Here is a 141972-nt window from a genome sequence, read left to right on the forward strand (position 1 = left end):
CCCCCCAAAATAACAGATGGACCGAACCCTAGGACAAATGGTGAAATCAAAGCTATACAGACAAAATCTCACACAAAAGCATACACCTATACACTCACAAAAAGAGCAAAAGGAGATAAAATAACATATCCTGCTCCCAAAGTCCACCTCCTCAATTTGGGATGATTCGTTGTCTATTCAGGTATTCAACAGAGGCAGGTACATCAAGTTATTTGTGGAGCTTTAATGCACTTTTCTGAGGCTGCTGGGAGAAATTTCCCTTTCTCTTCTTTGTTCGCACAGCTCCCGGGTTTCAGCTTTGGATTTGGACCCACCTCTGCGTGTAGGTCCCCTGAGGGCATCTGTTCTTCGCTCACACAGGACGGGGTTAAAGGAGCAGCTGACTCGGGGGTTCTGGCTCACTCAGGCCTGGAGGAGGGAGGGGTACGGATGCGGGGCGACCTTCCGGCGGCAGAAGCAGGCATGAGGTTGCAGCAGCCTGAGGTGCGCCGTGTGTTCGCCCGGGGAAGTTGTCCCTGGATCACCGGTCCCTGGCAGTGGGGGATTGCCCAAGCTCCCGGGAGGGGCCGTGTGGATAGTGACCTGTGCTCGCACACAGGTTTCTTGGTGGCGGCAGCAGCAGCCTTAGCGTCTCATGCCCGTCTCTGGGGACCGCGTTGATAAGCGTGGCTTGCGCCCGTCTCTGGAGCTTGTTTAGCGGGCGCTCTCAATCCCCTCTCCTCATGCACCGGGAAACAAAGAGGCAAGAAAAAGGCTCTTGCCTGTTCGGCAGCTCCAGACCTTTTCCCGGACTCCCTCCCGGCTAGCTGTGGTTCACTAGCCCCCTTCAGGCTGTGTTTACGCCGCCAACCCCAGTCCTCTCCCTGGGATCCGACCGAGGCCCGAGCCTCAGTTCCCAGCCCCCGCCCGCTCCGGCGGGTGAGCAGACAAGCCTCTCCGGCTGTTAAGTGCTGCTCAGCACCGGTCCTCTGTTCGGGAATCTCTCCGCTTTGCCCTCTGCACCCCTGTGGCTGCGCTCTCCTCCGTGGCTCTGAAGCTTCCCCCCTCTGCCACCTGCAGTGTCCGCCCACGAAGGGGCTTCCTAGTGTGTGGAAACCTTTCCTCCTTCACATCTCCCTCCCACTGGTGCAGGTCCCGTCCTTATTCTTTTGTACCTGTTACTTCTTTTTTCTTTTGCCCTACCCAGGTACGTGGGGAGTTTCTTGCCTTTTGGGAGGTCTGACGTCTTCTGCCAGCGTTCAGTGGGTGTTCCATTGGAGCAGTTCCCCGTGTAGATGTATTTCTGATGTATCTGTGGGGAGGAAGGTTATCTCTGCGTCTTACTCTTACGCCCTCTTGGCCAGACCCCTCCCTTTTTTTCTTGATGAGTCTGGCTAATGGTTTATCAATTTTGTTTATCTTCTCAAAGAACCAGCTTTTAGTTTTATTGATCTTTGCTATTGTTTCCTTCATTTCTTTTTCATGTAGTTCTGATCTGGTCTTTATGATTGTTTTCCTTCTGCTATCTTTGGGGTATTTTTGTTCTTCTTTGACTTATTGCTTTAGGTTCAAGGTTAGGTTGTGTATTCGAGATGTTTCCTGTTTCCTGAGGTAGGCTTGTATTGCTATAAACTTCCCTCATAGAACTGCTTTTGCTTCATCCCACAGGTTTCTGGTCGTCGTGTCTCCATTGTCATTTGTTTCTAGTTATTTTTTGATTTCCCTTTTGATTTCTTCGTGATCACTTGGTTATTAACTAGTGTAGTAGGTAGTGTATCATTTTGGATGATCTGTCCATTGGTGAAAGTGGGGTGTTAAAGTCCCCTACTATGATTGTGTTACTGTCGATTTGCCCTTTTATGGCTGTTAGTATTTGCCTTATGTATTGAGGTGCTCCTATGTTGGGTGCATAAATAGTTACAATTGTTCTACCTTCTTCTTGGATCGATCCCTTGATCATTATATGGTGTCCTTCTTTGTCTCTTGTAATAGTCTTTAATTTAAAGTCAATTTTGTCTGATATGAGAATTGCTACTCCAGCTTTCTTTTGATTTCCATTTGCATGGAATATCTTTTTCCATCCGCTCACTTTCCGTCTGTATGTGCCCCTAGGTCTGAAGTGGGTCTCTTGTAGACAGCATATATACGCATCTTGTTTTTGTATCCATTCAGCCAGTCTGTGTCTTTTGGTGGGAGCATTTAATCCATTTACATTTCAGGTAATTATGGATATGTATGTTCCTATTCCCATTTTCTTAAATGTTTTGGGTTTGTTATTGTAGGTGTTTTCCTTCTCTTGTGTTTCTTGCCTAGAGAAGTTCCCTTAGCATTTGTTGTAAAGCTGGTTTGGTGGTGCTGAGCTCTCTCAGCTTTTGCTTGTCCATAAAGTTTTTAATTTCTCCATCAAATCTGAATGAGACCCTTGCTGGGTAGAGTCATCTTGGTTGTACGTTTTTCTCCCTCACTTTTTGTATATCCTGCCACTCCCTTCTGGCTTGCAGAGTTTCTGCTGAAAGATCAGCTGTTAACCTTATGGGGATTCCCTTGTGTGTTATTTGTTGTTTTTCCCTTGCTGCTTTTAATATGTTTTCTTTATATTTAATTGTTGATAATTTGATTAATATGTGTCTTGGCGTGTTTCTCCCTGGGTTTATCCTGTATGGGGCTCTCTGTGCTTCCAGAACCTAACTAACTATTTCCTTTCCCATATTAGGGAAGTTTTCAACTATAATCTCTTCAAATATTTTCTCAGCCCCTTTCTTTTTCTCTTCTTCTTCTGGGACCCCTATAATTCGAATGTTGGTGCGTTTAATGTTGTCCCAGAGGTCTCTGAGGCTGTCCTCAGTTCTTTTCATTCTTTTTTCTTTATTCTCTTCTGCAGTCGTTATGTCCGCTATTTTATCTTCCAGGTCACTTGCCCGTTCTTCTGCCTCAGTTATTCTGCTATTGATCCCTTCTAGAATATTTTAAATTTCATTTATTGTGTTTTTCATCGTTGCTTGGTTCCTCTTTCGTTCTTCTACGCCCTTGTTAAATGGTTCTTGCATTTTGCCTATTCCATGTCTAGGATTTTGGATCATCGTTACTATCATTATTCTGAATTCTTTTTCAGGTAGACTGCCTATTTCCTCTTCATTTGTTAGGACTGGTGTGTTTTTACCTTGCTCCTTCATCTGCTGTGTGTTTTTCTGTCTTCTCATTTTGCTTATTTTTTTCTTTTTGCTTTTTCACAGGCTGCAGGTTCGTAGTTCCTGTTGGTTTTGGTATCTGTCCCCAGTGGCTGAGGTTGGTTCAGTGGGTTGTGTAGACTTCCTGGTGGAGGGGAGTAGTGCCTGTGTTCTGGTGGATGAGTCTGGATCTTGTCTTTTTGGTGGGCACGTCCACGTCTGGTGGTGTGTTTTGGGGTGTCTGTGGCCTTATTATGATTTTTGGCAGCCTCTCTGCTAATGGATGGGGCTGTGTTCCTGTCTTGCTAGTTGTTTGGCATAGGGTGTGCAGCACTGTAGCTTGCTGGTCGTTGAGTGAAGCTGGGTCTTGGTGTTGAGACGGAGATCTCTGAGAGATTTTTGCCGTTTGGTATTACGTGGAGCTGGGGAGGTCTCTTGTGGAGCCGTGTCCTGAAGTTGGCCCTCCCAACTCAGAGGCACATCCCTGAAGCCTGGATGGAGCACCGAGAGCCTTTCATCCACACGGCTCAGAACAAAAGGGAGAATAAATAGAAAGAAAGAAATAAAGAGGATAAAATAAAATAAAATAAAATAAGAGAAAATTAAAAAGTTAGTATAATAAAAAATACGAAAAAAATTATTTAAAAAAATTTATTAATAAAAGATTATTAATTATTTAAAATAAATTTTTAAATTTTTTAAAATAAAGAATACGAAATAATTATTTAAAAAATTTATTAAGCAAAAAGATTTTTAATTTTTTCAAACAAAAAATAAGGAAAATATTATTATGAAATTATGTAGAAAATGTTTTTTTAATTCTTTAAAACAAAAAATATAAAAAAACTTCTTTAGAAAAAATGTATTTAATTTTTTTAAATAAAAATAAGAAAAAAATTATTAAGAAAAAATGATGAAAAAAAAAGTTTTGAGTTAAAATAAAGAAACAAACCCCCCCCCCAAAATAACAGATGGACCGAACCCTAGGAAAACTGGTGAAATCAAAGCTGTACAGACAAAATTTCACACAAAAGCATACACCTATACACTCACAAAAAGAGCAAAAGGAGATAAAATAACATATCCTGCCCCCAAAGTCCACCTCCTCAATTTGGGATGATTCGTTGTCTATTCAGGTATTCAACAGATGCAGGTACATCTAGTTATTTGTGGAGCTTTAATGCACTTCTTCTGAGGCTGCTGGGAGAAATTTCCCTTTCTCTTCTTTGTTCGCACAGCTCCCGGGTTTCAGCTTTGGATTTGGACCCACCTCTGCGTGTAGGTCCCCTGAGGGCATCTGTTCTTCGCTCACACAGGACGGGGTTAAAGGATCAGCTGACTCGGGGGTTCTGGCTCACTCAGGCCTGGAGGAGGGAGGGGTACGGATACGGGGCGACCTTCCGGCGGCAGAAGCAGGCATGAGGTTGCAGCAGCCTGAGGTGCGCCGTGTGTTCTCCCGGGGAAGTTGTCCCTGGATCACCGGTCCCTGGCAGTGGGGGGTTGCCCAGGCTCCCGGGAGGGGCCGTGTGGATAGTGACCTGTGCTCGCACACAGGTTTCTTGGTGGCGGCAGCAGCAGCCTTAGCGTCTCATGCCCGTCTCTGGGGTCCGCGTTGATAAGCGTGGCTTGCGCCCGTCTCTGGAGCTCGTTTAGTGGGCGCTCTCAATCCCCTCTCCTCATGCACCGGGAAACAAAGAGGCAAGAAAAAGGCTCTTGCCTGTTCGGCAGCTCCAGACCTTTTCCCGGACTCCCTCCCGGCTAGCTGTGGTTCACTAGCCCCCTTCAGGCTGTGTTTACGCCGCCAACCCCAGTCCTCTCCCTGGGATCCGACCGAGGCCCGAGCCTCAGTTCCCAGCCCCCGCCCGCTCCGGCGGGAGAGCAGACAAGCCTCTCCGGCTGTTAAGTGCTGCTCAGCACCGGTCCTCTGTTCGGGAATCTCTCCGCTTTGCCCTCTGCACCCCTGTGGCTGCGCTCGCCTCTGTGGCTCTGAAGCTTCCCCCCTCTGCCACCTGCAGTGTCCGCCCACGAAGGGGCTTCCTAGTGTGTGGAAACCTTTCCTCCTTCACATCTCCCTCCCACTGGTGCAGGTCCCGTCCTTATTCTTTTGTACCTGTTACTTCTTTTTTCTTTTGCCCTACCCAGGTACGTGGGGAGTTTCTTGCCTTTTGGGAGGTCTGACGTCTTCTGCCAGCGTTCAGTGGGTGTTCCATTGGAGCAGTTCCCCGTGTAGATGTATTTCTGATGTATCTGTGGGGAGGAAGGTTATCTCTGCGTCTTACTCTTACGCCCTCTTGGCCAGACCCCTCCCTTTTTTTCTTGATGAGTCTGGCTAATGGTTTATCAATTTTGTTTATCTTCTCAAAGAACCAGCTTTTAGTTTTATTGATCTTTGCTATTGTTTCCTTCATTTCTTTTTCATGTATTTCTCATCTGGTCTTCATGATTGTTTTCCTTCTGCTATCTTTGGGGTATTTTTGTTCTTCTTTGACTTATTGCTTTAGGTACAAGGTTAGGTTGTTTATTCGAGATGTTTCCTGTTTTCTGAGGTAGGCTTGTATTGCTATAAACTTCCCTCTTAGAACTGCTTTTGCTTCATCTCACAGGTTTTGGGTCGTCGTGTCTCCATTGTCATTTGTTTCTAGGTATTTTTTGATTTCCCCTTTGATTTCTTCGTGATCACTTGGTTATTAACTAGTGTATTACGTAGTGTATTATTTTGGATGATCTGTCCATTGGTGAAAGTGGGGTGTTAAAGTCCCCTACTATGATTGTGTTACTGTCGATTTCCCCTTTTATGGCTGTTAGTATTTGCCTTATGTATTGAGTTGCTCCTATGTTGGGGGCATAAATAGTTACAATTGCTCTACCTTCTTCTTGGATCGATCCCTTGATCATTATATGGTGTCCTTCTTTGTCTCTTGTAATAGTCTTTATTTCAAAGTCAATTTTGTCTGATATGAGAATTGCTACTCCAGCTTTCTTTTGATTTCCATTTGCGTGGAATATCTTTTTCCATCCACTCACTTTCCGTCTGTATGTGCCCCTAGGTCTGAAGTGGGTCTCTTGTAGACAGCATATATACGCGTCTTGTTTTTGTATCCGTTCAGCCAGTCTGTGTCTTTTGGTGGGAGCATTTAATCAATTTACATTTCAGGTAATTATGGATATGTATGTTCCTATTCCTATTTTCTTAAATGTTTTGGGTTTGTTATTGTAGGTGTTTTCCTTCTCTTGTGTTTCTTGCCTAGAGAAGTTCCTTGAGCATTTGTTGTAAAGCTGGTTTTGTGGTGCAGAGCTCTCTCAGCTTTTGCTTGTCTGTAAAGGTTTTAATTTCTCCATCAAATCTGAATGAGATCCTTGCTGGGTAGAGTCATCTTGGTTGTACGTTTTTCTCCATCACTTTTAGTATATCCTGCCACTCCCTTCTGGCTTGCAGAGTTTCTGCTGAAAGATCAGCTGTTAACCTTATGGGGATTCCCTTGTGTGTTATTTGTTGTTTTTCCCTTGCTGCTTTTAATATGTTTTCTTTATATTTAATTTTTGATAATTTGATTAATATGTGTCTTGGCGTGTTTCTCCTTGGATTTATCCTGTATGGGGCTCTCTGTGCTTCCAGAACTTGACTAACTATTTCCTTTCCCATATTAGGGAAGTTTTCAACTATAATCTCTTCAAATATTTTCTCAGTTCCTTTCTTTTTCTCTTCTTCTTCTGGGACCCCTATAATTCGAATGTTGGTGCGTTTAATGTTGTCCCAGAGGTCTCTGAGGCTGTCCTCAGTTCTTTTCATTCTTTTTTCTTTATTCTCTTCTGCAGTCGTTATGTCCGCTATTTTATCTTCCAGGTCACTTGCCCGTTCTTCTGCCTCAGTTATTCTGCTATTGATCCCTTCTAGAATATTTTAAATTTCATTTATTGTGTTTTTCATCGTTGCTTGGTTCCTCTTTCGTTCTTCTACGCCCTTGTTAAATGGTTCTTGCATTTTGCCTATTCCATGTCCAGGATTTTGGATCATCGTTACTATCATTATTCTGAATTCTTTTTCAGGTAGACTGCCTATTTCCTCTTCATTTGTTAGGTCTGAGGTGTTTTTACCTTGCTCCTTCATCTGCTGTGTGTTTTTCTGTCTTCTCATTTTGCTTATCTGACTGTGTTTGGGGTCTCCTTTTCACAGGCTGCAGGTTCGTAGTTCCTGTTGGTTTTGGTATCTGTCCCCAGTGGCTGAGGTTGGTTCAGTGGGTTGTGTAGGCTTCCTGGTGGAGGGGACTAGTGCCTGTGTTCTGGTGGATGAGTCTGGATCTTGTCTTTCTGGTGGGCACGTCCACGTCTGGTGGTGTGTTTTGGGGTGTCTGTGGCCTTATTATGATTTTTGGCAGCCTCTCTGCTAATGGATGGGGCTGTGTTCCTGTCTTGCTAGTTGTTTGGCATAGGGTGTCCAGCACTGTAGCTTGCTGGTCGTTGAGTGAAGCTGGGTCTTGGTGTTGAGACGGAGATCTCTGAGAGATTTTTGCCGTTTGGTATTACGTGGAGCTGGGGAGGTCTCTTGTGGACCCGTGTCCTGAAGTTGGCCCTCCCACCTCAGAGGCACATCCCTGATGCCTGGCTGGAGCACCGAGAGCCTTTCATCCACACGGCTCAGAACAAAAGGGAGAAAAAATAGAAAGAAAGAAATAAAGAGGATAAAATAAAATAAAATAAAATAAAATAAGAGAAAATAAAAAAGTTAGTATAATAAAAAATAAGAAAAAAATTATTTAAAAAAATTTATTAATAAAAGATTATTAACTTTTTAAAATAAATTTTTAAAATTTTTAAAATAAAGAATACGAAATAATTATTTAAAAAATTTATTAATCAAAAAGATTTTTAATTGTTTCAAACAAAAAATAAGGAAAATATTATTATGAAATTATGTAGAAAATGTTTTTTTTAATTCTTTAAAACAAAAAATAAAAAAAAAACTTCTTCAGAAAAAATGTATTTAATTTTTTTAAATAAAAATAAGAAAAAAATTATTAAGAAAAAATTATGAAAAAAAAAAGTTTTGAGTTAAAACAAAGAAACAAAAAAAACCCCCAAAATAACAGATGATCCGAACCCTAGGACAAATGGTGAAATCAAAGCTATACAGACAAATTCTCACACAAAAGCATACACCTATACACTCACAAAAAGAGCAAAAGGAGATAAAATAACATATCCTGCTCCCAAAGTCCACCTCCTCAATTTGGGATGATTCGTTGTCTATTCAGGTATTCAACAGAGGCAGGTACATCAAGTTATTTGTGGAGCTTTAATGCACTTCTTCTGAGGCAGCTGGGAGAAATTTCCCTTTCTCTTCTTTGTTCGCACAGCTCCCGGGTTTCAGCTTTGGATTTGGACACACCACTGCGTGTAGGTCCCCTGAGGGCATCTGTTCTTCGCTCACACAGGACGGGGTTAAAGGAGCAGCTGACTCGGGGGTTCTGGCTCACTCAGGCCTGGAGGAGGGAGGGGTACGGATGCGGGGCGACCTTCCGGCGGCAGAAGCAGGCATGAGGTTGCAGCAGCCTGAGGTGCGCCGTGTGTTCTCCCGGGGAAGTTGTCCCTGGATCACCGGTCCCTGGCAGTGGGGGATTGCCCAAGCTCCCGGGAGGGGCCGTGTGGATAGTGACCTGTGCTCGCACACAGGTTTCTTGGTGGCGGCAGCAGCAGCCTTAGCGTCTCATGCCCGTCTCTGGGGTCCGCGTTGATAAGCGTGGCTTGCGCCCGTCTCTGGAGCTCGTTTAACGGGCGCTCTCAATCCCCTCTCCTCATGCACCGGGAAACAAAGAGGCAAGAAAAAGGCTCTTGCCTGTTCGGCAGCTCCAGACCTTTTCCCGGACTCCCTCCCGGCTAGCTGTGGTTCACTAGCCCCCTTCAGGCTGTGTTTACGCCGCCAACCCCAGTCCTCTCCCTGGGATCCGACCGAGGCCCGAGCCTCAGTTCCCAGCCCCCGCCCGCTCCGGCGGGTGAGCAGACAAGCCTCTCGGGCTGTTAAGTGCTGCTCAGCACCGGTCCTCTGTTCGGGAATCTCTCCGCTTTGCCCTCTGCACCCCTGTGGCTGCGCTCTCCTCCGTGGCTCTGAAGCTTCCCCCCTCTGCCACCTGCAGTGTCCGCCCACGAAGGGGCTTCCTAGTGTGTGGAAACCTTTCCTCCTTCACATCTCCCTCCCACTGGTGCAGGTCCCGTCCTTATTCTTTTGTACCTGTTACTTCTTTTTTCTTTTGCCCTACCCAGGTACTTGGGGAGTTTCTTGCCTTTTGGGAGGTCTGACGTCTTCTGCCAGCGTTCAGTGGGTGTTCCATTGGAGCAGTTCCCCGTGTAGATGTATTTCTGATGTATCTGTGGGGAGGAAGGTTATCTCTGCGTCTTACTCTTACGCCCTCTTGGCCAGACCCCTCCCTTTTTTTCTTGATGAGTCTGGCTAATGGTTTATCAATTTTGTTTATCTTCTCAAAGAACCAGCTTTTAGTTTTATTGATCTTTGCTATTGTTTCCTTCATTTCTTTTTCATGTAGTTCTGATCTGGTCTTTATGATTGTTTTCCTTCTGCTATCTTTGGGGTATTTTTGTTCTTCTTTGGCTTATTGCTTTAGGTTCAAGGTTAGGTTGTGTATTCGAGATGTTTCCTGTTTCCTGAGGTAGGCTTGTATTGCTATAAACTTCCCTCTTAGAACTGCTTTTGCTTCATCCCACAGGTTTCTGTTCGTCGTGTCTCCATTGTCATTTGTTTCTAGGTATTTTTTGATTTCCCTTTTGATTTCTTCGTGATCACTTGGTTATTAACTAGTGTAGTAGGTAGTGTATCATTTTGGATGATCTGTCCATTGGTGAAAGTGGGGTGTTAAAGTCCCCTACTATGATTGTGTTACTGTCGATTTGCCCTTTTATGGCTGTTAGTATTTGCCTTATGTATTGAGGTGCTCCTATGTTGGGTGCATAAATAGTTACAATTGTTCTACCTTCTTCTTGGATCGATCCCTTGATCATTATATGGTGTCCTTCTTTGTCTCTTGTAATAGTCTTTAATTTAAAGTCAATTTTGTCTGATATGAGAATTGCTACTCCAGCTTTCTTTTGATTTCCATTTGCATGGAATATCTTTTTCCATCCGCTCACTTTCCGTCTGTATGTGCCCCTAGGTCTGAAGTGGGTCTCTTGTAGACAGCATATATACGCATCTTGTTTTTGTATCCATTCAGCCAGTCTGTGTCTTTTGGTGGGAGCATTTAATCCATTTACATTTCAGGTAATTATGGATATGTATGTTCCTATTCCCATTTTCTTAAATGTTTTGGGTTTGTTATTGTAGGTGTTTTCCTTCTCTTGTGTTTCTTGCCTAGAGAAGTTCCCTTAGCATTTGTTGTAAAGCTGGTTTGGTGGTGCTGAGCTCTCTCAGCTTTTGCTTGTTCATAAAGTTTTTAATTTCTCCATCAAATCTGAATGAGATCCTTGCTGGGTAGAGTCATCTTGGTTGTACGTTTTTCTCCCTCACTTTTAGTATATCCTGCCACTCCCTTCTGGCTTGCAGAGTTTCTGCTGAAAGATCAGCTGTTAACCTTATGGGGATTCCCTTGTGTGTTATTTGTTGTTTTTCCCTTGCTGCTTTTAATATGTTTTCTTTATATTTAATTGTTGATAATTTGATTAATATGTGTCTTGGCGTGTTTCTCCCTGGGTTTATCCTGTATGGGGCTCTCTGTGCTTCCAGAACCTAACTAACTATTTCCTTTCCCATATTAGGGAAGTTTTCAACTATAATCTCTTCAAATATTTTCTCAGCCCCTTTCTTTTTCTCTTCTTCTTCTGGGACCCCTATAATTCGAATGTTGGTGCGTTTAATGTTGTCCCTGAGGTCTCTGAGGCTGTCCTCAGTTCTTTTCATTCTTTTTTCTTTATTCTCTTCTGCAGTCGTTATGTCCGCTATTTTATCTTCCAGGTCACTTGCCCGTTCTTCTGCCTCAGTTATTCTGCTATTGATCCCTTCTAGAATATTTTAAATTTCATTTATTGTGTTTTTCATCGTTGCTTGGTTCCTCTTTCGTTCTTCTACGCCCTTGTTAAATGGTTCTTGCATTTTGCCTATTCCATGTCTAGGATTTTGGATCATCGTTACTATCATTATTCTGAATTCTTTTTCAGGTAGACTGCCTATTTCCTCTTCATTTGTTAGGACTGGTGTGTTTTTACCTTGCTCCTTCATCTGCTGTGTGTTTTTCTGTCTTCTCATTTTGCTTATTTTTTTTTTTTTTGCTTTTTCACAGGCTGCAGGTTCGTAGTTCCTGTTGGTTTTGGTATCTGTCCCCAGTGGCTGAGGTTGGTTCAGTGGGTTGTGTAGACTTCCTGGTGGAGGGGAGTAGTGCCTGTGTTCTGGTGGATGAGTCTGGATCTTGTCTTTCTGGTGGGCACATCCACGTCTGGTGGTGTGTTTTGGGGTGTCTGTGGCCTTATTATGATTTTTGGCAGCCTCTCTGCTAATGGATGGGGCTGTGTTCCTGTCTTGCTAGTTGTTTGGCATAGGGTGTGCAGCACTGTAGCTTGCTGGTCGTTGAGTGAAGCTGGGTCTTGGTGTTGAGACGGAGATCTCTGAGAGATTTTTGCCGTTTGGTATTACGTGGAGCTGGGGAGGTCTCTTGTGGAGCCGTGTCCTGAAGTTGGCCCTCCCACCTCAGAGGCACATCCCTGAAGCCTGGATGGAGCACCGAGAGCCTTTCATCCACACGGCTCAGAACAAAAGGGAGAAAAAATAGAAAGAAAGAAATAAAGAGGATAAAATAAAATAAAATAAAATAAGAGAAAATTAAAAAGTTAGTATAATAAAAAATACGAAAAAAATTATTTAAAAAAATTTATTAATAAAAGATTATTAATTATTTAAAATAAATTTTTAAATTTTTTAAAATAAAGAATACGAAATAATTATTTAAAAAATTTATTAAGCAAAAGGATTTTTAATTTTTTCAAACAAAAAATAAGGAAAATATTATTATGAAATTATGTAGAAAATGTTTTTTTAATTCTTTAAAACAAAAAATATAAAAAAACTTCTTTAGAAAAAATGTATTTAATTTTTTTAAATAAAAATAAGAAAAAAATTATTAAGAAAAAATGATGAAAAAAAAAAGTTTTGAGTTAAAATAAAGAAACAAACCCCCCCCCCAAAATAACAGATGGACCGAACCCTAGGACAACTGGTGAAATCAAAGCTGTACAGACAAAATTTCACACAAAAGCATACACATATACACTCACAAAAAGAGCAAAAGGAGATAAAATAACATATCCTGCCCCCAAAGTCCACCTCCTCAATTTGGGATGATTCGTTGTCTATTCAGGTATTCAACAGATGCAGGTACATCAAGTTATTTGTGGAGCTTTAATGCACTTCTTCTGAGGCTGCTGGGAGAAATTTCCCTTTCTCTTCTTTGTTCGCACAGCTCCCGTGTTTCAGCTTTGGATTTGGACCCACCTCTGCGTGTAGGTCCCCTGAGGGCATCTGTTCTTCGCTCACACAGGACGGGGTTAAAGGATCAGCTGACTCGGGGGTTCTGGCTCACTCAGGCCTGGAGGAGGGAGGGGTACGGATACGGGGCGACCTTCCGGCGGCAGAAGCAGGCATGAGGTTGCAGCAGCCTGAGGTGCGCCGTGTGTTCTCCCGGGGAAGTTGTCCCTGGATCACCGGTCCCTGGCAGTGGGGGGTTGCCCAGGCTCCCGGGAGGGGCCGTGTGGATAGTGACCTGTGCTCGCACACAGGTTTCTTGGTGGCGGCAGCAGCAGCCTTAGCGTCTCATGCCCGTCTCTGGGGTCCGCGTTGATAAGCGTGGCTTGCGCCCGTCTCTGGAGCTCGTTTAGTGGGCGCTCTCAATCCCCTCTCCTCATGCACCGGGAAACAAAGAGGCAAGAAAAAGGCTCTTGCCTGTTCGGCAGCTCCAGACCTTTTCCCGGACTCCCTCCCGGCTAGCTGTGGTTCACTAGCCCCCTTCAGGCTGTGTTTACGCCGCCAACCCCAGTCCTCTCCCTGGGATCCGACCGAGGCCCGAGCCTCAGTTCCCAGCCCCCGCCCGCTCCGGCGGGAGAGCAGACAAGCCTCTCCGGCTGTTAAGTGCTGCTCAGCACCGGTCCTCTGTTCGGGAATCTCTCCGCTTTGCCCTCTGCACCCCTGTGGCTGCGCTCGCCTCTGTGGCTCTGAAGCTTCCCCCCTCTGCCACCTGCAGTGTCCGCCCACGAAGGGGCTTCCTAGTGTGTGGAAACCTTTCCTCCTTCACATCTCCCTCCCACTGGTGCAGGTCCCGTCCTTATTCTTTTGTACCTGTTACTTCTTTTTTCTTTTGCCCTACCCAGGTACTTGGGGAGTTTCTTGCCTTTTGGGAGGTCTGACGTCTTCTGCCAGCGTTCAGTGGGTGTTCCATTGGAGCAGTTCCCCGTGTAGATGTATTTCTGATGTATCTGTGGGGAGGAAGGTTATCTCTGCGTCTTACTCTTACGCCCTCTTGGCCAGACCCCTCCCTTTTTTTCTTGATGAGTCTGGCTAATGGTTTATCAATTTTGTTTATCTTCTCAAAGAACCAGCTTTTAGTTTTATTGATCTTTGCTATTGTTTCCTTCATTTCTTTTTCATGTAGTTCTGATCTGGTCTTTATGATTGTTTTCCTTCTGCTATCTTTGGGGTATTTTTGTTCTTCTTTGACTTATTGCTTTAGGTTCAAGGTTAGGTTGTGTATTCGAGATGTTTCCTGTTTCCTGAGGTAGGCTTGTATTGCTATAAACTTCCCTCTTAGAACTGCTTTTGCTTCATCCCACAGGTTTCTGGTCGTCGTGTCTCCATTGTCATTTGTTTCTAGGTATTTTTTGATTTCCCTTTTGATTTCTTCGTGATCACTTGGTTATTAACTAGTGTAGTAGGTAGTGTATCATTTTGGATGATCTGTCCATTGGTGAAAGTGGGGTGTTAAAGTCCCCTACTATGATTGTGTTACTGTCGATTTGCCCTTTTATGGCTGTTAGTATTTGCCTTATGTATTGAGGTGCTCCTATGTTGGGTGCATAAATAGTTACAATTGTTCTACCTTCTTCTTGGATCGATCCCTTGATCATTATATGGTGTCCTTCTTTGTCTCTTGTAATAGTCTTTAATTTAAAGTCAATTTTGTCTGATATGAGAATTGCTACTCCAGCTTTCTTTTGATTTCCATTTGCATGGAATATCTTTTTCCATCCGCTCACTTTCCGTCTGTATGTGCCCCTAGGTCTGAAGTGGGTCTCTTGTAGACAGCATATATACGCATCTTGTTTTTGTATCCATTCAGCCAGTCTGTGTCTTTTGGTGGGAGCATTTAATCCATTTACATTTCAGGTAATTATGGATATGTATGTTCCTATTCCCATTTTCTTAAATGTTTTGGGTTTGTTATTGTAGGTGTTTTCCTTCTCTTGTGTTTCTTGCCTAGAGAAGTTCCCTTAGCATTTGTTGTAAAGCTGGTTTGGTGGTGCTGAGCTCTCTCAGCTTTTGCTTGTCCATAAAGTTTTTAATTTCTCCATCAAATCTGAATGAGATCCTTGCTGGGTAGAGTCATCTTGGTTGTACGTTTTTCTCCCTCACTTTTTGTATATCCTGCCACTCCCTTCTGGCTTGCAGAGTTTCTGCTGAAAGATCAGCTGTTAACCTTATGGGGATTCCCTTGTGTGTTATTTGTTGTTTTTCCCTTGCTGCTTTTAATATGTTTTCTTTATATTTAATTGTTGATAATTTGATTAATATGTGTCTTGGCGTGTTTCTCCCTGGGTTTATCCTGTATGGGGCTCTCTGTGCTTCCAGAACCTAACTAACTATTTCCTTTCCCATATTAGGGAAGTTTTCAACTATAATCTCTTCAAATATTTTCTCAGCCCCTTTCTTTTTCTCTTCTTCTTCTGGGACCCCTATAATTCGAATGTTGGTGCGTTTAATGTTGTCCCAGAGGTCTCTGAGGCTGTCCTCAGTTCTTTTCATTCTTTTTTCTTTATTCTCTTCTGCAGTCGTTATGTCCGCTATTTTATCTTCCAGGTCACTTGCCCGTTCTTCTGCCTCAGTTATTCTGCTATTGATCCCTTCTAGAATATTTTAAATTTCATTTATTGTGTTTTTCATCGTTGCTTGGTTCCTCTTTCGTTCTTCTACGCCCTTGTTAAATGGTTCTTGCATTTTGCCTATTCCATGTCTAGGATTTTGGATCATCGTTACTATCATTATTCTGAATTCTTTTTCAGGTAGACTGCCTATTTCCTCTTCATTTGTTAGGACTGGTGTGTTTTTACCTTGCTCCTTCATCTGCTGTGTGTTTTTCTGTCTTCTCATTTTGCTTATTTTTTTTTTTTTGCTTTTTCACAGGCTGCAGGTTCGTAGTTCCTGTTGGTTTTGGTATCTGTCCCCAGTGGCTGAGGTTGGTTCAGTGGGTTGTGTAGACTTCCTGGTGGAGGGGAGTAGTGCCTGTGTTCTGGTGGATGAGTCTGGATCTTGTCTTTCTGGTGGGCACGTCCACGTCTGGTGGTGTGTTTTGGGGTGTCTGTGGCCTTATTATGATTTTTGGCAGCCTCTCTGCTAATGGATGGGGCTGTGTTCCTGTCTTGCTAGTTGTTTGGCATAGGGTGTGCAGCACTGTAGCTTGCTGGTCGTTGAGTGAAGCTGGGTCTTGGTGTTGAGACGGAGATCTCTGAGAGATTTTTGCCGTTTGGTATTACGTGGAGCTGGGGAGGTCTCTTGTGGAGCCGTGTCCTGAAGTTGGCCCTCCCAACTCAGAGGCACATCCCTGAAGCCTGGATGGAGCACCGAGAGCCTTTCATCCACACGGCTCAGAACAAAAGGGAGAAAAAATAGAAAGAAAGAAATAAAGAGGATAAAATAAAATAAAATAAAATAAAATAAGAGAAAATTAAAAAGTTAGTATAATAAAAAATACGAAAAAAATTATTTAAAAAAATTTATTAATAAAAGATTATTAATTATTTAAAATAAATTTTTAAATTTTTTAAAATAAAGAATACGAAATAATTATTTAAAAAATTTATTAAGCAAAAAGATTTTTAATTTTTTCAAACAAAAAATAAGGAAAATATTATTATGAAATTATGTAGAAAATGTTTTTTTAATTCTTTAAAACAAAAAATATAAAAAAACTTCTTTAGAAAAAATGTATTTAATTTTTTTAAATAAAAATAAGAAAAAAATTATTAAGAAAAAATGATGAAAAAAAAAAGTTTTGAGTTAAAATAAAGAAACAAAACCCCCCCCCAAAATAACAGATGGACCGAACCCTAGGAAAACTGGTGAAATCAAAGCTGTACAGACAAAATTTCACACAAAAGCATACACCTATACACTCACAAAAAGAGCAAAAGGAGATAAAATAACATATCCTGCCCCCAAAGTCCACCTCCTCAATTTGGGATGATTCGTTGTCTATTCAGGTATTCAACAGATGCAGGTACATCAAGTTATTTGTGGAGCTTTAATGCACTTCTTCTGAGGCTGCTGGGAGAAATTTCCCTTTCTCTTCTTTGTTCGCACAGCTCCCGTGTTTCAGCTTTGGATTTGGACCCACCTCTGCGTGTAGGTCCCCTGAGGGCATCTGTTCTTCGCTCACACAGGACGGGGTTAAAGGATCAGCTGACTCGGGGGTTCTGGCTCACTCAGGCCTGGAGGAGGGAGGGGTACGGATACGGGGCGATCTTCCGGCGGCAGAAGCAGGCATGAGGTTGCAGCAGCCTGAGGTGCGCCGTGTGTTCTCCCGGGGAAGTTGTCCCTGGATCACCGGTCCCTGGCAGTGGGGGGTTGCCCAGGCTCCCGGGAGGGGCCGTGTGGATAGTGACCTGTGCTCGCACACAGGTTTCTTGGTGGCGGCAGCAGCAGCCTTAGCGTCTCATGCCCGTCTCTGGGGTCCGCGTTGATAAGCGTGGCTTGCGCCCGTCTCTGGAGCTCGTTTAGTGGGCGCTCTCAATCCCCTCTCCTCATGCACCGGGAAACAAAGAGGCAAGAAAAAGGCTCTTGCCTGTTCGGCAGCTCCAGACCTTTTCCCGGACTCCCTCCCGGCTAGCTGTGGTTCACTAGCCCCCTTCAGGCTGTGTTTACGCCGCCAACCCCAGTCCTCTCCCTGGGATCCGACCGAGGCCCGAGCCTCAGTTCCCAGCCCCCGCCCGCTCCGGCGGGAGAGCAGACAAGCCTCTCCGGCTGTTAAGTGCTGCTCAGCACCGGTCCTCTGTTCGGGAATCTCTCCGCTTTGCCCTCTGCACCCCTGTGGCTGCGCTCGCCTCTGTGGCTCTGAAGCTTCCCCCCTCTGCCACCTGCAGTGTCCGCCCACGAAGGGGCTTCCTAGTGTGTGGAAACCTTTCCTCCTTCACATCTCCCTCCCACTGGTGCAGGTCCCGTCCTTATTCTTTTGTACCTGTTACTTCTTTTTTCTTTTGCCCTACCCAGGTACGTGGGGAGTTTCTTGCCTTTTGGGAGGTCTGACGTCTTCTGCCAGCGTTCAGTGGGTGTTCCATTGGAGCAGTTCCCCGTGTAGATGTATTTCTGATGTATCTGTGGGGAGGAAGGTTATCTCTGCGTCTTACTCTTACGCCCTCTTGGCCAGACCCCTCCCTTTTTTTCTTGATGAGTCTGGCTAATGGTTTATCAATTTTGTTTATCTTCTCAAAGAACCAGCTTTTAGTTTTATTGATCTTTGCTATTGTTTCCTTCATTTCTTTTTCATGTATTTCTCATCTGGTCTTCATGATTGTTTTCCTTCTGCTATCTTTGGGGTATTTTTGTTCTTCTTTGACTTATTGCTTTAGGTACAAGGTTAGGTTGTTTATTCGAGATGTTTCCTGTTTTCTGAGGTAGGCTTGTATTGCTATAAACTTCCCTCTTAGAACTGCTTTTGCTTCATCTCACAGGTTTTGGGTCGTCGTGTCTCCATTGTCATTTGTTTCTAGGTATTTTTTGATTTCCCCTTTGATTTCTTCGTGATCACTTGGTTATTAACTAGTGTATTACGTAGTGTATTATTTTGGATGATCTGTCCATTGGTGAAAGTGGGGTGTTAAAGTCCCCTACTATGATTGTGTTACTGTCGATTTCCCCTTTTATGGCTGTTAGTATTTGCCTTATGTATTGAGTTGCTCCTATGTTGGGGGCATAAATAGTTACAATTGCTCTACCTTCTTCTTGGATCGATCCCTTGATCATTATATGGTGTCCTTCTTTGTCTCTTGTAATAGTCTTTATTTCAAAGTCAATTTTGTCTGATATGAGAATTGCTACTCCAGCTTTCTTTTGATTTCCATTTGCGTGGAATATCTTTTTCCATCCACTCACTTTCCGTCTGTATGTGCCCCTAGGTCTGAAGTGGGTCTCTTGTAGACAGCATATATACGCGTCTTGTTTTTGTATCCGTTCAGCCAGTCTGTGTCTTTTGGTGGGAGCATTTAATCCATTTACATTTCAGGTAATTATGGATATGTATGTTCCTATTCCTATTTTCTTAAATGTTTTGGGTTTGTTATTGTAGGTGTTTTCCTTCTCTTGTGTTTCTTGCCTAGAGAAGTTCCTTGAGCATTTGTTGTAAAGCTGGTTTTGTGGTGCAGAGCTCTCTCAGCTTTTGCTTGTCTGTAAAGGTTTTAATTTCTCCATCAAATCTGAATGAGATCCTTGCTGGGTAGAGTCATCTTGGTTGTACGTTTTTGTCCATCACTTTTAGTATATCCTGCCACTCCCTTCTGGCTTGCAGAGTTTCTGCTGTAAGATCAGCTGTTAACCTTATGGGGATTCCCTTGTGTGTTATTTGTTGTTTTTCCCTTGCTGCTTTTAATATGTTTTCTTTATATTTAATTTTTGATAATTTGATTAATATGTGTCTTGGCGTGTTTCTCCTTGGATTTATCCTGTATGGGGCTCTCTGTGCTTCCAGAACTTGACTAACTATTTCCTTTCCCATATTAGGGAAGTTTTCAACTATAATCTCTTCAAATATTTTCTCAGTCCCTTTCTTTTTCTCTTCTTCTTCTGGGACCCCTATAATTCGAATGTTGGTGCGTTTAATGTTGTCCCAGAGGTCTCTGAGGCTGTCCTCAGTTCTTTTCATTCTTTTTTCTTTATTCTCTTCTGCAGTCGTTATGTCCGCTATTTTATCTTCCAGGTCACTTGCCCGTTCTTCTGCCTCAGTTATTCTGCTATTGATCCCTTCTAGAATATTTTAAATTTCATTTATTGTGTTTTTCATCGTTGCTTGGTTCCTCTTTCGTTCTTCTACGCCCTTGTTAAATGGTTCTTGCATTTTGCCTATTCCATGTCCAGGATTTTGGATCATCGTTACTATCATTATTCTGAATTCTTTTTCAGGTAGACTGCCTATTTCCTCTTCATTTGTTAGGTCTGGTGTGTTTTTACCTTGCTCCTTCATCTGCTGTGTGTTTTTCTGTCTTCTCATTTTGCTTATCTGACTGTGTTTGGGGTCTCCTTTTCACAGGCTGCACGTTCGTAGTTCCTGTTGGTTTTGGTATCTGTCCCCAGTGGCTGAGGTTGGTTCAGTGGGTTGTGTAGGCTTCCTGGTGGAGGGGACTAGTGCCTGTGTTCTGGTGGATGAGTCTGGATCTTGTCTTTCTGGTGGGCACGTCCACGTCTGGTGGTGTGTTTTGGTGTGTCTGTGGCCTTATTATGATTTTTGGCAGCCTCTCTGCTAATGGATGGGGCTGTGGTCCTGTCTTGCTAGTTGTTTGGCATAGGGTGTCCAGCACTGTAGCTTGCTGGTCGTTGAGTGAAGCTGGGTCTTGGTGTTGAGACGGAGATCTCTGAGAGATTTTTGCCGTTTGGTATTACGTGGAGCTGGGGAGGTCTCTTGTGGACCCGTGTCCTGAAGTGGGCCCTCCCACCTCAGAGGCACATCCCTGATGCCTGGCTGGAGCACCGAGAGCCTTTCATCCACACGGCTCAGAACAAAAGGGAGAAAAAATAGAAAGAAAGAAATAAAGAGGATAAAATAAAATTAAATAAAATAAAATAAGAGAAAATAAAAAAGTTAGTATAATAAAAAATAAGAAAAAAATTATTTAAAAAAATTTATTAATAAAAGATTATTAACTTTTTAAAATAAATTTTTAAATTTTTTAAAATAAAGAATACGAAATAATTATTTAAAAAATTTATTAATCAAAAAGATTTTTAATTGTTTCAAACAAAAAATAAGGAAAATATTATTATGAAATTATGTAGAAAATGTTTTTTTTAATTCTTTAAAACAAAAAATAAATAAAAAACTTCTTCAGAAAAAATGTATTTAATTTTTTTAAATAAAAATAAGAAAAAAATTATTAAGAAAAAATTATGAAAAAAAAAAGTTTTGAGTTAAAACAAAGAAACAAAAAACCCCCCCAAAATAACAGATGATCCGAACCCTAGGACAAATGGTGAAATCAAAGCTATACAGACAAAATCTCACACAAAAGCATACACCTATACACTCACAAAAAGAGCAAAAGGAGATAAAATAACATATCCTGCTCCCAAAGTCCACCTCCTCAATTTGGGATGATTCGTTGTCTATTCAGGTATTCAACAGAGGCAGGTACATCAAGTTATTTGTGGAGCTTTAATGCACTTCCTCTGAGGCTGCTGGGAGAAATTTCCCTTTCTCTTCTTTGTTCGCACAGCTCCCGTGTTTCAGCTTTGGATTTGGACCCACCTCTGCGTGTAGGTCCCCTGAGGGCATCTGTTCTTCGCTCACACAGGACGGGGTTAAAGGATCAGCTGACTCGGGGGTTCTGGCTCACTCAGGCCTGGAGGAGGGAGGGGTACGGATACGGGGCGACCTTCCGGCGGCAGAAGCAGGCATGAGGTTGCAGCAGCCTGAGGTGCGCCGTGTGTTCTCCCGGGGAAGTTGTCCCTGGATCACCGGTCCCTGGCAGTGGGGGGTTGCCCAGGCTCCAGGGAGGGGCCGTGTGGATAGTGACCTGTGCTCGCACACAGGTTTCTTGGTGGCGGCAGCAGCAGCCTTAGCGTCTCATGCCCGTCTCTGGGGTCCGCGTTGATAAGCGTGGCTTGCGCCCGTCTCTGGAGCTCGTTTAGTGGGCGCTCTCAATCCCCTCTCCTCATGCACCGGGAAACAAAGAGGCAAGAAAAAGGCTCTTGCCTGTTCGGCAGCTCCAGACCTTTTCCCGGACTCCCTCCCGGCTAGCTGTGGTTCACTAGCCCCCTTCAGGCTGTGTTTACGCCGCCAACCCCAGTCCTCTCCCTGGGATCCGACCGAGGCCCGAGCCTCAGTTCCCAGCCCCCGCCCGCTCCGGCGGGAGAGCAGACAAGCCTCTCCGGCTGTTAAGTGCTGCTCAGCACCGGTCCTCTGTTCGGGAATCTCTCCGCTTTGCCCTCTGCACCCCTGTGGCTGCGCTCGCCTCCGTGGCTCTGAAGCTTCCCCCCTCTGCCACCTGCAGTGTCCGCCCACGAAGGGGCTTCCTAGTGTGTGGAAACCTTTCCTCCTTCACATCTCCCTCCCACTGGTGCAGGTCCCGTCCTTATTCTTTTGTACCTGTTACTTCTTTTTTCTTTTGCCCTACCCAGGTACTTGGGGAGTTTCTTGCCTTTTGGGAGGTCTGACGTCTTCTGCCAGCGTTCAGTGGGTGTTCCATTGGAGCAGTTCCCCGTGTAGATGTATTTCTGATGTATCTGTGGGGAGGAAGGTTATCTCTGCGTCTTACTCTTACGCCCTCTTGGCCAGACCCCTCCCTTTTTTTCTTGATGAGTCTGGCTAATGGTTTATCAATTTTGTTTATCTTCTCAAAGAACCAGCTTTTAGTTTTATTGATCTTTGCTATTGTTTCCTTCATTTCTTTTTCATGTAGTTCTGATCTGGTCTTTATGATTGTTTTCCTTCTGCTATCTTTGGGGTATTTTTGTTCTTCTTTGACTTATTGCTTTAGGTTCAAGGTTAGGTTGTGTATTCGAGATGTTTCCTGTTTCCTGAGGTAGGCTTGTATTGCTATAAACTTCCCTCTTAGAACTGCTTTTGCTTCATCCCACAGGTTTCTGGTCGTCGTGTCTCCATTGTCATTTGTTTCTAGTTATTTTTTGATTTCCCTTTTGATTTCTTCGTGATCACTTGGTTATTAACTAGTGTAGTAGGTAGTGTATCATTTTGGATGATCTGTCCATTGGTGAAAGTGGGGTGTTAAAGTCCCCTACTATGATTGTGTTACTGTCGATTTGCCCTTTTATGGCTGTTAGTATTTGCCTTATGTATTGAGGTGCTCCTATGTTGGGTGCATAAATAGTTACAATTGTTCTACCTTCTTCTTGGATCGATCCCTTGATCATTATATGGTGTCCTTCTTTGTCTCTTGTAATAGTCTTTAATTTAAAGTCAATTTTGTCTGATATGAGAATTGCTACTCCAGCTTTCTTTTGATTTCCATTTGCATGGAATATCTTTTTCCATCCGCTCACTTTCCGTCTGTATGTGCCCCTAGGTCTGAAGTGGGTCTCTTGTAGACAGCATATATACGCATCTTGTTTTTGTATCCATTCAGCCAGTCTGTGTCTTTTGGTGGGAGCATTTAATCCATTTACATTTCAGGTAATTATGGATATGTATGTTCCTATTCCCATTTTCTTAAATGTTTTGGGTTTGTTATTGTAGGTGTTTTCCTTCTCTTGTGTTTCTTGCCTAGAGAAGTTCCCTTAGCATTTGTTGTAAAGCTGGTTTGGTGGTGCTGAGCTCTCTCAGCTTTTGCTTGTCCATAAAGTTTTTAATTTCTCCATCAAATCTGAATGAGATCCTTGCTGGGTAGAGTCATCTTGGTTGTACGTTTTTCTCCCTCACTTTTAGTATATCCTGCCACTCCCTTCTGGCTTGCAGAGTTTCTGCTGAAAGATCAGCTGTTAACCTTATGGGGATTCCCTTGTGTGTTATTTGTTGTTTTTCCCTTGCTGCTTTTAATATGTTTTCTTTATATTTAATTGTTGATAATTTGATTAATATGTGTCTTGGCGTGTTTCTCCCTGGGTTTATCCTGTATGGGGCTCTCTGTGCTTCCAGAACCTAACTAACTATTTCCTTTCCCATATTAGGGAAGTTTTCAACTATAATCTCTTCAAATATTTTCTCAGCCCCTTTCTTTTTCTCTTCTTCTTCTGGGACCCCTATAATTCGAATGTTGGTGCGTTTAATGTTGTCCCAGAGGTCTCTGAGGCTGTCCTCAGTTCTTTTCATTCTTTTTTCTTTATTCTCTTCTGCAGTCGTTATGTCCGCTATTTTATCTTCCAGGTCACTTGCCCGTTCTTCTGCCTCAGTTATTCTGCTATTGATCCCTTCTAGAATATTTTAAATTTCATTTATTGTGTTTTTCATCGTTGCTTGGTTCCTCTTTCGTTCTTCTACGCCCTTGTTAAATGGTTCTTGCATTTTGCCTATTCCATGTCTAGGATTTTGGATCATCGTTACTATCATTATTCTGAATTCTTTTTCAGGTAGACTGCCTATTTCCTCTTCATTTGTTAGGACTGGTGTGTTTTTACCTTGCTCCTTCATCTGCTGTGTGTTTTTCTGTCTTCTCATTTTGCTTATTTTTTTTTTTTTGCTTTTTCACAGGCTGCAGGTTCGTAGATCCTGTTGGTTTTGGTATCTGTCCCCAGTGGCTGAGGTTGGTTCAGTGGGTTGTGTAGACTTCCTGGTGGAGGGGAGTAGTGCCTGTGTTCTGGTGGATGAGTCTGGATCTTGTCTTTCTGGTGGGCACGTCCACGTCTGGTGGTGTGTTTTGGGGTGTCTGTGGCCTTATTATGATTTTTGGCAGCCTCTCTGCTAATGGATGGGGCTGTGTTCCTGTCTTGCTAGTTGTTTGGCATAGGGTGTCCAGCACTGTAGCTTGCTGGTCGTTGAGTGAAGCTGGGTCTTGGTGTTGAGACGGAGATCTCTGAGAGATTTTTGCCGTTTGGTATAACGTGGAGCTGGGGAGGTCTCTTGTGGACCCGTGTCCTGAAGTTGGCCCTCCCACCTCAGAGGCACATCCCTGAAGCCTGGATGGAGCACCGAGAGCCTTTCATCCACACGGCTCAGAACAAAAGGGAGAAAAAATAGAAAGAAAGAAATAAAGAGGATAAAATAAAATAAAATAAAATAAGAGAAAATTAAAAAGTTAGTATAATAAAAAATACGAAAAAAATTATTTAAAAAAATTTATTAATAAAAGATTATTAATTATTTAAAATAAATTTTTAAATTTTTTTAAATAAAGAATACGAAATAATTATTTAAAAATTTATTAAGCAAAAGGATTTTTAATTTTTTCAAACAAAAAATAAGGAAAATATTATTATGAAATTATGTAGAAAATGTTTTTTTAATTCTTTAAAACAAAAAATATAAAAAAACTTCTTTAGAAAAAATGTATTTAATTTTTTTAAATAAAAATAAGAAAAAAATTATTAAGAAAAAATGATGAAAATAAAAAGTTTTGAGTTAAAATAAAGAAACAAACCCCCCCCCCAAAATAACAGATGGACCGAACCCTAGGACAACTGGTGAAATCAAAGCTGTACAGACAAAATTTCACACAAAAGCATACACATATACACTCACAAAAAGAGCAAAAGGAGATAAAATAACATATCCTGCCCCCAAAGTCCACCTCCTCAATTTGGGATGATTCGTTGTCTATTCAGGTATTCAACAGATGCAGGTACATCAAGTTATTTGTGGAGCTTTAATGCACTTCTTCTGAGGCTGCTGGGAGAAATTTCCCTTTCTCTTCTTTGTTCACACAGCTCCCGTGTTTCAGCTTTGGATTTGGACCCACCTCTGCGTGTAGGTCCCCTGAGGGCATCTGTTCTTCGCTCACACAGGACGGGGTTAAAGGATCAGCTGACTCGGGGGTTCTGGCTCACTCAGGCCTGGAGGAGGGAGGGGTACGGATACGGGGCGACCTTCCGGCGGCAGAAGCAGGCATGAGGTTGCAGCAGCCTGAGGTGCGCCGTGTGTTCTCCCGGGGAAGTTGTCCCTGGATCACCGGTCCCTGGCAGTGGGGGGTTGCCCAGGCTCCCGGGAGGGGCCGTGTGGATAGTGACCTGTGCTCGCACACAGGTTTCTTGGTGGCGGCAGCAGCAGCCTTAGCGTCTCATGCCCGTCTCTGGGGTCCGCGTTGATAAGCGTGGCTTGCGCCCGTCTCTGGAGCTCGTTTAGCGGGCGCTCTCAATCCCCTCTCCTCATGCACCGGGAAACAAAGAGGCAAGAAAAAGGCTCTTGCCTGTTCGGCAGCTCCAGACCTTTTCCCGGACTCCCTCCCGGCTAGCTGTGGTTCACTAGCCCCCTTCAGGCTGTGTTTACGCCGCCAACCCCAGTCCTCTCCCTGGGATCCGACCGAGGCCCGAGCCTCAGTTCCCAGCCCCCGCCCGCTCCGGCGGGTGAGCAGACAAGCCTCTCGGGCTGTTAAGTGCTGCTCAGCACCGGTCCTCTGTTCGGGAATCTCTCCGCTTTGCCCTCTGCACCCCTGTGGCTGCGCTCTCCTCCGTGGCTCTGAAGCTTCCCCCCTCTGCCACCTGCAGTGTCCGCCCACGAAGGGGCTTCCTAGTGTGTGGAAACCTTTCCTCCTTCACATCTCCCTCCCACTGGTGCAGGTCCCGTCCTTATTCTTTTGTACCTGTTACTTCTTTTTTCTTTTGCCCTACCCAGGTACGTGGGGAGTTTCTTGCCTTTTGGGAGGTCTGACGTCTTCTGCCAGCGTTCAGTGGGTGTTCCATTGGAGCAGTTCCCCGTGTAGATGTATTTCTGATGTATCTGTGGGGAGGAAGGTTATCTCTGCGTCTTACTCTTACGCCCTCTTGGCCAGACCCCTCCCTTTTTTTCTTGATGAGTCTGGCTAATGGTTTATCAATTTTGTTTATCTTCTCAAAGAACCAGCTTTTAGTTTTATTGATCTTTGCTATTGTTTCCTTCATTTCTTTTTCATGTATTTCTCATCTGGTCTTCATGATTGTTTTCCTTCTGCTATCTTTGGGGTATTTTTGTTCTTCTTTGACTTATTGCTTTAGGTACAAGGTTAGGTTGTTTATTCGAGATGTTTCCTGTTTTCTGAGGTAGGCTTGTATTGCTATAAACTTCCCTCTTAGAACTGCTTTTGCTTCATCTCACAGGTTTTGGGTCGTCGTGTCTCCATTGTCATTTGTTTCTAGGTATTTTTTGATTTCCCCTTTGATTTCTTCGTGATCACTTGGTTATTAACTAGTGTATTACGTAGTGTATTGTTTTGGATGATCTGTCCATTGGTGAAAGTGGGGTGTTAAAGTCCCCTACTATGATTGTGTTACTGTCGATTTCCCCTTTTATGGCTGTTAGTATTTGCCTTATGTATTGAGTTGCTCCTATGTTGGGGGCATAAATAGTTACAATTGCTCTACCTTCTTCTTGGATCGATCCCTTGATCATTATATGGTGTCCTTCTTTGTCTCTTGTAATAGTCTTTATTTCAAAGTCAATTTTGTCTGATATGAGAATTGCTACTCCAGCTTTCTTTTGATTTCCATTTGCGTGGAATATCTTTTTCCATCCACTCACTTTCCGTCTGTATGTGCCCCTAGGTCTGAAGTGGGTCTCTTGTAGACAGCATATATACACGTCTTGTTTTTGTATCCGTTCAGCCAGTCTGTGTCTTTTGGTGGGAGCATTTAATCCATTTACATTTCAGGTAATTATGGATATGTATGTTCCTATTCCTATTTTCTTAAATGTTTTGGGTTTGTTATTGTAGGTGTTTTCCTTCTCTTGTGTTTCTTGCCTAGAGAAGTTCCTTGAGCATTTGTTGTAAAGCTGGTTTTGTGGTGCAGGGCTCTCTCAGCTTTTGCTTGTCTGTAAAGGTTTTAATTTCTCCATCAAATCTGAATGAGATCCTTGCTGGGTAGAGTCATCTTGGTTGTACGTTTTTCTCCATCACTTTTAGTATATCCTGCCACTCCCTTCTGGCTTGCAGAGTTTCTGCTGAAAGATCAGCTGTTAACCTTATGGGGATTCCCTTGTGTGTTATTTGTTGTTTTTCCCTTGCTGCTTTTAATATGTTTTCTTTATATTTAATTGTTGATAATTTGATTAATATGTGTCTTGGCGTGTTTCTCCCTGGGTTTATCCTGTATGGGGCTCTCTGTGCTTCCAGAACCTAACTAACTATTTCCTTTCCCATATTAGGGAAGTTTTCAACTATAATCTCTTCAAATATTTTCTCAGCCCCTTTCTTTTTCTCTTCTTCTTCTGGGACCCCTATAATTCGAATGTTGGTGCGTTTAATGTTGTCCCAGAGGTCTCTGAGGCTGTCCTCAGTTCTTTTCATTCTTTTTTCTTTATTCTCTTCTGCAGTCGTTATGTCCGCTATTTTATCTTCCAGGTCACTTGCCCGTTCTTCTGCCTCAGTTATTCTGCTATTGATCCCTTCTAGAATATTTTAAATTTCATTTATTGTGTTTTTCATCGTTGCTTGGTTCCTCTTTCGTTCTTCTACGCCCTTGTTAAATGGTTCTTGCATTTTGCCTATTCCATGTCTAGGATTTTGGATCATCGTTACTATCATTATTCTGAATTCTTTTTCAGGTAGACTGCCTATTTCCTCTTCATTTGTTAGGACTGGTGTGTTTTTACCTTGCTCCTTCATCTGCTGTGTGTTTTTCTGTCTTCTCATTTTGCTTATTTTTTTTTTTTGCTTTTTCACAGGCTGCAGGTTCGTAGTTCCTGTTGGTTTTGGTATCTGTCCCCAGTGGCTGAGGTTGGTTCAGTGGGTTGTGTAGACTTCCTGGTGGAGGGGAGTAGTGCCTGTGTTCTGGTGGATGAGTCTGGATCTTGTCTTTCTGGTGGGCACGTCCACGTCTGGTGGTGTGTTTTGGGGTGTCTGTGGCCTTATTATGATTTTTGGCAGCCTCTCTGCTAATGGATGGGGCTGTGTTCCTGTCTTGCTAGTTGTTTGGCATAGGGTGTGCAGCACTGTAGCTTGCTGGTCGTTGAGTGAAGCTGGGTCTTGGTGTTGAGACGGAGATCTCTGAGAGATTTTCGCCGTTTGGTATTACGTGGAGCTGGGGAGGTCTCTTGTGGAGCCGTGTCCTGAAGTTGGCCCTCCCACCTCAGAGGCACATCCCTGAAGCCTGGATGGAGCACCGAGAGCCTTTCATCCACACGGCTCAGAACAAAAGGGAGAAAAAATAGAAAGAAAGAAATAAAGAGGATAAAATAAAATAAAATAAAATAAGAGAAAATTAAAAAGTTAGTATAATAAAAAATACGAAAAAAATTATTTAAAAAAATTTATTAATAAAAGATTATTAATTATTTAAAATAAATTTTTAAATTTTTTAAAATAAAGAATACGAAATAATTATTTAAAAAATTTATTAAGCAAAAGGATTTTTAATTTTTTCAAACAAAGAATAAGGAAAATATTATTATGAAATTATGTAGAAAATGTTTTTTTAATTCTTTAAAACAAAAAATATAAAAAAACTTCTTTAGAAAAAATGTATTTAATTTTTTTAAATAAAAATAAGAAAAAAATTATTAAGAAAAAATGATGAAAAAAAAAAGTTTTGAGTTAAAATAAAGAAACAAACCCCCCCCCCCAAAATAACAGATGGACCGAACCCTAGGACAACTGGTGAAATCAAAGCTGTACAGACAAAATTTCACACAAAAGCATACACATATACACTCACAAAAAGAGCAAAAGGAGATAAAATAACATATCCTGCCTCCAAAGTCCACCTCCTCAATTTGGGATGATTCGTTGTCTATTCAGGTATTCAACAGATGCAGGTACATCAAGTTATTTGTGGAGCTTTAATGCACTTCTTCTGAGGCTGCTGGGAGAAATTTCCCTTTCTCTTCTTTGTTCGCACAGCTCCCGTGTTTCAGCTTTGGATTTGGACCCACCTCTGCGTGTAGGTCCCCTGAGGGCATCTGTTCTTCGCTCACACAGGACGGGGTTAAAGGATCAGCTGACTCGGGGGTTCTGGCTCACTCAGGCCTGGAGGAGGGAGGGGTACGGATACGGGGCGACCTTCCGGCGGCAGAAGCAGGCATGAGGTTGCAGCAGCCTGAGGTGCGCCGTGTGTTCTCCCGGGGAAGTTGTCCCTGGATCACCGGTCCCTGGCAGTGGGGGGTTGCCCAGGCTCCCGGGAGGGGCCGTGTGGATAGTGACCTGTGCTCGCACACAGGTTTCTTGGTGGCGGCAGCAGCAGCCTTAGCGTCTCATGCCCGTCTCTGGGGTCCGCGTTGATAAGCGTGGCTTGCGCCCGTCTCTGGAGCTCGTTTAGCGGGCGCTCTCAATCCCCTCTCCTCATGCACCGGGAAACAAAGAGGCAAGAAAAAGGCTCTTGCCTGTTCGGCAGCTCCAGACCTTTTCCCGGACTCCCTCCCGGCTAGCTGTGGTTCACTAGCCCCCTTCAGGCTGTGTTTACGCCGCCAACCCCAGTCCTCTCCCTGGGATCCGACCGAGGCCCGAGCCTCAGTTCCCAGCCCCCGCCCGCTCCGGCGGGAGAGCAGACAAGCCTCTCCGGCTGTTAAGTGCTGCTCAGCACCGGTCCTCTGTTCGGGAATCTCTCCGCTTTGCCCTCTGCACCCCTGTGGCTGCGCTCGCCTCTGTGGCTCTGAAGCTTCCCCCCTCTGCCACCTGCAGTGTCCGCCCACGAAGGGGCTTCCTAGTGTGTGGAAACCTTTCCTCCTTCACATCTCCCTCCCACTGGTGCAGGTCCCGTCCTTATTCTTTTGTACCTGTTACTTCTTTTTTCTTTTGCCCTACCCAGGTACGTGGGGAGTTTCTTGCCTTTTGGGAGGTCTGACGTCTTCTGCCAGCGTTCAGTGGGTGTTCCATTGGAGCAGTTCCCCGTGTAGATGTATTTCTGATGTATCTGTGGGGAGGAAGGTTATCTCTGCGTCTTACTCTTACGCCCTCTTGGCCAGACCCCTCCCTTTTTTTCTTGATGAGTCTGGCTAATGGTTTATCAATTTTGTTTATCTTCTCAAAGAACCAGCTTTTAGTTTTATTGATCTTTGCTATTGTTTCCTTCATTTCTTTTTCATGTATTTCTCATCTGGTCTTCATGATTGTTTTCCTTCTGCTATCTTTGGGGTATTTTTGTTCTTCTTTGACTTATTGCTTTAGGTACAAGGTTAGGTTGTTTATTCGAGATGTTTCCTGTTTTCTGAGGTAGGCTTGTATTGCTATAAACTTCCCTCTTAGAACTGCTTTTGCTTCATCTCACAGGTTTTGGGTCGTCGTGTCTCCATTGTCATTTGTTTCTAGGTATTTTTTGATTTCCCCTTTGATTTCTTCGTGATCACTTGGTTATTAACTAGTGTATTACGTAGTGTATTATTTTGGATGATCTGTCCATTGGTGAAAGTGGGGTGTTAAAGTCCCCTACTATGATTGTGTTACTGTCGATTTCCCCTTTTATGGCTGTTAGTATTTGCCTTATGTATTGAGTTGCTCCTATGTTGGGGGCATAAATAGTTACAATTGCTCTACCTTCTTCTTGGATCGATCCCTTGATCATTATATGGTGTCCTTCTTTGTCTCTTGTAATAGTCTTTATTTCAAAGTCAATTTTGTCTGATATGAGAATTGCTACTCCAGCTTTCTTTTGATTTCCATTTGCGTGGAATATCTTTTTCCATCCACTCACTTTCCGTCTGTATGTGCCCCTAGGTCTGAAGTGGGTCTCTTGTAGACAGCATATATACGCGTCTTGTTTTTGTATCCGTTCAGCCAGTCTGTGTCTTTTGGTGGGAGCATTTAATCCATTTACATTTCAGGTAATTATGGATATGTATGTTCCTATTCCTATTTTCTTAAATGTTTTGGGTTTGTTATTGTAGGTGTTTTCCTTCTCTTGTGTTTCTTGCCTAGAGAAGTTCCTTGAGCATTTGTTGTAAAGCTGGTTTTGTGGTGCAGAGCTCTCTCAGCTTTTGCTTGTCTGTAAAGGTTTTAATTTCTCCATCAAATCTGAATGAGATCCTTGCTGGGTAGAGTCATCTTGGTTGTACGTTTTTCTCCATCACTTTTAGTATATCCTGCCACTCCCTTCTGGCTTGCAGAGTTTCTGCTGAAAGATCAGCGGTTAACCTTATGGGGATTCCCTTGTGTGTTATTTGTTGTTTTTCCCTTGCTGCTTTTAATATGTTTTCTTTATATTTAATTTTTGATAATTTGATTAATATGTGTCTTGGCGTGTTTCTCCTTGGATTTATCCTGTATGGGGCTCTCTGTGCTTCCAGAACTTGACTAACTATTTCCTTTCCCATATTAGGGAAGTTTTCAACTATAATCTCTTCAAATATTTTCTCAGTCCCTTTCTTTTTCTCTTCTTCTTCTGGGACCCCTATAATTCGAATGTTGGTGCGTTTAATGTTGTCCCAGAGGTCTCTGAGGCTGTCCTCAGTTCTTTTCATCCTTTTTTCTTTATTCTCTTCTGCAGTCGTTATGTCCGCTATTTTATCTTCCAGGTCACTTGCCCGTTCTTCTGCCTCAGTTATTCTGCTATTGATCCCTTCTAGAATATTTTAAATTTCATTTATTGTGTTTTTCATCGTTGCTTGGTTCCTCTTTCGTTCTTCTACGCCCTTGTTAAATGGTTCTTGCATTTTGCCTATTCCATGTCCAGGATTTTGGATCATCGTTACTATCATTATTCTGAATTCTTTTTCAGGTAGACTGCCTATTTCCTCTTCATTTGTTAGGTCTGGTGTGTTTTTACCTTGCTCCTTCATCTGCTGTGTGTTTTTCTGTCTTCTCATTTTGCTTATCTGACTGTGTTTGGGGTCTCCTTTTCACAGGCTGCAGGTTCGTAGTTCCTGTTGGTTTTGGTATCTGTCCCCAGTGGCTGAGGTTGGTTCAGTGGGTTGTGTAGGCTTCCTGGTGGAGGGGACTAGTGCCTGTGTTCTGGTGGATGAGTCTGGATCTTGTCTTTCTGGTAGGCACGTCCACGTCTGGTGGTGTGTTTTGGGGTGTCTGTGGCCTTATTATGATTTTTGGCAGCCTCTCTGCTAATGGATGGGGCTGTGGTCCTGTCTTGCTAGTTGTTTGGCATAGGGTGTCCAGCACTGTAGCTTGCTGGTCGTTGAGTGAAGCTGGGTCTTGGTGTTGAGACGGAGATCTCTGAGAGATTTTTGCCGTTTGGTATTACGTGGAGCTGGGGAGGTCTCTTGTGGACCCGTGTCCTGAAGTTGGCCCTCCCACCTCAGAGGCACATCCCTGATGCCTGGCTGGAGCACCGAGAGCCTTTCATCCACACGGCTCAGAACAAAAGGGAGAAAAAATAGAAAGAAAGAAATAAAGAGGATAAAATAAAATTAAATAAAATAAAATAAGAGAAAATAAAAAAGTTAGTATAATAAAAAATAAGAAAAAAATTATTTAAAAAAATTTATTAATAAAAGATTATTAACTTTTTAAAATAAATTTTTAAATTTTTTAAAATAAAGAATACGAAATAATTATTTAAAAAATTTATTAAGCAAAAAGATTTTTAATTGTTTCAAACAAAAAATAAGGAAAATATTATTATGAAATTATGTAGAAAATGTTTTTTTTAATTCTTTAAAACAAAAAATAAAAAAAAACTTCTTCAGAAAAAATGTATTTAATTTTTTTAAATAAAAATAAGAAAAAAATTATTAAGAAAAAATTATGAAAAAAAAAAGTTTTGAGTTAAAACAAAGAAACAAAAAACCCCCCCAAAATAACAGATGGACCGAACCCTAGGACAAATGGTGAAATCAAAGCTATACAGATAAAATCTCACACAAAAGCATACACCTATACACTCACAAAAAGAGCAAAAGGAGAAAAAATAACATATCCTGCTCCCAAAGTCCACCTCCTCAATTTGGGATGATTCGTTGTCTATTCAGGTATTCAACAGAGGCAGGTACATCAAGTAGTTTGTGGAGCTTTAATGCACTTCTTCTGAGGCTGCTGGGAGAAATTTCCCTTTCACTTCTTTGTTCGCACAGCTCCCGGGTTTCAGCTTTGGATTTGGACCCACCTCTGCGTGTAGGTCCCCTGAGGGCATCTGTTCTTCGCTCACACAGGACGGGGTTAAAGGAGCAGCTGACTCGGGGGTTCTGGCTCACTCAGGCCTGGAGGAGGGAGGGGTACGGAGGCGGGCCGAGCTTCCGGCGGCAGAAGCAGGCGTGAGGTTGCAGCAGCCTGAGGTGCGCCGTGTGTTCTCCCGGGGAAGTTGTCCCTGGATCACCGGTCCCTGGCAGTGGGGGGTTGCCCAGGCTCCCGGGAGGGGCCGTGTGGATAGTGACCTGTGCTCGCACACAGGTTTCTTGGTGGCGGCAGCAGCAGCCTTAGCGTCTCATGCCCGTCTCTGGGGTCCGCGTTGATAAGCGTGGCTTGCGCCCGTCTCTGGAGCTCGTTTAGCGGGCGCTCTCAATCCCCTCTCCTCATGCACCGGGAAACAAAGAGGCAAGAAAAAGGCTCTTGCCTGTTCGGCAGCTCCAGACCTTTTCCCGGACTCCCTCCCGGCTAGCTGTGGTTCACTAGCCCCCTTCAGGCTGTGTTTATGCCGCCAACCCCAGTCCTCTCCCTGGGATCCGACCGAGGCCAGAGCCTCGGTTCCCAGCCCCCGTCCGCTCCGGCGGGAGAGCAGACAAGCCTCTCCGGCTGTTAAGTGCTGCTCAGCACCGGTCCTCTGTTCGGGAATCTCTCCGCTTTGCCCTCTGCACCCCTGTGGCTGTGCTCTCCTCCGTGGCTCTGAAGCTTCCCCCCTCTGCCACCTGCAGTGTCCGCCCACGAAGGGGCTTCCTAGTGTGTGGAAACCTTTCCTCCTTCACATCTCCCTCCCACTGGTGCAGGTCCCGTCCTTATTCTTTTGTACCTGTTACTTCTTTTTTCTTTTGCCCTACCCAGGTACGTGGGGAGTTTCTTGCCTTTTGGGAGGTGTGACGTCTTCTGCCAGCGTTCAGTGGGTGTTCCATTGGAGCAGTTCCCCGTGTAGATGTATTTCTGATGTATCTGTGGGGAGGAAGGTTATCTCTGCGTCTTACTCTTACGCCCTCTTGCCCAGACCCCTCCCTTTTGTTCTTGATGAGTCTGGCTAATGGTTTATCAATTTTGTTTATCTTCTCAAAGAACCAGCTTTTAGTTTTATTGATCTTTGCTATCGTTTCCTTCATTTCTTTTTCATGTAGTTCTGGTCTGGTCTTTATGATTGTTTTCCTTCTGCTATCTTTGGGGTATTTTTGTTCTTCTTTGACTTATTGCTTTAGGTACAAGGTTAGGTTGTTTATTCGAGATGTTTCCTGTTTTCTGAGGTAGGCTTGTATTGCTATAAACTTCCCTCTTAGAACTGCTTTTGCTTCATCTCACAGGTTTTGGGTCGTCGTGTCTCCATTGTCATTTGTTTCTAGGTATTTTTTGATTTCCCCTTTGATTTCTTCGTGATCACTTGGTTATTAACTAGTGTATTACGTAGTGTATTATTTTGGATGATCTGTCCATTGGTGAAAGTGGGGTGTTAAAGTCCCCTACTATGATTGTGTTACTGTCGATTTCCCCTTTTATGGCTGTTAGTATTTGCCTTATGTATTGAGGTGCTCCTATGTTGGGTGCATAAATAGTTACAATTGCTCTACCTTCTTCTTGGATCGATCCCTTGATCATTATATGGTGTCCTTCTTTGTCTCTTGTAATAGTCTTTATTTCAAAGTCAATTTTGTCTGATATGAGAATTGCTACTCCAGCTTTCTTTTGATTTCCATTTGCGTGGAATATCTTTTTCCGTCCACTCACTTTCCGTCTGTATGTGCCCCTAGGTCTGAAGTGGGTCTCTTGTAGACAGCATATATACGCGTCTTGTTTTTGTATCCGTTCAGCCAGTCTGTGTCTTTTGGTGGGAGCATTTAATCCATTTACATTTCAGGTAATTATGGATATGTATGTTCCTATTCCTATTTTCTTAAATGTTTTGGGTTTGTTATTGTAGGTGTTTTCCTTCTCTTGTGTTTCTTGCCTAGAGAAGTTCCTTGAGCATTTGTTGTAAAGCTGGTTTTGTGGTGCAGAGCTCTCTCAGCTTTTGCTTGTCTGTAAAGGTTTTAATTTCTCCATCAAATCTGAATGAGATCCTTGCTGGGTAGAGTCATCTTGGTTGTACGTTTTTCTCCATCACTTTTAGTATATCCTGCCACTCCCTTCTGGCTTGCAGAGTTTCTGCTGAAAGATCAGCTGTTAACCTTATGGGGATTCCCTTGTGTGTTATTTGTTGTTTTTCCCTTGCTGCTTTTAATATGTTTTCTTTATATTTAATTTTTGATAATTTGATTAATATGTGTCTTGGCGTGTTTCTCCTTGGATTTATCCTGTATGGGGCTCTCTGTGCTTCCAGAACTTGACTAACTATTTCCTTTCCCATATTAGGGAAGTTTTCAACTATAATCTCTTCAAATATTTCTCAGTCCCTTTCTTTTTCTCTTCTTCTTCTGGGACCCCTATAATTCGAATGTTGGTGCGTTTAATGTTGTCCCAGAGGTCTCTGAGGCTGTCCTCAGTTCTTTTCATTCTTTTTTCTTTATTCTCTTCTGCAGTCGTTATGTCCGCTATTTTATCTTCCAGGTCACTTGCCCGTTCTTCTGCCTCAGTTATTCTGCTATTGATCCCTTCTAGAATATTTTAAATTTCATTTATTGTGTTTTTCATCGTTGCTTGGTTCCTCTTTCGTTCTTCTACGCCCTTGTTAAATGGTTCTTGCATTTTGCCTATTCCATGTCCAGGATTTTGGATCATCGTTACTATCATTATTCTGAATTCTTTTTCAGGTAGACTGCCTATTTCCTCTTCATTTGTTAGGTCTGGTGTGTTTTTACCTTGCTCCTTCATCTGCTGTGTGTTTTTCTGTCTTCTCATTTTGCTTATCTGACTGTGTTTGGGGTCTCCTTTTCACAGGCTGCAGGTTCGTAGTTCCTGTTGGTTTTGGTATCTGTCCCCAGTGGCTGAGGTTGGTTCAGTGGGTTGTGTAGGCTTCCTGGTGGAGGGGACTAGTGCCTGTGTTCTGGTGGATGAGTCTGGATCTTGTCTTTCTGGTAGGCACGTCCACGTCTGGTGGTGTGTTTTGGGGTGTCTGTGGCCTTATTATGATTTTTGGCAGCCTCTCTGCTAATGGATGGGGCTGTGGTCCTGTCTTGCTAGTTGTTTGGCATAGGGTGTCCAGCACTGTAGCTTGCTGGTCGTTGAGTGAAGCTGGGTCTTGGTGTTGAGACGGAGATCTCTGAGAGATTTTTGCCGTTTGGTATTACGTGGAGCTGGGGAGGTCTCTTGTGGACCCGTGTCCTGAAGTTGGCCCTCCCACCTCAGAGGCACATCCCTGATGCCTGGCTGGAGCACCGAGAGCCTTTCATCCACACGGCTCAGAACAAAAGGGAGAAAAAATAGAAAGAAAGAAATAAAGAGGATAAAATAAAATTAAATAAAATAAAATAAGAGAAAATAAAAAAGTTAGTATAATAAAAAATAAGAAAAAAATTATTTAAAAAAATTTATTAATAAAAGATTATTAACTTTTTAAAATAAATTTTTAAATTTTTTAAAATAAAGAATACGAAATAATTATTTAAAAAATTTATTAAGCAAAAAGATTTTTAATTGTTTCAAACAAAAAATAAGGAAAATATTATTATGAAATTATGTAGAAAATGTTTTTTTTAATTCTTTAAAACAAAAAATAAAAAAAAACTTCTTCAGAAAAAATGTATTTAATTTTTTTAAATAAAAATAAGAAAAAAATTATTAAGAAAAAATTATGAAAAAAAAAAGTTTTGAGTTAAAACAAAGAAACAAAAAACCCCCCCAAAATAACAGATGGACCGAACCCTAGGACAAATGGTGAAATCAAAGCTATACAGATAAAATCTCACACAAAAGCATACACCTATACACTCACAAAAAGAGCAAAAGGAGAAAAAATAACATATCCTGCTCCCAAAGTCCACCTCCTCAATTTGGGATGATTCGTTGTCTATTCAGGTATTCAACAGAGGCAGGTACATCAAGTAGTTTGTGGAGCTTTAATGCACTTCTTCTGAGGCTGCTGGGAGAAATTTCCCTTTCACTTCTTTGTTCGCACAGCTCCCGGGTTTCAGCTTTGGATTTGGACCCACCTCTGCGTGTAGGTCCCCTGAGGGCATCTGTTCTTCGCTCACACAGGACGGGGTTAAAGGAGCAGCTGACTCGGGGGTTTTGGCTCACTCAGGCCTGGAGGAGGGAGGGGTACGGAGGCGGGCCGAGCTTCCGGCGGCAGAAGCAGGCGTGAGGTTGCAGCAGCCTGAGGTGCGCCGTGTGTTCTCCCGGGGAAGTTGTCCCTGGATCACCGGTCCCTGGCAGTGGGGGGTTGCCCAGGCTCCCGGGAGGGGCCGTGTGGATAGTGACCTGTGCTCGCACACAGGTTTCTTGGTGGCGGCAGCAGCAGCCTTAGCGTCTCATGCCCGTCTCTGGGGTCCGCGTTGATAAGCGTGGCTTGCGCCCGTCTCTGGAGCTCGTTTAGCGGGCGCTCTCAATCCCCTCTCCTCATGCACCGGGAAACAAAGAGGCAAGAAAAAGGCTCTTGCCTGTTCGGCAGCTCCAGACCTTTTCCCGGACTCCCTCCCGGCTAGCTGTGGTTCACTAGCCCCCTTCAGGCTGTGTTTATGCCGCCAACCCCAGTCCTCTCCCTGGGATCCGACCGAGGCCAGAGCCTCGGTTCCCAGCCCCCGTCCGCTCCGGCGGGAGAGCAGACAAGCCTCTCCGGCTGTTAAGTGCTGCTCAGCACCGGTCCTCTGTTCGGGAATCTCTCCGCTTTGCCCTCTGCACCCCTGTGGCTGTGCTCTCCTCCGTGGCTCTGAAGCTTCCCCCCTCTGCCACCTGCAGTGTCCGCCCACGAAGGGGCTTCCTAGTGTGTGGAAACCTTTCCTCCTTCACATCTCCCTCCCACTGGTGCAGGTCCCGTCCTTATTCTTTTGTACCTGTTACTTCTTTTTTCTTTTGCCCTACCCAGGTACGTGGGGAGTTTCTTGCCTTTTGGGAGGTGTGACGTCTTCTGCCAGCGTTCAGTGGGTGTTCCATTGGAGCAGTTCCCCGTGTAGATGTATTTCTGATGTATCTGTGGGGAGGAAGGTTATCTCTGCGTCTTACTCTTACGCCCTCTTGCCCAGACCCCTCCCTTTTGTTCTTGATGAGTCTGGCTAATGGTTTATCAATTTTGTTTATCTTCTCAAAGAACCAGCTTTTAGTTTTATTGATCTTTGCTATCGTTTCCTTCATTTCTTTTTCATGTAGTTCTGGTCTGGTCTTTATGATTGTTTTCCTTCTGCTATCTTTGGGGTATTTTTGTTCTTCTTTGACTTATTGCTTTAGGTACAAGGTTAGGTTGTTTATTCGAGATGTTTCCTGTTTTCTGAGGTAGGCTTGTATTGCTATAAACTTCCCTCTTAGAACTGCTTTTGCTTCATCTCACAGGTTTTGGGTCGTCGTGTCTCCATTGTCATTTGTTTCTAGGTATTTTTTGATTTCCCTTTTGATTTCTTCGTGATCACTTGGTTATTAACTAGTGTATTACGTAGTGTATTATTTTGGATGATCTGTCCATTGGTGAAAGTGGGGTGTTAAAGTCCCCTACTATGATTGTGTTACTGTCGATTTCCCCTTTTATGGCTGTTAGTATTTGCCTTATGTATTGAGGTGCTCCTATGTTGGGTGCATAAATAGTTACAATTGCTCTACCTTCTTCTTGGATCGATCCCTTGATCATTATATGGTGTCCTTCTTTGTCTCTTGTAATAGTCTTTATTTCAAAGTCAATTTTGTCTGATATGAGAATTGCTACTCCAGCTTTCTTTTGATTTCCATTTGCGTGGAATATCTTTTTCCGTCCACTCACTTTCCGTCTGTATGTGCCCCTAGGTCTGAAGTGGGTCTCTTGTAGACAGCATATATACGCGTCTTGTTTTTGTATCCGTTCAGCCAGTCTGTGTCTTTTGGTGGGAGCATTTAATCCATTTACATTTCAGGTAATTATGGATATGTATGTTCCTATTCCTATTTTCTTAAATGTTTTGGGTTTGTTATTGTAGGTGTTTTCCTTCTCTTGTGTTTCTTGCCTAGAGAAGTTCCTTGAGCATTTGTTGTAAAGCTGGTTTTGTGGTGCAGAGCTCTCTCAGCTTTTGCTTGTCTGTAAAGGTTTTAATTTCTCCATCAAATCTGAATGAGATCCTTGCTGGGTAGAGTCATCTTGGTTGTACGTTTTTCTCCATCACTTTTAGTATATCCTGCCACTCCCTTCTGGCTTGCAGAGTTTCTGCTGAAAGATCAGCGGTTAACCTTATGGGGATTCCCTTGTGTGTTATTTGTTGTTTTTCCCTTGCTGCTTTTAATATGTTTTCTTTATATTTAATTTTGGTAATTTGATTAATATGTGTCTTGGCGTGTTTCTCCTTGGATTTATCCTGTATGGGGCTCTCTGTGCTTCCAGAACTTGACTAACTATTTCCTTTCCCATATTAGGGAAGTTTTCAACTATAATCTCTTCAAATATTTTCTCAGTCCCTTTCTTTTTCTCTTCTTCTTCTGGGACCCCTATAATTCGAATGTTGGTGCGTTTAATGTTGTCCCAGAGGTCTCTGAGGCTGTCCTCAGTTCTTTTCATTCTTTTTTCTTTATTCTCTTCTGCAGTCGTTATGTCCGCTATTTTATCTTCCAGGTCACTTGCCCGTTCTTCTGCCTCAGTTATTCTGCTATTGATCCCTTCTAGAATATTTTAAATTTCATTTATTGTGTTTTTCATCTTTGCTTGGTTCCTCTTTCGTTCTTCTACGCCCTTGTTAAATGGTTCTTGCATTTTGCCTATTCCATGTCCAGGATTTTGGATCATCGTTACTATCATTATTCTGAATTCTTTTTCAGGTAGACTGCCTATTTCCTCTTCATTTGTTAGGTCTGGTGTGTTTTTACCTTGCTCCTTCATCTGCTGTGTGTTTTTCTGTCTTCTCATTTTGCTTATCTGACTGTGTTTGGGGTCTCCTTTTCACAGGCTGCAGGTTCATAGTTCCTGTTGGTTTTGGTATCTGTCCCCAGTGGCTGAGGTTGGTTCAGTGGGTTGTGTAGGCTTCCTGGTGGAGGGGACTAGTGCCTGTGTTCTGGTGGATGAGTCTGGATCTTGTCTTTCTGGTGGGCACGTCCACGTCTGGTGGTGTGTTTTGGGGTGTCTGTGGCCTTATTATGATTTTTGGCAGCCTCTCTGCTAATGGATGGGGCTGTGTTCCTGTCTTGCTAGTTGTTTGGCATAGGGTGTCCAGCACTGTAGCTTGCTGGTCGTTGAGTGAAGCTGGGTCTTGGTGTTGAGACGGAGATCTCTGAGAGATTTTTGCCGTTTGGTATTACGTGGAGCTGGGGAGGTCTCTTGTGGACCCGTGTCCTGAAGTTGGCCCTCCCACCTCAGAGGCACATCCCTGATGCCTGGCTGGAGCACCGAGAGCCTTTCATCCACACGGCTCAGAACAAAAGGGAGAAAAAATAGAAAGAAAGAAATAAAGAGGATAAAATAAAATTAAATAAAATAAAATAAGAGAAAATAAAAAAGTTAGTATAATAAAAAATAAGAAAAAAATTATTTAAAAAAATTTATTAATAAAAGATTATTAACTTTTTAAAATAAATTTTTAAATTTTTTAAAATAAAGAATACGAAATAATTATTTAAAAAATTTATTAATCAAAAAGATTTTTAATTGTTTCAAACAAAAAATAAGGAAAATATTATTATGAAATTATGTAGAAAATGTTTTTTTTAATTCTTTAAAACAAAAAATAAAAAAAAACTTCTTCAGAAAAAATGTATTTAATTTTTTTAAATAAAAATAAGAAAAAAATTATTAAGAAAAAATTATGAAAAAAAAAAGTTTTGAGTTAAAACAAAGAAACAAAAAACCCCCCCAAAATAACAGATGGACCGAACCCTAGGACAAATGGTGAAATCAAAGCTATACAGACAAAATCTCACACAAAAGCATACACCTATACACTCACAAAAAGAGCAAAAGGAGAAAAAAATAACATATCCTGCTCCCAAAGTCCACCTCCTCAATTTGGGATGATTCGTTGTCTATTCAGGTATTCAACAGAGGCAGGTACCTCAAGTTGTTTGTGGAGCTTTAATGCACTTCTTCTGAGGCTGCTGGGAGAAATTTCCCTTTCTCTTCTTTGTTCGCACAGCTCCCGGGTTTCAGCTTTGGATTTGGACCCACCTCTGCGTGTAGGTCCCCTGAGGGCATCTGTTCTTCGCTCACACAGGACGGGGTTAAAGGAGCAGCTGACTCGGGGGTTCTGGCTCACTCAGGCCTGGAGGAGGGAGGGGTACGGAGGCGGGCCGAGCTTCTGGCGGCAGAAGCAGGCGTGAGGTTGCAGCAGCCTGAGGTGCGCCGTGTGTTCTCCCGGGGAAGTTGTCCCTGGATTACCGGTCCCTGGCAGTGGGGGGTTGCCCAGGCTCCCGGGAGGGGCCGTGTGGATAGTGACCTGTGCTCGCACACAGGTTTCTTGGTGGCGGCAGCAGCAGCCTTAGCGTCTCATGCCCGTCTCTGGGGTCCGCGTTGATAAGCGTGGCTTGCGCCCGTCTCTGGAGCTCGTTTAGCGGGCGCTCTCAATCCCCTCTCCTCATGCACCGGGAAACAAAGAGGCAAGAAAAAGGCTCTTGCCTGTTCGGCAGCTCCAGACCTTTTCCCGGACTCCCTCCCGGCTAGCTGTGGTTCACTAGCCCCCTTCAGGCTGTGTTTACGCCGCCAACCCCAGTCCTCTCCCTGGGATCCGACCGAGGCCCGAGCCTCAGTTCCCAGCCCCCGTCCGCTCCGGCGGGAGAGCAGACAAGCCTCTCCGGCTGTTAAGTGCTGTTCAGCACCGGTCCTCTGTTCGGGAATCTCTCCGCTTTGCCCCCTGCACCCCTGTGGCTGCGCTCTCCTCCGTGGCTCTGAAGCTTCCCCCCTCTGCCACCTGCAGTGTCCGCCCACGAAGGGGCTTCCTAGTGTGTGGAAACCTTTCCTCCTTCACATCTCCCTCCCACTGGTGCAGGTCCCGTCCTTATTCTTTTGTACCTGTTACTTCTTTTTTCTTTTGCCCTACACCGGTACGTGGGGAGTTTCTTGCCTTTTGGGAGGTCTGACGTCTTCTGCCAGCGTTCAGTGGGTGTTCCATTGGAAAAGATCCCCGTGTAGATGTATTTCTGATGTATCTGTGGGGAGGAAGGTTATCTCTGCGTCTTACTCTTACGCCCTCTTGGCCAGACCCCTCCCTTTTGTTCTTGATGAGTCTGGCTAATGGTTTATCAATTTTGTTTATCTTCTCAAAGAACCAGCTTTTAGTTTTATTGATCTTTGCTATTGTTTCCTTCATTTCTTTTTCATGTAGTTCTGATCTGGTCTTTATGATTGTTTTCCTTCTGCTATCTTTGGGGTATTTTTGTTCTTCTTTGACTTATTGCTTTAGGTACAAGGTTAGGTTGTTTATTCGAGATGTTTCCTGTTTTCTGAGGTAGGCTTGTATTGCTATAAACTTCCCTCTTAGAACTGCTTTTGCTTCACCTCACAGGTTTTGGGTCGTCGTGTCTCCATTGTCATTTGTTTCTAGGTATTTTTTGATTTCCCCTTTTATTTCTTCGTGATCACTTGGTTATTAACTAGTGTATCATTTTGGATGATCTGTCCATTGGTGAAAGTGGGGTGTTAAAGTCCCCTACTATGATTGTGTTACTGTCGATTTCCCCTTTTATGGCTGTTAGTATTTGCCTTATGTATTGAGGTGCTCCTATGTTGGGTGCATACATAGTTACAATTGCTCTACCTTCTTCTTGGATCGATCCCTTGATCACTATGTGGTGTCCTTCTTTGTCTCTTGTAATAGTCTTTATTTTAAAGTCAATTTTGTCTGATATGAGAATTGCTACTCCAGCTTTCTTTTGATTTCCATTTACGTGGAATATCTTTTTCCATCTGCTCACTTTCCGTCTGTATGTGCCCCTAGGTCTGAAGTGGGTCTCTTGTAGACAGCATATATACGCGTCTTGTTTTTGTATCCATTCAGCCAGTCTGTGTCTTCTGGTGGGAGCATTTAATCCATTTACATTTCAGGTAATTATGGATATGTATGTTCCTATTCCCATTTTCTTAAATGTTTTGGGTTTGTTATTGTAGGTGTTTTCCTTCTCTTGTGTTTCTTGCCTAGAGAAGTTCCTTGAGCATTTGTTGTAAAGCTGGTTTGGTGGTGCTGAGCTCTCTCAGCTTTTGCTTGTCCGTAAAGGTTTTAATTTCTCCATCAAATCTGAATGAGATCCTTGCTGGGTAGAGTCATCTTGGTTGTACGTTTTTCTCCATCACTTTTAGTATATCCTGCCACTCCCTTCTGGCTTGCAGAGTTTCTGCTGAAAGATCAGCGGTTAACCTTATGGGGATTCCCTTGTGTGTTATTTGTTGTTTTTCCCTTGCTGCTTTTAATATGTTTTCTTTATATTTAATTTTTGATAATTTGATTAATATGTGTCTTGGCGTGTTTCTCCTTGGATTTATCCTGTATGGGGCTCTCTGTGCTTCCAGAACTTGACTAACTATTTCCTTTCCCATATTAGGGAAGTTTTCAACTATAATCTCTTCAAATATTTTCTCAGTCCCTTTCTTTTTCTCTTCTTCTTCTGGGACCCCTATAATTCGAATGTTGGTGCGTTTAATGTTGTCCCAGAGGTCTCTGAGGCTGTCCTCAGTTCTTTTCATTCTTTTTTCTTTATTCTCTTCTGCAGTCGTTATGTCCGCTATTTTATCTTCCAGGTCACTTGCCCGTTCTTCTGCCTCAGTTATTCTGCTATTGATCCCTTCTAGAATATTTTAAATTTCATTTATTGTGTTTTTCATCGTTGCTTGGTTCCTCTTTCGTTCTTCTACGCCCTTGTTAAATGTTTCTTGCATTTTGCCTATTCCATGTCCAGGATTTTGGATCATCGTTACTATCATTATTCTGAATTCTTTTTCAGGTAGACTGCCTATTTCCTCTTCATTTGTTAGGTCTGGTGTGTTTTTACCTTGCTCCTTCATCTGCTGTGTGTTTTTCTGTCTTCTCATTTTGCTTATCTGACTGTGTTTGGGGTCTCCTTTTCACAGGCTGCAGGTTCGTAGTTCCTGTTGGTTTTGGTATCTGTCCCCAGTGGCTGAGGTTGGTTCAGTGGGTTGTGTAGGCTTCCTGGTGGAGGGGACTAGTGCCTGTGTTCTGGTGGATGAGTCTGGATCTTGTCTTTCTGGTGGGCACGTCCACGTCTGGTGGTGTGTTTTGGGGTGTCTGTGGCCTTAATATGATTTTTGGCAGCCTCTCTGCTAATGGATGGGGCTGTGTTCCTGTCTTGCTAGTTGTTTGGCATAGGGTGTGCAGCACTGTAGCTTGCTGCTCGTTGAGTGAAGCTGGGTCTTGGTGTTGAGACGGAGATCTCTGAGAGATTTTTGCCGTTTGGTATTACGTGGAGCTGGGGAGGTCTCTTGTGGAGCCGTGTCCTGAAGTTGGCCCTCCCACCTCAGAGGCACATCCCTGAAGCCTGGATGGAGCACCGAGAGCCTTTCATCCACACGGCTCAGAACAAAAGGGAGAAAAAATAGAAAGAAAAAAATAAAGAGGATAAAATAAAATAAAATAAAATAAGAGAAAATTAAAAAGTTAGTATAATAAAAAATACGAAAAAAATTATTTAAAAAAATTTATTAATAAAAGATTATTAATTATTTAAAATAAATTTTTAAATTTTTAAAAATAAAGAATACGAAATAATTATTTAAAAAATTTATTAAGCAAAAAGATTTTTAATTTTTTCAAACAAAAAATAAGGAAAATATTATTATGAAATTATGTAGAAAATGTTTTTTTAATTCTTTAAAACAAAAAATATAAAAAAACTTCTTTAGAAAAAATGTATTTAATATTTTTAAATAAAAATAAGAAAAAAATTATTAAGAAAAAATGATGAAAAAAAAAAGTTTTGAGTTAAAATAAAGAAACAAAACCCCCCCCCAAAATAACAGATGGACCGAACCCTAGGACAACTGGTGAAATCAAAGCTGTACAGACAAAATTTCACACAAAAGCATACACATATACACTCACAAAAAGAGCAAAAGGAGATAAAATAACATATCCTGCCCCCAAAGTCCACCTCCTCAATTTGGGTTGATTCGTTGTCTATTCAGGTATTCAACAGATGCAGGTACATCAAGTTATTTGTGGCGCTTTAATGCACTTCTTCTGAGGCTGCTGGGAGAAATTTCCCTTTCTCTTCTTTGTTCGCACAGCTCCCGTGTTTCAGCTTTGGATTTGGACCCACCTCTGCGTGTAGGTCCCCTGAGGGCATCTGTTCTTCGCTCACACAGGACGGGGTTAAAGGAGCAGCTGACTCGGGGGTTCTGGCTCACTCAGGCCTGGAGGAGGGAGGGGTACGGAGGCGGGCCGAGCTTCCGGCGGCAGAAGCAGGCGTGAGGTTGCAGGAGCCTGAGGTGTGCCGTGTGTTCTCCCGGGGAAGTTGTCCCTGGATCACCGGTCCCTGGCAGTGGGGGTTTGCCCAGGCTCCCGGGAGGGGCCGTGTGGATAGTGACCTGTGCTCGCACACAGGTTTCTTGGTGGCGGCAGCAGCAGCCTTAGCGTCTCATGCCCGTCTCTGGGGTCCGCGTTGATAAGCGTGGCTTGCGCCCGTCTCTGGAGCTCGTTTAGCGGGCGCTCTCAATCCCCTCTCCTCATGCACCGGGAAACAAAGAGGCAAGAAAAAGGCTCTTGCCTGTTCGGCAGCTCCAGACCTTTTCCCGGACTCCCTCCCGGCTAGCTGTGGTTCACTAGCCCCCTTCAGGCTGTGTTTATGCCGCCAACCCCAGTCCTCTCCCTGGGATCCGACCGAGGCCCGAGCCTCAGTTCCCAGCCCCCGCCCGCTCCGGCGGGTGAGCAGACAAGCCTCTCGGGCTGTTAAGTGCTGCTCAGCACCGGTCCTCTGTTCGGGAATCTCTCCGCTTTGCCCTCTGCACCCCTGTGGCTGCGCTCTCCTCCGTGGCTCTGAAGCTTCCCCCCTCTGCCACCTGCAGTGTCCGCCCACGAAGGGGCTTCCTAGTGTGTGGAAACCTTTCCTCCTTCACATCTCCCTCCCACTGGTGCAGGTCCCGTCCTTATTCTTTTGTACCTGTTACTTCTTTTTTCTTTTGCCCTACCCAGGTACGTGGGGAGTTTCTTGCCTTTTGGGAGGTCTGACGTCTTCTGCCAGCGTTCAGTGGGTGTTCCATTGGAGCAGTTCCCCGTGTAGATGTATTTCTGATGTATCTGTGGGGAGGAAGGTTATCTCTGCGTCTTACTCTTACGCCCTCTTGGCCAGACCCCTCCCTTTTTTTCTTGATGAGTCTGGCTAATGGTTTATCAATTTTGTTTATCTTCTCAAAGAACCAGCTTTTAGTTTTATTGATCTTTGCTATTGTTTCCTTCATTTCTTTTTCATGTATTTCTCATCTGGTCTTCATGATTGTTTTCCTTCTGCTATCTTTGGGGTATTTTTGTTCTTCTTTGACTTATTGCTTTAGGTTCAAGGTTAGGTTGTGTATTCGAGATGTTTCCTGTTTCCTGAGGTAGGCTTGTATTGCTATAAACTTCCCTCTTAGAACTGCTTTTGCTTCACCTCACAGGTTTCGGGTCGTCGTGTCTCCATTGTCATTTGTTTCTAGGTATTTTTTGATTTCCCCTTTGCTTTCTTCATGATCACTTGGTTATTAACTAGTGTAGTAGGTAGTGTATCATTTTGGATGATCTGTCCATTGGTGAAAGTGGGGTGTTAAAGTCCCCTACTATGATTGTGTTACTGTCGATTTCCCCTTTTATGGCTGTTAGTATTTGCCTTATGTATTGAGGTGCTCCTATGTTGGGGGCATAAATAGTTACAATTGCTCTACCTTCTTCTTGGATCGATCCCTTGATCATTATATGGTGTCCTTCTTTTTCTCTTGTAATAGTCTTTATTTCAAAGTCAATTTTGTCTGATATGAGAATTGCTACTCCAGCTTTCTTTTGATTTCCATTTGCATGGAATATCTTTTTCCATCCACTCACTTTCCGTCTGTATGTGCCCCTAGGTCTGAAGTGGGTCTCTTGTAGACAGCATATATACGCATCTTGTTTTTGTATCCGTTCAGCCAGTCTGTGTCTTTTGGTGGGAGCATTTAATCCATTTACATTTCAGGTAATTATGGATATGTATGTTCCTATTCCCATTTTCTTAAATGTTTTGGGTTTGTTATTGTAGGTGTTTTCCTTCTCTTGTGTTTCTTGCCTAGAGAAGTTCCTTGAGCATTTGTTGTAAAGCTGGTTTGGTGGTGCTGAGCTCTCTCAGCTTTTGCTTGTCCGTAAAGGTTTTAATTTCTCCATCAAATCTGAATGAGATCCTTGCTGGGTAGAGTCATCTTGGTTGTACGTTTTTCTCCATCACTTTTAGTATATCCTGCCACTCCCTTCTGGCTTGCAGAGTTTCTGCTGAAAGATCAGCTGTTAACCTTATGGGGATTCCCTTGTGTGTTATTTGTTGTTTTTCCCTTGCTGCTTTTAATGTGTTTTCTTTATATTTATTTTTTAATAATTTGATTAATATGTGTCTTGGCGTGTTTCTCCTTGGATTTATCCTGTATGGGGCTCTCTGTGCTTCCAGAACTTGACTAACTATTTCCTTTCCCATATTAGGGAAGTTTTCAACTATAATCTCTTCAAATATTTTCTCAGTCCCTTTCTTTTTCTCTTCTTCTTCTGGGACCCCTATAATTCGAATGTTGGTGCGTTTAATGTTGTCCCAGAGGTCTCTGAGGCTGTCCTCAGTTCTTTTCATTCTTTTTTCTTTATTCTCTTCTGCAGTCGTTATGTCCGCTATTTTATCTTCCAGGTCACTTGCCCGTTCTTCTGCCTCAGTTATTCTGCTATTGATCCCTTCTAGAATATTTTAAATTTCATTTATTGTGTTTTTCATCGTTGCTTGGTTCCTCTTTCGTTCTTCTACGCCCTTGTTAAATGGTTCTTGCATTTTGCCTATTCCATGTCCAGGATTTTGGATCATCGTTACTATCATTATTCTGAATTCTTTTTCAGGTAGACTGCCTATTTCCTCTTCATTTGTTAGGTCTGGTGTGTTTTTGCCTTGCTCCTTCATATGCTGTGTGTTTTTCTGTCTTCTCATTTTGCTTATCTGACTGTGTTTGGGGTCTCCTTTTCACAGGCTGCAGGTTCGTAGTTCCTGTTGGTTTTGGTATCTGTCCCCAGTGGCTGAGGTTGGTTCAGTGGGTTGTGTAGGCTTCCTGGTGGAGGGGACTAGTGCCTGTGTTCTGGTGGATGAGTCTGGATCTTGTCTTTCTGGTGGGCACGTCCACGTCTGGTAGTGTGTTTTGGGGTGTCTGTGGCCTTATTATGATTTTTGGCAGCCTCTCTGCTAATGGATGGGGCTGTGTTCCTGTCTTGCTAGTTGTTTGGCATAGGGTGTCCAGCACTGTAGCTTGCTGGTCGTTGAGTGAAGCTGGGTCTTGGTGTTGAGACGGAGATCTCTGAGAGATTTTTGCCGTTTGGTATTACGTGGAGCTGGGGAGGTCTCTTGTGGACCCGTGTCCTGAAGTTGGCCCTCCCACCTCAGAGGCACATCCCTGATGCCTGGCTGGAGCACCGAGAGCCTTTCATCCACACGGCTCAGAACAAAAGGGAGAAAAATTAGAAAGAAAGAAATAAAGAGGATAAAATAAAATTAAATAAAATAAAATAAGAGAAAATAAAAAAGTTAGTATAATAAAAAATAAGAAAAAAATTATTTAAAAAAATTTATTAATAAAAGATTATTAACTTTTTAAAATAAATTTTTAAATTTTTTAAAATAAAGAATACGAAATAATTATTTAAAAAATTTATTAATCAAAAAGATTTTTAATTGTTTCAAACAAAAAATAAGGAAAATATTATTATGAAATTATGTAGAAAATGTTTTTTTTAATTCTTTAAAACAAAAAATAAAAAAAAAACTTCTTCAGAAAAAATGTATTTAATTTTTTTAAATAAAAATAAGAAAAAAATTATTAAGAAAAAATTATGAAAAAAAAAAGTTTTGAGTTAAAACAAAGAAACAAAAAACCCCCCCAAAATAACAGATGGACCGAACCCTAGGACAAATGGTGAAATCAAAGCTATACAGACAAAATCTCACACAAAAGCATACACCTATACACTCACAAAAAGAGCAAAAGGAGATAAAATAACATATCCTGCTCCCAAAGTCCACCTCCTCAATTTGGGATGATTCGTTGTCTATTCAGGTATTCAACAGAGGCAGGTACATCAAGTTATTTGTGGAGCTTTAATGCACTTTTCTGAGGCTGCTGGGAGAAATTTCCCTTTCTCTTCTTTGTTCGCACAGCTCCCGGGTTTCAGCTTTGGATTTGGACCCACCTCTGCGTGTAGGTCCCCTGAGGGCATCTGTTCTTCGCTCACACAGGACGGGGTTAAAGGAGCAGCTGACTCGGGGGTTCTGGCTCACTCAGGCCTGGAGGAGGGAGGGGTACGGATGCGGGGCGACCTTCCGGCGGCAGAAGCAGGCATGAGGTTGCAGCAGCCTGAGGTGCGCCGTGTGTTCGCCCGGGGAAGTTGTCCCTGGATCACCGGTCCCTGGCAGTGGGGGATTGCCCAAGCTCCCGGGAGGGGCCGTGTGGATAGTGACCTGTGCTCGCACACAGGTTTCTTGGTGGCGGCAGCAGCAGCCTTAGCGTCTCATGCCCGTCTCTGGGGACCGCGTTGATAAGCGTGGCTTGCGCCCGTCTCTGGAGCTTGTTTAGCGGGCGCTCTCAATCCCCTCTCCTCATGCACCGGGAAACAAAGAGGCAAGAAAAAGGCTCTTGCCTGTTCGGCAGCTCCAGACCTTTTCCCGGACTCCCTCCCGGCTAGCTGTGGTTCACTAGCCCCCTTCAGGCTGTGTTTACGCCGCCAACCCCAGTCCTCTCCCTGGGATCCGACCGAGGCCCGAGCCTCAGTTCCCAGCCCCCGCCCGCTCCGGCGGGTGAGCAGACAAGCCTCTCCGGCTGTTAAGTGCTGCTCAGCACCGGTCCTCTGTTCGGGAATCTCTCCGCTTTGCCCTCTGCACCCCTGTGGCTGCGCTCTCCTCCGTGGCTCTGAAGCTTCCCCCCTCTGCCACCTGCAGTGTCCGCCCACGAAGGGGCTTCCTAGTGTGTGGAAACCTTTCCTCCTTCACATCTCCCTCCCACTGGTGCAGGTCCCGTCCTTATTCTTTTGTACCTGTTACTTCTTTTTTCTTTTGCCCTACCCAGGTACGTGGGGAGTTTCTTGCCTTTTGGGAGGTCTGACGTCTTCTGCCAGCGTTCAGTGGGTGTTCCATTGGAGCAGTTCCCCGTGTAGATGTATTTCTGATGTATCTGTGGGGAGGAAGGTTATCTCTGCGTCTTACTCTTACGCCCTCTTGGCCAGACCCCTCCCTTTTTTTCTTGATGAGTCTGGCTAATGGTTTATCAATTTTGTTTATCTTCTCAAAGAACCAGCTTTTAGTTTTATTGATCTTTGCTATTGTTTCCTTCATTTCTTTTTCATGTAGTTCTGATCTGGTCTTTATGATTGTTTTCCTTCTGCTATCTTTGGGGTATTTTTGTTCTTCTTTGACTTATTGCTTTAGGTTCAAGGTTAGGTTGTGTATTCGAGATGTTTCCTGTTTCCTGAGGTAGGCTTGTATTGCTATAAACTTCCCTCATAGAACTGCTTTTGCTTCATCCCACAGGTTTCTGGTCGTCGTGTCTCCATTGTCATTTGTTTCTAGTTATTTTTTGATTTCCCTTTTGATTTCTTCGTGATCACTTGGTTATTAACTAGTGTAGTAGGTAGTGTATCATTTTGGATGATCTGTCCATTGGTGAAAGTGGGGTGTTAAAGTCCCCTACTATGATTGTGTTACTGTCGATTTGCCCTTTTATGGCTGTTAGTATTTGCCTTATGTATTGAGGTGCTCCTATATTGGGTGCATAAATAGTTACAATTGTTCTACCTTCTTCTTGGATCGATCCCTTGATCATTATATGGTGTCCTTCTTTGTCTCTTGTAATAGTCTTTAATTTAAAGTCAATTTTGTCTGATATGAGAATTGCTACTCCAGCTTTCTTTTGATTTCCATTTGCATGGAATATCTTTTTCCATCCGCTCACTTTCCGTCTGTATGTGCCCCTAGGTCTGAAGTGGGTCTCTTGTAGACAGCATATATACGCATCTTGTTTTTGTATCCATTCAGCCAGTCTGTGTCTTTTGGTGGGAGCATTTAATCCATTTACATTTCAGGTAATTATGGATATGTATGTTCCTATTCCCATTTTCTTAAATGTTTTGGGTTTGTTATTGTAGGTGTTTTCCTTCTCTTGTGTTTCTTGCCTAGAGAAGTTCCCTTAGCATTTGTTGTAAAGCTGGTTTGGTGGTGCTGAGCTCTCTCAGCTTTTGCTTGTCCATAAAGTTTTTAATTTCTCCATCAAATCTGAATGAGACCCTTGCTGGGTAGAGTCATCTTGGTTGTACGTTTTTCTCCCTCACTTTTTGTATATCCTGCCACTCCCTTCTGGCTTGCAGAGTTTCTGCTGAAAGATCAGCTGTTAACCTTATGGGGATTCCCTTGTGTGTTATTTGTTGTTTTTCCCTTGCTGCTTTTAATATGTTTTCTTTATATTTAATTGTTGATAATTTGATTAATATGTGTCTTGGCGTGTTTCTCCCTGGGTTTATCCTGTATGGGGCTCTCTGTGCTTCCAGAACCTAACTAACTATTTCCTTTCCCATATTAGGGAAGTTTTCAACTATAATCTCTTCAAATATTTTCTCAGCCCCTTTCTTTTTCTCTTCTTCTTCTGGGACCCCTATAATTCGAATGTTGGTGCGTTTAATGTTGTCCCAGAGGTCTCTGAGGCTGTCCTCAGTTCTTTTCATTCTTTTTTCTTTATTCTCTTCTGCAGTCGTTATGTCCGCTATTTTATCTTCCAGGTCACTTGCCCGTTCTTCTGCCTCAGTTATTCTGCTATTGATCCCTTCTAGAATATTTTAAATTTCATTTATTGTGTTTTTCATCGTTGCTTGGTTCCTCTTTCGTTCTTCTACGCCCTTGTTAAATGGTTCTTGCATTTTGCCTATTCCATGTCTAGGATTTTGGATCATCGTTACTATCATTATTCTGAATTCTTTTTCAGGTAGACTGCCTATTTCCTCTTCATTTGTTAGGACTGGTGTGTTTTTACCTTGCTCCTTCATCTGCTGTGTGTTTTTCTGTCTTCTCATTTTGCTTATTTTTTTCTTTTTGCTTTTTCACAGGCTGCAGGTTCGTAGTTCCTGTTGGTTTTGGTATCTGTCCCCAGTGGCTGAGGTTGGTTCAGTGGGTTGTGTAGACTTCCTGGTGGAGGGGAGTAGTGCCTGTGTTCTGGTGGATGAGTCTGGATCTTGTCTTTTTGGTGGGCACGTCCACGTCTGGTGGTGTGTTTTGGGGTGTCTGTGGCCTTATTATGATTTTTGGCAGCCTCTCTGCTAATGGATGGGGCTGTGTTCCTGTCTTGCTAGTTGTTTGGCATAGGGTGTGCAGCACTGTAGCTTGCTGGTCGTTGAGTGAAGCTGGGTCTTGGTGTTGAGACGGAGATCTCTGAGAGATTTTTGCCGTTTGGTATTACGTGGAGCTGGGGAGGTCTCTTGTGGAGCCGTGTCCTGAAGTTGGCCCTCCCAACTCAGAGGCACATCCCTGAAGCCTGGATGGAGCACCGAGAGCCTTTCATCCACACGGCTCAGAACAAAAGGGAGAATAAATAGAAAGAAAGAAATAAAGAGGATAAAATAAAATAAAATAAAATAAGAGAAAATTAAAAAGTTAGTATAATAAAAAATACGAAAAAAATTATTTAAAAAAATTTATTAATAAAAGATTATTAATTATTTAAAATAAATTTTTAAATTTTTTAAAATAAAGAATACGAAATAATTATTTAAAAAATTTATTAAGCAAAAAGATTTTTAATTTTTTCAAACAAAAAATAAGGAAAATATTATTATGAAATTATGTAGAAAATGTTTTTTTAATTCTTTAAAACAAAAAATATAAAAAAACTTCTTTAGAAAAAATGTATTTAATTTTTTTAAATAAAAATAAGAAAAAAATTATTAAGAAAAAATGATGAAAAAAAAAGTTTTGAGTTAAAATAAAGAAACAAACCCCCCCCCCAAAATAACAGATGGACCGAACCCTAGGAAAACTGGTGAAATCAAAGCTGTACAGACAAAATTTCACACAAAAGCATACACCTATACACTCACAAAAAGAGCAAAAGGAGATAAAATAACATATCCTGCCCCCAAAGTCCACCTCCTCAATTTGGGATGATTCGTTGTCTATTCAGGTATTCAACAGATGCAGGTACATCTAGTTATTTGTGGAGCTTTAATGCACTTCTTCTGAGGCTGCTGGGAGAAATTTCCCTTTCTCTTCTTTGTTCGCACAGCTCCCGGGTTTCAGCTTTGGATTTGGACCCACCTCTGCGTGTAGGTCCCCTGAGGGCATCTGTTCTTCGCTCACACAGGACGGGGTTAAAGGATCAGCTGACTCGGGGGTTCTGGCTCACTCAGGCCTGGAGGAGGGAGGGGTACGGATACGGGGCGACCTTCCGGCGGCAGAAGCAGGCATGAGGTTGCAGCAGCCTGAGGTGCGCCGTGTGTTCTCCCGGGGAAGTTGTCCCTGGATCACCGGTCCCTGGCAGTGGGGGGTTGCCCAGGCTCCCGGGAGGGGCCGTGTGGATAGTGACCTGTGCTCGCACACAGGTTTCTTGGTGGCGGCAGCAGCAGCCTTAGCGTCTCATGCCCGTCTCTGGGGTCCGCGTTGATAAGCGTGGCTTGCGCCCGTCTCTGGAGCTCGTTTAGTGGGCGCTCTCAATCCCCTCTCCTCATGCACCGGGAAACAAAGAGGCAAGAAAAAGGCTCTTGCCTGTTCGGCAGCTCCAGACCTTTTCCCGGACTCCCTCCCGGCTAGCTGTGGTTCACTAGCCCCCTTCAGGCTGTGTTTACGCCGCCAACCCCAGTCCTCTCCCTGGGATCCGACCGAGGCCCGAGCCTCAGTTCCCAGCCCCCGCCCGCTCCGGCGGGAGAGCAGACAAGCCTCTCCGGCTGTTAAGTGCTGCTCAGCACCGGTCCTCTGTTCGGGAATCTCTCCGCTTTGCCCTCTGCACCCCTGTGGCTGCGCTCGCCTCTGTGGCTCTGAAGCTTCCCCCCTCTGCCACCTGCAGTGTCCGCCCACGAAGGGGCTTCCTAGTGTGTGGAAACCTTTCCTCCTTCACATCTCCCTCCCACTGGTGCAGGTCCCGTCCTTATTCTTTTGTACCTGTTACTTCTTTTTTCTTTTGCCCTACCCAGGTACGTGGGGAGTTTCTTGCCTTTTGGGAGGTCTGACGTCTTCTGCCAGCGTTCAGTGGGTGTTCCATTGGAGCAGTTCCCCGTGTAGATGTATTTCTGATGTATCTGTGGGGAGGAAGGTTATCTCTGCGTCTTACTCTTACGCCCTCTTGGCCAGACCCCTCCCTTTTTTTCTTGATGAGTCTGGCTAATGGTTTATCAATTTTGTTTATCTTCTCAAAGAACCAGCTTTTAGTTTTATTGATCTTTGCTATTGTTTCCTTCATTTCTTTTTCATGTATTTCTCATCTGGTCTTCATGATTGTTTTCCTTCTGCTATCTTTGGGGTATTTTTGTTCTTCTTTGACTTATTGCTTTAGGTACAAGGTTAGGTTGTTTATTCGAGATGTTTCCTGTTTTCTGAGGTAGGCTTGTATTGCTATAAACTTCCCTCTTAGAACTGCTTTTGCTTCATCTCACAGGTTTTGGGTCGTCGTGTCTCCATTGTCATTTGTTTCTAGGTATTTTTTGATTTCCCCTTTGATTTCTTCGTGATCACTTGGTTATTAACTAGTGTATTACGTAGTGTATTATTTTGGATGATCTGTCCATTGGTGAAAGTGGGGTGTTAAAGTCCCCTACTATGATTGTGTTACTGTCGATTTCCCCTTTTATGGCTGTTAGTATTTGCCTTATGTATTGAGTTGCTCCTATGTTGGGGGCATAAATAGTTACAATTGCTCTACCTTCTTCTTGGATCGATCCCTTGATCATTATATGGTGTCCTTCTTTGTCTCTTGTAATAGTCTTTATTTCAAAGTCAATTTTGTCTGATATGAGAATTGCTACTCCAGCTTTCTTTTGATTTCCATTTGCGTGGAATATCTTTTTCCATCCACTCACTTTCCGTCTGTATGTGCCCCTAGGTCTGAAGTGGGTCTCTTGTAGACAGCATATATACGCGTCTTGTTTTTGTATCCGTTCAGCCAGTCTGTGTCTTTTGGTGGGAGCATTTAATCAATTTACATTTCAGGTAATTATGGATATGTATGTTCCTATTCCTATTTTCTTAAATGTTTTGGGTTTGTTATTGTAGGTGTTTTCCTTCTCTTGTGTTTCTTGCCTAGAGAAGTTCCTTGAGCATTTGTTGTAAAGCTGGTTTTGTGGTGCAGAGCTCTCTCAGCTTTTGCTTGTCTGTAAAGGTTTTAATTTCTCCATCAAATCTGAATGAGATCCTTGCTGGGTAGAGTCATCTTGGTTGTACGTTTTTCTCCATCACTTTTAGTATATCCTGCCACTCCCTTCTGGCTTGCAGAGTTTCTGCTGAAAGATCAGCTGTTAACCTTATGGGGATTCCCTTGTGTGTTATTTGTTGTTTTTCCCTTGCTGCTTTTAATATGTTTTCTTTATATTTAATTTTTGATAATTTGATTAATATGTGTCTTGGCGTGTTTCTCCTTGGATTTATCCTGTATGGGGCTCTCTGTGCTTCCAGAACTTGACTAACTATTTCCTTTCCCATATTAGGGAAGTTTTCAACTATAATCTCTTCAAATATTTTCTCAGTTCCTTTCTTTTTCTCTTCTTCTTCTGGGACCCCTATAATTCGAATGTTGGTGCGTTTAATGTTGTCCCAGAGGTCTCTGAGGCTGTCCTCAGTTCTTTTCATTCTTTTTTCTTTATTCTCTTCTGCAGTCGTTATGTCCGCTATTTTATCTTCCAGGTCACTTGCCCGTTCTTCTGCCTCAGTTATTCTGCTATTGATCCCTTCTAGAATATTTTAAATTTCATTTATTGTGTTTTTCATCGTTGCTTGGTTCCTCTTTCGTTCTTCTACGCCCTTGTTAAATGGTTCTTGCATTTTGCCTATTCCATGTCCAGGATTTTGGATCATCGTTACTATCATTATTCTGAATTCTTTTTCAGGTAGACTGCCTATTTCCTCTTCATTTGTTAGGTCTGAGGTGTTTTTACCTTGCTCCTTCATCTGCTGTGTGTTTTTCTGTCTTCTCATTTTGCTTATCTGACTGTGTTTGGGGTCTCCTTTTCACAGGCTGCAGGTTCGTAGTTCCTGTTGGTTTTGGTATCTGTCCCCAGTGGCTGAGGTTGGTTCAGTGGGTTGTGTAGGCTTCCTGGTGGAGGGGACTAGTGCCTGTGTTCTGGTGGATGAGTCTGGATCTTGTCTTTCTGGTGGGCACGTCCACGTCTGGTGGTGTGTTTTGGGGTGTCTGTGGCCTTATTATGATTTTTGGCAGCCTCTCTGCTAATGGATGGGGCTGTGTTCCTGTCTTGCTAGTTGTTTGGCATAGGGTGTCCAGCACTGTAGCTTGCTGGTCGTTGAGTGAAGCTGGGTCTTGGTGTTGAGACGGAGATCTCTGAGAGATTTTTGCCGTTTGGTATTACGTGGAGCTGGGGAGGTCTCTTGTGGACCCGTGTCCTGAAGTTGGCCCTCCCACCTCAGAGGCACATCCCTGATGCCTGGCTGGAGCACCGAGAGCCTTTCATCCACACGGCTCAGAACAAAAGGGAGAAAAAATAGAAAGAAAGAAATAAAGAGGATAAAATAAAATAAAATAAAATAAAATAAGAGAAAATAAAAAAGTTAGTATAATAAAAAATAAGAAAAAAATTATTTAAAAAAATTTATTAATAAAAGATTATTAACTTTTTAAAATAAATTTTTAAAATTTTTAAAATAAAGAATACGAAATAATTATTTAAAAAATTTATTAATCAAAAAGATTTTTAATTGTTTCAAACAAAAAATAAGGAAAATATTATTATGAAATTATGTAGAAAATGTTTTTTATAATTCTTTAAAACAAAAAATAAAAAAAAAACTTCTTCAGAAAAAATGTATTTAATTTTTTTAAATAAAAATAAGAAAAAAATTATTAAGAAAAAATTATGAAAAAAAAAAGTTTTGAGTTAAAACAAAGAAACAAAAAAACCCCCCAAAATAACAGATGATCCGAACCCTAGGACAAATGGTGAAATCAAAGCTATACAGACAAATTCTCACACAAAAGCATACACCTATACACTCACAAAAAGAGCAAAAGGAGATAAAATAACATATCCTGCTCCCAAAGTCCACCTCCTCAATTTGGGATGATTCGTTGTCTATTCAGGTATTCAACAGAGGCAGGTACATCAAGTTATTTGTGGAGCTTTAATGCACTTCTTCTGAGGCAGCTGGGAGAAATTTCCCTTTCTCTTCTTTGTTCGCACAGCTCCCGGGTTTCAGCTTTGGATTTGGACACACCACTGCGTGTAGGTCCCCTGAGGGCATCTGTTCTTCGCTCACACAGGACGGGGTTAAAGGAGCAGCTGACTCGGGGGTTCTGGCTCACTCAGGCCTGGAGGAGGGAGGGGTACGGATGCGGGGCGACCTTCCGGCGGCAGAAGCAGGCATGAGGTTGCAGCAGCCTGAGGTGCGCCGTGTGTTCTCCCGGGGAAGTTGTCCCTGGATCACCGGTCCCTGGCAGTGGGGGATTGCCCAAGCTCCCGGGAGGGGCCGTGTGGATAGTGACCTGTGCTCGCACACAGGTTTCTTGGTGGCGGCAGCAGCAGCCTTAGCGTCTCATGCCCGTCTCTGGGGTCCGCGTTGATAAGCGTGGCTTGCGCCCGTCTCTGGAGCTCGTTTAACGGGCGCTCTCAATCCCCTCTCCTCATGCACCGGGAAACAAAGAGGCAAGAAAAAGGCTCTTGCCTGTTCGGCAGCTCCAGACATTTTCCCGGACTCCCTCCCGGCTAGCTGTGGTTCACTAGCCCCCTTCAGGCTGTGTTTACGCCGCCAACCCCAGTCCTCTCCCTGGGATCCGACCGAGGCCCGAGCCTCAGTTCCCAGCCCCCGCCCGCTCCGGCGGGTGAGCAGACAAGCCTCTCGGGCTGTTAAGTGCTGCTCAGCACCGGTCCTCTGTTCGGGAATCTCTCCGCTTTGCCCTCTGCACCCCTGTGGCTGCGCTCTCCTCCGTGGCTCTGAAGCTTCCCCCCTCTGCCACCTGCAGTGTCCGCCCACGAAGGGGCTTCCTAGTGTGTGGAAACCTTTCCTCCTTCACATCTCCCTCCCACTGGTGCAGGTCCCGTCCTTATTCTTTTGTACCTGTTACTTCTTTTTTCTTTTGCCCTACCCAGGTACTTGGGGAGTTTCTTGCCTTTTGGGAGGTCTGACGTCTTCTGCCAGCGTTCAGTGGGTGTTCCATTGGAGCAGTTCCCCGTGTAGATGTATTTCTGATGTATCTGTGGGGAGGAAGGTTATCTCTGCGTCTTACTCTTACGCCCTCTTGGCCAGACCCCTCCCTTTTTTTCTTGATGAGTCTGGCTAATGGTTTATCAATTTTGTTTATCTTCTCAAAGAACCAGCTTTTAGTTTTATTGATCTTTGCTATTGTTTCCTTCATTTCTTTTTCATGTAGTTCTGATCTGGTCTTTATGATTGTTTTCCTTCTGCTATCTTTGGGGTATTTTTGTTCTTCTTTGGCTTATTGCTTTAGGTTCAAGGTTAGGTTGTGTATTCGAGATGTTTCCTGTTTCCTGAGGTAGGCTTGTATTGCTATAAACTTCCCTCTTAGAACTGCTTTTGCTTCATCCCACAGGTTTCTGTTCGTCGTGTCTCCATTGTCATTTGTTTCTAGGTATTTTTTGATTTCCCTTTTGATTTCTTCGTGATCACTTGGTTATTAACTAGTGTAGTAGGTAGTGTATCATTTTGGATGATCTGTCCATTGGTGAAAGTGGGGTGTTAAAGTCCCCTACTATGATTGTGTTACTGTCGATTTGCCCTTTTATGGCTGTTAGTATTTGCCTTATGTATTGAGGTGCTCCTATGTTGGGTGCATAAATAGTTACAATTGTTCTACCTTCTTCTTGGATCGATCCCTTGATCATTATATGGTGTCCTTCTTTGTCTCTTGTAATAGTCTTTAATTTAAAGTCAATTTTGTCTGATATGAGAATTGCTACTCCAGCTTTCTTTTGATTTCCATTTGCATGGAATATCTTTTTCCATCCGCTCACTTTCCGTCTGTATGTGCCCCTAGGTCTGAAGTGGGTCTCTTGTAGACAGCATATATACGCATCTTGTTTTTGTATCCATTCAGCCAGTCTGTGTCTTTTGGTGGGAGCATTTAATCCATTTACATTTCAGGTAATTATGGATATGTATGTTCCTATTCCCATTTTCTTAAATGTTTTGGGTTTGTTATTGTAGGTGTTTTCCTTCTCTTGTGTTTCTTGCCTAGAGAAGTTCCCTTAGCATTTGTTGTAAAGCTGGTTTGGTGGTGCTGAGCTCTCTCAGCTTTTGCTTGTTCATAAAGTTTTTAATTTCTCCATCAAATCTGAATGAGATCCTTGCTGGGTAGAGTCATCTTGGTTGTACGTTTTTCTCCCTCACTTTTAGTATATCCTGCCACTCCCTTCTGGCTTGCAGAGTTTCTGCTGAAAGATCAGCTGTTAACCTTATGGGGATTCCCTTGTGTGTTATTTGTTGTTTTTCCCTTGCTGCTTTTAATATGTTTTCTTTATATTTAATTGTTGATAATTTGATTAATATGTGTCTTGGCGTGTTTCTCCCTGGGTTTATCCTGTATGGGGCTCTCTGTGCTTCCAGAACCTAACTAACTATTTCCTTTCCCATATTAGGGAAGTTTTCAACTATAATCTCTTCAAATATTTTCTCAGCCCCTTTCTTTTTCTCTTCTTCTTCTGGGACCCCTATAATTCGAATGTTGGTGCGTTTAATGTTGTCCCTGAGGTCTCTGAGGCTGTCCTCAGTTCTTTTCATTCTTTTTTCTTTATTCTCTTCTGCAGTCGTTATGTCCGCTATTTTATCTTCCAGGTCACTTGCCCGTTCTTCTGCCTCAGTTATTCTGCTATTGATCCCTTCTAGAATATTTTAAATTTCATTTATTGTGTTTTTCATCGTTGCTTGGTTCCTCTTTCGTTCTTCTACGCCCTTGTTAAATGGTTCTTGCATTTTGCCTATTCCATGTCTAGGATTTTGGATCATCGTTACTATCATTATTCTGAATTCTTTTTCAGGTAGACTGCCTATTTCCTCTTCATTTGTTAGGACTGGTGTGTTTTTACCTTGCTCCTTCATCTGCTGTGTGTTTTTCTGTCTTCTCATTTTGCTTATTTTTTTTTTTTTTGCTTTTTCACAGGCTGCAGGTTCGTAGTTCCTGTTGGTTTTGGTATCTGTCCCCAGTGGCTGAGGTTGGTTCAGTGGGTTGTGTAGACTTCCTGGTGGAGGGGAGTAGTGCCTGTGTTCTGGTGGATGAGTCTGGATCTTGTCTTTCTGGTGGGCACATCCACGTCTGGTGGTGTGTTTTGGGGTGTCTGTGGCCTTATTATGATTTTTGGCAGCCTCTCTGCTAATGGATGGGGCTGTGTTCCTGTCTTGCTAGTTGTTTGGCATAGGGTGTGCAGCACTGTAGCTTGCTGGTCGTTGAGTGAAGCTGGGTCTTGGTGTTGAGACGGAGATCTCTGAGAGATTTTTGCCGTTTGGTATTACGTGGAGCTGGGGAGGTCTCTTGTGGAGCCGTGTCCTGAAGTTGGCCCTCCCACCTCAGAGGCACATCCCTGAAGCCTGGATGGAGCACCGAGAGCCTTTCATCCACACGGCTCAGAACAAAAGGGAGAAAAAATAGAAAGAAAGAAATAAAGAGGATAAAATAAAATAAAATAAAATAAGAGAAAATTAAAAAGTTAGTATAATAAAAAATACGAAAAAAATTATTTAAAAAAATTTATTAATAAAAGATTATTAATTATTTAAAATAAATTTTTAAATTTTTTAAAATAAAGAATACGAAATAATTATTTAAAAAATTTATTAAGCAAAAGGATTTTTAATTTTTTCAAACAAAAAATAAGGAAAATATTATTATGAAATTATGTAGAAAATGTTTTTTTAATTCTTTAAAACAAAAAATATAAAAAAACTTCTTTAGAAAAAATGTATTTAATTTTTTTAAATAAAAATAAGAAAAAAATTATTAAGAAAAAATGATGAAAAAAAAAAGTTTTGAGTTAAAATAAAGAAACAAAACCCCCCCCCAAAATAACAGATGGACCGAACCCTAGGACAACTGGTGAAATCAAAGCTGTACAGACAAAATTTCACACAAAAGCATACACATATACACTCACAAAAAGAGCAAAAGGAGATAAAATAACATATCCTGCCCCCAAAGTCCACCTCCTCAATTTGGGATGATTCGTTGTCTATTCAGGTATTCAACAGATGCAGGTACATCAAGTTATTTGTGGAGCTTTAATGCACTTCTTCTGAGGCTGCTGGGAGAAATTTCCCTTTCTCTTCTTTGTTCGCACAGCTCCCGTGTTTCAGCTTTGGATTTGGACCCACCTCTGCGTGTAGGTCCCCTGAGGGCATCTGTTCTTCGCTCACACAGGACGGGGTTAAAGGATCAGCTGACTCGGGGGTTCTGGCTCACTCAGGCCTGGAGGAGGGAGGGGTACGGATACGGGGCGACCTTCCGGCGGCAGAAGCAGGCATGAGGTTGCAGCAGCCTGAGGTGCGCCGTGTGTTCTCCCGGGGAAGTTGTCCCTGGATCACCGGTCCCTGGCAGTGGGGGGTTGCCCAGGCTCCCGGGAGGGGCCGTGTGGATAGTGACCTGTGCTCGCACACAGGTTTCTTGGTGGCGGCAGCAGCAGCCTTAGCGTCTCATGCCCGTCTCTGGGGTCCGCGTTGATAAGCGTGGCTTGCGCCCGTCTCTGGAGCTCGTTTAGTGGGCGCTCTCAATCCCCTCTCCTCATGCACCGGGAAACAAAGAGGCAAGAAAAAGGCTCTTGCCTGTTCGGCAGCTCCAGACCTTTTCCCGGACTCCCTCCCGGCTAGCTGTGGTTCACTAGCCCCCTTCAGGCTGTGTTTACGCCGCCAACCCCAGTCCTCTCCCTGGGATCCGACCGAGGCCCGAGCCTCAGTTCCCAGCCCCCGCCCGCTCCGGCGGGAGAGCAGACAAGCCTCTCCGGCTGTTAAGTGCTGCTCAGCACCGGTCCTCTGTTCGGGAATCTCTCCGCTTTGCCCTCTGCACCCCTGTGGCTGCGCTCGCCTCTGTGGCTCTGAAGCTTCCCCCCTCTGCCACCTGCAGTGTCCGCCCACGAAGGGGCTTCCTAGTGTGTGGAAACCTTTCCTCCTTCACATCTCCCTCCCACTGGTGCAGGTCCCGTCCTTATTCTTTTGTACCTGTTACTTCTTTTTTCTTTTGCCCTACCCAGGTACTTGGGGAGTTTCTTGCCTTTTGGGAGGTCTGACGTCTTCTGCCAGCGTTCAGTGGGTGTTCCATTGGAGCAGTTCCCCGTGTAGATGTATTTCTGATGTATCTGTGGGGAGGAAGGTTATCTCTGCGTCTTACTCTTACGCCCTCTTGGCCAGACCCCTCCCTTTTTTTCTTGATGAGTCTGGCTAATGGTTTATCAATTTTGTTTATCTTCTCAAAGAACCAGCTTTTAGTTTTATTGATCTTTGCTATTGTTTCCTTCATTTCTTTTTCATGTAGTTCTGATCTGGTCTTTATGATTGTTTTCCTTCTGCTATCTTTGGGGTATTTTTGTTCTTCTTTGACTTATTGCTTTAGGTTCAAGGTTAGGTTGTGTATTCGAGATGTTTCCTGTTTCCTGAGGTAGGCTTGTATTGCTATAAACTTCCCTCTTAGAACTGCTTTTGCTTCATCCCACAGGTTTCTGGTCGTCGTGTCTCCATTGTCATTTGTTTCTAGGTATTTTTTGATTTCCCTTTTGATTTCTTCGTGATCACTTGGTTATTAACTAGTGTAGTAGGTAGTGTATCATTTTGGATGATCTGTCCATTGGTGAAAGTGGGGTGTTAAAGTCCCCTACTATGATTGTGTTACTGTCGATTTGCCCTTTTATGGCTGTTAGTATTTGCCTTATGTATTGAGGTGCTCCTATGTTGGGTGCATAAATAGTTACAATTGTTCTACCTTCTTCTTGGATCGATCCCTTGATCATTATATGGTGTCCTTCTTTGTCTCTTGTAATAGTCTTTAATTTAAAGTCAATTTTGTCTGATATGAGAATTGCTACTCCAGCTTTCTTTTGATTTCCATTTGCATGGAATATCTTTTTCCATCCGCTCACTTTCCGTCTGTATGTGCCCCTAGGTCTGAAGTGGGTCTCTTGTAGACAGCATATATACGCATCTTGTTTTTGTATCCATTCAGCCAGTCTGTGTCTTTTGGTGGGAGCATTTAATCCATTTACATTTCAGGTAATTATGGATATGTATGTTCCTATTCCCATTTTCTTAAATGTTTTGGGTTTGTTATTGTAGGTGTTTTCCTTCTCTTGTGTTTCTTGCCTAGAGAAGTTCCCTTAGCATTTGTTGTAAAGCTGGTTTGGTGGTGCTGAGCTCTCTCAGCTTTTGCTTGTCCATAAAGTTTTTAATTTCTCCATCAAATCTGAATGAGATCCTTGCTGGGTAGAGTCATCTTGGTTGTACGTTTTTCTCCCTCACTTTTAGTATATCCTGCCACTCCCTTCTGGCTTGCAGAGTTTCTGCTGAAAGATCAGCTGTTAACCTTATGGGGATTCCCTTGTGTGTTATTTGTTGTTTTTCCCTTGCTGCTTTTAATATGTTTTCTTTATATTTAATTGTTGATAATTTGATTAATATGTGTCTTGGCGTGTTTCTCCCTGGGTTTATCCTGTATGGGGCTCTCTGTGCTTCCAGAACCTAACTAACTATTTCCTTTCCCATATTAGGGAAGTTTTCAACTATAATCTCTTCAAATATTTTCTCAGCCCCTTTCTTTTTCTCTTCTTCTTCTGGGACCCCTATAATTCGAATGTTGGTTCGTTTAATGTTGTCCCAGAGGTCTCTGAGGCTGTCCTCAGTTCTTTTCATTCTTTTTTCTTTATTCTCTTCTGCAGTCGTTATGTCCGCTATTTTATCTTCCAGGTCACTTGCCCGTTCTTCTGCCTCAGTTATTCTGCTATTGATCCCTTCTAGAATATTTTAAATTTCATTTATTGTGTTTTTCATCGTTGCTTGGTTCCTCTTTCGTTCTTCTACGCCCTTGTTAAATGGTTCTTGCATTTTGCCTATTCCATGTCCAGGATTTTGGATCATCGTTACTATCATTATTCTGAATTCTTTTTCAGGTAGACTGCCTATTTCCTCTTCATTTGTTAGGACTGGTGTGTTTTTACCTTGCTCCTTCATCTGCTGTGTGTTTTTCTGTCTTCTCATTTTGCTTATTTTTTTTTTTTTGCTTTTTCACAGGCTGCAGGTTCGTAGTTCCTGTTGGTTTTGGTATCTGTCCCCAGTGGCTGAGGTTGGTTCAGTGGGTTGTGTAGACTTCCTGGTGGAGGGGAGTAGTGCCTGTGTTCTGGTGGATGAGTCTGGATCTTGTCTTTCTGGTGGGCACGTCCACGTCTGGTGGTGTGTTTTGGGGTGTCTGTGGCCTTATTATGATTTTTGGCAGCCTCTCTGCTAATGGATGGGGCTGTGTTCCTGTCTTGCTAGTTGTTTGGCATAGGGTGTCCAGCACTGTAGCTTGCTGGTCGTTGAGTGAAGCTGGGTCTTGGTGTTGAGACGGAGATCTCTGAGAGATTTTTGCCGTTTGGTATTACGTGGAGCTGGGGAGGTCTCTTGTGGACCCGTGTCCTGAAGTTGGCCCTCCCACCTCAGAGGCACATGCCTGAAGCCTGGATGGAGCACCGAGAGCCTTTCATCCACACGGCTCAGAACAAAAGGGAGAAAAAATAGAAAGAAAGAAATAAAGAGGATAAAATAAAATAAAATAAAATAAGAGAAAATTAAAAAGTTAGTATAATAAAAAATACGAAAAAAATTATTTAAAAAAATTTATTAATAAAAGATTATTAATTATTTAAAATAAATTTTTAAATTTTTTAAAATAAAGAATACGAAATAATTATTTAAAAAATTTATTAAGCAAAAAGATTTTTAATTTTTTCAAACAAAAAATAAGGAAAATATTATTATGAAATTATGTAGAAAATGTTTTTTTAATTCTTTAAAACAAAAAATATAAAAAAACTTCTTTAGAAAAAATGTATTTAATTTTTTTAAATAAAAATAAGAAAAAAATTATTAAGAAAAAATGATGAAAAAAAAAAGTTTTGAGTTAAAATAAAGAAACAAAACCCCCCCCCAAAATAACAGATGGACCGAACCCTAGGAAAACTGGTGAAATCAAAGCTGTACAGACAAAATTTCACACAAAAGCATACACCTATACACTCACAAAAAGAGCAAAAGGAGATAAAATAACATATCCTGCCCCCAAAGTCCACCTCCTCAATTTGGGATGATTTGTTGTCTATTCAGGTATTCAACAGATGCAGGTACATCAAGTTATTTGTGGAGCTTTAATGCACTTCTTCTGAGGCTGCTGGGAGAAATTTCCCTTTCTCTTCTTTGTTCGCACAGCTCCCGTGTTTCAGCTTTGGATTTGGACCCACCTCTGCGTGTAGGTCCCCTGAGGGCATCTGTTCTTCGCTCACACAGGACGGGGTTAAAGGATCAGCTGACTCGGGGGTTCTGGCTCACTCAGGCCTGGAGGAGGGAGGGGTACGGATACGGGGCGATCTTCCGGCGGCAGAAGCAGGCATGAGGTTGCAGCAGCCTGAGGTGCGCCGTGTGTTCTCCCGGGGAAGTTGTCCCTGGATCACCGGTCCCTGGCAGTGGGGGGTTGCCCAGGCTCCCGGGAGGGGCCGTGTGGATAGTGACCTGTGCTCGCACACAGGTTTCTTGGTGGCGGCAGCAGCAGCCTTAGCGTCTCATGCCCGTCTCTGGGGTCCGCGTTGATAAGCGTGGCTTGCGCCCGTCTCTGGAGCTCGTTTAGTGGGCGCTCTCAATCCCCTCTCCTCATGCACCGGGAAACAAAGAGGCAAGAAAAAGGCTCTTGCCTGTTCGGCAGCTCCAGACCTTTTCCCGGACTCCCTCCCGGCTAGCTGTGGTTCACTAGCCCCCTTCAGGCTGTGTTTACGCCGCCAACCCCAGTCCTCTCCCTGGGATCCGACCGAGGCCCGAGCCTCAGTTCCCAGCCCCCGCCCGCTCCGGCGGGAGAGCAGACAAGCCTCTCCGGCTGTTAAGTGCTGCTCAGCACCGGTCCTCTGTTCGGGAATCTCTCCGCTTTGCCCTCTGCACCCCTGTGGCTGCGCTCGCCTCTGTGGCTCTGAAGCTTCCCCCCTCTGCCACCTGCAGTGTCCGCCCACGAAGGGGCTTCCTAGTGTGTGGAAACCTTTCCTCCTTCACATCTCCCTCCCACTGGTGCAGGTCCCGTCCTTATTCTTTTGTACCTGTTACTTCTTTTTTCTTTTGCCCTACCCAGGTACGTGGGGAGTTTCTTGCCTTTTGGGAGGTCTGACGTCTTCTGCCAGCGTTCAGTGGGTGTTCCATTGGAGCAGTTCCCCGTGTAGATGTATTTCTGATGTATCTGTGGGGAGGAAGGTTATCTCTGCGTCTTACTCTTACGCCCTCTTGGCCAGACCCCTCCCTTTTTTTCTTGATGAGTCTGGCTAATGGTTTATCAATTTTGTTTATCTTCTCAAAGAACCAGCTTTTAGTTTTATTGATCTTTGCTATTGTTTCCTTCATTTCTTTTTCATGTATTTCTCATCTGGTCTTCATGATTGTTTTCCTTCTGCTATCTTTGGGGTATTTTTGTTCTTCTTTGACTTATTGCTTTAGGTACAAGGTTAGGTTGTTTATTCGAGATGTTTCCTGTTTTCTGAGGTAGGCTTGTATTGCTATAAACTTCCCTCTTAGAACTGCTTTTGCTTCATCTCACAGGTTTTGGGTCGTCGTGTCTCCATTGTCATTTGTTTCTAGGTATTTTTTGATTTCCCCTTTGATTTCTTCGTGATCACTTGGTTATTAACTAGTGTATTACGTAGTGTATTATTTTGGATGATCTGTCCATTGGTGAAAGTGGGGTGTTAAAGTCCCCTACTATGATTGTGTTACTGTCGATTTCCCCTTTTATGGCTGTTAGTATTTGCCTTATGTATTGAGTTGCTCCTATGTTGGGGGCATAAATAGTTACAATTGCTCTACCTTCTTCTTGGATCGATCCCTTGATCATTATATGGTGTCCTTCTTTGTCTCTTGTAATAGTCTTTATTTCAAAGTCAATTTTGTCTGATATGAGAATTGCTACTCCAGCTTTCTTTTGATTTCCATTTGCGTGGAATATCTTTTTCCATCCACTCACTTTCCGTCTGTATGTGCCCCTAGGTCTGAAGTGGGTCTCTTGTAGACAGCATATATACGCGTCTTGTTTTTGTATCCGTTCAGCCAGTCTGTGTCTTTTGGTGGGAGCATTTAATCCATTTACATTTCAGGTAATTATGGATATGTATGTTCCTATTCCTATTTTCTTAAATGTTTTGGGTTTGTTATTGTAGGTGTTTTCCTTCTCTTGTGTTTCTTGCCTAGAGAAGTTCCTTGAGCATTTGTTGTAAAGCTGGTTTTGTGGTGCAGAGCTCTCTCAGCTTTTGCTTGTCTGTAAAGGTTTTAATTTCTCCATCAAATCTGAATGAGATCCTTGCTGGGTAGAGTCATCTTGGTTGTACGTTTTTGTCCATCACTTTTAGTATATCCTGCCACTCCCTTCTGGCTTGCAGAGTTTCTGCTGTAAGATCAGCTGTTAACCTTATGGGGATTCCCTTGTGTGTTATTTGTTGTTTTTCCCTTGCTGCTTTTAATATGTTTTCTTTATATTTAATTTTTGATAATTTGATTAATATGTGTCTTGGCGTGTTTCTCCTTGGATTTATCCTGTATGGGGCTCTCTGTGCTTCCAGAACTTGACTAACTATTTCCTTTCCCATATTAGGGAAGTTTTCAACTATAATCTCTTCAAATATTTTCTCAGTCCCTTTCTTTTTCTCTTCTTCTTCTGGGACCCCTATAATTCGAATGTTGGTGCGTTTAATGTTGTCCCAGAGGTCTCTGAGGCTGTCCTCAGTTCTTTTCATTCTTTTTTCTTTCTTCTCTTCTGCAGTCGTTATGTCCGCTATTTTATCTTCCAGGTCACTTGCCCGTTCTTCTGCCTCAGTTATTCTGCTATTGATCCCTTCTAGAATATTTTAAATTTCATTTATTGTGTTTTTCATCGTTGCTTGGTTCCTCTTTCGTTCTTCTACGCCCTTGTTAAATGGTTCTTGCATTTTGCCTATTCCATGTCCAGGATTTTGGATCATCGTTACTATCATTATTCTGAATTCTTTTTCAGGTAGACTGCCTATTTCCTCTTCATTTGTTAGGTCTGGTGTGTTTTTACCTTGCTCCTTCATCTGCTGTGTGTTTTTCTGTCTTCTCATTTTGCTTATCTGACTGTGTTTGGGGTCTCCTTTTCACAGGCTGCAGGTTCGTAGTTCCTGTTGGTTTTGGTATCTGTCCCCAGTGGCTGAGGTTGGTTCAGTGGGTTGTGTAGGCTTCCTGGTGGAGGGGACTAGTGCCTGTGTTCTGGTGGATGAGTCTGGATCTTGTCTTTCTGGTGGGCACGTCCACGTCTGGTGGTGTGTTTTGGGGTGTCTGTGGCCTTATTATGATTTTTGGCAGCCTCTCTGCTAATGGATGGGGCTGTGTTCCTGTCTTGCTAGTTGTTTGGCATAGGGTGTCCAGCACTGTAGCTTGCTGGTCGTTGAGTGAAGCTGGGTCTTGGTGTTGAGACGGAGATCTCTGAGAGATTTTTGCCGTTTGGTATTACGTGGAGCTGGGGAGGTCTCTTGTGGACCCGTGTCCTGAAGTTGGCCCTCCCACCTCAGAGGCACATCCCTGATGCCTGGCTGGAGCACCGAGAGCCTTTCATCCACACGGCTCAGAACAAAAGGGAGAAAAAATAGAAAGAAAGAAATAAAGAGGATAAAATAAAATTAAATAAAATAAAATAAGAGAAAATAAAAAAGTTAGTATAATAAAAAATAAGAAAAAAATTATTTAAAAAAATTTATTAATAAAAGATTATTAACTTTTTAAAATAAATTTTTAAATTTTTTAAAATAAAGAATACGAAATAATTATTTAAAAAATTTATTAATCAAAAAGATTTTTAATTGTTTCAAACAAAAAATAAGGAAAATATTATTATGAAATTATGTAGAAAATGTTTTTTTTTAATTCTTTAAAACAAAAAATAAATAAAAAACTTCTTCAGAAAAAATGTATTTAATTTTTTTAAATAAAAATAAGAAAAAAATTATTAAGAAAAAATTATGAAAAAAAAAAGTTTTGAGTTAAAACAAAGAAACAAAAAACCCCCCCAAAATAACAGATGATCCGAACCCTAGGACAAATGGTGAAATCAAAGCTATACAGACAAAATCTCACACAAAAGCATACACCTATACACTCACAAAAAGAGCAAAAGGAGAAAAAATAACATATCCTGCTCCCAAAGTCCACCTCCTCAATTTGGGATGATTCGTTGTCTATTCAGGTATTCAACAGAGGCAGGTACATCAAGTTATTTGTGGAGCTTTAATGCACTTCTTCTGAGGCAGCTGGGAGAAATTTCCCTTTCTCTTCTTTGTTCGCACAGCTCCCGGGTTTCAGCTTTGGATTTGGACACACCTCTGCGTGTAGGTCCCCTGAGGGCATCTGTTCTTCGCTCACACAGGACGGGGTTAAAGGATCAGCTGACTCGGGGGTTCTGGCTCACTCAGGCCTGGAGGAGGGAGGGGTACGTATGCGGGGTGACCTTCCGGCGGCAGAAGCAGGCATGAGGTTGCAGCAGCCTGAGGTGCGCCGTGTGTTCTCCCGGGGAAGTTGTCCCTGGATCACCGGTCCCTGGCAGTGGGGGATTGCCCAAGCTCCCGGGAGGGGCCGTGTGGATAGTGACCTGTGCTCGCACACAGGTTTCTTGGTGGCGGCAGCAGCAGCCTTAGCGTCTCATGCCCGTCTCTGGGGTCCGCGTTGATAAGCGTGGCTTGCGCCCGTCTCTGGAGCTCGTTTAGCGGGCGCTCTCAATCCCCTCTCCTCATGCACCGGGAAACAAAGAGGCAAGAAAAAGGCTCTTGCCTGTTCGGCAGCTCCAGACCTTTTCCCGGACTCCCTCCCGGCTAGCTGTGGTTCACTAGCCCCCTTCAGGCTGTGTTTACGCCGCCAACCCCAGTCCTCTCCCTGGGATCCGACCGAGGCCCGAGCCTCAGTTCCCAGCCCCCGCCCGCTCCGGCGGGTGAGCAGACAAGCCTCTCGGGCTGTTAAGTGCTGCTCAGCACCGGTCCTCTGTTCGGGAATCTCTCCGCTTTGCCCTCTGCACCCCTGTGGCTGCGCTCTCCTCCGTGGCTCTGAAGCTTCCCCCCTCTGCCACCTGCAGTGTCCGCCCACGAAGGGGCTTCCTAGTGTGTGGAAACCTTTCCTCCTTCACATCTCCCTCCCACTGGTGCAGGTCCCGTCCTTATTCTTTTGTACCTGTTACTTCTTTTTTCTTTTGCCCTACCCAGGTACGTGGGGAGTTTCTTGCCTTTTGGGAGGTCTGACGTCTTCTGCCAGGGTTCAGTGGGTGTTCCATTGGAGCAGTTCCCCGTGTAGATGTATTTCTGATGTATCTGTGGGGAGGAAGGTTATCTCTGCGTCTTACTCTTACACCCTCTTGGCCAGACCCCTCCCTTTTTTTCTTGATGAGTCTGGCTAATGGTTTATCAATTTTGTTTATCTTCTCAAAGAACCAGCTTTTAGTTTTATTGATCTTTGCTATTGTTTCCTTCATTTCTTTTTCATGTAGTTCTGATCTGGTCTTTATGATTGTTTTCCTTCTGCTATCTTTGGGGTATTTTTGTTCTTCTTTGGCTTATTGCTTTAGGTTCAAGGTTAGGTTGTGTATTCGAGATGTTTCCTGTTTCCTGAGGTAGGCTTGTATTGCTATAAACTTCCCTCTTAGAACTGCTTTTGCTTCATCCCACAGGTTTCTGTTCGTCGTGTCTCCATTGTCATTTGTTTCTAGGTATTTTTTGATTTCCCTTTTGATTTCTTCGTGATCACTTGGTTATTAACTAGTGTAGTAGGTAGTGTATCATTTTGGATGATCTGTCCATTGGTGAAAGTGGGGTGTTAAAGTCCCCTACTATGATTGTGTTACTGTCGATTTGCCCTTTTATGGCTGTTAGTATTTGCCTTATGTATTGAGGTGCTCCTATGTTGGGTGCATAAATAGTTACAATAGTTACCTTCTTCTTGGATCGATCCCTTGATCATTATATGGTGTCCTTCTTTGTCTCTTGTAATAGTCTTTAATTTAAAGTCAATTTTGTCTGATATGAGAATTGCTACTCCAGCTTTCTTTTGATTTCCATTTGCATGGAATATCTTTTTCCATCCGCTCACTTTCCGTCTGTATGTGCCCCTAGGTCTGAAGTGGGTCTCTTGTAGACAGCATATATACGCATCTTGTTTTTGTATCCATTCAGCCAGTCTGTGTATTTTGGTGGGAGCATTTAATCCATTTACATTTCAGGTAATTATGGATATGTATGTTCCTATTCCCATTTTCTTAAATGTTTTGGGTTTGTTATTGTAGGTGTTTTCCTTCTCTTGTGTTTCTTGCCTAGAGAAGTTCCCTTAGCATTTGTTGTAAAGCTGGTTTGGTGGTGCTGAGCTCTCTCAGCTTTTGCTTGTCCATAAAGTTTTTAATTTCTCCATCAAATCTGAATGAGATCCTTGCTGGGTAGAGTCATCTTGGTTGTACGTTTTTCTCCCTCACTTTTAGTATATCCTGCCACTCCCTTCTGGCTTGCAGAGTTTCTGCTGAAAGATCAGCTGTTAACCTTATGGGGATTCCCTTGTGTGTTATTTGTTGTTTTTCCCTTGCTGCTTTTAATATGTTTTCTTTATATTTAATTGTTGATAATTTGATTAATATGTGTCTTGGCGTGTTTCTCCCTGGGTTTATCCTGTATGGGGCTCTCTGTGCTTCCAGAACCTAACTAACTATTTCCTTTCCCATATTAGGGAAGTTTTCAACTATAATCTCTTCAAATATTTTCTCAGCCCCTTTCTTTTTCTCTTCTTCTTCTGGGACCCCTATAATTCGAATGTTGGTGCGTTTAATGTTGTCCCAGAGGTCTCTGAGGCTGTCCTCAGTTCTTTTCATTCTTTTTTCTTTATTCTCTTCTGCAGTCGTTATGTCCGCTATTTTATCTTCCAGGTCACTTGCCCGTTCTTCTGCCTCAGTTATTCTGCTATTGATCCCTTCTAGAATATTTTAAATTTCATTTATTGTGTTTTTCATCGTTGCTTGGTTCCTCTTTCGTTCTTCTACGCCCTTGTTAAATGGTTCTTGCATTTTGCCTATTCCATGTCTAGGATTTTGGATCATCGTTACTATCATTATTCTGAATTCTTTTTCAGGTAGACTGCCTATTTCCTCTTCATTTGTTAGGACTGGTGTGTTTTTACCTTGCTCCTTCATCTGCTGTGTGTTTTTCTGTCTTCTCATTTTGCTTATTTTTTTTTTTTTTGCTTTTTCACAGGCTGCAGGTTCGTAGTTCCTGTTGGTTTTGGTATCTGTCCCCAGTGGCTGAGGTTGGTTCAGTGGGTTGTGTAGACTTCCTGGTGGAGGGGAGTAGTGCCTGTGTTCTGGTGGATGAGTCTGGATCTTGTCTTTCTGGTGGGCACGTCCACGTCTGGTGGTGTGTTTTGGGGTGTCTGTGGCCTTATTATGATTTTTGGCAGCCTCTCTGCTAATGGATGGGGCTGTGTTCCTGTCTTGCTAGTTGTTTGGCATAGGGTGTGCAGCACTGTAGCTTGCTGGTCGTTGAGTGAAGCTGGGTCTTGGTGTTGAGACGGAGATCTCTGAGAGATTTTTGCCGTTTGGTATTACGTGGAGCTGGGGAGGTCTCTTGTGGAGCCGTGTCCTGAAGTTGGCCCTCCCAACTCAGAGGCACATCCCTGAAGCCTGGATGGAGCACCGAGAGCCTTTCATCCACACGGCTCAGAACAAAAGGGAGAAAAAATAGAAAGAAAGAAATAAAGAGGATAAAATAAAATAAAATAAAATAAGAGAAAATTAAAAAGTTAGTATAATAAAAAATACGAAAAAAATTATTTAAAAAAATTTATTAATAAAAGATTATTAATTATTTAAAATAAATTTTTAAATTTTTTAAAATAAAGAATACGAAATAATTATTTAAAAAATTTATTAAGCAAAAGGATTTTTAATTTTTTCAAACAAAGAATAAGGAAAATATTATTATGAAATTATGTAGAAAATGTTTTTTTAATTCTTTAAAACAAAAAATATAAAAAAACTTCTTTAGAAAAAATGTATTTAATTTTTTTAAATAAAAATAAGAAAAAAATTATTAAGAAAAAATGATGAAAAAAAAAAGTTTTGAGTTAAAATAAAGAAACAAACCCCCCCCCCCAAAATAACAGATGGACCGAACCCTAGGACAACTGGTGAAATCAAAGCTGTACAGACAAAATTTCACACAAAAGCATACACATATACACTCACAAAAAGAGCAAAAGGAGATAAAATAACATATCCTGCCCCCAAAGTCCACCTCCTCAATTTGGGATGATTCGTTGTCTATTCAGGTATTCAACAGATGCAGGTACATCAAGTTATTTGTGGAGCTTTAATGCACTTCTTCTGAGGCTGCTGGGAGAAATTTCCCTTTCTCTTCTTTGTTCGCACAGCTCCCGTGTTTCAGCTTTGGATTTGGACCCACCTCTGCGTGTAGGTCCCCTGAGGGCATCTGTTCTTCGCTCACACAGGACGGGGTTAAAGGATCAGCTGACTCGGGGGTTCTGGCTCACTCAGGCCTGGAGGAGGGAGGGGTACGGATACGGGGCGACCTTCCGGCGGCAGAAGCAGGCATGAGGTTGCAGCAGCCTGAGGTGCGCCGTGTGTTCTCCCGGGGAAGTTGTCCCTGGATCACCGGTCCCTGGCAGTGGGGGGTTGCCCAGGCTCCCGGGAGGGGCCGTGTGGATAGTGACCTGTGCTCGCACACAGGTTTCTTGGTGGCGGCAGCAGCAGCCTTAGCGTCTCATGCCCGTCTCTGGGGTCCGCGTTGATAAGCGTGGCTTGCGCCCGTCTCTGGAGCTCGTTTAGCGGGCGCTCTCAATCCCCTCTCCTCATGCACCGGGAAACAAAGAGGCAAGAAAAAGGCTCTTGCCTGTTCGGCAGCTCCAGACCTTTTCCCGGACTCCCTCCCGGCTAGCTGTGGTTCACTAGCCCCCTTCAGGCTGTGTTTACGCCGCCAACCCCAGTCCTATCCCTGGGATCCGACCGAGGCCCGAGCCTCAGTTCCCAGCCCCCGCCCGCTCCGGCGGGAGAGCAGACAAGCCTCTCCGGCTGTTAAGTGCTGCTCAGCACCGGTCCTCTGTTCGGGAATCTCTCCGCTTTGCCCTCTGCACCCCTGTGGCTGCGCTCGCCTCTGTGGCTCTGAAGCTTCCCCCCTCTGCCACCTGCAGTGTCCGCCCACGAAGGGGCTTCCTAGTGTGTGGAAACCTTTCCTCCTTCACATCTCCCTCCCACTGGTGCAGGTCCCGTCCTTATTCTTTTGTACCTGTTACTTCTTTTTTCTTTTGCCCTACCCAGGTACGTGGGGAGTTTCTTGCCTTTTGGGAGGTCTGACGTCTTCTGCCAGCGTTCAGTGGGTGTTCCATTGGAGCAGTTCCCCGTGTAGATGTATTTCTGATGTATCTGTGGGGAGGAAGGTTATCTCTGCGTCTTACTCTTACGCCCTCTTGGCCAGACCCCTCCCTTTTTTTCTTGATGAGTCTGGCTAATGGTTTATCAATTTTGTTTATCTTCTCAAAGAACCAGCTTTTAGTTTTATTGATCTTTGCTATTGTTTCCTTCATTTCTTTTTCATGTATTTCTCATCTGGTCTTCATGATTGTTTTCCTTCTGCTATCTTTGGGGTATTTTTGTTCTTCTTTGACTTATTGCTTTAGGTACAAGGTTAGGTTGTTTATTCGAGATGTTTCCTGTTTTCTGAGGTAGGCTTGTATTGCTATAAACTTCCCTCTTAGAACTGCTTTTGCTTCATCTCACAGGTTTTGGGTCGTCGTGTCTCCATTGTCATTTGTTTCTAGGTATTTTTTGATTTCCCCTTTGATTTCTTCGTGATCACTTGGTTATTAACTAGTGTATTACGTAGTGTATTATTTTGGATGATCTGTCCATTGGTGAAAGTGGGGTGTTAAAGTCCCCTACTATGATTGTGTTACTGTCGATTTCCCCTTTTATGGCTGTTAGTATTTGCCTTATGTATTGAGTTGCTCCTATGTTGGGGGCATAAATAGTTACAATTGCTCTACCTTCTTCTTGGATCGATCCCTTGATCATTATATGGTGTCCTTCTTTGTCTCTTGTAATAGTCTTTATTTCAAAGTCAATTTTGTCTGATATGAGAATTGCTACTCCAGCTTTCTTTTGATTTCCATTTGCGTGGAATATCTTTTTCCATCCACTCACTTTCCGTCTGTATGTGCCCCTAGGTCTGAAGTGGGTCTCTTGTAGACAGCATATATACGCGTCTTGTTTTTGTATCCGTTCAGCCAGTCTGTGTCTTTTGGTGGGAGCATTTAATCCATTTACATTTCAGGTAATTATGGATATGTATGTTCCTATTCCTATTTTCTTAAATGTTTTGGGTTTGTTATTGTAGGTGTTTTCCTTCTCTTGTGTTTCTTGCCTAGAGAAGTTCCTTGAGCATTTGTTGTAAAGCTGGTTTTGTGGTGCAGAGCTCTCTCAGCTTTTGCTTGTCTGTAAAGGTTTTAATTTCTCCATCAAATCTGAATGAGATCCTTGCTGGGTAGAGTCATCTTGGTTGTACGTTTTTCTCCATCACTTTTAGTATATCCTGCCACTCCCTTCTGGCTTGCAGAGTTTCTGCTGAAAGATCAGCGGTTAACCTTATGGGGATTCCCTTGTGTGTTATTTGTTGTTTTTCCCTTGCTGCTTTTAATATGTTTTCTTTATATTTAATTTTTGATAATTTGATTAATATGTGTCTTGGCGTGTTTCTCCTTGGATTTATCCTGTATGGGGCTCTCTGTGCTTCCAGAACTTGACTAACTATTTCCTTTCCCATATTAGGGAAGTTTTCAACTATAATCTCTTCAAATATTTTCTCAGTCCCTTTCTTTTTCTCTTCTTCTTCTGGGACCCCTATAATTCGAATGTTGGTGCGTTTAATGTTGTCCCAGAGGTCTCTGAGGCTGTCCTCAGTTCTTTTCATCCTTTTTTCTTTATTCTCTTCTGCAGTCGTTATGTCCGCTATTTTATCTTCCAGGTCACTTGCCCGTTCTTCTGCCTCAGTTATTCTGCTATTGATCCCTTCTAGAATATTTTAAATTTCATTTATTGTGTTTTTCATCGTTGCTTGGTTCCTCTTTCGTTCTTCTACGCCCTTGTTAAATGGTTCTTGCATTTTGCCTATTCCATGTCCAGGATTTTGGATCATCGTTACTATCATTATTCTGAATTCTTTTTCAGGTAGACTGCCTATTTCCTCTTCATTTGTTAGGTCTGGTGTGTTTTTACCTTGCTCCTTCATCTGCTGTGTGTTTTTCTGTCTTCTCATTTTGCTTATCTGACTGTGTTTGGGGTCTCCTTTTCACAGGCTGCAGGTTCGTAGTTCCTGTTGGTTTTGGTATCTGTCCCCAGTGGCTGAGGTTGGTTCAGTGGGTTGTGTAGGCTTCCTGGTGGAGGGGACTAGTGCCTGTGTTCTGGTGGATGAGTCTGGATCTTGTCTTTCTGGTAGGCACGTCCACGTCTGGTGGTGTGTTTTGGGGTGTCTGTGGCCTTATTATGATTTTTGGCAGCCTCTCTGCTAATGGATGGGGCTGTGGTCCTGTCTTGCTAGTTGTTTGGCATAGGGTGTCCAGCACTGTAGCTTGCTGGTCGTTGAGTGAAGCTGGGTCTTGGTGTTGAGACGGAGATCTCTGAGAGATTTTTGCCGTTTGGTATTACGTGGAGCTGGGGAGGTCTCTTGTGGACCCGTGTCCTGAAGTTGGCCCTCCCACCTCAGAGGCACATCCCTGATGCCTGGCTGGAGCACCGAGAGCCTTTCATCCACACGGCTCAGAACAAAAGGGAGAAAAAATAGAAAGAAAGAAATAAAGAGGATAAAATAAAATTAAATAAAATAAAATAAGAGAAAATAAAAAAGTTAGTATAATAAAAAATAAGAAAAAAATTATTTAAAAAAATTTATTAATAAAAGATTATTAACTTTTTAAAATAAATTTTTAAATTTTTTAAAATAAAGAATACGAAATAATTATTTAAAAAATTTATTAAGCAAAAAGATTTTTAATTGTTTCAAACAAAAAATAAGGAAAATATTATTATGAAATTATGTAGAAAATGTTTTTTTTAATTCTTTAAAACAAAAAATAAAAAAAAACTTCTTCAGAAAAAATGTATTTAATTTTTTTAAATAAAAATAAGAAAAAAATTATTAAGAAAAAATTATGAAAAAAAAAAGTTTTGAGTTAAAACAAAGAAACAAAAAACCCCCCCAAAATAACAGATGGACCGAACCCTAGGACAAATGGTGAAATCAAAGCTATACAGATAAAATCTCACACAAAAGCATACACCTATACACTCACAAAAAGAGCAAAAGGAGAAAAAATAACATATCCTGCTCCCAAAGTCCACCTCCTCAATTTGGGATGATTCGTTGTCTATTCAGGTATTCAACAGAGGCAGGTACATCAAGTAGTTTGTGGAGCTTTAATGCACTTCTTCTGAGGCTGCTGGGAGAAATTTCCCTTTCACTTCTTTGTTCGCACAGCTCCCGGGTTTCAGCTTTGGATTTGGACCCACCTCTGCGTGTAGGTCCCCTGAGGGCATCTGTTCTTCGCTCACACAGGACGGGGTTAAAGGAGCAGCTGACTCGGGGGTTCTGGCTCACTCAGGCCTGGAGGAGGGAGGGGTACGGAGGCGGGCCGAGCTTCCGGCGGCAGAAGCAGGCGTGAGGTTGCAGCAGCCTGAGGTGCGCCGTGTGTTCTCCCGGGGAAGTTGTCCCTGGATCACCGGTCCCTGGCAGTGGGGGGTTGCCCAGGCTCCCGGGAGGGGCCGTGTGGATAGTGACCTGTGCTCGCACACAGGTTTCTTGGTGGCGGCAGCAGCAGCCTTAGCGTCTCATGCCCGTCTCTGGGGTCCGCGTTGATAAGCGTGGCTTGCGCCCGTCTCTGGAGCTCGTTTAGCGGGCGCTCTCAATCCCCTCTCCTCATGCACCGGGAAACAAAGAGGCAAGAAAAAGGCTCTTGCCTGTTCGGCAGCTCCAGACCTTTTCCCGGACTCCCTCCCGGCTAGCTGTGGTTCACTAGCCCCCTTCAGGCTGTGTTTATGCCGCCAACCCCAGTCCTCTCCCTGGGATCCGACCGAGGCCAGAGCCTCGGTTCCCAGCCCCCGTCCGCTCCGGCGGGAGAGCAGACAAGCCTCTCCGGCTGTTAAGTGCTGCTCAGCACCGGTCCTCTGTTCGGGAATCTCTCCGCTTTGCCCTCTGCACCCCTGTGGCTGTGCTCTCCTCCGTGGCTCTGAAGCTTCCCCCCTCTGCCACCTGCAGTGTCCGCCCACGAAGGGGCTTCCTAGTGTGTGGAAACCTTTCCTCCTTCACATCTCCCTCCCACTGGTGCAGGTCCCGTCCTTATTCTTTTGTACCTGTTACTTCTTTTTTCTTTTGCCCTACCCAGGTACGTGGGGAGTTTCTTGCCTTTTGGGAGGTGTGACGTCTTCTGCCAGCGTTCAGTGGGTGTTCCATTGGAGCAGTTCCCCGTGTAGATGTATTTCTGATGTATCTGTGGGGAGGAAGGTTATCTCTGCGTCTTACTCTTACGCCCTCTTGCCCAGACCCCTCCCTTTTGTTCTTGATGAGTCTGGCTAATGGTTTATCAATTTTGTTTATCTTCTCAAAGAACCAGCTTTTAGTTTTATTGATCTTTGCTATCGTTTCCTTCATTTCTTTTTCATGTAGTTCTGGTCTGGTCTTTATGATTGTTTTCCTTCTGCTATCTTTGGGGTATTTTTGTTCTTCTTTGACTTATTGCTTTAGGTACAAGGTTAGGTTGTTTATTCGAGATGTTTCCTGTTTTCTGAGGTAGGCTTGTATTGCTATAAACTTCCCTCTTAGAACTGCTTTTGCTTCATCTCACAGGTTTTGGGTCGTCGTGTCTCCATTGTCATTTGTTTCTAGGTATTTTTTGATTTCCCCTTTGATTTCTTCGTGATCACTTGGTTATTAACTAGTGTATTACGTAGTGTATTATTTTGGATGATCTGTCCATTGGTGAAAGTGGGGTGTTAAAGTCCCCTACTATGATTGTGTTACTGTCGATTTCCCCTTTTATGGCTGTTAGTATTTGCCTTATGTATTGAGGTGCTCCTATGTTGGGTGCATAAATAGTTACAATTGCTCTACCTTCTTCTTGGATCGATCCCTTGATCATTATATGGTGTCCTTCTTTGTCTCTTGTAATAGTCTTTATTTCAAAGTCAATTTTGTCTGATATGAGAATTGCTACTCCAGCTTTCTTTTGATTTCCATTTGCGTGGAATATCTTTTTCCGTCCACTCACTTTCCGTCTGTATGTGCCCCTAGGTCTGAAGTGGGTCTCTTGTAGACAGCATATATACGCGTCTTGTTTTTGTATCCGTTCAGCCAGTCTGTGTCTTTTGGTGGGAGCATTTAATCCATTTACATTTCAGGTAATTATGGATATGTATGTTCCTATTCCTATTTTCTTAAATGTTTTGGGTTTGTTATTGTAGGTGTTTTCCTTCTCTTGTGTTTCTTGCCTAGAGAAGTTCCTTGAGCATTTGTTGTAAAGCTGGTTTTGTGGTGCAGAGCTCTCTCAGCTTTTGCTTGTCTGTAAAGGTTTTAATTTCTCCATCAAATCTGAATGAGATCCTTGCTGGGTAGAGTCATCTTGGTTGTACGTTTTTCTCCATCACTTTTAGTATATCCTGCCACTCCCTTCTGGCTTGCAGAGTTTCTGCTGAAAGATCAGCTGTTAACCTTATGGGGATTCCCTTGTGTGTTATTTGTTGTTTTTCCCTTGCTGCTTTTAATATGTTTTCTTTATATTTAATTTTTGATAATTTGATTAATATGTGTCTTGGCGTGTTTCTCCTTGGATTTATCCTGTATGGGGCTCTCTGTGCTTCCAGAACTTGACTAACTATTTCCTTTCCCATATTAGGGAAGTTTTCAACTATAATCTCTTCAAATATTTCTCAGTCCCTTTCTTTTTCTCTTCTTCTTCTGGGACCCCTATAATTCGAATGTTGGTGCGTTTAATGTTGTCCCAGAGGTCTCTGAGGCTGTCCTCAGTTCTTTTCATTCTTTTTTCTTTATTCTCTTCTGCAGTCGTTATGTCCGCTATTTTATCTTCCAGGTCACTTGCCCGTTCTTCTGCCTCAGTTATTCTGCTATTGATCCCTTCTAGAATATTTTAAATTTCATTTATTGTGTTTTTCATCGTTGCTTGGTTCCTCTTTCGTTCTTCTACGCCCTTGTTAAATGGTTCTTGCATTTTGCCTATTCCATGTCCAGGATTTTGGATCATCGTTACTATCATTATTCTGAATTCTTTTTCAGGTAGACTGCCTATTTCCTCTTCATTTGTTAGGTCTGGTGTGTTTTTACCTTGCTCCTTCATCTGCTGTGTGTTTTTCTGTCTTCTCATTTTGCTTATCTGACTGTGTTTGGGGTCTCCTTTTCACAGGCTGCAGGTTCGTAGTTCCTGTTGGTTTTGGTATCTGTCCCCAGTGGCTGAGGTTGGTTCAGTGGGTTGTGTAGGCTTCCTGGTGGAGGGGACTAGTGCCTGTGTTCTGGTGGATGAGTCTGGATCTTGTCTTTCTGGTAGGCACGTCCACGTCTGGTGGTGTGTTTTGGGGTGTCTGTGGCCTTATTATGATTTTTGGCAGCCTCTCTGCTAATGGATGGGGCTGTGGTCCTGTCTTGCTAGTTGTTTGGCATAGGGTGTCCAGCACTGTAGCTTGCTGGTCGTTGAGTGAAGCTGGGTCTTGGTGTTGAGACGGAGATCTCTGAGAGATTTTTGCCGTTTGGTATTACGTGGAGCTGGGGAGGTCTCTTGTGGACCCGTGTCCTGAAGTTGGCCCTCCCACCTCAGAGGCACATCCCTGATGCCTGGCTGGAGCACCGAGAGCCTTTCATCCACACGGCTCAGAACAAAAGGGAGAAAAAATAGAAAGAAAGAAATAAAGAGGATAAAATAAAATTAAATAAAATAAAATAAGAGAAAATAAAAAAGTTAGTATAATAAAAAATAAGAAAAAAATTATTTAAAAAAATTTATTAATAAAAGATTATTAACTTTTTAAAATAAATTTTTAAATTTTTTAAAATAAAGAATACGAAATAATTATTTAAAAAATTTATTAAGCAAAAAGATTTTTAATTGTTTCAAACAAAAAATAAGGAAAATATTATTATGAAATTATGTAGAAAATGTTTTTTTTAATTCTTTAAAACAAAAAATAAAAAAAAACTTCTTCAGAAAAAATGTATTTAATTTTTTTAAATAAAAATAAGAAAAAAATTATTAAGAAAAAATTATGAAAAAAAAAAGTTTTGAGTTAAAACAAAGAAACAAAAAACCCCCCCAAAATAACAGATGGACCGAACCCTAGGACAAATGGTGAAATCAAAGCTATACAGATAAAATCTCACACAAAAGCATACACCTATACACTCACAAAAAGAGCAAAAGGAGAAAAAATAACATATCCTGCTCCCAAAGTCCACCTCCTCAATTTGGGATGATTCGTTGTCTATTCAGGTATTCAACAGAGGCAGGTACATCAAGTAGTTTGTGGAGCTTTAATGCACTTCTTCTGAGGCTGCTGGGAGAAATTTCCCTTTCACTTCTTTGTTCGCACAGCTCCCGGGTTTCAGCTTTGGATTTGGACCCACCTCTGCGTGTAGGTCCCCTGAGGGCATCTGTTCTTCGCTCACACAGGACGGGGTTAAAGGAGCAGCTGACTCGGGGGTTTTGGCTCACTCAGGCCTGGAGGAGGGAGGGGTACGGAGGCGGGCCGAGCTTCCGGCGGCAGAAGCAGGCGTGAGGTTGCAGCAGCCTGAGGTGCGCCGTGTGTTCTCCCGGGGAAGTTGTCCCTGGATCACCGGTCCCTGGCAGTGGGGGGTTGCCCAGGCTCCCGGGAGGGGCCGTGTGGATAGTGACCTGTGCTCGCACACAGGTTTCTTGGTGGCGGCAGCAGCAGCCTTAGCGTCTCATGCCCGTCTCTGGGGTCCGCGTTGATAAGCGTGGCTTGCGCCCGTCTCTGGAGCTCGTTTAGCGGGCGCTCTCAATCCCCTCTCCTCATGCACCGGGAAACAAAGAGGCAAGAAAAAGGCTCTTGCCTGTTCGGCAGCTCCAGACCTTTTCCCGGACTCCCTCCCGGCTAGCTGTGGTTCACTAGCCCCCTTCAGGCTGTGTTTATGCCGCCAACCCCAGTCCTCTCCCTGGGATCCGACCGAGGCCAGAGCCTCGGTTCCCAGCCCCCGTCCGCTCCGGCGGGAGAGCAGACAAGCCTCTCCGGCTGTTAAGTGCTGCTCAGCACCGGTCCTCTGTTCGGGAATCTCTCCGCTTTGCCCTCTGCACCCCTGTGGCTGTGCTCTCCTCCGTGGCTCTGAAGCTTCCCCCCTCTGCCACCTGCAGTGTCCGCCCACGAAGGGGCTTCCTAGTGTGTGGAAACCTTTCCTCCTTCACATCTCCCTCCCACTGGTGCAGGTCCCGTCCTTATTCTTTTGTACCTGTTACTTCTTTTTTCTTTTGCCCTACCCAGGTACGTGGGGAGTTTCTTGCCTTTTGGGAGGTGTGACGTCTTCTGCCAGCGTTCAGTGGGTGTTCCATTGGAGCAGTTCCCCGTGTAGATGTATTTCTGATGTATCTGTGGGGAGGAAGGTTATCTCTGCGTCTTACTCTTACGCCCTCTTGCCCAGACCCCTCCCTTTTGTTCTTGATGAGTCTGGCTAATGGTTTATCAATTTTGTTTATCTTCTCAAAGAACCAGCTTTTAGTTTTATTGATCTTTGCTATCGTTTCCTTCATTTCTTTTTCATGTAGTTCTGGTCTGGTCTTTATGATTGTTTTCCTTCTGCTATCTTTGGGGTATTTTTGTTCTTCTTTGACTTATTGCTTTAGGTACAAGGTTAGGTTGTTTATTCGAGATGTTTCCTGTTTTCTGAGGTAGGCTTGTATTGCTATAAACTTCCCTCTTAGAACTGCTTTTGCTTCATCTCACAGGTTTTGGGTCGTCGTGTCTCCATTGTCATTTGTTTCTAGGTATTTTTTGATTTCCCCTTTGATTTCTTCGTGATCACTTGGTTATTAACTAGTGTATTACGTAGTGTATTATTTTGGATGATCTGTCCATTGGTGAAAGTGGGGTGTTAAAGTCCCCTACTATGATTGTGTTACTGTCGATTTCCCCTTTTATGGCTGTTAGTATTTGCCTTATGTATTGAGGTGCTCCTATGTTGGGTGCATAAATAGTTACAATTGCTCTACCTTCTTCTTGGATCGATCCCTTGATCATTATATGGTGTCCTTCTTTGTCTCTTGTAATAGTCTTTATTTCAAAGTCAATTTTGTCTGATATGAGAATTGCTACTCCAGCTTTCTTTTGATTTCCATTTGCGTGGAATATCTTTTTCCGTCCACTCACTTTCCGTCTGTATGTGCCCCTAGGTCTGAAGTGGGTCTCTTGTAGACAGCATATATACGCGTCTTGTTTTTGTATCCGTTCAGCCAGTCTGTGTCTTTTGGTGGGAGCATTTAATCCATTTACATTTCAGGTAATTATGGATATGTATGTTCCTATTCCTATTTTCTTAAATGTTTTGGGTTTGTTATTGTAGGTGTTTTCCTTCTCTTGTGTTTCTTGCCTAGAGAAGTTCCTTGAGCATTTGTTGTAAAGCTGGTTTTGTGGTGCAGAGCTCTCTCAGCTTTTGCTTGTCTGTAAAGGTTTTAATTTCTCCATCAAATCTGAATGAGATCCTTGCTGGGTAGAGTCATCTTGGTTGTACGTTTTTCTCCATCACTTTTAGTATATCCTGCCACTCCCTTCTGGCTTGCAGAGTTTCTGCTGAAAGATCAGCGGTTAACCTTATGGGGATTCCCTTGTGTGTTATTTGTTGTTTTTCCCTTGCTGCTTTTAATATGTTTTCTTTATATTTAATTTTGGTAATTTGATTAATATGTGTCTTGGCGTGTTTCTCCTTGGATTTATCCTGTATGGGGCTCTCTGTGCTTCCAGAACTTGACTAACTATTTCCTTTCCCATATTAGGGAAGTTTTCAACTATAATCTCTTCAAATATTTTCTCAGTCCCTTTCTTTTTCTCTTCTTCTTCTGGGACCCCTATAATTCGAATGTTGGTGCGTTTAATGTTGTCCCAGAGGTCTCTGAGGCTGTCCTCAGTTCTTTTCATTCTTTTTTCTTTATTCTCTTCTGCAGTCGTTATGTCCGCTATTTTATCTTCCAGGTCACTTGCCCGTTCTTCTGCCTCAGTTATTCTGCTATTGATCCCTTCTAGAATATTTTAAATTTCATTTATTGTGTTTTTCATCTTTGCTTGGTTCCTCTTTCGTTCTTCTACGCCCTTGTTAAATGGTTCTTGCATTTTGCCTATTCCATGTCCAGGATTTTGGATCATCGTTACTATCATTATTCTGAATTCTTTTTCAGGTAGACTGCCTATTTCCTCTTCATTTGTTAGGTCTGGTGTGTTTTTACCTTGCTCCTTCATCTGCTGTGTGTTTTTCTGTCTTCTCATTTTGCTTATCTGACTGTGTTTGGGGTCTCCTTTTCACAGGCTGCAGGTTCATAGTTCCTGTTGGTTTTGGTATCTGTCCCCAGTGGCTGAGGTTGGTTCAGTGGGTTGTGTAGGCTTCCTGGTGGAGGGGACTAGTGCCTGTGTTCTGGTGGATGAGTCTGGATCTTGTCTTTCTGGTGGGCACGTCCACGTCTGGTGGTGTGTTTTGGGGTGTCTGTGGCCTTATTATGATTTTTGGCAGCCTCTCTGCTAATGGATGGGGCTGTGTTCCTGTCTTGCTAGTTGTTTGGCATAGGGTGTCCAGCACTGTAGCTTGCTGGTCGTTGAGTGAAGCTGGGTCTTGGTGTTGAGACGGAGATCTCTGAGAGATTTTTGCCGTTTGGTATTACGTGGAGCTGGGGAGGTCTCTTGTGGACCCGTGTCCTGAAGTTGGCCCTCCCACCTCAGAGGCACATCCCTGATGCCTGGCTGGAGCACCGAGAGCCTTTCATCCACACGGCTCAGAACAAAAGGGAGAAAAAATAGAAAGAAAGAAATAAAGAGGATAAAATAAAATTAAATAAAATAAAATAAGAGAAAATAAAAAAGTTAGTATAATAAAAAATAAGAAAAAAATTATTTAAAAAAATTTATTAATAAAAGATTATTAACTTTTTAAAATAAATTTTTAAATTTTTTAAAATAAAGAATACGAAATAATTATTTAAAAAATTTATTAATCAAAAAGATTTTTAATTGTTTCAAACAAAAAATAAGGAAAATATTATTATGAAATTATGTAGAAAATGTTTTTTTTAATTCTTTAAAACAAAAAATAAAAAAAAACTTCTTCAGAAAAAATGTATTTAATTTTTTTAAATAAAAATAAGAAAAACATTATTAAGAAAAAATTATGAAAAAAAAAAGTTTTGAGTTAAAACAAAGAAACAAAAAACCCCCCCAAAATAACAGATGGACCGAACCCTAGGACAAATGGTGAAATCAAAGCTATACAGACAAAATCTCACACAAAAGCATACACCTATACACTCACAAAAAGAGCAAAAGGAGAAAAAAATAACATATCCTGCTCCCAAAGTCCACCTCCTCAATTTGGGATGATTCGTTGTCTATTCAGGTATTCAACAGAGGCAGGTACATCAAGTTGTTTGTGGAGCTTTAATGCACTTCTTCTGAGGCTGCTGGGAGAAATTTCCCTTTCTCTTCTTTGTTCGCACAGCTCCCGGGTTTCAGCTTTGGATTTGGACCCACCTCTGCGTGTAGGTCCCCTGAGGGCATCTGTTCTTCGCTCACACAGGACGGGGTTAAAGGAGCAGCTGACTCGGGGGTTCTGGCTCACTCAGGCCTGGAGGAGGGAGGGGTACGGAGGCGGGCCGAGCTTCTGGCGGCAGAAGCAGGCGTGAGGTTGCAGCAGCCTGAGGTGCGCCGTGTGTTCTCCCGGGGAAGTTGTCCCTGGATTACCGGTCCCTGGCAGTGGGGGGTTGCCCAGGCTCCCGGGAGGGGCCGTGTGGATAGTGACCTGTGCTCGCACACAGGTTTCTTGGTGGCGGCAGCAGCAGCCTTAGCGTCTCATGCCCGTCTCTGGGGTCCGCGTTGATAAGCGTGGCTTGCGCCCGTCTCTGGAGCTCGTTTAGCGGGCGCTCTCAATCCCCTCTCCTCATGCACCGGGAAACAAAGAGGCAAGAAAAAGGCTCTTGCCTGTTCGGCAGCTCCAGACCTTTTCCCGGACTCCCTCCCGGCTAGCTGTGTTTCACTAGCCCCCTTCAGGCTGTGTTTACGCCGCCAACCCCAGTCCTCTCCCTGGGATCCGACCGAGGCCCGAGCCTCAGTTCCCAGCCCCCGTCCGCTCCGGCGGGAGAGCAGACAAGCCTCTCCGGCTGTTAAGTGCTGTTCAGCACCGGTCCTCTGTTCGGGAATCTCTCCGCTTTGCCCCCTGCACCCCTGTGGCTGCGCTCTCCTCCGTGGCTCTGAAGCTTCCCCCCTCTGCCACCTGCAGTGTCCGCCCACGAAGGGGCTTCCTAGTGTGTGGAAACCTTTCCTCCTTCACATCTCCCTCCCACTGGTGCAGGTCCCGTCCTTATTCTTTTGTACCTGTTACTTCTTTTTTCTTTTGCCCTACACCGGTACGTGGGGAGTTTCTTGCCTTTTGGGAGGTCTGACGTCTTCTGCCAGCGTTCAGTGGGTGTTCCATTGGAAAAGATCCCCGTGTAGATGTATTTCTGATGTATCTGTGGGGAGGAAGGTTATCTCTGCGTCTTACTCTTACGCCCTCTTGGCCAGACCCCTCCCTTTTGTTCTTGATGAGTCTGGCTAATGGTTTATCAATTTTGTTTATCTTCTCAAAGAACCAGCTTTTAGTTTTATTGATCTTTGCTATTGTTTCCTTCATTTCTTTTTCATGTATTTCTCATCTGGTCTTCATGATTGTTTTCCTTCTGCTATCTTTGGGGTATTTTTGTTCTTCTTTGACTTATTGCTTTAGGTACAAGGTTAGGTTGTTTATTCGAGATGTTTCCTGTTTTCTGAGGTAGGCTTGTATTGCTATAAACTTCCCTCTTAGAACTGCTTTTGCTTCATCTCACAGGTTTTCGGTCGTCGTGTCTCCATTGTCATTTGTTTCTAGGTATTTTTTGATTTCCCCTTTGATTTCTTCGTGATCACTTGGTTATTAACTAGTGTATTACGTAGTGTATTATTTTGGATGATCTGTCCATTGGTGAAAGTGGGGTGTTAAAGTCCCCTACTATGATTGTGTTACTGTCGATTTCCCCTTTTATGGCTGTTAGTATTTGCCTTATGTATTGAGGTGCTCCTATGTTGGGTGCATACATAGTTACAATTGCTCTACCTTCTTCTTGGATCGATCCCTTGATCACTATGTGGTGTCCTTCTTTGTCTCTTGTAATAGTCTTTATTTTAAAGTCAATTTTGTCTGATATGAGAATTGCTACTCCAGCTTTCTTTTGATTTCCATTTGCGTGGAATATCTTTTTCCATCCGCTCACTTTCCGTCTGTATGTGCACCTAGGTCTGAAGTGGGTCTATTGTAGACAGCATATATACGCGTCTTGTTTTTGTATCCATTCAGCCAGTCTGTGTCTTCTGGTGGGAGCATTTAATCCATTTACATTTCAGGTAATTATGGATATGTATGTTCCTATTCCCATTTTCTTAAATGTTTTGGGTTTGTTATTGTAGGTGTTTTCCTTCTCTTGTGTTTCTTGCCTAGAGAAGTTCCTTGAGCATTTGTTGTAAAGCTGGTTTGGTGGTGCTGAGCTCTCTCAGCTTTGCTTGTCTGTAAAGGTTTTAATTTCTCCATCAAATCTGAATGAGATCCTTGCTGGGTAGAGTCATCTTGGTTGTACGTTTTTCTCCATCACTTTTAGTATATCCTGCCACTCCCTTCTGGCTTGCAGAGTTTCTGCTGAAAGATCAGCGGTTAACCTTATGGGGATTCCCTTGTGTGTTATTTGTTGTTTTTCCCTTGCTCCTTTTAATATGTTTTCTTTATATTTAATTTTTGATAATTTGATTAATATGTGTCTTGGCGTGTTTCTCCTTGGATTTATCCTGTATGGGGCTCTCTGTGCTTCCAGAACTTGACTAACTATTTCCTTTCCCATATTAGGGAAGTTTTCAACTATAATCTCTTCAAATATTTTCTCAGTCCCTTTCTTTTTCTCTTCTTCTTCTGGGACCCCTATAATTCGAATGTTGGTGCGTTTAATGTTGTCCCAGAGGTCTCTGAGGCTGTCCTCAGTTCTTTTCATTCTTTTTTCTTTATTCCCTTCTGCAGTCGTTATGTCCGCTATTTTATCTTCCAGGTCACTTGCCCGTTCTTCTGCCTCAGTTATTCTGCTATTGATCCCTTCTAGAATATTTTAAATTTCATTTTTTGTGTTTTTCATCGTTGCTTTGTTCCTCTTTCGTTCTTCTACGCCCTTGTTAAATGGTTCTTGCATTTTGCCTATTCCATGTCCAGGATTTTGGATCATCGTTACTATCATTATTCTGAATTCTTTTTCAGGTAGACTGCCAATTTCCTCTTCATTTGTTAGGTCTGGTGTGTTTTTACCTTGCTCCTTCATCTGCTGTGTGTTTTTCTGTCTTCTCATTTTGCTTATCTGACTGTGTTTGGGGTCTCCTTTTCACAGGCTGCACGTTCGTAGTTCCTGTTGGTTTTGGTATCTGTCCCCAGTGGCTGAGGTTGGTTCAGTGGGTTGTGTAGGCTTCCTGGTGGAGGGGACTAGTGCCTGTGTTCTGGTGGATGAGTCTGGATCTTGTCTTTCTGGTGGGCACGTCCACGTCTGGTGGTGTGTTTTGGGGTGTCTGTGGCCTTATTATGATTTTTGGCAGCCTCTCTGCTAATGGATGGGGCTGTGTTCCTGTCTTGCTAGTTGTTTGGCATAGGGTGTCCAGCACTGTAGCTTGCTGGTCGTTGAGTGAAGCTGGGTCTTGGTGTTGAGACGGAGATCTCTGAGAGATTTTTGCCGTTTGGTATTACGTGGAGCTGGGGAGGTCTCTTGTGGACCCGTGTCCTGAAGTTGGCCCTCCCACCTCAGAGGCACATCCCTGATGCCTGGCTGGAGCACCGAGAGCCTTTCATCCACACGGCTCAGAACAAAAGGGAGAAAAAATAGAAAGAAAGAAATAAAGAGGAGAAAATAAAATAAAATAAAATAAAATAAGAGAAAATAAAAAAAGTTAGTATAATAAAAAATAAGAAAAAAATTATTTAAAAAAATTTATTAATAAAAGATTATTAACTTTTTAAAATAAATTTTTAAATTTTTTAAAATAAAGAATACGAAATAATTAATTATGTAGAAAATGTTTTTTTTAATTCTTTAAAACAAAAAATAAAAATAAAAATTCTTCAGAAAAAATGTATTTAATTTTTTCAAATAAAAAGAAGAAAAAAATTATTAAGAAAAAATTATGAAAAAAAAAAGTTTTGAGTTAAAACAAAGAAACAAAAAACCCCCCCAAAATAACAGATGGACCGAACCCTAGGACAAATGGTGAAATCAAAGCTATACAGACAAATTCTCACACAAAAGCATACGCCTATACACTCACAAAAAGAGCAAAATGAGAAAAAATAACATATCCTGCTCCCAAAGTCCACCTCCTCAATTTGGGATGATTCGTGGTCTATTCAGGTATTCAACAGATGCAGGTACATCAAGTTGTTTGTGGAGCTTTAATGCACTTCTTCTGAGGCTGCTGGGAGAAATTTCCCTTTCTCTTCTTTGTTCGCACAGCTCCCGGGTTACAGCTTTGGATTTGGACCCACCTCTGCGTGTAGGTCCCCTGAGGGCATCTGTTCTTCGCTCACACAGGACGGGGTTAAAGGAGCAGCTGACTCGGGGGTTCTGGCTCACTCAGGCCTGGAGGAGGGAGGGGTACGGAGGCGGGCCGAGCTTCTGGCGGCAGAAGCAGGCGTGAGGTTGCAGCAGCCTGAGGTGCGCCGTGTGTTCTCCCGGGGAAGTTGTCCCTGGATCACCGGTCCCTGGCAGTGGGGGGTTGCCCAGGCTCCCGGGAGGGGCCGTGTGGATAGTGACCTGTGCTCGCACACAGGTTTCTTGGTGGCGGCAGCAGCAGCCTTAGCGTCTCATGCCCGTCTCTGGGGTCCGCGTTGATAAGCGTGGCTTGCGCCCGTCTCTGGAGCTAGTTTAGCGGGTTCTCTCAATCCCCTCTCCTCATGCACCGGGAAACAAAGAGGCAAGAAAAAGGCTCTTGCCTGTTCGGCAGCTCCAGACCTTTTCCCGGACTCCCTCCCGGCTAGCTGTGGTTCACTAGCCCCCTTCAGGCTGTGTTTATGCCGCCAACCCCAGTCCTCTCCCTGGGATCCGACCGAGGCCCGAGCCTCAGGTCCCAGCCCCCACCCGCTCCGGCGGGTGAGCAGACAAGCCTCTCGGGCTGTTAAGTGCTGCTCAGCACCGGTCCTCTGTTCGGGAATCTCTCCTCTTTGCCCTCTGCACCCCTGTGGCTGCGCTCTCCTCCGTGGCTCTGAAGCTTCCCCCCTCTGCCACCTGCAGTGTCCGTCCACGAAGGGGCTTCCTAGTGTGTGGAAACCTTTCCTCCTTCACATCTCCCTCCCACTGGTGCAGGTCCCGTCCTTATTCTTTTGTACCTGTTACTTCTTTTTTCTTTTGCCCTACCCAGGTACGTGGGGAGTTTCTTGCCTTTTGGGAGGTCTGACGTCTTCTGCCAGCGTTCAGTGGGTGTTCCATTGGAGCAGTTCCCCGTGTAGATGTATTTCTGATGTATCTGTGGGGAGGAAGGTTATCTCTGCGTCCTACTCTTACGCCCTCTTGGCCAGACCCCTCCCTTTTTTTCTTGATGAGTCTGGCTAATGGTTTATCAATTTTGTTTATCTTCTCAAAGAACCAGCTTTTAGTTTTATTGATCTTTGCTATTGTTTCCTTCATTTCTTTTTCATGTAGTTCTGATCTGGTCTTTATGATTGTTTTCCTTCTGCTATCTTTGGGGTATTTTTGTTCTTCTTTGACTTATTGCTTTAGGTACAAGGTTAGGTTGTTTATTCGAGATGTTTCCTGTTTTCTGAGGTAGGCTTGTATTGCTATAAACTTCCCTCTTAGAACTGCTTTTGCTTCACCTCACAGGTTTTGGGTCGTCGTGTCTCCATTGTCATTTGTTTCTAGGTATTTTTTGATTTCCCCTTTTATTTCTTCGTGATCACTTGGTTATTAACTAGTGTATCATTTTGGATGATCTGTCCATTGGTGAAAGTGGGGTGTTAAAGTCCCCTACTATGATTGTGTTACTGTCGATTTCCCCTTTTATGGCTGTTAGTATTTGCCTTATGTATTGAGGTGCTCCTATGTTGGGTGCATACATAGTTACAATTGCTCTACCTTCTTCTTGGATCGATCCCTTGATCACTATGTGGTGTCCTTCTTTGTCTCTTGTAATAGTCTTTATTTTAAAGTCAATTTTGTCTGATATGAGAATTGCTACTCCAGCTTTCTTTTGATTTCCATTTACGTGGAATATCTTTTTCCATCTGCTCACTTTCCGTCTGTATGTGCCCCTAGGTCTGAAGTGGGTCTCTTGTAGACAGCATATATACGCGTCTTGTTTTTGTATCCATTCAGCCAGTCTGTGTCTTCTGGTGGGAGCATTTAATCCATTTACATTTCAGGTAATTATGGATATGTATGTTCCTATTCCCATTTTCTTAAATGTTTTGGGTTTGTTATTGTAGGTGTTTTCCTTCTCTTGTGTTTCTTGCCTAGAGAAGTTCCTTGAGCATTTGTTGTAAAGCTGGTTTGGTGGTGCTGAGCTCTCTCAGCTTTTGCTTGTCCGTAAAGGTTTTAATTTCTCCATCAAATCTGAATGAGATCCTTGCTGGGTAGAGTCATCTTGGTTGTACGTTTTTCTCCATCACTTTTAGTATATCCTGCCACTCCCTTCTGGCTTGCAGAGTTTCTGCTGAAAGATCAGCAGTTAACCTTATGGGGATTCCCTTGTGTGTTATTTGTTGTTTTTCCCTTGCTGCTTTTAATATGTTTTCTTTATATTTAATTTTTGATAATTTGATTAATATGTGTCTTGGCGTGTTTCTCCTTGGATTTATCCTGTATGGGGCTCTCTGTGCTTCCAGAACTTGACTAACTATTTCCTTTCCCATATTAGGGAAGTTTTCAACTATAATCTCTTCAAATATTTTCTCAGTCCCTTTCTTTTTCTCTTCTTCTTCTGGGACCCCTATAATTCGAATGTTGGTGCGTTTAATGTTGTCCCAGAGGTCTCTGAGGCTGTCCTCAGTTCTTTTCATTCTTTTTTCTTTATTCTCTTCTGCAGTCGTTATGTCCGCTATTTTATCTTCCAGGTCACTTGCCCGTTCTTCTGCCTCAGTTATTCTGCTATTGATCCCTTCTAGAATATTTTAAATTTCATTTATTGTGTTTTTCATCGTTGCTTGGTTCCTCTTTCGTTCTTCTACGCCCTTGTTAAATGTTTCTTGCATTTTGCCTATTCCATGTCCAGGATTTTGGATCATCGTTACTATCATTATTCTGAATTCTTTTTCAGGTAGACTGCCTATTTCCTCTTCATTTGTTAGGTCTGGTGTGTTTTTACCTTGCTCCTTCATCTGCTGTGTGTTTTTCTGTCTTCTCATTTTGCTTATCTGACTGTGTTTGGGGTCTCCTTTTCACAGGCTGCAGGTTCGTAGTTCCTGTTGGTTTTGGTATCTGTCCCCAGTGGCTGAGGTTGGTTCAGTGGGTTGTGTAGGCTTCCTGGTGGAGGGGACTAGTGCCTGTGTTCTGGTGGATGAGTCTGGATCTTGTCTTTCTGGTGGGCACGTCCACGTCTGGTGGTGTGTTTTGGGGTGTCTGTGGCCTTAATATGATTTTTGGCAGCCTCTCTGCTAATGGATGGGGCTGTGTTCCTGTCTTGCTAGTTGTTTGGCATAGGGTGTGCAGCACTGTAGCTTGCTGCTCGTTGAGTGAAGCTGGGTCTTGGTGTTGAGACGGAGATCTCTGAGAGATTTTTGCCGTTTGGTATTACGTGGAGCTGGGGAGGTCTCTTGTGGAGCCGTGTCCTGAAGTTGGCCCTCCCACCTCAGAGGCACATCCCTGAAGCCTGGATGGAGCACCGAGAGCCTTTCATCCACACGGCTCAGAACAAAAGGGAGAAAAAATAGAAAGAAAAAAATAAAGAGGATAAAATAAAATAAAATAAAATAAGAGAAAATTAAAAAGTTAGTATAATAAAAAATACGAAAAAAATTATTTAAAAAAATTTATTAATAAAAGATTATTAATTATTTAAAATAAATTTTTAAATTTTTAAAAATAAAGAATACGAAATAATTATTTAAAAAATTTATTAAGCAAAAAGATTTTTAATTTTTTCAAACAAAAAATAAGGAAAATATTATTATGAAATTATGTAGAAAATGTTTTTTTAATTCTTTAAAACAAAAAATATAAAAAAACTTCTTTAGAAAAAATGTATTTAATATTTTTAAATAAAAATAAGAAAAAAATTATTAAGAAAAAATGATGAAAAAAAAAAGTTTTGAGTTAAAATAAAGAAACAAAACCCCCCCCCAAAATAACAGATGGACCGAACCCTAGGACAACTGGTGAAATCAAAGCTGTACAGACAAAATTTCACACAAAAGCATACACATATACACTCACAAAAAGAGCAAAAGGAGATAAAATAACATATCCTGCCCCCAAAGTCCACCTCCTCAATTTGGGTTGATTCGTTGTCTATTCAGGTATTCAACAGATGCAGGTACATCAAGTTATTTGTGGCGCTTTAATGCACTTCTTCTGAGGCTGCTGGGAGAAATTTCCCTTTCTCTTCTTTGTTCGCACAGCTCCCGTGTTTCAGCTTTGGATTTGGACCCACCTCTGCGTGTAGGTCCCCTGAGGGCATCTGTTCTTCGCTCACACAGGACGGGGTTAAAGGAGCAGCTGACTCGGGGGTTCTGGCTCACTCAGGCCTGGAGGAGGGAGGGGTACGGAGGCGGGCCGAGCTTCCAGCGGCAGAAGCAGGCGTGAGGTTGCAGGAGCCTGAGGTGTGCCGTGTGTTCTCCCGGGGAAGTTGTCCCTGGATCACCGGTCCCTGGCAGTGGGGGTTTGCCCAGGCTCCCGGGAGGGGCCGTGTGGATAGTGACCTGTGCTCGCACACAGGTTTCTTGGTGGCGGCAGCAGCAGCCTTAGCGTCTCATGCCCGTCTCTGGGGTCCGCGTTGATAAGCGTGGCTTGCGCCCGTCTCTGGAGCTCGTTTAGCGGGCGCTCTCAATCCCCTCTCCTCATGCACCGGGAAACAAAGAGGCAAGAAAAAGGCTCTTGCCTGTTCGGCAGCTCCAGACCTTTTCCCGGACTCCCTCCCGGCTAGCTGTGGTTCACTAGCCCCCTTCAGGCTGTGTTTATGCCGCCAACCCCAGTCCTCTCCCTGGGATCCGACCGAGGCCCGAGCCTCAGTTCCCAGCCCCCGCCCGCTCCGGCGGGTGAGCAGACAAGCCTCTCGGGCTGTTAAGTGCTGCTCAGCACCGGTCCTCTGTTCGGGAATCTCTCCGCTTTGCCCTCTGCACCCCTGTGGCTGCGCTCTCCTCCGTGGCTCTGAAGCTTCCCCCCTCTGCCACCTGCAGTGTCCGCCCACGAAGGGGCTTCCTAGTGTGTGGAAACCTTTCCTCCTTCACATCTCCCTCCCACTGGTGCAGGTCCCGTCCTTATTCTTTTGTACCTGTTACTTCTTTTTTCTTTTGCCCTACCCAGGTACGTGGGGAGTTTCTTGCCTTTTGGGAGGTCTGACGTCTTCTGCCAGCGTTCAGTGGGTGTTCCATTGGAGCAGTTCCCCGTGTAGATGTATTTCTGATGTATCTGTGGGGAGGAAGGTTATCTCTGCGTCTTACTCTTACGCCCTCTTGGCCAGACCCCTCCCTTTTTTTCTTGATGAGTCTGGCTAATGGTTTATCAATTTTGTTTATCTTCTCAAAGAACCAGCTTTTAGTTTTATTGATCTTTGCTATTGTTTCCTTCATTTCTTTTTCATGTATTTCTCATCTGGTCTTCATGATTGTTTTCCTTCTGCTATCTTTGGGGTATTTTTGTTCTTCTTTGACTTATTGCTTTAGGTTCAAGGTTAGGTTGTGTATTCGAGATGTTTCCTGTTTCCTGAGGTAGGCTTGTATTGCTATAAACTTCCCTCTTAGAACTGCTTTTGCTTCACCTCACAGGTTTCGGGTCGTCGTGTCTCCATTGTCATTTGTTTCTAGGTATTTTTTGATTTCCCCTTTGCTTTCTTCATGATCACTTGGTTATTAACTAGTGTAGTAGGTAGTGTATCATTTTGGATGATCTGTCCATTGGTGAAAGTGGGGTGTTAAAGTCCCCTACTATGATTGTGTTACTGTCGATTTCCCCTTTTATGGCTGTTAGTATTTGCCTTATGTATTGAGGTGCTCCTATGTTGGGGGCATAAATAGTTACAATTGCTCTACCTTCTTCTTGGATCGATCCCTTGATCATTATATGGTGTCCTTCTTTTTCTCTTGTAATAGTCTTTATTTCAAAGTCAATTTTGTCTGATATGAGAATTGCTACTCCAGCTTTCTTTTGATTTCCATTTGCATGGAATATCTTTTTCCATCCACTCACTTTCCGTCTGTATGTGCCCCTAGGTCTGAAGTGGGTCTCTTGTAGACAGCATATATACGCATCTTGTTTTTGTATCCGTTCAGCCAGTCTGTGTCTTTTGGTAGGAGCATTTAATCCATTTACATTTCAGGTAATTATGGATATGTATGTTCCTATTCCCATTTTCTTAAATGTTTTGGGTTTGTTATTGTAGGTGTTTTCCTTCTCTTGTGTTTCTTGCCTAGAGAAGTTCCTTGAGCATTTGTTGTAAAGCTGGTTTGGTGGTGCTGAGCTCTCTCAGCTTTTGCTTGTCCGTAAAGGTTTTAATTTCTCCATCAAATCTGAATGAGATCCTTGCTGGGTAGAGTCATCTTGGTTGTACGTTTTTCTCCATCACTTTTAGTATATCCTGCCACTCCCTTCTGGCTTGCAGAGTTTCTGCTGAAAGATCAGCTGTTAACCTTATGGGGATTCCCTTGTGTGTTATTTGTTGTTTTTCCCTTGCTGCTTTTAATGTGTTTTCTTTATATTTATTTTTTAATAATTTGATTAATATGTGTCTTGGCGTGTTTCTTCTTGGATTTATCCTGTATGGGGCTCTCTGTGCTTCCAGAACTTGACTAACTATTTCCTTTCCCATATTAGGGAAGTTTTCAACTATAATCTCTTCAAATATTTTCTCAGTCCCTTTCTTTTTCTCTTCTTCTTCTGGGACCCCTATAATTCGAATGTTGGTGCGTTTAATGTTGTCCCAGAGGTCTCTGAGGCTGTCCTCAGTTCTTTTCATTCTTTTTTCTTTATTCTCTTCTGCAGTCGTTATGTCCGCTATTTTATCTTCCAGGTCACTTGCCCGTTCTTCTGCCTCAGTTATTCTGCTATTGATCCCTTCTAGAATATTTTAAATTTCATTTATTGTGTTTTTCATCGTTGCTTGGTTCCTCTTTCGTTCTTCTACGCCCTTGTTAAATGGTTCTTGCATTTTGCCTATTCCATGTCCAGGATTTTGGATCATCGTTACTATCATTATTCTGAATTCTTTTTCAGGTAGACTGCCTATTTCCTCTTCATTTGTTAGGTCTGGTGTGTTTTTGCCTTGCTCCTTCATATGCTGTGTGTTTTTCTGTCTTCTCATTTTGCTTATCTGACTGTGTTTGGGGTCTCCTTTTCACAGGCTGCAGGTTCGTAGTTCCTGTTGGTTTTGGTATCTGTCCCCAGTGGCTGAGGTTGGTTCAGTGGGTTGTGTAGGCTTCCTGGTGGAGGGGACTAGTGCCTGTGTTCTGGTGGATGAGTCTGGATCTTGTCTTTCTGGTGGGCACGTCCACGTCTGGTAGTGTGTTTTGGGGTGTCTGTGGCCTTATTATGATTTTTGGCAGCCTCTCTGCTAATGGATGGGGCTGTGTTCCTGTCTTGCTAGTTGTTTGGCATAGGGTGTCCAGCACTGTAGCTTGCTGGTCGTTGAGTGAAGCTGGGTCTTGGTGTTGAGACGGAGATCTCTGAGAGATTTTTGCCGTTTGGTATTACGTGGAGCTGGGGAGGTCTCTTGTGGACCCGTGTCCTGAAGTTGGCCCTCCCACCTCAGAGGCACATCCCTGATGCCTGGCTGGAGCACCGAGAGCCTTTCATCCACACGGCTCAGAACAAAAGTGAGAAAAATTAGAAAGAAAGAAATAAAGAGGATAAAATAAAATTAAATAAAATAAAATAAGAGAAAATAAAAAAGTTAGTATAATAAAAAATAAGAAAAAAATTATTTAAAAAAATTTATTAATAAAAGATTATTAACTTTTTAAAATAAATTTTTAAATTTTTTAAAATAAAGAATACGAAATAATTATTTAAAAAATTTATTAATCAAAAAGATTTTTAATTGTTTCAAACAAAAAATAAGGAAAATATTATTATGAAATTATGTAGAAAATGTTTTTTTTAATTCTTTAAAACAAAAAATAAAAAAAAAACTTCTTCAGAAAAAATGTATTTAATTTTTTTAAATAAAAATAAGAAAAAAATTATTAAGAAAAAATTATGAAAAAAAAAAGTTTTGAGTTAAAACAAAGAAACAAAAAACCCCCCCAAAATAACAGATGGACCGAACCCTAGGACAAATGGTGAAATCAAAGCTATACAGACAAAATCTCACACAAAAGCATACACCTATACACTCACAAAAAGAGCAAAAGGAGATAAAATAACATATCCTGCTCCCAAAGTCCACCTCCTCAATTTGGGATGATTCGTTGTCTATTCAGGTATTCAACAGAGGCAGGTACATCAAGTTATTTGTGGAGCTTTAATGCACTTTTCTGAGGCTGCTGGGAGAAATTTCCCTTTCTCTTCTTTGTTCGCACAGCTCCCGGGTTTCAGCTTTGGATTTGGACCCACCTCTGCGTGTAGGTCCCCTGAGGGCATCTGTTCTTCGCTCACACAGGACGGGGTTAAAGGAGCAGCTGACTCGGGGGTTCTGGCTCACTCAGGCCTGGAGGAGGGAGGGGTACGGATGCGGGGCGACCTTCCGGCGGCAGAAGCAGGCATGAGGTTGCAGCAGCCTGAGGTGCGCCGTGTGTTCGCCCGGGGAAGTTGTCCCTGGATCACCGGTCCCTGGCAGTGGGGGATTGCCCAAGCTCCCGGGAGGGGCCGTGTGGATAGTGACCTGTGCTCGCACACAGGTTTCTTGGTGGCGGCAGCAGCAGCCTTAGCGTCTCATGCCCGTCTCTGGGGACCGCGTTGATAAGCGTGGCTTGCGCCCGTCTCTGGAGCTTGTTTAGCGGGCGCTCTCAATCCCCTCTCCTCATGCACCGGGAAACAAAGAGGCAAGAAAAAGGCTCTTGCCTGTTCGGCAGCTCCAGACCTTTTCCCGGACTCCCTCCCGGCTAGCTGTGGTTCACTAGCCCCCTTCAGGCTGTGTTTACGCCGCCAACCCCAGTCCTCTCCCTGGGATCCGACCGAGGCCCGAGCCTCAGTTCCCAGCCCCCGCCCGCTCCGGCGGGTGAGCAGACAAGCCTCTCCGGCTGTTAAGTGCTGCTCAGCACCGGTCCTCTGTTCGGGAATCTCTCCGCTTTGCCCTCTGCACCCCTGTGGCTGCGCTCTCCTCCGTGGCTCTGAAGCTTCCCCCCTCTGCCACCTGCAGTGTCCGCCCACGAAGGGGCTTCCTAGTGTGTGGAAACCTTTCCTCCTTCACATCTCCCTCCCACTGGTGCAGGTCCCGTCCTTATTCTTTTGTACCTGTTACTTCTTTTTTCTTTTGCCCTACCCAGGTACGTGGGGAGTTTCTTGCCTTTTGGGAGGTCTGACGTCTTCTGCCAGCGTTCAGTGGGTGTTCCATTGGAGCAGTTCCCCGTGTAGATGTATTTCTGATGTATCTGTGGGGAGGAAGGTTATCTCTGCGTCTTACTCTTACGCCCTCTTGGCCAGACCCCTCCCTTTTTTTCTTGATGAGTCTGGCTAATGGTTTATCAATTTTGTTTATCTTCTCAAAGAACCAGCTTTTAGTTTTATTGATCTTTGCTATTGTTTCCTTCATTTCTTTTTCATGTAGTTCTGATCTGGTCTTTATGATTGTTTTCCTTCTGCTATCTTTGGGGTATTTTTGTTCTTCTTTGACTTATTGCTTTAGGTTCAAGGTTAGGTTGTGTATTCGAGATGTTTCCTGTTTCCTGAGGTAGGCTTGTATTCTATAAACTTCCCTCTTAGAACTGCTTTTGCTTCATCCCACAGGTTTCTGTTCGTCGTGTCTCCATTGTCATTTGTTTCTAGGTATTTTTTGATTTCCCTTTTGATTTCTTCGTGATCACTTGGTTATTAACTAGTGTAGTAGGTAGTGTATCATTTTGGATGATCTGTCCATTGGTGAAAGTGGGGTGTTAAAGTCCCCTACTATGGTTGTGTTACTGTCGATTTGCCCTTTTATGGCTGTTAGTATTTGCCTTATGTATTGAGGTGCTCCTATGTTGGGTGCATAAATAGTTACAATTGTTCTACCTTCTTCTTGGATCGATCCCTTGATCATTATATGGTGTCCTTCTTTGTCTCTTGTAATAGTCTTTAATTTAAAGTCAATTTTGTCTGATATGAGAATTGCTACTCCAGCTTTCTTTTGATTTCCATTTGCATGGAATATCTTTTTCCATCCGCTCACTTTCCGTCTGTATGTGCCCCTAGGTCTGAAGTGGGTCTCTTGTAGACAGCATATATACGCATCTTGTTTTTGTATCCATTCAGCCAGTCTGTGTCTTTTGGTGGGAGCATTTAATCCATTTACATTTCAGGTAATTATGGATATGTATGTTCCTATTCCCATTTTCTTAAATGTTTTGGGTTTGTTATTGTAGGTGTTTTCCTTCTCTTGTGTTTCTTGCCTAGAGAAGTTCCCTTAGCATTTGTTGTAAAGCTGGTTTGGTGGTGCTGAGCTCTCTCAGCTTTTGCTTGTCCATAAAGTTTTTAATTTCTCCATCAAATCTGAATGAGACCCTTGCTGGGTAGAGTCATCTTGGTTGTACGTTTTTCTCCCTCACTTTTTGTATATCCTGCCACTCCCTTCTGGCTTGCAGAGTTTCTGCTGAAAGATCAGCTGTTAACCTTATGGGGATTCCCTTGTGTGTTATTTGTTGTTTTTCCCTTGCTGCTTTTAATATGTTTTCTTTATATTTAATTGTTGATAATTTGATTAATATGTGTCTTGGCGTGTTTCTCCCTGGGTTTATCCTGTATGGGGCTCTCTGTGCTTCCAGAACCTAACTAACTATTTCCTTTCCCATATTAGGGAAGTTTTCAACTATAATCTCTTCAAATATTTTCTCAGCCCCTTTCTTTTTCTCTTCTTCTTCTGGGACCCCTATAATTCGAATGTTGGTGCGTTTAATGTTGTCCCAGAGGTCTCTGAGGCTGTCCTCAGTTCTTTTCATTCTTTTTTCTTTATTCTCTTCTGCAGTCGTTATGTCCGCTATTTTATCTTCCAGGTCACTTGCCCGTTCTTCTGCCTCAGTTATTCTGCTATTGATCCCTTCTAGAATATTTTAAATTTCATTTATTGTGTTTTTCATCGTTGCTTGGTTCCTCTTTCGTTCTTCTACGCCCTTGTTAAATGGTTCTTGCATTTTGCCTATTCCATGTCTAGGATTTTGGATCATCGTTACTATCATTATTCTGAATTCTTTTTCAGGTAGACTGCCTATTTCCTCTTCATTTGTTAGGACTGGTGTGTTTTTACCTTGCTCCTTCATCTGCTGTGTGTTTTTCTGTCTTCTCATTTTGCTTATTTTTTTCTTTTTGCTTTTTCACAGGCTGCAGGTTCGTAGTTCCTGTTGGTTTTGGTATCTGTCCCCAGTGGCTGAGGTTGGTTCAGTGGGTTGTGTAGACTTCCTGGTGGAGGGGAGTAGTGCCTGTGTTCTGGTGGATGAGTCTGGATCTTGTCTTTTTGGTGGGCACGTCCACGTCTGGTGGTGTGTTTTGGGGTGTCTGTGGCCTTATTATGATTTTTGGCAGCCTCTCTGCTAATGGATGGGGCTGTGTTCCTGTCTTGCTAGTTGTTTGGCATAGGGTGTGCAGCACTGTAGCTTGCTGGTCGTTGAGTGAAGCTGGGTCTTGGTGTTGAGACGGAGATCTCTGAGAGATTTTTGCCGTTTGGTATTACGTGGAGCTGGGGAGGTCTCTTGTGGAGCCGTGTCCTGAAGTTGGCCCTCCCAACTCAGAGGCACATCCCTGAAGCCTGGATGGAGCACCGAGAGCCTTTCATCCACACGGCTCAGAACAAAAGGGAGAATAAATAGAAAGAAAGAAATAAAGAGGATAAAATAAAATAAAATAAAATAAGAGAAAATTAAAAAGTTAGTATAATAAAAAATACGAAAAAAATTATTTAAAAAAATTTATTAATAAAAGATTATTAATTATTTAAAATAAATTTTTAAATTTTTTAAAATAAAGAATACGAAATAATTATTTAAAAAATTTATTAAGCAAAAAGATTTTTAATTTTTTCAAACAAAAAATAAGGAAAATATTATTATGAAATTATGTAGAAAATGTTTTTTTAATTCTTTAAAACAAAAAATATAAAAAAACTTCTTTAGAAAAAATGTATTTAATTTTTTTAAATAAAAATAAGAAAAAAATTATTAAGAAAAAATGATGAAAAAAAAAGTTTTGAGTTAAAATAAAGAAACAAACCCCCCCCCAAAATAACAGATGGACCGAACCCTAGGAAAACTGGTGAAATCAAAGCTGTACAGACAAAATTTCACACAAAAGCATACACCTATACACTCACAAAAAGAGCAAAAGGAGATAAAATAACATATCCTGCCCCCAAAGTCCACCTCCTCAATTTGGGATGATTCGTTGTCTATTCAGGTATTCAACAGATGCAGGTACATCTAGTTATTTGTGGAGCTTTAATGCACTTCTTCTGAGGCTGCTGGGAGAAATTTCCCTTTCTCTTCTTTGTTCGCACAGCTCCCGGGTTTCAGCTTTGGATTTGGACCCACCTCTGCGTGTAGGTCCCCTGAGGGCATCTGTTCTTCGCTCACACAGGACGGGGTTAAAGGATCAGCTGACTCGGGGGTTCTGGCTCACTCAGGCCTGGAGGAGGGAGGGGTACGGATACGGGGCGACCTTCCGGCGGCAGAAGCAGGCATGAGGTTGCAGCAGCCTGAGGTGCGCCGTGTGTTCTCCCGGGGAAGTTGTCCCTGGATCACCGGTCCCTGGCAGTGGGGGATTGCCCAAGCTCCCGGGAGGGGCCGTGTGGATAGTGACCTGTGCTCGCACACAGGTTTCTTGGTGGCGGCAGCAGCAGCCTTAGCGTCTCATGCCCGTCTCTGGGGTCCGCGTTGATAAGCGTGGCTTGCGCCCGTCTCTGGAGCTCGTTTAACGGGCGCTCTCAATCCCCTCTCCTCATGCACCGGGAAACAAAGAGGCAAGAAAAAGGCTCTTGCCTGTTCGGCAGCTCCAGACATTTTCCCGGACTCCCTCCCGGCTAGCTGTGGTTCACTAGCCCCCTTCAGGCTGTGTTTACGCCGCCAACCCCAGTCCTCTCCCTGGGATCCGACCGAGGCCCGAGCCTCAGTTCCCAGCCCCCGCCCGCTCCGGCGGGTGAGCAGACAAGCCTCTCGGGCTGTTAAGTGCTGCTCAGCACCGGTCCTCTGTTCGGGAATCTCTCCGCTTTGCCCTCTGCACCCCTGTGGCTGCGCTCTCCTCCGTGGCTCTGAAGCTTCCCCCCTCTGCCACCTGCAGTGTCCGCCCACGAAGGGGCTTCCTAGTGTGTGGAAACCTTTCCTCCTTCACATCTCCCTCCCACTGGTGCAGGTCCCGTCCTTATTCTTTTGTACCTGTTACTTCTTTTTTCTTTTGCCCTACCCAGGTACTTGGGGAGTTTCTTGCCTTTTGGGAGGTCTGACGTCTTCTGCCAGCGTTCAGTGGGTGTTCCATTGGAGCAGTTCCCCGTGTAGATGTATTTCTGATGTATCTGTGGGGAGGAAGGTTATCTCTGCGTCTTACTCTTACGCCCTCTTGGCCAGACCCCTCCCTTTTTTTCTTGATGAGTCTGGCTAATGGTTTATCAATTTTGTTTATCTTCTCAAAGAACCAGCTTTTAGTTTTATTGATCTTTGCTATTGTTTCCTTCATTTCTTTTTCATGTAGTTCTGATCTGGTCTTTATGATTGTTTTCCTTCTGCTATCTTTGGGGTATTTTTGTTCTTCTTTGGCTTATTGCTTTAGGTTCAAGGTTAGGTTGTGTATTCGAGATGTTTCCTGTTTCCTGAGGTAGGCTTGTATTCTATAAACTTCCCTCTTAGAACTGCTTTTGCTTCATCCCACAGGTTTCTGTTCGTCGTGTCTCCATTGTCATTTGTTTCTAGGTATTTTTTGATTTCCCTTTTGATTTCTTCGTGATCACTTGGTTATTAACTAGTGTAGTAGGTAGTGTATCATTTTGGATGATCTGTCCATTGGTGAAAGTGGGGTGTTAAAGTCCCCTACTATGATTGTGTTACTGTCGATTTGCCCTTTTATGGCTGTTAGTATTTGCCTTATGTATTGAGGTGCTCCTATGTTGGGTGCATAAATAGTTACAATTGTTCTACCTTCTTCTTGGATCGATCCCTTGATCATTATATGGTGTCCTTCTTTGTCTCTTGTAATAGTCTTTAATTTAAAGTCAATTTTGTCTGATATGAGAATTGCTACTCCAGCTTTCTTTTGATTTCCATTTGCATGGAATATCTTTTTCCATCCGCTCACTTTCCGTCTGTATGTGCCCCTAGGTCTGAAGTGGGTCTCTTGTAGACAGCATATATACGCATCTTGTTTTTGTATCCATTCAGCCAGTCTGTGTCTTTTGGTGGGAGCATTTAATCCATTTACATTTCAGGTAATTATGGATATGTATGTTCCTATTCCCATTTTCTTAAATGTTTTGGGTTTGTTATTGTAGGTGTTTTCCTTCTCTTGTGTTTCTTGCCTAGAGAAGTTCCTTGAGCATTTGTTGTAAAGCTGGTTTGGTGGTGCTGAGCTCTCTCAGCTTTTGCTTGTCCGTAAAGGTTTTAATTTCTCCATCAAATCTGAATGAGATCCTTGCTGGGTAGAGTCATCTTGGTTGTACGTTTTTCTCCATCACTTTTAGTATATCCTGCCACTCCCTTCTGGCTTGCAGAGTTTCTGCTGAAAGATCAGCTGTTAACCTTATGGGGATTCCCTTGTGTGTTATTTGTTGTTTTTCCCTTGCTGCTTTTAATGTGTTTTCTTTATATTTATTTTTTAATAATTTGATTAATATGTGTCTTGGCGTGTTTCTTCTTGGATTTATCCTGTATGGGGCTCTCTGTGCTTCCAGAACTTGACTAACTATTTCCTTTCCCATATTAGGGAAGTTTTCAACTATAATCTCTTCAAATATTTTCTCAGTCCCTTTCTTTTTCTCTTCTTCTTCTGGGACCCCTATAATTCGAATGTTGGTGCGTTTAATGTTGTCCCAGAGGTCTCTGAGGCTGTCCTCAGTTCTTTTCATTCTTTTTTCTTTATTCTCTTCTGCAGTCGTTATGTCCGCTATTTTATCTTCCAGGTCACTTGCCCGTTCTTCTGCCTCAGTTATTCTGCTATTGATCCCTTCTAGAATATTTTAAATTTCATTTATTGTGTTTTTCATCGTTGCTTGGTTCCTCTTTCGTTCTTCTACGCCCTTGTTAAATGGTTCTTGCATTTTGCCTATTCCATGTCCAGGATTTTGGATCATCGTTACTATCATTATTCTGAATTCTTTTTCAGGTAGACTGCCTATTTCCTCTTCATTTGTTAGGTCTGGTGTGTTTTTGCCTTGCTCCTTCATATGCTGTGTGTTTTTCTGTCTTCTCATTTTGCTTATCTGACTGTGTTTGGGGTCTCCTTTTCACAGGCTGCAGGTTCGTAGTTCCTGTTGGTTTTGGTATCTGTCCCCAGTGGCTGAGGTTGGTTCAGTGGGTTGTGTAGGCTTCCTGGTGGAGGGGACTAGTGCCTGTGTTCTGGTGGATGAGTCTGGATCTTGTCTTTCTGGTGGGCACGTCCACGTCTGGTAGTGTGTTTTGGGGTGTCTGTGGCCTTATTATGATTTTTGGCAGCCTCTCTGCTAATGGATGGGGCTGTGTTCCTGTCTTGCTAGTTGTTTGGCATAGGGTGTCCAGCACTGTAGCTTGCTGGTCGTTGAGTGAAGCTGGGTCTTGGTGTTGAGACGGAGATCTCTGAGAGATTTTTGCCGTTTGGTATTACGTGGAGCTGGGGAGGTCTCTTGTGGACCCGTGTCCTGAAGTTGGCCCTCCCACCTCAGAGGCACATCCCTGATGCCTGGCTGGAGCACCGAGAGCCTTTCATCCACACGGCTCAGAACAAAAGTGAGAAAAATTAGAAAGAAAGAAATAAAGAGGATAAAATAAAATTAAATAAAATAAAATAAGAGAAAATAAAAAAGTTAGTATAATAAAAAATAAGAAAAAAATTATTTAAAAAAATTTATTAATAAAAGATTATTAACTTTTTAAAATAAATTTTTAAATTTTTTAAAATAAAGAATACGAAATAATTATTTAAAAAATTTATTAATCAAAAAGATTTTTAATTGTTTCAAACAAAAAATAAGGAAAATATTATTATGAAATTATGTAGAAAATGTTTTTTTTAATTCTTTAAAACAAAAAATAAAAAAAAAACTTCTTCAGAAAAAATGTATTTAATTTTTTTAAATAAAAATAAGAAAAAAATTATTAAGAAAAAATTATGAAAAAAAAAAGTTTTGAGTTAAAACAAAGAAACAAAAAACCCCCCCAAAATAACAGATGGACCGAACCCTAGGACAAATGGTGAAATCAAAGCTATACAGACAAAATCTCACACAAAAGCATACACCTATACACTCACAAAAAGAGCAAAAGGAGATAAAATAACATATCCTGCTCCCAAAGTCCACCTCCTCAATTTGGGATGATTCGTTGTCTATTCAGGTATTCAACAGAGGCAGGTACATCAAGTTATTTGTGGAGCTTTAATGCACTTTTCTGAGGCTGCTGGGAGAAATTTCCCTTTCTCTTCTTTGTTCGCACAGCTCCCGGGTTTCAGCTTTGGATTTGGACCCACCTCTGCGTGTAGGTCCCCTGAGGGCATCTGTTCTTCGCTCACACAGGACGGGGTTAAAGGAGCAGCTGACTCGGGGGTTCTGGCTCACTCAGGCCTGGAGGAGGGAGGGGTACGGATGCGGGGCGACCTTCCGGCGGCAGAAGCAGGCATGAGGTTGCAGCAGCCTGAGGTGCGCCGTGTGTTCGCCCGGGGAAGTTGTCCCTGGATCACCGGTCCCTGGCAGTGGGGGATTGCCCAAGCTCCCGGGAGGGGCCGTGTGGATAGTGACCTGTGCTCGCACACAGGTTTCTTGGTGGCGGCAGCAGCAGCCTTAGCGTCTCATGCCCGTCTCTGGGGACCGCGTTGATAAGCGTGGCTTGCGCCCGTCTCTGGAGCTTGTTTAGCGGGCGCTCTCAATCCCCTCTCCTCATGCACCGGGAAACAAAGAGGCAAGAAAAAGGCTCTTGCCTGTTCGGCAGCTCCAGACCTTTTCCCGGACTCCCTCCCGGCTAGCTGTGGTTCACTAGCCCCCTTCAGGCTGTGTTTACGCCGCCAACCCCAGTCCTCTCCCTGGGATCCGACCGAGGCCCGAGCCTCAGTTCCCAGCCCCCGCCCGCTCCGGCGGGTGAGCAGACAAGCCTCTCCGGCTGTTAAGTGCTGCTCAGCACCGGTCCTCTGTTCGGGAATCTCTCCGCTTTGCCCTCTGCACCCCTGTGGCTGCGCTCTCCTCCGTGGCTCTGAAGCTTCCCCCCTCTGCCACCTGCAGTGTCCGCCCACGAAGGGGCTTCCTAGTGTGTGGAAACCTTTCCTCCTTCACATCTCCCTCCCACTGGTGCAGGTCCCGTCCTTATTCTTTTGTACCTGTTACTTCTTTTTTCTTTTGCCCTACCCAGGTACGTGGGGAGTTTCTTGCCTTTTGGGAGGTCTGACGTCTTCTGCCAGCGTTCAGTGGGTGTTCCATTGGAGCAGTTCCCCGTGTAGATGTATTTCTGATGTATCTGTGGGGAGGAAGGTTATCTCTGCGTCTTACTCTTACGCCCTCTTGGCCAGACCCCTCCCTTTTTTTCTTGATGAGTCTGGCTAATGGTTTATCAATTTTGTTTATCTTCTCAAAGAACCAGCTTTTAGTTTTATTGATCTTTGCTATTGTTTCCTTCATTTCTTTTTCATGTAGTTCTGATCTGGTCTTTATGATTGTTTTCCTTCTGCTATCTTTGGGGTATTTTTGTTCTTCTTTGACTTATTGCTTTAGGTTCAAGGTTAGGTTGTGTATTCGAGATGTTTCCTGTTTCCTGAGGTAGGCTTGTATTGCTATAAACTTCCCTCATAGAACTGCTTTTGCTTCATCCCACAGGTTTCTGTTCGTCGTGTCTCCATTGTCATTTGTTTCTAGGTATTTTTTGATTTCCCTTTTGATTTCTTCGTGATCACTTGGTTATTAACTAGTGTAGTAGGTAGTGTATCATTTTGGATGATCTGTCCATTGGTGAAAGTGGGGTGTTAAAGTCCCCTACTATGATTGTGTTACTGTCGATTTGCCCTTTTATGGCTGTTAGTATTTGCCTTATGTATTGAGGTGCTCCTATGTTGGGTGCATAAATAGTTACAATTGTTCTACCTTCTTCTTGGATCGATCCCTTGATCATTATATGGTGTCCTTCTTTGTCTCTTGTAATAGTCTTTAATTTAAAGTCAATTTTGTCTGATATGAGAATTGCTACTCCAGCTTTCTTTTGATTTCCATTTGCATGGAATATCTTTTTCCATCCGCTCACTTTCCGTCTGTATGTGCCCCTAGGTCTGAAGTGGGTCTCTTGTAGACAGCATATATACGCATCTTGTTTTTGTATCCATTCAGCCAGTCTGTGTCTTTTGGTGGGAGCATTTAATCCATTTACATTTCAGGTAATTATGGATATGTATGTTCCTATTCCCATTTTCTTAAATGTTTTGGGTTTGTTATTGTAGGTGTTTTCCTTCTCTTGTGTTTCTTGCCTAGAGAAGTTCCCTTAGCATTTGTTGTAAAGCTGGTTTGGTGGTGCTGAGCTCTCTCAGCTTTTGCTTGTCCATAAAGTTTTTAATTTCTCCATCAAATCTGAATGAGACCCTTGCTGGGTAGAGTCATCTTGGTTGTACGTTTTTCTCCCTCACTTTTTGTATATCCTGCCACTCCCTTCTGGCTTGCAGAGTTTCTGCTGAAAGATCAGCTGTTAACCTTATGGGGATTCCCTTGTGTGTTATTTGTTGTTTTTCCCTTGCTGCTTTTAATATGTTTTCTTTATATTTAATTGTTGATAATTTGATTAATATGTGTCTTGGCGTGTTTCTCCCTGGGTTTATCCTGTATGGGGCTCTCTGTGCTTCCAGAACCTAACTAACTATTTCCTTTCCCATATTAGGGAAGTTTTCAACTATAATCTCTTCAAATATTTTCTCAGCCCCTTTCTTTTTCTCTTCTTCTTCTGGGACCCCTATAATTCGAATGTTGGTGCGTTTAATGTTGTCCCAGAGGTCTCTGAGGCTGTCCTTAGTTCTTTTCATTCTTTTTTCTTTATTCTCTTCTGCAGTCGTTATGTCCGCTATTTTATCTTCCAGGTCACTTGCCCGTTCTTCTGCCTCAGTTATTCTGCTATTGATCCCTTCTAGAATATTTTAAATTTCATTTATTGTGTTTTTCATCGTTGCTTGGTTCCTCTTTCGTTCTTCTACGCCCTTGTTAAATGGTTCTTGCATTTTGCCTATTCCATGTCTAGGATTTTGGATCATCGTTACTATCATTATTCTGAATTCTTTTTCAGGTAGACTGCCTATTTCCTCTTCATTTGTTAGGACTGGTGTGTTTTTACCTTGCTCCTTCATCTGCTGTGTGTTTTTCTGTCTTCTCATTTTGCTTATTTTTTTCTTTTTGCTTTTTCACAGGCTGCAGGTTCGTAGTTCCTGTTGGTTTTGGTATCTGTCCCCAGTGGCTGAGGTTGGTTCAGTGGGTTGTGTAGACTTCCTGGTGGAGGGGAGTAGTGCCTGTGTTCTGGTGGATGAGTCTGGATCTTGTCTTTTTGGTGGGCACGTCCACGTCTGGTGGTGTGTTTTGGGGTGTCTGTGGCCTTATTATGATTTTTGGCAGCCTCTCTGCTAATGGATGGGGCTGTGTTCCTGTCTTGCTAGTTGTTTGGCATAGGGTGTGCAGCACTGTAGCTTGCTGGTCGTTGAGTGAAGCTGGGTCTTGGTGTTGAGACGGAGATCTCTGAGAGATTTTTGCCGTTTGGTATTACGTGGAGCTGGGGAGGTCTCTTGTGGAGCCGTGTCCTGAAGTTGGCCCTCCCAACTCAGAGGCACATCCCTGAAGCCTGGATGGAGCACCGAGAGCCTTTCATCCACACGGCTCAGAACAAAAGGGAGAATAAATAGAAAGAAAGAAATAAAGAGGATAAAATAAAATAAAATAAAATAAGAGAAAATTAAAAAGTTAGTATAATAAAAAATACGAAAAAAATTATTTAAAAAAATTTATTAATAAAAGATTATTAATTATTTAAAATAAATTTTTAAATTTTTTAAAATAAAGAATACGAAATAATTATTTAAAAAATTTATTAAGCAAAAAGATTTTTAATTTTTTCAAACAAAAAATAAGGAAAATATTATTATGAAATTATGTAGAAAATGTTTTTTTAATTCTTTAAAACAAAAAATATAAAAAAACTTCTTTAGAAAAAATGTATTTAATTTTTTTAAATAAAAATAAGAAAAAAATTATTAAGAAAAAATGATGAAAAAAAAAGTTTTGAGTTAAAATAAAGAAACAAACCCCCCCCCAAAATAACAGATGGACCGAACCCTAGGAAAACTGGTGAAATCAAAGCTGTACAGACAAAATTTCACACAAAAGCATACACCTATACACTCACAAAAAGAGCAAAAGGAGATAAAATAACATATCCTGCCCCCAAAGTCCACCTCCTCAATTTGGGATGATTCGTTGTCTATTCAGGTATTCAACAGATGCAGGTACATCTAGTTATTTGTGGAGCTTTAATGCACTTCTTCTGAGGCTGCTGGGAGAAATTTCCCTTTCTCTTCTTTGTTCGCACAGCTCCCGGGTTTCAGCTTTGGATTTGGACCCACCTCTGCGTGTAGGTCCCCTGAGGGCATCTGTTCTTCGCTCACACAGGACGGGGTTAAAGGATCAGCTGACTCGGGGGTTCTGGCTCACTCAGGCCTGGAGGAGGGAGGGGTACGGATACGGGGCGACCTTCCGGCGGCAGAAGCAGGCATGAGGTTGCAGCAGCCTGAGGTGCGCCGTGTGTTCTCCCGGGGAAGTTGTCCCTGGATCACCGGTCCCTGGCAGTGGGGGATTGCCCAAGCTCCCGGGAGGGGCCGTGTGGATAGTGACCTGTGCTCGCACACAGGTTTCTTGGTGGCGGCAGCAGCAGCCTTAGCGTCTCATGCCCGTCTCTGGGGTCCGCGTTGATAAGCGTGGCTTGCGCCCGTCTCTGGAGCTCGTTTAACGGGCGCTCTCAATCCCCTCTCCTCATGCACCGGGAAACAAAGAGGCAAGAAAAAGGCTCTTGCCTGTTCGGCAGCTCCAGACATTTTCCCGGACTCCCTCCCGGCTAGCTGTGGTTCACTAGCCCCCTTCAGGCTGTGTTTACGCCGCCAACCCCAGTCCTCTCCCTGGGATCCGACCGAGGCCCGAGCCTCAGTTCCCAGCCCCCGCCCGCTCCGGCGGGTGAGCAGACAAGCCTCTCGGGCTGTTAAGTGCTGCTCAGCACCGGTCCTCTGTTCGGGAATCTCTCCGCTTTGCCCTCTGCACCCCTGTGGCTGCGCTCTCCTCCGTGGCTCTGAAGCTTCCCCCCTCTGCCACCTGCAGTGTCCGCCCACGAAGGGGCTTCCTAGTGTGTGGAAACCTTTCCTCCTTCACATCTCCCTCCCACTGGTGCAGGTCCCGTCCTTATTCTTTTGTACCTGTTACTTCTTTTTTCTTTTGCCCTACCCAGGTACTTGGGGAGTTTCTTGCCTTTTGGGAGGTCTGACGTCTTCTGCCAGCGTTCAGTGGGTGTTCCATTGGAGCAGTTCCCCGTGTAGATGTATTTCTGATGTATCTGTGGGGAGGAAGGTTATCTCTGCGTCTTACTCTTACGCCCTCTTGGCCAGACCCCTCCCTTTTTTTCTTGATGAGTCTGGCTAATGGTTTATCAATTTTGTTTATCTTCTCAAAGAACCAGCTTTTAGTTTTATTGATCTTTGCTATTGTTTCCTTCATTTCTTTTTCATGTAGTTCTGATCTGGTCTTTATGATTGTTTTCCTTCTGCTATCTTTGGGGTATTTTTGTTCTTCTTTGGCTTATTGCTTTAGGTTCAAGGTTAGGTTGTGTATTCGAGATGTTTCCTGTTTCCTGAGGTAGGCTTGTATTCTATAAACTTCCCTCTTAGAACTGCTTTTGCTTCATCCCACAGGTTTCTGTTCGTCGTGTCTCCATTGTCATTTGTTTCTAGGTATTTTTTGATTTCCCTTTTGATTTCTTCGTGATCACTTGGTTATTAACTAGTGTAGTAGGTAGTGTATCATTTTGGATGATCTGTCCATTGGTGAAAGTGGGGTGTTAAAGTCCCCTACTATGATTGTGTTACTGTCGATTTGCCCTTTTATGGCTGTTAGTATTTGCCTTATGTATTGAGGTGCTCCTATGTTGGGTGCATAAATAGTTACAATTGTTCTACCTTCTTCTTGGATCGATCCCTTGATCATTATATGGTGTCCTTCTTTGTCTCTTGTAATAGTCTTTAATTTAAAGTCAATTTTGTCTGATATGAGAATTGCTACTCCAGCTTTCTTTTGATTTCCATTTGCATGGAATATCTTTTTCCATCCGCTCACTTTCCGTCTGTATGTGCCCCTAGGTCTGAAGTGGGTCTCTTGTAGACAGCATATATACGCATCTTGTTTTTGTATCCATTCAGCCAGTCTGTGTCTTTTGGTGGGAGCATTTAATCCATTTACATTTCAGGTAATTATGGATATGTATGTTCCTATTCCCATTTTCTTAAATGTTTTGGGTTTGTTATTGTAGGTGTTTTCCTTCTCTTGTGTTTCTTGCCTAGAGAAGTTCCCTTAGCATTTGTTGTAAAGCTGGTTTGGTGGTGCTGAGCTCTCTCAGCTTTTGCTTGTTCATAAAGTTTTTAATTTCTCCATCAAATCTGAATGAGATCCTTGCTGGGTAGAGTCATCTTGGTTGTACGTTTTTCTCCCTCACTTTTAGTATATCCTGCCACTCCCTTCTGGCTTGCAGAGTTTCTGCTGAAAGATCAGCTGTTAACCTTATGGGGATTCCCTTGTGTGTTATTTGTTGTTTTTCCCTTGCTGCTTTTAATATGTTTTCTTTATATTTAATTGTTGATAATTTGATTAATATGTGTCTTGGCGTGTTTCTCCCTGGGTTTATCCTGTATGGGGCTCTCTGTGCTTCCAGAACCTAACTAACTATTTCCTTTCCCATATTAGGGAAGTTTTCAACTATAATCTCTTCAAATATTTTCTCAGCCCCTTTCTTTTTCTCTTCTTCTTCTGGGACCCCTATAATTCGAATGTTGGTGCGTTTAATGTTGTCCCTGAGGTCTCTGAGGCTGTCCTCAGTTCTTTTCATTCTTTTTTCTTTATTCTCTTCTGCAGTCGTTATGTCCGCTATTTTATCTTCCAGGTCACTTGCCCGTTCTTCTGCCTCAGTTATTCTGCTATTGATCCCTTCTAGAATATTTTAAATTTCATTTATTGTGTTTTTCATCGTTGCTTGGTTCCTCTTTCGTTCTTCTACGCCCTTGTTAAATGGTTCTTGCATTTTGCCTATTCCATGTCTAGGATTTTGGATCATCGTTACTATCATTATTCTGAATTCTTTTTCAGGTAGACTGCCTATTTCCTCTTCATTTGTTAGGACTGGTGTGTTTTTACCTTGCTCCTTCATCTGCTGTGTGTTTTTCTGTCTTCTCATTTTGCTTATTTTTTTTTTTTTTGCTTTTTCACAGGCTGCAGGTTCGTAGTTCCTGTTGGTTTTGGTATCTGTCCCCAGTGGCTGAGGTTGGTTCAGTGGGTTGTGTAGACTTCCTGGTGGAGGGGAGTAGTGCCTGTGTTCTGGTGGATGAGTCTGGATCTTGTCTTTCTGGTGGGCACATCCACGTCTGGTGGTGTGTTTTGGGGTGTCTGTGGCCTTATTATGATTTTTGGCAGCCTCTCTGCTAATGGATGGGGCTGTGTTCCTGTCTTGCTAGTTGTTTGGCATAGGGTGTGCAGCACTGTAGCTTGCTGGTCGTTGAGTGAAGCTGGGTCTTGGTGTTGAGACGGAGATCTCTGAGAGATTTTTGCCGTTTGGTATTACGTGGAGCTGGGGAGGTCTCTTGTGGAGCCGTGTCCTGAAGTTGGCCCTCCCACCTCAGAGGCACATCCCTGAAGCCTGGATGGAGCACCGAGAGCCTTTCATCCACACGGCTCAGAACAAAAGGGAGAAAAAATAGAAAGAAAGAAATAAAGAGGATAAAATAAAATAAAATAAAATAAGAGAAAATTAAAAAGTTAGTATAATAAAAAATACGAAAAAAATTATTTAAAAAAATTTATTAATAAAAGATTATTAATTATTTAAAATAAATTTTTAAATTTTTTAAAATAAAGAATACGAAATAATTATTTAAAAAATTTATTAAGCAAAAGGATTTTTAATTTTTTCAAACAAAAAATAAGGAAAATATTATTATGAAATTATGTAGAAAATGTTTTTTTAATTCTTTAAAACAAAAAATATAAAAAAACTTCTTTAGAAAAAATGTATTTAATTTTTTTAAATAAAAATAAGAAAAAAATTATTAAGAAAAAATGATGAAAAAAAAAAGTTTTGAGTTAAAATAAAGAAACAAAACCCCCCCCCAAAATAACAGATGGACCGAACCCTAGGACAACTGGTGAAATCAAAGCTGTACAGACAAAATTTCACACAAAAGCATACACATATACACTCACAAAAAGAGCAAAAGGAGATAAAATAACATATCCTGCCCCCAAAGTCCACCTCCTCAATTTGGGATGATTCGTTGTCTATTCAGGTATTCAACAGATGCAGGTACATCAAGTTATTTGTGGAGCTTTAATGCACTTCTTCTGAGGCTGCTGGGAGAAATTTCCCTTTCTCTTCTTTGTTCGCACAGCTCCCGTGTTTCAGCTTTGGATTTGGACCCACCTCTGCGTGTAGGTCCCCTGAGGGCATCTGTTCTTCGCTCACACAGGACGGGGTTAAAGGATCAGCTGACTCGGGGGTTCTGGCTCACTCAGGCCTGGAGGAGGGAGGGGTACGGATACGGGGCGACCTTCCGGCGGCAGAAGCAGGCATGAGGTTGCAGCAGCCTGAGGTGCGCCGTGTGTTCTCCCGGGGAAGTTGTCCCTGGATCACCGGTCCCTGGCAGTGGGGGGTTGCCCAGGCTCCCGGGAGGGGCCGTGTGGATAGTGACCTGTGCTCGCACACAGGTTTCTTGGTGGCGGCAGCAGCAGCCTTAGCGTCTCATGCCCGTCTCTGGGGTCCGCGTTGATAAGCGTGGCTTGCGCCCGTCTCTGGAGCTCGTTTAGTGGGCGCTCTCAATCCCCTCTCCTCATGCACCGGGAAACAAAGAGGCAAGAAAAAGGCTCTTGCCTGTTCGGCAGCTCCAGACCTTTTCCCGGACTCCCTCCCGGCTAGCTGTGGTTCACTAGCCCCCTTCAGGCTGTGTTTACGCCGCCAACCCCAGTCCTCTCCCTGGGATCCGACCGAGGCCCGAGCCTCAGTTCCCAGCCCCCGCCCGCTCCGGCGGGAGAGCAGACAAGCCTCTCCGGCTGTTAAGTGCTGCTCAGCACCGGTCCTCTGTTCGGGAATCTCTCCGCTTTGCCCTCTGCACCCCTGTGGCTGCGCTCGCCTCTGTGGCTCTGAAGCTTCCCCCCTCTGCCACCTGCAGTGTCCGCCCACGAAGGGGCTTCCTAGTGTGTGGAAACCTTTCCTCCTTCACATCTCCCTCCCACTGGTGCAGGTCCCGTCCTTATTCTTTTGTACCTGTTACTTCTTTTTTCTTTTGCCCTACCCAGGTACTTGGGGAGTTTCTTGCCTTTTGGGAGGTCTGACGTCTTCTGCCAGCGTTCAGTGGGTGTTCCATTGGAGCAGTTCCCCGTGTAGATGTATTTCTGATGTATCTGTGGGGAGGAAGGTTATCTCTGCGTCTTACTCTTACGCCCTCTTGGCCAGACCCCTCCCTTTTTTTCTTGATGAGTCTGGCTAATGGTTTATCAATTTTGTTTATCTTCTCAAAGAACCAGCTTTTAGTTTTATTGATCTTTGCTATTGTTTCCTTCATTTCTTTTTCATGTAGTTCTGATCTGGTCTTTATGATTGTTTTCCTTCTGCTATCTTTGGGGTATTTTTGTTCTTCTTTGACTTATTGCTTTAGGTTCAAGGTTAGGTTGTGTATTCGAGATGTTTCCTGTTTCCTGAGGTAGGCTTGTATTGCTATAAACTTCCCTCTTAGAACTGCTTTTGCTTCATCCCACAGGTTTCTGGTCGTCGTGTCTCCATTGTCATTTGTTTCTAGGTATTTTTTGATTTCCCTTTTGATTTCTTCGTGATCACTTGGTTATTAACTAGTGTAGTAGGTAGTGTATCATTTTGGATGATCTGTCCATTGGTGAAAGTGGGGTGTTAAAGTCCCCTACTATGATTGTGTTACTGTCGATTTGCCCTTTTATGGCTGTTAGTATTTGCCTTATGTATTGAGGTGCTCCTATGTTGGGTGCATAAATAGTTACAATTGTTCTACCTTCTTCTTGGATCGATCCCTTGATCATTATATGGTGTCCTTCTTTGTCTCTTGTAATAGTCTTTAATTTAAAGTCAATTTTGTCTGATATGAGAATTGCTACTCCAGCTTTCTTTTGATTTCCATTTGCATGGAATATCTTTTTCCATCCGCTCACTTTCCGTCTGTATGTGCCCCTAGGTCTGAAGTGGGTCTCTTGTAGACAGCATATATACGCATCTTGTTTTTGTATCCATTCAGCCAGTCTGTGTCTTTTGGTGGGAGCATTTAATCCATTTACATTTCAGGTAATTATGGATATGTATGTTCCTATTCCCATTTTCTTAAATGTTTTGGGTTTGTTATTGTAGGTGTTTTCCTTCTCTTGTGTTTCTTGCCTAGAGAAGTTCCCTTAGCATTTGTTGTAAAGCTGGTTTGGTGGTGCTGAGCTCTCTCAGCTTTTGCTTGTCCATAAAGTTTTTAATTTCTCCATCAAATCTGAATGAGATCCTTGCTGGGTAGAGTCATCTTGGTTGTACGTTTTTCTCCCTCACTTTTTGTATATCCTGCCACTCCCTTCTGGCTTGCAGAGTTTCTGCTGAAAGATCAGCTGTTAACCTTATGGGGATTCCCTTGTGTGTTATTTGTTGTTTTTCCCTTGCTGCTTTTAATATGTTTTCTTTATATTTAATTGTTGATAATTTGATTAATATGTGTCTTGGCGTGTTTCTCCCTGGGTTTATCCTGTATGGGGCTCTCTGTGCTTCCAGAACCTAACTAACTATTTCCTTTCCCATATTAGGGAAGTTTTCAACTATAATCTCTTCAAATATTTTCTCAGCCCCTTTCTTTTTCTCTTCTTCTTCTGGGACCCCTATAATTCGAATGTTGGTGCGTTTAATGTTGTCCCAGAGGTCTCTGAGGCTGTCCTCAGTTCTTTTCATTCTTTTTTCTTTATTCTCTTCTGCAGTCGTTATGTCCGCTATTTTATCTTCCAGGTCACTTGCCCGTTCTTCTGCCTCAGTTATTCTGCTATTGATCCCTTCTAGAATATTTTAAATTTCATTTATTGTGTTTTTCATCGTTGCTTGGTTCCTCTTTCGTTCTTCTACGCCCTTGTTAAATGGTTCTTGCATTTTGCCTATTCCATGTCTAGGATTTTGGATCATCGTTACTATCATTATTCTGAATTCTTTTTCAGGTAGACTGCCTATTTCCTCTTCATTTGTTAGGACTGGTGTGTTTTTACCTTGCTCCTTCATCTGCTGTGTGTTTTTCTGTCTTCTCATTTTGCTTATTTTTTTTTTTTTGCTTTTTCACAGGCTGCAGGTTCGTAGTTCCTGTTGGTTTTGGTATCTGTCCCCAGTGGCTGAGGTTGGTTCAGTGGGTTGTGTAGACTTCCTGGTGGAGGGGAGTAGTGCCTGTGTTCTGGTGGATGAGTCTGGATCTTGTCTTTCTGGTGGGCACGTCCACGTCTGGTGGTGTGTTTTGGGGTGTCTGTGGCCTTATTATGATTTTTGGCAGCCTCTCTGCTAATGGATGGGGCTGTGTTCCTGTCTTGCTAGTTGTTTGGCATAGGGTGTGCAGCACTGTAGCTTGCTGGTCGTTGAGTGAAGCTGGGTCTTGGTGTTGAGACGGAGATCTCTGAGAGATTTTTGCCGTTTGGTATTACGTGGAGCTGGGGAGGTCTCTTGTGGAGCCGTGTCCTGAAGTTGGCCCTCCCAACTCAGAGGCACATCCCTGAAGCCTGGATGGAGCACCGAGAGCCTTTCATCCACACGGCTCAGAACAAAAGGGAGAAAAAATAGAAAGAAAGAAATAAAGAGGATAAAATAAAATAAAATAAAATAAAATAAGAGAAAATTAAAAAGTTAGTATAATAAAAAATACGAAAAAAATTATTTAAAAAAATTTATTAATAAAAGATTATTAATTATTTAAAATAAATTTTTAAATTTTTTAAAATAAAGAATACGAAATAATTATTTAAAAAATTTATTAAGCAAAAAGATTTTTAATTTTTTCAAACAAAAAATAAGGAAAATATTATTATGAAATTATGTAGAAAATGTTTTTTTAATTCTTTAAAACAAAAAATATAAAAAAACTTCTTTAGAAAAAATGTATTTAATTTTTTTAAATAAAAATAAGAAAAAAATTATTAAGAAAAAATGATGAAAAAAAAAAGTTTTGAGTTAAAATAAAGAAACAAAACCCCCCCCCAAAATAACAGATGGACCGAACCCTAGGAAAACTGGTGAAATCAAAGCTGTACAGACAAAATTTCACACAAAAGCATACACCTATACACTCACAAAAAGAGCAAAAGGAGATAAAATAACATATCCTGCCCCCAAAGTCCACCTCCTCAATTTGGGATGATTCGTTGTCTATTCAGGTATTCAACAGATGCAGGTACATCAAGTTATTTGTGGAGCTTTAATGCACTTCTTCTGAGGCTGCTGGGAGAAATTTCCCTTTCTCTTCTTTGTTCGCACAGCTCCCGTGTTTCAGCTTTGGATTTGGACCCACCTCTGCGTGTAGGTCCCCTGAGGGCATCTGTTCTTCGCTCACACAGGACGGGGTTAAAGGATCAGCTGACTCGGGGGTTCTGGCTCACTCAGGCCTGGAGGAGGGAGGGGTACGGATACGGGGCGATCTTCCGGCGGCAGAAGCAGGCATGAGGTTGCAGCAGCCTGAGGTGCGCCGTGTGTTCTCCCGGGGAAGTTGTCCCTGGATCACCGGTCCCTGGCAGTGGGGGGTTGCCCAGGCTCCCGGGAGGGGCCGTGTGGATAGTGACCTGTGCTCGCACACAGGTTTCTTGGTGGCGGCAGCAGCAGCCTTAGCGTCTCATGCCCGTCTCTGGGGTCCGCGTTGATAAGCGTGGCTTGCGCCCGTCTCTGGAGCTCGTTTAGTGGGCGCTCTCAATCCCCTCTCCTCATGCACCGGGAAACAAAGAGGCAAGAAAAAGGCTCTTGCCTGTTCGGCAGCTCCAGACCTTTTCCCGGACTCCCTCCCGGCTAGCTGTGGTTCACTAGCCCCCTTCAGGCTGTGTTTACGCCGCCAACCCCAGTCCTCTCCCTGGGATCCGACCGAGGCCCGAGCCTCAGTTCCCAGCCCCCGCCCGCTCCGGCGGGAGAGCAGACAAGCCTCTCCGGCTGTTAAGTGCTGCTCAGCACCGGTCCTCTGTTCGGGAATCTCTCCGCTTTGCCCTCTGCACCCCTGTGGCTGCGCTCGCCTCTGTGGCTCTGAAGCTTCCCCCCTCTGCCACCTGCAGTGTCCGCCCACGAAGGGGCTTCCTAGTGTGTGGAAACCTTTCCTCCTTCACATCTCCCTCCCACTGGTGCAGGTCCCGTCCTTATTCTTTTGTACCTGTTACTTCTTTTTTCTTTTGCCCTACCCAGGTACGTGGGGAGTTTCTTGCCTTTTGGGAGGTCTGACGTCTTCTGCCAGCGTTCAGTGGGTGTTCCATTGGAGCAGTTCCCCGTGTAGATGTATTTCTGATGTATCTGTGGGGAGGAAGGTTATCTCTGCGTCTTACTCTTACGCCCTCTTGGCCAGACCCCTCCCTTTTTTTCTTGATGAGTCTGGCTAATGGTTTATCAATTTTGTTTATCTTCTCAAAGAACCAGCTTTTAGTTTTATTGATCTTTGCTATTGTTTCCTTCATTTCTTTTTCATGTATTTCTCATCTGGTCTTCATGATTGTTTTCCTTCTGCTATCTTTGGGGTATTTTTGTTCTTCTTTGACTTATTGCTTTAGGTACAAGGTTAGGTTGTTTATTCGAGATGTTTCCTGTTTTCTGAGGTAGGCTTGTATTGCTATAAACTTCCCTCTTAGAACTGCTTTTGCTTCATCTCACAGGTTTTGGGTCGTCGTGTCTCCATTGTCATTTGTTTCTAGGTATTTTTTGATTTCCCCTTTGATTTCTTCGTGATCACTTGGTTATTAACTAGTGTATTACGTAGTGTATTATTTTGGATGATCTGTCCATTGGTGAAAGTGGGGTGTTAAAGTCCCCTACTATGATTGTGTTACTGTCGATTTCCCCTTTTATGGCTGTTAGTATTTGCCTTATGTATTGAGTTGCTCCTATGTTGGGGGCATAAATAGTTACAATTGCTCTACCTTCTTCTTGGATCGATCCCTTGATCATTATATGGTGTCCTTCTTTGTCTCTTGTAATAGTCTTTATTTCAAAGTCAATTTTGTCTGATATGAGAATTGCTACTCCAGCTTTCTTTTGATTTCCATTTGCGTGGAATATCTTTTTCCATCCACTCACTTTCCGTCTGTATGTGCCCCTAGGTCTGAAGTGGGTCTCTTGTAGACAGCATATATACGCGTCTTGTTTTTGTATCCGTTCAGCCAGTCTGTGTCTTTTGGTGGGAGCATTTAATCCATTTACATTTCAGGTAATTATGGATATGTATGTTCCTATTCCTATTTTCTTAAATGTTTTGGGTTTGTTATTGTAGGTGTTTTCCTTCTCTTGTGTTTCTTGCCTAGAGAAGTTCCTTGAGCATTTGTTGTAAAGCTGGTTTTGTGGTGCAGAGCTCTCTCAGCTTTTGCTTGTCTGTAAAGGTTTTAATTTCTCCATCAAATCTGAATGAGATCCTTGCTGGGTAGAGTCATCTTGGTTGTACGTTTTTGTCCATCACTTTTAGTATATCCTGCCACTCCCTTCTGGCTTGCAGAGTTTCTGCTGTAAGATCAGCTGTTAACCTTATGGGGATTCCCTTGTGTGTTATTTGTTGTTTTTCCCTTGCTGCTTTTAATATGTTTTCTTTATATTTAATTTTTGATAATTTGATTAATATGTGTCTTGGCGTGTTTCTCCTTGGATTTATCCTGTATGGGGCTCTCTGTGCTTCCAGAACTTGACTAACTATTTCCTTTCCCATATTAGGGAAGTTTTCAACTATAATCTCTTCAAATATTTTCTCAGTCCCTTTCTTTTTCTCTTCTTCTTCTGGGACCCCTATAATTCGAATGTTGGTGCGTTTAATGTTGTCCCAGAGGTCTCTGAGGCTGTCCTCAGTTCTTTTCATTCTTTTTTCTTTATTCTCTTCTGCAGTCGTTATGTCCGCTATTTTATCTTCCAGGTCACTTGCCCGTTCTTCTGCCTCAGTTATTCTGCTATTGATCCCTTCTAGAATATTTTAAATTTCATTTATTGTGTTTTTCATCGTTGCTTGGTTCCTCTTTCGTTCTTCTACGCCCTTGTTAAATGGTTCTTGCATTTTGCCTATTCCATGTCCAGGATTTTGGATCATCGTTACTATCATTATTCTGAATTCTTTTTCAGGTAGACTGCCTATTTCCTCTTCATTTGTTAGGTCTGGTGTGTTTTTACCTTGCTCCTTCATCTGCTGTGTGTTTTTCTGTCTTCTCATTTTGCTTATCTGACTGTGTTTGGGGTCTCCTTTTCACAGGCTGCACGTTCGTAGTTCCTGTTGGTTTTGGTATCTGTCCCCAGTGGCTGAGGTTGGTTCAGTGGGTTGTGTAGGCTTCCTGGTGGAGGGGACTAGTGCCTGTGTTCTGGTGGATGAGTCTGGATCTTGTCTTTCTGGTGGGCACGTCCACGTCTGGTGGTGTGTTTTGGTGTGTCTGTGGCCTTATTATGATTTTTGGCAGCCTCTCTGCTAATGGATGGGGCTGTGGTCCTGTCTTGCTAGTTGTTTGGCATAGGGTGTCCAGCACTGTAGCTTGCTGGTCGTTGAGTGAAGCTGGGTCTTGGTGTTGAGACGGAGATCTCTGAGAGATTTTTGCCGTTTGGTATTACGTGGAGCTGGGGAGGTCTCTTGTGGACCCGTGTCCTGAAGTTGGCCCTCCCACCTCAGAGGCACATCCCTGATGCCTGGCTGGAGCACCGAGAGCCTTTCATCCACACGGCTCAGAACAAAAGGGAGAAAAAATAGAAAGAAAGAAATAAAGAGGATAAAATAAAATTAAATAAAATAAAATAAGAGAAAATAAAAAAGTTAGTATAATAAAAAATAAGAAAAAAATTATTTAAAAAAATTTATTAATAAAAGATTATTAACTTTTTAAAATAAATTTTTAAATTTTTTAAAATAAAGAATACGAAATAATTATTTAAAAAATTTATTAATCAAAAAGATTTTTAATTGTTTCAAACAAAAAATAAGGAAAATATTATTATGAAATTATGTAGAAAATGTTTTTTTTAATTCTTTAAAACAAAAAATAAATAAAAAACTTCTTCAGAAAAAATGTATTTAATTTTTTTAAATAAAAATAAGAAAAAAATTATTAAGAAAAAATTATGAAAAAAAAAAGTTTTGAGTTAAAACAAAGAAACAAAAAACCCCCCCAAAATAACAGATGATCCGAACCCTAGGACAAATGGTGAAATCAAAGCTATACAGACAAAATCTCACACAAAAGCATACACCTATACACTCACAAAAAGAGCAAAAGGAGATAAAATAACATATCCTGCTCCCAAAGTCCACCTCCTCAATTTGGGATGATTCGTTGTCTATTCAGTTATTCAACAGAGGCAGGTACATCAAGTTATTTGTGGAGCTTTAATGCACTTCTTCTGAGGCTGCTGGGAGAAATTTCCCTTTCTCTTCTTTGTTCGCACAGCTCCCGTGTTTCAGCTTTGGATTTGGACCCACCTCTGCGTGTAGGTCCCCTGAGGGCATCTGTTCTTCGCTCACACAGGACGGGGTTAAAGGATCAGCTGACTCGGGGGTTCTGGCTCACTCAGGCCTGGAGGAGGGAGGGGTACGGATACGGGGCGACCTTCCGGCGGCAGAAGCAGGCATGAGGTTGCAGCAGCCTGAGGTGCGCCGTGTGTTCTCCCGGGGAAGTTGTCCCTGGATCACCGGTCCCTGGCAGTGGGGGGTTGCCCAGGCTCCAGGGAGGGGCCGTGTGGATAGTGACCTGTGCTCGCACACAGGTTTCTTGGTGGCGGCAGCAGCAGCCTTAGCGTCTCATGCCCGTCTCTGGGGTCCGCGTTGATAAGCGTGGCTTGCGCCCGTCTCTGGAGCTCGTTTAGTGGGCGCTCTCAATCCCCTCTCCTCATGCACCGGGAAACAAAGAGGCAAGAAAAAGGCTCTTGCCTGTTCGGCAGCTCCAGACCTTTTCCCGGACTCCCTCCCGGCTAGCTGTGGTTCACTAGCCCCCTTCAGGCTGTGTTTACGCCGCCAACCCCAGTCCTCTCCCTGGGATCCGACCGAGGCCCGAGCCTCAGTTCCCAGCCCCCGCCCGCTCCGGCGGGAGAGCAGACAAGCCTCTCCGGCTGTTAAGTGCTGCTCAGCACCGGTCCTCTGTTCGGGAATCTCTCCGCTTTGCCCTCTGCACCCCTGTGGCTGCGCTCGCCTCTGTGGCTCTGAAGCTTCCCCCCTCTGCCACCTGCAGTGTCCGCCCACGAAGGGGCTTCCTAGTGTGTGGAAACCTTTCCTCCTTCACATCTCCCTCCCACTGGTGCAGGTCCCGTCCTTATTCTTTTGTACCTGTTACTTCTTTTTTCTTTTGCCCTACCCAGGTACTTGGGGAGTTTCTTGCCTTTTGGGAGGTCTGACGTCTTCTGCCAGCGTTCAGTGGGTGTTCCATTGGAGCAGTTCCCCGTGTAGATGTATTTCTGATGTATCTGTGGGGAGGAAGGTTATCTCTGCGTCTTACTCTTACGCCCTCTTGGCCAGACCCCTCCCTTTTTTTCTTGATGAGTCTGGCTAATGGTTTATCAATTTTGTTTATCTTCTCAAAGAACCAGCTTTTAGTTTTATTGATCTTTGCTATTGTTTCCTTCATTTCTTTTTCATGTAGTTCTGATCTGGTCTTTATGATTGTTTTCCTTCTGCTATCTTTGGGGTATTTTTGTTCTTCTTTGACTTATTGCTTTAGGTTCAAGGTTAGGTTGTGTATTCGAGATGTTTCCTGTTTCCTGAGGTAGGCTTGTATTGCTATAAACTTCCCTCTTAGAACTGCTTTTGCTTCATCCCACAGGTTTCTGGTCGTCGTGTCTCCATTGTCATTTGTTTCTAGTTATTTTTTGATTTCCCTTTTGATTTCTTCGTGATCACTTGGTTATTAACTAGTGTAGTAGGTAGTGTATCATTTTGGATGATCTGTCCATTGGTGAAAGTGGGGTGTTAAAGTCCCCTACTATGATTGTGTTACTGTCGATTTGCCCTTTTATGGCTGTTAGTATTTGCCTTATGTATTGAGGTGCTCCTATGTTGGGTGCATAAATAGTTACAATTGTTCTACCTTCTTCTTGGATCGATCCCTTGATCATTATATGGTGTCCTTCTTTGTCTCTTGTAATAGTCTTTAATTTAAAGTCAATTTTGTCTGATATGAGAATTGCTACTCCAGCTTTCTTTTGATTTCCATTTGCATGGAATATCTTTTTCCATCCGCTCACTTTCCGTCTGTATGTGCCCCTAGGTCTGAAGTGGGTCTCTTGTAGACAGCATATATACGCATCTTGTTTTTGTATCCATTCAGCCAGTCTGTGTCTTTTGGTGGGAGCATTTAATCCATTTACATTTCAGGTAATTATGGATATGTATGTTCCTATTCCCATTTTCTTAAATGTTTTGGGTTTGTTATTGTAGGTGTTTTCCTTCTCTTGTGTTTCTTGCCTAGAGAAGTTCCCTTAGCATTTGTTGTAAAGCTGGTTTGGTGGTGCTGAGCTCTCTCAGCTTTTGCTTGTCCATAAAGTTTTTAATTTCTCCATCAAATCTGAATGAGATCCTTGCTGGGTAGAGTCATCTTGGTTGTACGTTTTTCTCCCTCACTTTTAGTATATCCTGCCACTCCCTTCTGGCTTGCAGAGTTTCTGCTGAAAGATCAGCTGTTAACCTTATGGGGATTCCCTTGTGTGTTATTTGTTGTTTTTCCCTTGCTGCTTTTAATATGTTTTCTTTATATTTAATTGTTGATAATTTGATTAATATGTGTCTTGGCGTGTTTCTCCCTGGGTTTATCCTGTATGGGGCTCTCTGTGCTTCCAGAACCTAACTAACTATTTCCTTTCCCATATTAGGGAAGTTTTCAACTATAATCTCTTCAAATATTTTCTCAGCCCCTTTCTTTTTCTCTTCTTCTTCTGGGACCCCTATAATTCGAATGTTGGTGCGTTTAATGTTGTCCCAGAGGTCTCTGAGGCTGTCCTCAGTTCTTTTCATTCTTTTTTCTTTATTCTCTTCTGCAGTCGTTATGTCCGCTATTTTATCTTCCAGGTCACTTGCCCGTTCTTCTGCCTCAGTTATTCTGCTATTGATCCCTTCTAGAATATTTTAAATTTCATTTATTGTGTTTTTCATCGTTGCTTGGTTCCTCTTTCGTTCTTCTACGCCCTTGTTAAATGGTTCTTGCATTTTGCCTATTCCATGTCTAGGATTTTGGATCATCGTTACTATCATTATTCTGAATTCTTTTTCAGGTAGACTGCCTATTTCCTCTTCATTTGTTAGGACTGGTGTGTTTTTACCTTGCTCCTTCATCTGCTGTGTGTTTTTCTGTCTTCTCATTTTGCTTATTTTTTTTTTTTTGCTTTTTCACAGGCTGCAGGTTCGTAGTTCCTGTTGGTTTTGGTATCTGTCCCCAGTGGCTGAGGTTGGTTCAGTGGGTTGTGTAGACTTCCTGGTGGAGGGGAGTAGTGCCTGTGTTCTGGTGGATGAGTCTGGATCTTGTCTTTCTGGTGGGCACGTCCACGTCTGGTGGTGTGTTTTGGGGTGTCTGTGGCCTTATTATGATTTTTGGCAGCCTCTCTGCTAATGGATGGGGCTGTGTTCCTGTCTTGCTAGTTGTTTGGCATAGGGTGTCCAGCACTGTAGCTTGCTGGTCGTTGAGTGAAGCTGGGTCTTGGTGTTGAGACGGAGATCTCTGAGAGATTTTTGCCGTTTGGTATTACGTGGAGCTGGGGAGGTCTCTTGTGGACCCGTGTCCTGAAGTTGGCCCTCCCACCTCAGAGGCACATCCCTGAAGCCTGGATGGAGCACCGAGAGCCTTTCATCCACACGGCTCAGAACAAAAGGGAGAAAAAATAGAAAGAAAGAAATAAAGAGGATAAAATAAAATAAAATAAAATAAGAGAAAATTAAAAAGTTAGTATAATAAAAAATACGAAAAAAATTATTTAAAAAAATTTATTAATAAAAGATTATTAATTATTTAAAATAAATTTTTAAATTTTTTTAAATAAAGAATACGAAATAATTATTTAAAAATTTATTAAGCAAAAGGATTTTTAATTTTTTCAAACAAAAAATAAGGAAAATATTATTATGAAATTATGTAGAAAATGTTTTTTTAATTCTTTAAAACAAAAAATATAAAAAAACTTCTTTAGAAAAAATGTATTTAATTTTTTTAAATAAAAATAAGAAAAAAATTATTAAGAAAAAATGATGAAAATAAAAAGTTTTGAGTTAAAATAAAGAAACAAAACCCCCCCCCAAAATAACAGATGGACCGAACCCTAGGACAACTGGTGAAATCAAAGCTGTACAGACAAAATTTCACACAAAAGCATACACATATACACTCACAAAAAGAGCAAAAGGAGATAAAATAACATATCCTGCCCCCAAAGTCCACCTCCTCAATTTGGGATGATTCGTTGTCTATTCAGGTATTCAACAGATGCAGGTACATCAAGTTATTTGTGGAGCTTTAATGCACTTCTTCTGAGGCTGCTGGGAGAAATTTCCCTTTCTCTTCTTTGTTCACACAGCTCCCGTGTTTCAGCTTTGGATTTGGACCCACCTCTGCGTGTAGGTCCCCTGAGGGCATCTGTTCTTCGCTCACACAGGACGGGGTTAAAGGATCAGCTGACTCGGGGGTTCTGGCTCACTCAGGCCTGGAGGAGGGAGGGGTACGGATACGGGGCGACCTTCCGGCGGCAGAAGCAGGCATGAGGTTGCAGCAGCCTGAGGTGCGCCGTGTGTTCTCCCGGGGAAGTTGTCCCTGGATCACCGGTCCCTGGCAGTGGGGGGTTGCCCAGGCTCCCGGGAGGGGCCGTGTGGATAGTGACCTGTGCTCGCACACAGGTTTCTTGGTGGCGGCAGCAGCAGCCTTAGCGTCTCATGCCCGTCTCTGGGGTCCGCGTTGATAAGCGTGGCTTGCGCCCGTCTCTGGAGCTCGTTTAGCGGGCGCTCTCAATCCCCTCTCCTCATGCACCGGGAAACAAAGAGGCAAGAAAAAGGCTCTTGCCTGTTCGGCAGCTCCAGACCTTTTCCCGGACTCCCTCCCGGCTAGCTGTGGTTCACTAGCCCCCTTCAGGCTGTGTTTACGCCGCCAACCCCAGTCCTCTCCCTGGGATCCGACCGAGGCCCGAGCCTCAGTTCCCAGCCCCCGCCCGCTCCGGCGGGTGAGCAGACAAGCCTCTCGGGCTGTTAAGTGCTGCTCAGCACCGGTCCTCTGTTCGGGAATCTCTCCGCTTTGCCCTCTGCACCCCTGTGGCTGCGCTCTCCTCCGTGGCTCTGAAGCTTCCCCCCTCTGCCACCTGCAGTGTCCGCCCACGAAGGGGCTTCCTAGTGTGTGGAAACCTTTCCTCCTTCACATCTCCCTCCCACTGGTGCAGGTCCCGTCCTTATTCTTTTGTACCTGTTACTTCTTTTTTCTTTTGCCCTACCCAGGTACGTGGGGAGTTTCTTGCCTTTTGGGAGGTCTGACGTCTTCTGCCAGCGTTCAGTGGGTGTTCCATTGGAGCAGTTCCCCGTGTAGATGTATTTCTGATGTATCTGTGGGGAGGAAGGTTATCTCTGCGTCTTACTCTTACGCCCTCTTGGCCAGACCCCTCCCTTTTTTTCTTGATGAGTCTGGCTAATGGTTTATCAATTTTGTTTATCTTCTCAAAGAACCAGCTTTTAGTTTTATTGATCTTTGCTATTGTTTCCTTCATTTCTTTTTCATGTATTTCTCATCTGGTCTTCATGATTGTTTTCCTTCTGCTATCTTTGGGGTATTTTTGTTCTTCTTTGACTTATTGCTTTAGGTACAAGGTTAGGTTGTTTATTCGAGATGTTTCCTGTTTTCTGAGGTAGGCTTGTATTGCTATAAACTTCCCTCTTAGAACTGCTTTTGCTTCATCTCACAGGTTTTGGGTCGTCGTGTCTCCATTGTCATTTGTTTCTAGGTATTTTTTGATTTCCCCTTTGATTTCTTCGTGATCACTTGGTTATTAACTAGTGTATTACGTAGTGTATTGTTTTGGATGATCTGTCCATTGGTGAAAGTGGGGTGTTAAAGTCCCCTACTATGATTGTGTTACTGTCGATTTCCCCTTTTATGGCTGTTAGTATTTGCCTTATGTATTGAGTTGCTCCTATGTTGGGGGCATAAATAGTTACAATTGCTCTACCTTCTTCTTGGATCGATCCCTTGATCATTATATGGTGTCCTTCTTTGTCTCTTGTAATAGTCTTTATTTCAAAGTCAATTTTGTCTGATATGAGAATTGCTACTCCAGCTTTCTTTTGATTTCCATTTGCGTGGAATATCTTTTTCCATCCACTCACTTTCCGTCTGTATGTGCCCCTAGGTCTGAAGTGGGTCTCTTGTAGACAGCATATATACACGTCTTGTTTTTGTATCCGTTCAGCCAGTCTGTGTCTTTTGGTGGGAGCATTTAATCCATTTACATTTCAGGTAATTATGGATATGTATGTTCCTATTCCTATTTTCTTAAATGTTTTGGGTTTGTTATTGTAGGTGTTTTCCTTCTCTTGTGTTTCTTGCCTAGAGAAGTTCCTTGAGCATTTGTTGTAAAGCTGGTTTTGTGGTGCAGGGCTCTCTCAGCTTTTGCTTGTCTGTAAAGGTTTTAATTTCTCCATCAAATCTGAATGAGATCCTTGCTGGGTAGAGTCATCTTGGTTGTACGTTTTTCTCCATCACTTTTAGTATATCCTGCCACTCCCTTCTGGCTTGCAGAGTTTCTGCTGAAAGATCAGCTGTTAACCTTATGGGGATTCCCTTGTGTGTTATTTGTTGTTTTTCCCTTGCTGCTTTTAATATGTTTTCTTTATATTTAATTTTTGATAATTTGATTAATATGTGTCTTGGCGTGTTTCTCCTTGGATTTATCCTGTATGGGGCTCTCTGTGCTTCCAGAACTTGACTAACTATTTCCTTTCCCATATTAGGGAAGTTTTCAACTATAATCTCTTCAAATATTTTCTCAGTCCCTTTCTTTTTCTCTTCTTCTTCTGGGACCCCTATAATTCGAATGTTGGTGCGTTTAATGTTGTCCCAGAGGTCTCTGAGGCTGTCCTCAGTTCTTTTCATTCTTTTTTCTTTATTCTCTTCTGCAGTCGTTATGTCCGCTATTTTATCTTCCAGGTCACTTGCCCGTTCTTCTGCCTCAGTTATTCTGCTATTGATCCCTTCTAGAATATTTTAAATTTCATTTATTGTGTTTTTCATCGTTGCTTGGTTCCTCTTTCGTTCTTCTACGCCCTTGTTAAATGGTTCTTGCATTTTGCCTATTCCATGTCCAGGATTTTGGATCATCGTTACTATCATTATTCTGAATTCTTTTTCAGGTAGACTGCCTATTTCCTCTTCATTTGTTAGGTCTGGTGTGTTTTTACCTTGCTCCTTCATCTGCTGTGTGTTTTTCTGTCTTCTCATTTTGCTTATCTGACTGTGTTTGGGGTCTCCTTTTCACAGGCTGCAGGTTCGTAGTTCCTGTTGGTTTTGGTATCTGTCCCCAGTGGCTGAGGTTGGTTCAGTGGGTTGTGTAGGCTTCCTGGTGGAGGGGACTAGTGCCTGTGTTCTGGTGGATGAGTCTGGATCTTGTCTTTCTGGTGGGCACGTCCACGTCTGGTGGTGTGTTTTGGGGTGTCTGTGGCCTTATTATGATTTTTGGCAGCCTCTCTGCTAATGGATGGGGCTGTGTTCCTGTCTTGCTAGTTGTTTGGCATAGGGTGTCCAGCACTGTAGCTTGCTGGTCGTTGAGTGAAGCTGGGTCTTGGTGTTGAGACGGAGATCTCTGAGAGATTTTTGCCGTTTGGTATTACGTGGAGCTGGGGAGGTCTCTTGTGGACCCGTGTCCTGAAGTTGGCCCTCCCACCTCAGAGGCACATCCCTGATGCCTGGCTGGAGCACCGAGAGCCTTTCATCCACACGGCTCAGAACAAAAGGGAGAAAAAATAGAAAGAAAGAAATAAAGAGGATAAAATAAAATTAAATAAAATAAAATAAGAGAAAATAAAAAAGTTAGTATAATAAAAAATAAGAAAAAAATTATTTAAAAAAATTTATTAATAAAAGATTATTAACTTTTTAAAATAAATTTTTAAATTTTTTAAAATAAAGAATACGAAATAATTATTTAAAAAATTTATTAATCAAAAAGATTTTTAATTGTTTCAAACAAAAAATAAGGAAAATATTATTATGAAATTATGTAGAAAATGTTTTTTTTTAATTCTTTAAAACAAAAAATAAATAAAAAACTTCTTCAGAAAAAATGTATTTAATTTTTTTAAATAAAAATAAGAAAAAAATTATTAAGAAAAAATTATGAAAAAAAAAAGTTTTGAGTTAAAACAAAGAAACAAAAAACCCCCCCAAAATAACAGATGATCCGAACCCTAGGACAAATGGTGAAATCAAAGCTATACAGACAAAATCTCACACAAAAGCATACACCTATACACTCACAAAAAGAGCAAAAGGAGAAAAAATAACATATCCTGCTCCCAAAGTCCACCTCCTCAATTTGGGATGATTCGTTGTCTATTCAGGTATTCAACAGAGGCAGGTACATCAAGTTATTTGTGGAGCTTTAATGCACTTCTTCTGAGGCAGCTGGGAGAAATTTCCCTTTCTCTTCTTTGTTCGCACAGCTCCCGGGTTTCAGCTTTGGATTTGGACACACCTCTGCGTGTAGGTCCCCTGAGGGCATCTGTTCTTCGCTCACACAGGACGGGGTTAAAGGATCAGCTGACTCGGGGGTTCTGGCTCACTCAGGCCTGGAGGAGGGAGGGGTACGTATGCGGGGTGACCTTCCGGCGGCAGAAGCAGGCATGAGGTTGCAGCAGCCTGAGGTGCGCCGTGTGTTCTCCCGGGGAAGTTGTCCCTGGATCACCGGTCCCTGGCAGTGGGGGATTGCCCAAGCTCCCGGGAGGGGCCGTGTGGATAGTGACCTGTGCTCGCACACAGGTTTCTTGGTGGCGGCAGCAGCAGCCTTAGCGTCTCATGCCCGTCTCTGGGGTCCGCGTTGATAAGCGTGGCTTGCGCCCGTCTCTGGAGCTCGTTTAGCGGGCGCTCTCAATCCCCTCTCCTCATGCACCGGGAAACAAAGAGGCAAGAAAAAGGCTCTTGCCTGTTCGGCAGCTCCAGACCTTTTCCCGGACTCCCTCCCGGCTAGCTGTGGTTCACTAGCCCCCTTCAGGCTGTGTTTACGCCGCCAACCCCAGTCCTCTCCCTGGGATCCGACCGAGGCCCGAGCCTCAGTTCCCAGCCCCCGCCCGCTCCGGCGGGTGAGCAGACAAGCCTCTCGGGCTGTTAAGTGCTGCTCAGCACCGGTCCTCTGTTCGGGAATCTCTCCGCTTTGCCCTCTGCACCCCTGTGGCTGCGCTCTCCTCCGTGGCTCTGAAGCTTCCCCCCTCTGCCACCTGCAGTGTCCGCCCACGAAGGGGCTTCCTAGTGTGTGGAAACCTTTCCTCCTTCACATCTCCCTCCCACTGGTGCAGGTCCCGTCCTTATTCTTTTGTACCTGTTACTTCTTTTTTCTTTTGCCCTACCCAGGTACGTGGGGAGTTTCTTGCCTTTTGGGAGGTCTGACGTCTTCTGCCAGGGTTCAGTGGGTGTTCCATTGGAGCAGTTCCCCGTGTAGATGTATTTCTGATGTATCTGTGGGGAGGAAGGTTATCTCTGCGTCTTACTCTTACACCCTCTTGGCCAGACCCCTCCCTTTTTTTCTTGATGAGTCTGGCTAATGGTTTATCAATTTTGTTTATCTTCTCAAAGAACCAGCTTTTAGTTTTATTGATCTTTGCTATTGTTTCCTTCATTTCTTTTTCATGTAGTTCTGATCTGGTCTTTATGATTGTTTTCCTTCTGCTATCTTTGGGGTATTTTTGTTCTTCTTTGGCTTATTGCTTTAGGTTCAAGGTTAGGTTGTGTATTCGAGATGTTTCCTGTTTCCTGAGGTAGGCTTGTATTGCTATAAACTTCCCTCTTAGAACTGCTTTTGCTTCATCCCACAGGTTTCTGTTCGTCGTGTCTCCATTGTCATTTGTTTCTAGGTATTTTTTGATTTCCCTTTTGATTTCTTCGTGATCACTTGGTTATTAACTAGTGTAGTAGGTAGTGTATCATTTTGGATGATCTGTCCATTGGTGAAAGTGGGGTGTTAAAGTCCCCTACTATGATTGTGTTACTGTCGATTTGCCCTTTTATGGCTGTTAGTATTTGCCTTATGTATTGAGGTGCTCCTATGTTGGGTGCATAAATAGTTACAATAGTTACCTTCTTCTTGGATCGATCCCTTGATCATTATATGGTGTCCTTCTTTGTCTCTTGTAATAGTCTTTAATTTAAAGTCAATTTTGTCTGATATGAGAATTGCTACTCCAGCTTTCTTTTGATTTCCATTTGCATGGAATATCTTTTTCCATCCGCTCACTTTCCGTCTGTATGTGCCCCTAGGTCTGAAGTGGGTCTCTTGTAGACAGCATATATACGCATCTTGTTTTTGTATCCATTCAGCCAGTCTGTGTATTTTGGTGGGAGCATTTAATCCATTTACATTTCAGGTAATTATGGATATGTATGTTCCTATTCCCATTTTCTTAAATGTTTTGGGTTTGTTATTGTAGGTGTTTTCCTTCTCTTGTGTTTCTTGCCTAGAGAAGTTCCCTTAGCATTTGTTGTAAAGCTGGTTTGGTGGTGCTGAGCTCTCTCAGCTTTTGCTTGTCCATAAAGTTTTTAATTTCTCCATCAAATCTGAATGAGATCCTTGCTGGGTAGAGTCATCTTGGTTGTACGTTTTTCTCCCTCACTTTTAGTATATCCTGCCACTCCCTTCTGGCTTGCAGAGTTTCTGCTGAAAGATCAGCTGTTAACCTTATGGGGATTCCCTTGTGTGTTATTTGTTGTTTTTCCCTTGCTGCTTTTAATATGTTTTCTTTATATTTAATTGTTGATAATTTGATTAATATGTGTCTTGGCGTGTTTCTCCCTGGGTTTATCCTGTATGGGGCTCTCTGTGCTTCCAGAACCTAACTAACTATTTCCTTTCCCATATTAGGGAAGTTTTCAACTATAATCTCTTCAAATATTTTCTCAGCCCCTTTCTTTTTCTCTTCTTCTTCTGGGACCCCTATAATTCGAATGTTGGTGCGTTTAATGTTGTCCCAGAGGTCTCTGAGGCTGTCCTCAGTTCTTTTCATTCTTTTTTCTTTATTCTCTTCTGCAGTCGTTATGTCCGCTATTTTATCTTCCAGGTCACTTGCCCGTTCTTCTGCCTCAGTTATTCTGCTATTGATCCCTTCTAGAATATTTTAAATTTCATTTATTGTGTTTTTCATCGTTGCTTGGTTCCTCTTTCGTTCTTCTACGCCCTTGTTAAATGGTTCTTGCATTTTGCCTATTCCATGTCTAGGATTTTGGATCATCGTTACTATCATTATTCTGAATTCTTTTTCAGGTAGACTGCCTATTTCCTCTTCATTTGTTAGGACTGGTGTGTTTTTACCTTGCTCCTTCATCTGCTGTGTGTTTTTCTGTCTTCTCATTTTGCTTATTTTTTTTTTTTGCTTTTTCACAGGCTGCAGGTTCGTAGTTCCTGTTGGTTTTGGTATCTGTCCCCAGTGGCTGAGGTTGGTTCAGTGGGTTGTGTAGACTTCCTGGTGGAGGGGAGTAGTGCCTGTGTTCTGGTGGATGAGTCTGGATCTTGTCTTTCTGGTGGGCACGTCCACGTCTGGTGGTGTGTTTTGGGGTGTCTGTGGCCTTATTATGATTTTTGGCAGCCTCTCTGCTAATGGATGGGGCTGTGTTCCTGTCTTGCTAGTTGTTTGGCATAGGGTGTGCAGCACTGTAGCTTGCTGGTCGTTGAGTGAAGCTGGGTCTTGGTGTTGAGACGGAGATCTCTGAGAGATTTTCGCCGTTTGGTATTACGTGGAGCTGGGGAGGTCTCTTGTGGAGCCGTGTCCTGAAGTTGGCCCTCCCACCTCAGAGGCACATCCCTGAAGCCTGGATGGAGCACCGAGAGCCTTTCATCCACACGGCTCAGAACAAAAGGGAGAAAAAATAGAAAGAAAGAAATAAAGAGGATAAAATAAAATAAAATAAAATAAGAGAAAATTAAAAAGTTAGTATAATAAAAAATACGAAAAAAATTATTTAAAAAAATTTATTAATAAAAGATTATTAATTATTTAAAATAAATTTTTAAATTTTTTAAAATAAAGAATACGAAATAATTATTTAAAAAATTTATTAAGCAAAAGGATTTTTAATTTTTTCAAACAAAGAATAAGGAAAATATTATTATGAAATTATGTAGAAAATGTTTTTTTAATTCTTTAAAACAAAAAATATAAAAAAACTTCTTTAGAAAAAATGTATTTAATTTTTTTAAATAAAAATAAGAAAAAAATTATTAAGAAAAAATGATGAAAAAAAAAAGTTTTGAGTTAAAATAAAGAAACAAACCCCCCCCCCCAAAATAACAGATGGACCGAACCCTAGGACAACTGGTGAAATCAAAGCTGTACAGACAAAATTTCACACAAAAGCATACACATATACACTCACAAAAAGAGCAAAAGGAGATAAAATAACATATCCTGCCTCCAAAGTCCACCTCCTCAATTTGGGATGATTCGTTGTCTATTCAGGTATTCAACAGATGCAGGTACATCAAGTTATTTGTGGAGCTTTAATGCACTTCTTCTGAGGCTGCTGGGAGAAATTTCCCTTTCTCTTCTTTGTTCGCACAGCTCCCGTGTTTCAGCTTTGGATTTGGACCCACCTCTGCGTGTAGGTCCCCTGAGGGCATCTGTTCTTCGCTCACACAGGACGGGGTTAAAGGATCAGCTGACTCGGGGGTTCTGGCTCACTCAGGCCTGGAGGAGGGAGGGGTACGGATACGGGGCGACCTTCCGGCGGCAGAAGCAGGCATGAGGTTGCAGCAGCCTGAGGTGCGCCGTGTGTTCTCCCGGGGAAGTTGTCCCTGGATCACCGGTCCCTGGCAGTGGGGGGTTGCCCAGGCTCCCGGGAGGGGCCGTGTGGATAGTGACCTGTGCTCGCACACAGGTTTCTTGGTGGCGGCAGCAGCAGCCTTAGCGTCTCATGCCCGTCTCTGGGGTCCGCGTTGATAAGCGTGGCTTGCGCCCGTCTCTGGAGCTCGTTTAGCGGGCGCTCTCAATCCCCTCTCCTCATGCACCGGGAAACAAAGAGGCAAGAAAAAGGCTCTTGCCTGTTCGGCAGCTCCAGACCTTTTCCCGGACTCCCTCCCGGCTAGCTGTGGTTCACTAGCCCCCTTCAGGCTGTGTTTACGCCGCCAACCCCAGTCCTCTCCCTGGGATCCGACCGAGGCCCGAGCCTCAGTTCCCAGCCCCCGCCCGCTCCGGCGGGAGAGCAGACAAGCCTCTCCGGCTGTTAAGTGCTGCTCAGCACCGGTCCTCTGTTCGGGAATCTCTCCGCTTTGCCCTCTGCACCCCTGTGGCTGCGCTCGCCTCTGTGGCTCTGAAGCTTCCCCCCTCTGCCACCTGCAGTGTCCGCCCACGAAGGGGCTTCCTAGTGTGTGGAAACCTTTCCTCCTTCACATCTCCCTCCCACTGGTGCAGGTCCCGTCCTTATTCTTTTGTACCTGTTACTTCTTTTTTCTTTTGCCCTACCCAGGTACGTGGGGAGTTTCTTGCCTTTTGGGAGGTCTGACGTTTTCTGCCAGCGTTCAGTGGGTGTTCCATTGGAGCAGTTCCCCGTGTAGATGTATTTCTGATGTATCTGTGGGGAGGAAGGTTATCTCTGCGTCTTACTCTTACGCCCTCTTGTCCAGACCCCTCCCTTTTTTTCTTGATGAGTCTGGCTAATGGTTTATCAATTTTGTTTATCTTCTCAAAGAACCAGCTTTTAGTTTTATTGATCTTTGCTATTGTTTCCTTCATTTCTTTTTCATGTATTTCTCATCTGGTCTTCATGATTGTTTTCCTTCTGCTATCTTTGGGGTATTTTTGTTCTTCTTTGACTTATTGCTTTAGGTACAAGGTTAGGTTGTTTATTCGAGATGTTTCCTGTTTTCTGAGGTAGGCTTGTATTGCTATAAACTTCCCTCTTAGAACTGCTTTTGCTTCATCTCACAGGTTTTGGGTCGTCGTGTCTCCATTGTCATTTGTTTCTAGGTATTTTTTGATTTCCCCTTTGATTTCTTCGTGATCACTTGGTTATTAACTAGTGTATTACGTAGTGTATTATTTTGGATGATCTGTCCATTGGTGAAAGTGGGGTGTTAAAGTCCCCTACTATGATTGTGTTACTGTCGATTTCCCCTTTTATGGCTGTTAGTATTTGCCTTATGTATTGAGTTGCTCCTATGTTGGGGGCATAAATAGTTACAATTGCTCTACCTTCTTCTTGGATCGATCCCTTGATCATTATATGGTGTCCTTCTTTGTCTCTTGTAATAGTCTTTATTTCAAAGTCAATTTTGTCTGATATGAGAATTGCTACTCCAGCTTTCTTTTGATTTCCATTTGCGTGGAATATCTTTTTCCATCCACTCACTTTCCGTCTGTATGTGCCCCTAGGTCTGAAGTGGGTCTCTTGTAGACAGCATATATACGCGTCTTGTTTTTGTATCCGTTCAGCCAGTCTGTGTCTTTTGGTGGGAGCATTTAATCCATTTACATTTCAGGTAATTATGGATATGTATGTTCCTATTCCTATTTTCTTAAATGTTTTGGGTTTGTTATTGTAGGTGTTTTCCTTCTCTTGTGTTTCTTGCCTAGAGAAGTTCCTTGAGCATTTGTTGTAAAGCTGGTTTTGTGGTGCAGAGCTCTCTCAGCTTTTGCTTGTCTGTAAAGGTTTTAATTTCTCCATCAAATCTGAATGAGATCCTTGCTGGGTAGAGTCATCTTGGTTGTACGTTTTTCTCCATCACTTTTAGTATATCCTGCCACTCCCTTCTGGCTTGCAGAGTTTCTGCTGAAAGATCAGCGGTTAACCTTATGGGGATTCCCTTGTGTGTTATTTGTTGTTTTTCCCTTGCTGCTTTTAATATGTTTTCTTTATATTTAATTTTTGATAATTTGATTAATATGTGTCTTGGCGTGTTTCTCCTTGGATTTATCCTGTATGGGGCTCTCTGTGCTTCCAGAACTTGACTAACTATTTCCTTTCCCATATTAGGGAAGTTTTCAACTATAATCTCTTCAAATATTTTCTCAGTCCCTTTCTTTTTCTCTTCTTCTTCTGGGACCCCTATAATTCGAATGTTGGTGCGTTTAATGTTGTCCCAGAGGTCTCTGAGGCTGTCCTCAGTTCTTTTCATCCTTTTTTCTTTATTCTCTTCTGCAGTCGTTATGTCCGCTATTTTATCTTCCAGGTCACTTGCCCGTTCTTCTGCCTCAGTTATTCTGCTATTGATCCCTTCTAGAATATTTTAAATTTCATTTATTGTGTTTTTCATCGTTGCTTGGTTCCTCTTTCGTTCTTCTACGCCCTTGTTAAATGGTTCTTGCATTTTGCCTATTCCATGTCCAGGATTTTGGATCATCGTTACTATCATTATTCTGAATTCTTTTTCAGGTAGACTGCCTATTTCCTCTTCATTTGTTAGGTCTGGTGTGTTTTTACCTTGCTCCTTCATCTGCTGTGTGTTTTTCTGTCTTCTCATTTTGCTTATCTGACTGTGTTTGGGGTCTCCTTTTCACAGGCTGCAGGTTCGTAGTTCCTGTTGGTTTTGGTATCTGTCCCCAGTGGCTGAGGTTGGTTCAGTGGGTTGTGTAGGCTTCCTGGTGGAGGGGACTAGTGCCTGTGTTCTGGTGGATGAGTCTGGATCTTGTCTTTCTGGTAGGCACGTCCACGTCTGGTGGTGTGTTTTGGGGTGTCTGTGGCCTTATTATGATTTTTGGCAGCCTCTCTGCTAATGGATGGGGCTGTGGTCCTGTCTTGCTAGTTGTTTGGCATAGGGTGTCCAGCACTGTAGCTTGCTGGTCGTTGAGTGAAGCTGGGTCTTGGTGTTGAGACGGAGATCTCTGAGAGATTTTTGCCGTTTGGTATTACGTGGAGCTGGGGAGGTCTCTTGTGGACCCGTGTCCTGAAGTTGGCCCTCCCACCTCAGAGGCACATCCCTGATGCCTGGCTGGAGCACCGAGAGCCTTTCATCCACACGGCTCAGAACAAAAGGGAGAAAAAATAGAAAGAAAGAAATAAAGAGGATAAAATAAAATTAAATAAAATAAAATAAGAGAAAATAAAAAAGTTAGTATAATAAAAAATAAGAAAAAAATTATTTAAAAAAATTTATTAATAAAAGATTATTAACTTTTTAAAATAAATTTTTAAATTTTTTAAAATAAAGAATACGAAATAATTATTTAAAAAATTTATTAAGCAAAAAGATTTTTAATTGTTTCAAACAAAAAATAAGGAAAATATTATTATGAAATTATGTAGAAAATGTTTTTTTTAATTCTTTAAAACAAAAAATAAAAAAAAAACTTCTTCAGAAAAAATGTATTTAATTTTTTTAAATAAAAATAAGAAAAAAATTATTAAGAAAAAATTATGAAAAAAAAAAGTTTTGAGTTAAAACAAAGAAACAAAAAACCCCCCCAAAATAACAGATGGACCGAACCCTAGGACAAATGGTGAAATCAAAGCTATACAGATAAAATCTCACACAAAAGCATACACCTATACACTCACAAAAAGAGCAAAAGGAGAAAAAATAACATATCCTGCTCCCAAAGTCCACCTCCTCAATTTGGGATGATTCGTTGTCTATTCAGGTATTCAACAGAGGCAGGTACATCAAGTAGTTTGTGGAGCTTTAATGCACTTCTTCTGAGGCTGCTGGGAGAAATTTCCCTTTCACTTCTTTGTTCGCACAGCTCCCGGGTTTCAGCTTTGGATTTGGACCCACCTCTGCGTGTAGGTCCCCTGAGGGCATCTGTTCTTCGCTCACACAGGACGGGGTTAAAGGAGCAGCTGACTCGGGGGTTTTGGCTCACTCAGGCCTGGAGGAGGGAGGGGTACGGAGGCGGGCCGAGCTTCCGGCGGCAGAAGCAGGCGTGAGGTTGCAGCAGCCTGAGGTGCGCCGTGTGTTCTCCCGGGGAAGTTGTCCCTGGATCACCGGTCCCTGGCAGTGGGGGGTTGCCCAGGCTCCCGGGAGGGGCCGTGTGGATAGTGACCTGTGCTCGCACACAGGTTTCTTGGTGGCGGCAGCAGCAGCCTTAGCGTCTCATGCCCGTCTCTGGGGTCCGCGTTGATAAGCGTGGCTTGCGCCCGTCTCTGGAGCTCGTTTAGCGGGCGCTCTCAATCCCCTCTCCTCATGCACCGGGAAACAAAGAGGCAAGAAAAAGGCTCTTGCCTGTTCGGCAGCTCCAGACCTTTTCCCGGACTCCCTCCCGGCTAGCTGTGGTTCACTAGCCCCCTTCAGGCTGTGTTTATGCCGCCAACCCCAGTCCTCTCCCTGGGATCCGACCGAGGCCAGAGCCTCGGTTCCCAGCCCCCGTCCGCTCCGGCGGGAGAGCAGACAAGCCTCTCCGGCTGTTAAGTGCTGCTCAGCACCGGTCCTCTGTTCGGGAATCTCTCCGCTTTGCCCTCTGCACCCCTGTGGCTGTGCTCTCCTCCGTGGCTCTGAAGCTTCCCCCCTCTGCCACCTGCAGTGTCCGCCCACGAAGGGGCTTCCTAGTGTGTGGAAACCTTTCCTCCTTCACATCTCCCTCCCACTGGTGCAGGTCCCGTCCTTATTCTTTTGTACCTGTTACTTCTTTTTTCTTTTGCCCTACCCAGGTACGTGGGGAGTTTCTTGCCTTTTGGGAGGTGTGACGTCTTCTGCCAGCGTTCAGTGGGTGTTCCATTGGAGCAGTTCCCCGTGTAGATGTATTTCTGATGTATCTGTGGGGAGGAAGGTTATCTCTGCGTCTTACTCTTACGCCCTCTTGCCCAGACCCCTCCCTTTTGTTCTTGATGAGTCTGGCTAATGGTTTATCAATTTTGTTTATCTTCTCAAAGAACCAGCTTTTAGTTTTATTGATCTTTGCTATCGTTTCCTTCATTTCTTTTTCATGTAGTTCTGGTCTGGTCTTTATGATTGTTTTCCTTCTGCTATCTTTGGGGTATTTTTGTTCTTCTTTGACTTATTGCTTTAGGTACAAGGTTAGGTTGTTTATTCGAGATGTTTCCTGTTTTCTGAGGTAGGCTTGTATTGCTATAAACTTCCCTCTTAGAACTGCTTTTGCTTCATCTCACAGGTTTTGGGTCGTCGTGTCTCCATTGTCATTTGTTTCTAGGTATTTTTTGATTTCCCCTTTGATTTCTTCGTGATCACTTGGTTATTAACTAGTGTATTACGTAGTGTATTATTTTGGATGATCTGTCCATTGGTGAAAGTGGGGTGTTAAAGTCCCCTACTATGATTGTGTTACTGTCGATTTCCCCTTTTATGGCTGTTAGTATTTGCCTTATGTATTGAGGTGCTCCTATGTTGGGTGCATAAATAGTTACAATTGCTCTACCTTCTTCTTGGATCGATCCCTTGATCATTATATGGTGTCCTTCTTTGTCTCTTGTAATAGTCTTTATTTCAAAGTCAATTTTGTCTGATATGAGAATTGCTACTCCAGCTTTCTTTTGATTTCCATTTGCGTGGAATATCTTTTTCCGTCCACTCACTTTCCGTCTGTATGTGCCCCTAGGTCTGAAGTGGGTCTCTTGTAGACAGCATATATACGCGTCTTGTTTTTGTATCCGTTCAGCCAGTCTGTGTCTTTTGGTGGGAGCATTTAATCCATTTACATTTCAGGTAATTATGGATATGTATGTTCCTATTCCTATTTTCTTAAATGTTTTGGGTTTGTTATTGTAGGTGTTTTCCTTCTCTTGTGTTTCTTGCCTAGAGAAGTTCCTTGAGCATTTGTTGTAAAGCTGGTTTTGTGGTGCAGAGCT

Source organism: Eschrichtius robustus, chromosome 1 (genome assembly GCF_028021215.1).
Source record: "Eschrichtius robustus isolate mEscRob2 chromosome 1, mEscRob2.pri, whole genome shotgun sequence".
NCBI classification, from domain to species: Eukaryota; Metazoa; Chordata; class Mammalia; order Artiodactyla; family Eschrichtiidae; genus Eschrichtius; species Eschrichtius robustus.